Genomic DNA, 144,179 nt, shown 5'->3' on the forward strand with positions numbered 1-144,179 from the left:
TATTGACCCATGATCATTCTGTTTAAGCACTAATACTTATTAATACTAATACTAAGCACTTTTATGGCTTAAGAAGGGGACAATTGTCTCCAAATATGTCTATGAATAGGCCTACTACTTTTATCTAGAGCACTGCCTGGATGCGCACTGCTATGCAATTGGTAAATAAATTTACACAAGATTGTATGCAATTTGTCTGAAATAAATGGAAAGAGAATATATTTATTAGTATTGACAATAATGTCTACTTTTGCATTTACTCTCTTTCTGAATATAGCCTCACATCGAGCGTTTTTTTTGGGCCATGTAGTACTGATTCTTACAGGAAGAGGGAGACAAACAGCACCACTGATTTAATGTGATGTCTGATGTAATCCGACAAGACAAACCAACAATTAATCAGGCACTTTAATAACATTATACTGCATTTGTAGAGAGAAACACAAATACATAATTATCTTTACCCATTGGAAAAAAAAAGATCATTGAAAATAAATGTAAATGTCTTAAAAAAAAAAAAAAAAACAGATCACTTAAATCACCCTAACCTAATTTTCAGTTTGGTTGTTGCTTAGTATTTGACATGGGTTTTTACAATTTAATTTCTTTTCATTTGCAAGGGAAAGAAATAAAAGGAGTGGAGAATATTGAATATCAGACATCGTTATGAGGTGACTAATATCCACACGCTGTTTGCGGCCTGGCCTCCTGCTTCCTGCAAGCTATTATCATGCACAGCTCAGCCTGTCTTTCGCGATTATATTTGATACCGCCTCCATCTCTCCACACAAAAAGATTCTGCCTGTTTAATGAACTCCAGTTTATATACACATTTAGTGCTTAAGTTCTTGACTTATACCTTGCCTTTGTTTGATACTGTAATTGTGCTGTTTGATACCTGTTAATTATACAGACTTTTACACAATATTCTGTCAGTTACTTTTATGAGAATGTGCCTTGTGAAGGGTTATTATATAAAGCTGAGATTAAAATGGACCACCCTTCCCAGACCTTGGTTGCCAGACAAAGAAAACTGAATTGCCTCAAGGGACTCTGCGCCATTACCCGCTAAGATTCAACAAAAAGATTCAGACACTGTGACAGAGACAGCTACACACTTTTCTGTCTGCCTTGTTAGCCACAGGCACAGCCAAAGCACCTCCAGGCTTAGTGAGATGGTGCACAAAACACTGTAACAATGAGAAAGTGCTTGAGGCACCATTTGGTGTTTCCTCATATTGCCATGCTGGCTGAACCCTCATGGAGAACATAGGCATGCTTTTAAAAGCACTTGAGAAATCCTTTAAGTACACCTTTGAGGGAGCTTTAAACTTTCAAAGAAACCCCATGCTTTGTCAAGTATGTTTTTTATTTTATAGTGATATGTGCACCCTCCTCGTATTTACCTATTTAATTTATAATTTATTAAAAAATACATTTTACTATTTTTTAAATGTATTTTAAGTGTTTCAATTAATTTAACTTTTTCTTTAAATTTATTTTTAAATGTTGATTTAAATGTTTCCCCCAAAAGTATTTACATTTAGCTTTTTAATGTATTTAAATGTATGTATGTATGTATGTATATATATATATATATATAGAGAGAGAGAGAGAGAGAGAGAGAGAGCGAGAGAGAGAGAGAGAGAGACTATATTATATTGTCTTTGTTATATTAGTGGATTTTGTAAAATTTATTTTTATTTATTTTTATTGTTTTTTTTATATAGCCTAATATGAAACTTACATTTATATTAAGTTTCAGTGCTTTATATTTAAAATAATTTCATATAGGCCTATTATATTATAGGCCTACTGAATGGATTCATTATAATTCGGTAAATTGAGAAACTGCACTATACTGTTAGGAGCTACAATTTGTCCACCTCCTGTAGGCAATATGATAAAAATCTCCCACCTTCTATCTGAAGCCATTGTGATTCTGAGGAGGAGTGTGTGTGTGTGTGTGTGTGTGTGTGTGTGTGTGTGAGTGAGTGCGATACAGAGAGAGGGAGAGCGAGCGAGCGAGCGAGAGAGAGGACTGCCGTTGAGATTGGACTCTATCGCGTCTTCATTATTAGTCTAAAATGCTTTAGTACCTTATTAGCGTAGTCTGCCATTCATCTGTGCTGTCAGTCAAAGATCAGTCACGCGGGATAGGCTACGTTAAGTTCAGGTAGGTGAGTCGAATCGCGCGCCGACGTATGAAATCAATTAATTTATTTAGCGCCTTTGGTATATTGTGTCTTTTTCCCCCTCTTTTCTTTATTGCACAGCATAAGCAACCCGGACAAGCAGTAGCCTATACAGAGATTTCAGTTAGACTTTGACTGCTGAATACTTGCAGCATTTTCTGTTTTGGATGGACATCATGTGTTAGCGGCAATGACAATAACTGTAATCATGGCTTTTTTTTCTTTGACAATAATAGTAATTAAAACGAAAATTGTTAAGAATGGAATATGCTTCTGAACAAAACGCGTTTTGCCAACATATAGCTATCTGTCAATGAAGACATGTGAATGACCGCACCACGAGTGCTATGGAGAGTCTCTTCTTTATGAATGAAACGGGCTGCGTATGATATGGTGATGCTGAACTCTTAGTTTACTCCTGTGTCCAACAACCGGCTCCGTGATGATATAAATAACATATACATGCGTAGCCTATACTATACCGTGGAGATTTCCATTTGCACGCGCTTGTGCTTGTGCATATGTAGCAGCATATACATTTTCAATATTTGATAAATGTAGGTGTGTGTGCGACAAACAGTTAACCAGCACATGCACGGGATCAGTCATCCATTTAGTGGGAAACATAGGATAGACTATGCATATTCATTGTATATTCATGTCACTCTGCATAATTGAAATGCCTTTTATTAATGGAATTACATGGATAATTTAGTGACAAAACGGGCTAAAGATTTGGTTGTGCAACGTGAACATTGAGAAAGAGGACCCGCGCTTTGCTGACGTCGTATTGGGTGCATAATGCATTAGTATAATAATATATCATCGTATACAGCCAATGCATGACTCTTATGGCAGTCTTGTTGCGGAACATGATGCAGGCTGCGCTCATAATGGAATCTAATGCAGCAATTTATATGGAGACTAATTCGCAGAAGTGCATCAGTTTTTAGTAGGCTATTGCACCATGCAGAGGCAATAATAGGATGCTTTAATGTGCTTAACGAATAAAGTCAAAACACTTTTCTATAGTATGCTTTTATAAGTAACAGAAGTAGTAGCCTAATAGTAGTGTTTAAATGCTTTTGAGACCTCTTCACCTCATCTGGCCAATGGTTTAATGGGATTGAAAGGAACACCATAGTAATGTTTTGCTAATTAAAAAGTTTTGCACATAGCCTACTTAGCCTAAATGAGCTGTACATTAGAGAAATGTAATTAAAATGATGTACAATTACATGAGATGACTCAGCCACATCTGATTTCTAGAAAAAACTGTTATGTTCCACACAGAAGGGGTTGCCCCTTGTGGATGCCGACATGTTGACATCACATGACCAGTCATGTCATGCAATTGACAAAATTACTAAAATAAACTAAATAAATAAAAGGCCTACATTTATGATCATAGTCAGTAGAATGAAACAAAAATATGAAAAAAAAGAATAAAACAAAAGGTGCAAAGCATCAGAAACGTCATGTATCCGTGTGTATATAGATGACACTCTGAAGTCCAAAACTGCTACTTTTGGGATGAATAAGAGGCAAATAATTGCTTAGAATGGCTGCGTTTAAGTCCAAATTTTTATGCCCTTCCCTCGCTAACTTCCCTCCGTCTCGTTCACTTGGATGTACGTCATTGCTTTCGTTGCATGAGTGCCCAATACTGGTGGAACCTTTGCAGTGTGTTTAAATGAAACACCCTGTCAGCCCTTGATCACTTGGAATCCGCTATGGAGCTGCAGTTTGTTTCCTTATGAATTTGTTTTATGCACCATTCTATAGGCCTGTAGGTACATTTGGGCTGTTAAAAAAAATAATATAAACAAATATTAAATATGAATATATTTAAATTAAATATTAAATATAAAAAAATACACAAGCGAAAATAACTATACAATAAACTTTAACTCTTAAAAAACAGTCACCTTAATGGTATAGCTACAAGAAGTATTAAATGCGGTTACATGTCAAAATAACGCCAATATCAGACACTAGATTTATGTGGAGTGGGGGTAAATTAAGCGCAAACTGCTGTGACATCACAATCATGGTGCATTGTGGTCTATGGATCTCTCTGAAGTGTATGTTTTGTAGACTCGCTCCTATTGGCAAATCGAGGGGTCGAGGGTCTGTCCAAATAAACGTCCACTTGACGAAGTTGAACGCACTTCAAAATGGCGGTGGGGATTCTCCAGAGGGGAAGTGCTCAGGAAAGTTTGCAAATGTCCTATTCCCTCATTCATGATTTCATACATTACTCAACTAATATAGTCCACTGAATGAGGGAATGAAAATGTGGAGACTGAGTTCAACGGAAGTGGTGCGAGTCTGCGAGAAGCAGGAATTAATTTGGCACAATGCTTATAGTGCTTGGGTATTCTTCAGCAGCTAGCTGATTATATTTGGCTGTGCACTCTTTACTGAGGTGCATTTTGGGATTGAATAAGTGCACTCGATAATGTCTTGTCCACTATGGCTGTCCTCTCAATATCAACCATTACACAGCCTTACTGAGTGCACCTTAAAGTATTTCTGAATTGAGGGGGGTCAAGTGTTATCCTGGTGGGTTTACCAGGCCTGTTCTTCTCTCTCAGAAATCTATAGTGACAGATATCGATATTTTGATCGCTGGCCCCTGAATCGAATTGAATCGTAATGGTATCATGGCATGTTTGTTTTGAGGTATCTGCAAATATTGTATCATGATACATCAAGTCAAGTCAAGTCAAGTCAAGTATATTTGTAGCGCTTTTCACAATACAGATTGTATCAAAGCAGCTTCACAGTATTCAATTAAAATAGTACAACAAGGTTTGTTTCTAGTGAAAAAAAAAATCTAAATCTGTGTTCACTTTTTTCCCTTTAAATATTACAAGTTTACCTGGAAGACCGATGTAGCTCAAAGGGAAGAGAACAAACCATGTGACTGTTTCATAAAGGCTGCAATTATCCCTCAAAATAATGAAATGCTCATGATGAATTTAATAAGCATGCTTATTTGAGATTAACTGATTAAGTATCTAAACCCATACAGCTTACCACCCACTTAACCTCACCAGTTTAGCCGAGAAAAAGAGATGCAATGCCATTAATAGTTAATTTGGGGTGTAGCAGCTAATGGAGAAAAAGGTACTAAGCTCCTGGACCAGCCTTAGGCCAAATGCATGTTCAAGTTCTCAGGCAGCCATAAATCAATCGAGTTTATTTGTGGAGGACAATCCATACATTTGATTTAGCTCCACACCCTAAGGTCTTGTAATAGTTGAGCATCAGTATTAAGGTTTTAAGATGCAAGTTTGGCAGTGCGTAGGCCATGAGATGAAACACAAAGCTTCTCAAAGCCACATCTTAATATCTCAGTATAAACTGCAGTTTACGGTGATCTTGCATGATCTCATAGTTAATATATCAGACCTTCATGCACTCTGTCCCTCAGCTGCGGCCTCACAGGAGCTTTGCTTTGTGGCGTGGATGCATGCTGGCAGTTTTAAATCCTTTGAATTGGGTCACTGGAAGCACATCCAGCAGGACAGACGAGGTAAAGCGCAATGATTAGCCTCTAAGCCCAGTCCACAGAGGAGCAATCTGTTTGACGGACTGATCGACAAGAGCAAGAGAGATGTTTCTTGCAATGCTGGCAGGGACACAGTAAAACTGCAGAACACTAAGGTAAAATGTATCAGAGTGATTAGCCAGTCAGATGAAGCAGTTACGTATAGCCATTTGTTCGGAGTTCATGAGGTTAGTGTTACAATATGGTGTCAGGCATATTGTTAACTCTATATTGTTACTTTAAAAAATGTTTTGCTCTCTTTGCCGTCTTGTGCAGCACTGTTTTTTATTGCATTAATGTCCTTTAGTGTTATTGTAAAGATGTATTTAAAGGTTGTTCACCCCAAAATTTAATTTCTGTCACCATTTAATTTAATCATCCTCTTTTCATTTCAAACTGTATGACTTTTTTCTTCTGTGGAATAATTTTTTTTTGTCCACTATTTTAAACTCCATTGGCTTTCATTGTATGAACAAAAAGAGTGGATACATTTTTGTTTTAAATGATGACAGAATTTTAATGTTTAAGTCCACTATCCCGATGGGTTTTGGAATCTTGCATTTTTTTTTAAGTTAATTTTGCTGTCAGGATATGCATCAATGATTTAGACATAATTGGAAATGTTTTTGCATTGAATGCAAGTGTTGCTAGTTTGTTTAATAGAATCTGATAGGCTCTACTGATTTCTGCAAGGCGAGAGTTAGATTTAGTCTGGCCAGTATTTATTTACAACACTGTTTTATATCAAGACAGCATTTTCTCATGCCCCTGCACAGCCGAATGAGTAAGACTGGGCTAATCCAGCAACATTTGGCGCAGAGAAATGGCAGATGGTGTATGGGGTATTTTTAGGCTGTAACCCTGCTTCCCCAAAGAGTCCGAATTTTTAGCTACTATACTATAAACACCGTGTAATACACAAACACACACATGTGGCATAAAGACCCATACATTTTAAAGGGATATATCATACAAAAGTGAAAATCTATGTTGTTTCAAACCTGTATGACTTTCTTTCTTCTGTGGAACTCAAAGGTATATTCTGAAAGAAAGAAACAGTCTTACAGGTTTGGATGAATGAAAAGTATTACAACAAGAGGAGAATGAATGAGAACAGAATGTTCACTTTTGGGTGATTTATCACATAATTATTTTTCTTCAGTTTTCTACAATGAATTTCTTCATTATTGCAATGCATCTGAATTTTATATCTGAACAACAACCAAAAGAAACTCATTTATCTGTTTTTCCTCCTTGATTGACTTGGTCATTGTTTAGAAATTGTAGTTTTGATCACAGTTGCAAAAAGCATGCTTAGCTTTTATTTCCGCCACAAGAAAAAGATAATGACATAATACTAAATCATGTATTTCATGGAACCTTGGCTATTTTTCTGTTTCCTAATCAGAAAAATCGTTCTGTTTTTGTCTGTGCGTGCAGTAACAAACACTTTTACCCAAGTTTGATTTCCCAGAGTACTGAGAGATCAGTTGGTCTCAGACTCTGCCCGTGGTTCTCTTCTCAGCCCAGTGAACATGTGAACAGTAATGTGTGCATGCATATGCCTCTCCATCTCCTGTTAGTATCTTTAGGATGCAGTAAAGTGAGGCATATCTGATTCCCACAGAATGAGAGTCAATTCTGAATCGAAAATCCTTTTTTCTTCGATAGAAAATAGGTATTCATGCAGATATGCAATAGAAACTGCCAGAGGGAAAGCCTGGTTTGACTGATAAAGAGAAAGCAGCTCTTTACAGTATATTATGCGGCAAAGCTTCTCACTCAGATTAGAGCAGAATTTGGCTAATGGACTTGGCTTGATGGGCATCTCGTGGAATCCAGTTATCTATCTATCTATCTATCTATCTATCTATCTATCTATCTATCTATCTATCTATCTATCTATCTATCTATCTATCTATCTATCTATCTATCTATCTATCTATCTATCTATCTATCTATCTATCTCTCTCTCTCTCTCTCTCTCTCTCTCTCTCTCTCTCTCTCTCTCTCTCTCTCTCTCTCTCTCTCTATATATATATATATATATCTGTCTGTCTGTCTATCTATCAGTATATCTGTCTGTCTGTCTGTCTGTCTGTCTGTCTACCTACAGTTGTATTAATTTCAATTATATTAGTAAATTTTTCGAAACATTCTTAACATTCTTTAAATTGTTTACTGGGAAATATTCAGTGGTTGATTAGTAAGATTGTAATTTAAAATGTAATGTAAGATTGCTAGCTAGTTTTTTCTCAAAATTTTAGAAATTTAATTAAAAATTACCACTTGCTTCAAATTTAATTAAAATTCAGGCATTCTCAGTCCGCATAACTCCGGTTCACATAATGTGACATATTTAGAAGTGGAAGAACATGATTTTAAATATGCTTAAAGAATAAATAAACAAATAAAAACTATATTTTTAAGAAAGATGCTGGTGTTAGTAATGAGTCCATGTTTACCAGCTTGCCCAGACCAAATGTGAGTTTATTACAGTTTTTCTCAGTCGCTTTGGTGCATTTCTCACATCACTATTTACATTTGCACAACAGTTAGTTCAACCTCCACAACATTTAGTCATTTGTGCACATCATAGTAGCAGTTTCTCATTCCTTCCAACAAATTGCAAATGCTTTTGGACATGCATCAATTGCTTTCATACAACTCTCTGCTGTTTTATAACATTATCATTTGCTTATGTCATGTCAGTCAAAATTAACTATACTTGTAAATGCTGAATAGTCATTCCATATAAAACTAATAGTCCTCATTTCGTTGCTTGAGTCATTACATACAAAAATTTTGAACTAGTTGTCAAAATCTGTAATTTAAAAAAAAAAAAAAATCCTGAAAAAGTCTCCTAAATTGAACAATTTGCAATTGAGCAAGAGATGATATTCGCTGTGATGTAGATTACTGTAAATTATGTGACCAGACAGAGAGGAACGTCTGGATGTGCATGAATGATTACAGTCCTATGTATGTTGTATGTTCAGTTCCAATATGTTCTGCAATATTGTTCACAGTTGTGCACAGCTCTACCCAAAGGGAGTTTATGTTTGTTGTAAATAATGGTGTATTTTTTCTTTTGCACAATGCTGTGAACAAATTAGAATTGCAAAGAGCATATGCAGTAAAAATGTGAAACATACATATTCAGTGTCTTGTACTCAGTTACCTCATAAATACAGTAATGTTTAACTTTACTGTATCTTTTCAAATGGCTGTGCAAATAGTATTTAGTGCTGTATTGAGCATTTTCAGGTAGTGTCACCAAGATCTGACTTTTATCATTGGAAAACATTCACAGAGTAAACTGTCATAATGAAAACATGACTAAGCCATTTGACTATCTTGTTCATAAACGATGGTGTCAGGACTTTTCATTTTGATGACACTGACACTTTCATTGACATAAATACTTGCTTTTGAGGAATGGGCTATCCATTTTGAGCAAGTGACACGCTTTTGCAGGTTATCAACTAGGTTTTGCAGTTTGCACTAATTGTTTTGAGAACTGCATTAACTGTTGTGCAAATGTAAATAGTGTTATGAGAAATGCACCAAAGCGACTGAGAAAAACTGTAAACTAGCGCCTATAACATTTAGATATCTAGTATGTGATAACAGCAGAAAGGGAAAGTCATTCAAAAGAACAGCAAGTTAATACATTTTGCTTCAAGACTGTGAAGAACCTTTCTTTGGAATAACATGCACCAATGATTCACAATAAAATCAGAAAGTAATTTCTAGAGTAATTTGAGTAACAGAGTAATTTGTCTGTATATATTGTTTCCAGCTCTGTTTTCTATGCACGTCACTGTGTGGAACCGCCAGCATACTGAGCCCACACTTCCATTTACTGTGATTGTTTAAGGGTATGTGGCATGATGCCCGTGTGCTATTCAGCAAACATTACCTTTCGAATCCTAATGTCTGAGTGATATATTCCACAATTCACTTCAGTAAAAGCAAGGTCATTCCCAAATCCGGTGGCATCAGCACATTGCTGCGAGAGTGCTTGGGATACCTTGAATGAGGCACATGCATTATAATCTCTCCTCGTGCCAAACTTAATTTATATTAGAGTTTGGCTGAATAGCGAGGCGCTGTAACGGCATTAATAAGCTCGGCGGCTCTCCGGTCCTTCCGCGAAGGACTTAGAATAGATAACACAGCACTCCGAGTGAGACTGACATCATTCACAGCGCAGAAACAAGCGTGACACCTTAAGAGGGGCGAGAGGGGGGCACCAGCCTGTCAGAGGTCTGAAATCCGCAGACACTAGCATTGATCAAAGGCTCACTGTCCTCTGCTCATTGATTTGACAGCACACAGGGTGTTAGAGAGGGGGAGAGGCACCAGGGCTTCTCTCAGATGAGAGCTTGACTGCTGTTGGGATTGCTGCACCCTGCCAAGCATGTTTGCTGCATTTAAGCCCTGACTGTAAGTAGCCTGGTGTCCTAATGCTGGATGAAAATATGAAGAATTGTGTGCACTAACCTGTCTTGTTACAGTTTTTCTCAGTCGCTTTGGTGCATTTCTCACATCACTATTACATTTGCACAACAGTTAATGCAGTTTTCAAAACAATTAAAACCTAGTTGATAACCTTAAAGTGTGTCACTTAAAATGGATAGCTCATTCCTCAAAAGCAAGTATTCATGTCAATGAAAGTGTCAGTGTCCTCAAGATGAAAAGTCCTGACACCATTTTTTATGAACAAGATAGTCAAATGGCTTTGTCATGTTTTCATTATGACAGTTTACTCTGTAAATGTTTTCCAATGCAAAAAAGTCAGATCTTGGTGACCTTAAAATGCTCAAGACAGCACTATATACTATTTGCACAGCCATTTGAAAAATACAGTAAAGTTACACATTACTGTATTTAGTGAGGTAACTGAGTACAAGACACTGAATATGTATGTTTCACATTTTTACTGCATATGCTCTTTGCAATTCTAATTTGTTCACAGCATTGTGCAAAAGAAAATATACACCCTTATTTACAACAAACATAAACTCCCTTTGGGTAGAGCTGTGCACAACTGTGAACAATATTGCAGTACATATTGGAACTGAACATACAACATACATAGTACTGTAATCATTCATACACACCCAGACATTCCTCATCATCAGTGAAAGCTGAGGTTCACCTGAAAGAAATTGTTCAATTTAGGAGACATTTTCAGAATTTTTTTTTTTTTTTTTTTAAATGTGTAACATTTGCTTGACAGATTTTGACAACTAGTTCAACATTTTTGTATGTAATGACTCAAGCAATGAAATGAGGACTATTAGTTTTATATGGAATGACTATTCAGCATTCACAAGTATAGTTAATTTTGACTGACATGACATAAGCAAATGATAAAACAGCAGAGTTGTATGAAAGCAATTGATGCATGTCCAAAAGCATTTGCAATTTGTTGGAAGGAATGAGAAACTGCTACTATGATGTGCACAAATGACTAAATGTTGTGGAGGTTGAACTAACTGTTGTGCAAATGTAAATAGTGATGTGAGAAATGCACCAAAGCGACCGAGAAAAACTGTAAAAAACGTTGTGATAGACTAATTAAGCAGTTTTCTTGGCCTCCCTTTCCTTTTCATGATGTTACTGGTGTGGTAAGATTCACTTTCAAAATGCAATAAAACTACCAAAACACTTTATACAGGTCTAAAATCAAGCCATTCTTCCACAACACTTGCAACGGTTGTCACCCAACAAACACATTTTGTCACTCATAAAACACAATTCTAAAAAACAAAACCCACTTTTTCTGTTGTAAAATTACTTTACAAAACCAGAACGGCACTCTCAACTGTTTAGAATTCATCATAATGCAAAAAATGAAAATATTGTGTGGAAATGTGGGACCATAGGAAGTGTCTGATAAAGAATAATGAGGAAATATTACATCCATAGATAATGTATTACAATTGGTTCATGGTAATTGGTATTAATGGATCTTGTTAGCCTGAAACATTCACGAAATTGTTTCTCAGTTTCTATTAAACTATGCATTAATAGTAATGCAGTATCATCTTGATCAGTTCACAGTTAGATCTTCATAATGAATATAAAGTCATCTCAGATGTAGTGTGTGATTTTGAAAAGTATTGCATTTTGAAATGGTTATATTTTGATGTTATGTCGTGTCATTTTAACAGGTGATCTTAGTTCAATGAACAAATTAACTTAATTGAAAAAAGTGTTTTATTTTGTAAAAAATTGCATTTTGATCACCAGTTGTGAGTTTTGTGTCTATAGCTTTGAAAAATCACATCAAGGTTCTGATATTAGTGCCACAGCGAAACTGTAAATGGACAAGAATCCCTCCACCACAGATGTTATATAATCAGCTCAAGATTTCTGATCCTATAACGTCTTCCACATATCATGACAGTTTCATATGAATAGTATGTCTGATGCACATTCCTGGTTAATCCGTACTTTTTGATGGAAGTCCAGCAGAAATCTTGCTAAAAGTGTGGTATAGTTTAATTGAAGTTGTCTCAGTATACCTCGTCTGCTAGTGTGAAATTGAGGTATTGATTACTGAGGATAAAATCGGTGTAAACTTAAAGCCTGGAAATTGTGTTCTTGCTTGCTTCTGCATAATCTTTACTCGATTCGATGTGTGTTCTATGTTTGTGGTTCTTCGACACTGATGGATATGGTCTGTGTCTTGGGTAAATTATTCATGAGAACATTAAAATGCACATATAAAAGCTAATAAAAAAAAAATCTAAAACCCGTTTTGCACTCAGACAGATAGATAGTGCCACCATCTGAATGATGTGTGCTCAGGAGCAGAAAACTGTTTAGAATTATTGTTTTGGCTCTAAGGCAATAAATAATGCACTGTTATAAACTGCAGTGAAAGCATGAGAGTGTCTAAGGGCAGAGCACAGATACATTATGATGAGTTGCATTGTGATTTCATAGCATGATGGATGACAAAGCTCATGTCTCTTTCTTCAGAAAAGCCATTTGAGTCCTGTCTAGATGCAAAACATCCCTAAATGTTGTGTCAAACCTGTAACTTGAAGTAAAGATAAATACCCAGTAAATAAATTATGATCATGTTAAATGTTTAAAGCATGATAGATTTAAATAGGACCTACGGTCACAGTGTGTCCTAAATGCGCCTGATGTGTTTCCAGTCACTAGCAATTCTTCTGCACTGTAAAAAATTATTGTTGGTTTAACTTAAAAAAGTAAGTTACCTGGTTGCCTTAAAATTTTGAGTTCATTGGAATAAAAAAAATGAGTTAATGCAACAAAGAGATTGGTTTAATAAATAGAAACTCAAAATATTATGTTATCTGAACCACATTAATTATCTAAGTTGATTTGACAAAAGATTCAAAGTTGTGAAAACAAATCATGAAAATAATTTTTTACAGTGCTGAACACGCTGTGACGTGGTACATTCACAGCCTATCAGAATAAATGTGGTGTACAGTATGATGTATGATTTTTAGGAGTGAGGTTTCATAGTGGGGTTGGTTACTCATCGTCAGAAATATAAACAACTGACAAAATGTTGGGTGATTTATGATCTATTCAATTCTACATACATTTTATTATTTTTTTAAGGAATGACTTAGTTGTTTAATTGTACCTATAGATTTAAAAACCTTGTTGTATTTTTGTGGGGTTTAATAAAAAGAACGTACATCACCATCTTACTCTGACGAAAGTGACTTGAACCTGAAGTATGCATACGATGGACACTTTACTATCTAGGCCACGGGAGAGGATTTATGAATGGCAGTGAAGCGACACAACTGATGTTGTACGTCCAGATTACATTCATATTACACACATTCATACTATATAGAACATACTTTCTATATATATGCGTTCTATATAGTATGAACATACTATATATTGAAAATATCACTTCAGATTCTCGCCAGAAGAAGTTGGTCATCCGGGTACTTTTACTCTTTTACTGAGTACTGTGAATTCGGACATACTTATTTTGTCACATACTGTTTTCCGTCTACTATAGGGAAGTATGCGATTTCGGATGCAGCCATATTTTATGTGATTTTAGGGGCCCGGGACAAAAAAATCACGAAATTTATTTGTAGGGTTTTCAACATATTCACTTAAGATATTAATTAAATAGCTGTTTTTGTTTTTTAGGATGAGGATCATATTTGGTGGTCCTTGGCATCAAAAAGTTTCAGCACCCAGAGGCTATTCAATACACAATCATCTACATGTTTCTTTTTTTCTCTATTAGGTCTAAAAAGCGAGCGGCTCAATTGAAAGCTCAAGATGCCCGAACAAAGCAACGACTACCGTGTGGTGGTGTTTGGCGCAGGAGGTGTGGGGAAGAGCTCACTGGTGCTCCGTTTTGTCAAAGGCACTTTCCGGGACACCTACATCCCGACGGTGGAGGACACGTATCGGCAGGTGATCAGCTGTGACAAAAGCGTCTGCACCCTGCAGATCACAGACACAACAGGCAGCCACCAGTTCCCTGCCATGCAGCGTCTGTCCATCTCCAAGGGCCACGCCTTCATCCTGGTCTACTCCATCACTAGTAAGCAGTCCCTGGAAGAATTAAAGCCCATATACCAGCAGATTCTCGCTATCAAAGGCAACGTAGAGGCCATCCCAATCATGCTCGTGGGGAACAAGAGTGACGAGACTCAACGGGAAGTCAAGACCGAGGACGGAGAGGCCCAGTCCAAGACCTGGAAGTGTGCTTTCATGGAGACCTCGGCTAAGACTAACCACAATGTCACTGAGCTGTTCCAGGAGCTTCTCAACTTGGAGAAGAAGAGGAACATGAGTTTGAACATCGATGGCAAGCGTTCTGGGAAGCAAAGCAGGGCTGACAAGCTGAAAGGGAAATGCAGCATCATGTAGACCACTTGTTAGAGGCAGAACCAGAATGTAGTGAGATAAAGCAGAGCGATAGAGTGATAAAATGACAAAAGAAAAGGAACTGAGAGAGGAGAGGAAAGTGAATGGAGATGGTGTTATTTGACATTTCATGCTTATTTCCGATAACAAGGATTTCACTCTGACTTCATAGATTTCACCCTTCACCATCAGTCTTTGGCCTTAACAAGCCCTGTCTCATTCACATTGCCTTGTCTGTTTCTATTATTTTACAGAGCATCACCACCATCTCTCACATCTGAGAAATATTCAGGCAGCAATCAATTGCTACACAGCCCTTTTTTGAGTTCATGTTGCACATATTTTTATTGAGTGGTTGCAGCTGCGTTGCTAAAGCAGATACAGACTTTTATATTTATATGTTATCCAAACATAAGACTTTGCGGAACTTGTCAGATTGAGGAAATAAGGTCAGTATTTAACAATAATAGTCTAACCACCCTTTAATCCTTTGGTTCAGGTTGCGTAGAATCCACTTTTATTCATTATCCTCATAACATTTTGATGATTTTACATGTCCTCATATCTTAAATAATATCAATCAATATTTAAGACAATCATTTTGTTAAACATGAGCAAAATACCAGAGAAATGTTTGATGCTTTATAAAATTATTACCTTCATCAAGGTAGTTCTAAAATCTGAAAGCATATAGACACTTCACTTTTCATGCAGATGCACTCTATGTAAAGCAGCAAGCACTCATCATCATCTTCACCATCATCTCTGGCATTCAGCTGCTCAAAATGTAGACACGTATGGCTTCCCCACTAGTTTAGAGTGAGCCAGAATCTCCATCTTATTTTTCTCAAGATAAACTGCTCATATTTTCAAGTATAATTGAGACAATAACAAATGTAGCTCTCTTAAAATCAATCAGGAAATGAATGCATTTGGAGGAGGTGTGTTTTGGCAGCAAAACTAAATTGTGGCTTTCCTAACACAAGCAAATCTTCTCACCCAATTTATCAGAGACTATGTGAACATTGAAGTGTAGATATATGAGAGTTAAAAAAGTTTTACGATAAAGAAGCATTTGTTGTTCAAACATTTTAACTGTTTTTTTTTCCAGAATGAACCATTTTATTCACATCACAGTATCAGACATTACAGGAGTTTTTGGCTCGAAACAAATTCAGTTGTTGTGTCCTTCATGGTCCTTAGGAATACCGCCAACCTGTTTCAATTTCAGTAAGAGAATGCAATCACCCTGCAAATCAGCCTTTGACAAAAGAAACCTTTGAGTTCAAAAAGGGCCTTGATTGTATAGCATTTTATTTTTATTTAACCAGCTGATTGCCTTGTACAAATGATGCCCTAAAGAGCCCTTTTAATATGTTTTCAGGTTGTACATTAAAGGCAGACAACGTTATTTTATCCATGTTATGCTCTGTAAAAAGCTAGTTTTGAACAGGGTTCAACAGAAGTGTGCAGAGGTTTATTTTGTTTGAACTGTCCTGTAAATAAAGAATTTTGAATGACACCTGCTATTATAATAACAACAACCATGTATGAAAAAAAGTAACTTATTAAAAATAAGTATATATCAAACATTATATGCACACAACTAAATTCAAATTTCTATCTACTGATATACTGTGACACGCATTGCAATAGAACTGAAAATATAATTGGTTTACTGTCAGCTAATAATACGACAGCTTGTTGCCTCTGACTGATGTATATGATTAATATTTTAATATTAGTTCCCTGGATGCCCCACCAACACATTCATCCCTTAAAAATGGTGCTATAATTTACCACCTCCCTACTGGTGACAGTAGTTCCGCTCTGCATGGTTTAGAGTCATAAATCCCTCTTTATCACTTTGCAGAGTTTTGCCGATTTTTCTAAATTATAGGGACAACGCCTCATCCGTCTTGTGTTTGAAGTTTAGACTGTATTCAGATCCATTGTAACCAAATCTCTATAAAGCCCACTCAGCTGGTGCATGAGTCACTGCTGATACCATTAGAGCTGCAAGCTGCATGAGAGGAAAACTGCAGAGCTTCTTGTATTTTACATGCATGGGAAGTCTGCGCTCTCTGAAGAGTGTCAGCTACCTGTGATCCTCTTGGTTGGCTTGACAACATGGACTTGCCTCCGCAATGCCAATGCCTACCAGTTCCGTGTATAAAATCAGTTTGTGAACCACATTTTATCATGCACTTTTTATTGTAAATACTTGTAAATTGTATGTAAAGAATATAACACTACATGTAAAGACATGAGCCATGGACACAATTCCTTTTAAAGCTCTTCAATCACTGTTCATGTGTTTGGCTGGATTCCCAGGGGACTTTCTGTACATCTATCTGGATTGTCATTCATGCATAGTTGCTATCCTAGATCTGGTTTACACAGTGAGCACTTTAAATGCCTAAGGGTAATGGAATGGACAGTGAAACGTATGTAAATGTTGACTTCCATTTCATAATTCAGACTACGCATGGTCCCACTTGATGTTAGCCAGCATGAGGGCAAACTACAAAACTGTGAAGTGACTTTTCAACTTAAATCCTCTGCATTTTATTCTTTTATTTTTTGTACAATATTTTACAAAAGTTCTTTTTGATTATAACTATTAGCAACTACTATGATATGTCCTAGCAATAGTCTTCCTAAGACATGGTATGCTGTGCTCACGCATCCCAAATGAAGGAAAATACTGTGTACATATACTAATATATGTGTAGATATATACCTGCAAATATTCTCTAATAAATCTGCAAATTGATTTTCATAATAAAAACAATTAAAGCAAAGCTATTGTTTCCCTCCTTCAAAACATCTGATGCATGTAACCCCCTGTGCTAAACCTGGTTTCCATGGCAACATCACAGCTGACCCAGGTGTGGATGCTCAGATATACACAAATGATGGAATTTAAAAAGCAGTGATACATAAAGGCACATTCAGTAAAGCCTCAACTGTGCTGCATGCAGTCAAGGATTTTATGGGACAAAGAAGACTGAATAGTCAGTGTAAAGCTGAAATCTGAAAGTGTCCTATATTTCTAGTAAGTGCTAGTGCCTTTAGAAGGGCGTGAAAAGCATAGGCCTACTATAAGGCAAAAGTTGGCTAATTTAAGGAAACTAAAATTATTCTTATAATCATTTAATATAGGTTCCAAAAGTCTAATGCTTTCAAGAAGTATATATATATACTGTACATATATATACAGTGCTATGCATAAGTTTAGACACCCATACTAAAGTTGACTAAAAAAAGAAATAAAAAAATCATCTTTTGGAAACTGAACTTGATGCCTTAATTAAAAAAATTAGGAAAAATCCAACCTTTAAGGACACCAATTTTCTTTGTGAATGAATAATGTATCGTAAATAAATAAATGTTATTCCTTAAAATACAGGGTGCATAAGTTTGGACACCCCTATGTTAAATTTAATTTAAAAAATGGTTATCATATAATAATTAATATGTGAAAATCCAACGTGAAGGGAAAAACACATAAGCGACATGCAATTACCGTCTTATAGGGTGCAAATATTAATGTCAAATGTAAAAAGTTGCCAATTTCTTTCCGATTCTAAAGATTTGAATGATCTACTGCCTTTGTACTATCTGACGCAGGCAACCTGCAGGGAGAGAGGAGAAACATGGCAAGATGAATCAAGAGCTTCACTAGAATAAAACCATCAGCACAGAACAAAACAATGGCTGCCAGGGAACCTGCATGAATCAACTATCCTGACTGTGATCCACTGCTTCATTCTCCTCTCTCTCCCTCTCTCTCTTTACCCCCCGCCTCCCAACAACTGCACCACCTCATTCCTTTCTCAGCAGTATTGCAGTTTCCATGCAGACTGTTAGATGGACTGCTGCTTTCTGAGAGAGAGAGAGGAGAGAGAACTGCATGACTTCAAAGCATGAGAAAATGATAGAAAATATACTGCCATCAGCAAAATGTCATGTTCCAGAGGACACAATGCAGTAAAGTATCTTCCATCCCCATTTACTATTAATACATCCAACTGTAAAAATACAGAAACTATGCTGTGCCAAGTCAAATGTTAGCACAAGTCATTTGGGACCTTTGAGAATCCAAAGGCACAATGAGAATCCTGGGGGTCCTAAGGGAGGCTGTGAAGTGAAGCAGAAAGAAAGACAAATCGTCCGCACAGTCCTTGAATAAAACAGTAGAGCGTCTCAAAGCAAACAGATAAAGGTAAACATCTTCAACATTTACGAGCACAAAACTCAGGTGGATACATGGGTCAATTTTTATGTATTTCATAATTTAAAAAGGCCTAATATAGATTTTGTTTTATGGCTTAGTAAACAGGTAACCACAAACTCAAACCTGCTTCCTGCTTGGACAGTGAATGTAAATGCAACTCCCATTGGACACTCTTTTCAATATTCTGTGCTTAAAAGGGCATTATGTTAGATTAACAGTCCACTACGCGATTAGCTGCCTATAATAATGTCTTTTGAACTGCCACAGGGTAAAGTCTCTTAAACTGCCCTGACTGCATTTTAAAAGCTTTGAAAGACCTAGTTCGGATGGGAACCGAAGGGCTTTATTATTAAGGCTGGCTTACTCTGATCAAGTGCCAAGTGCCAAATTTGCCTGGAGGTGCAGATCCACCTACAGTAGCCTATATCTAACACATAGGGCTTACTCAAGGAAGCAGAACACATCCCACTGAAGCCTGCATTTGCAGTTGTGTACGCAACATCAATGGAATCGCAGTTTGCAAGGGAACTCTGAGAGTTTGTTTTTAAAGGGATAGTTTATCAAAAATGAACATTTTGTCATCATTTATTCAGCCTCATGTCATTCCAAACCCAAATGACTTACTTTTCTGTGGAACATTAAAAAGAACATATTTTGAGAAATGTGTGAGTGTTTTTGTCTATACAATTTGTCTGTCAAGTGGTAACTAAAACGGTTTGATTACCAACATCTTCAAAATATCTTCTTTTATTCCACAGAAGAAAGAAAGTCATAGAGGTTTGGAATGAAATGAGGGTGAGTAAATGATGACAGAATTTACAATTTTGGGTGAATTATCTCTTTAAGTGCTACTATGCCACCAAGTGCTATTTTTTTCTATGTTTATGTTACTAAACTTACTATCCAATAGTATCATTTTCAATTTTACAAGTAACTACAAAGACAGCCTACTAATTAGGCTATACTTATTCCAATATAGTCCAGTCATTTTATGAAAAAAGGTTGAACAAATTGCAACAGAAGCAAACTCAACTGATTTTGTATCCTCGATATGTCCTGAGTAAGGAAAAAAAAAATCCCAGAAGAATCCCATTAGGGAAAAGTTTTGAAAAAGACCCAAATACAGCCTATTCATACGCCTATTCATTCTTTTTCTTATGTGAATAGGGTACAAATTTTAACCTTTAGATATCACCATGAAAATTACTGAGTTGATTACTTACATCAAGACAAACAGAAAATGAATTACAAGTTTTTTTAAATGGTTTGTTAACATTGACAAACGGTGCATAATCTAAATACGTATGTGCTAATTTGTATAAATACCACAACAGATCTAAACATTGGGAATAGCCAGGTGAAAATGTCTTGTTGAATCTTGTTGACACATAACAGTAAAATACTTAATGTTAAGGTCTGAATGGAACCCATTTAGGCTACCCATGAGCATTAATACATAGAGGCAGGAAGAAGTACTTTAAACCAGCCTTTATTAATTATTATTGCAGCGATGGGGTTTGGGGCTGGGTCCATGGGACTGTTTCTGGGGATTCACTTTTTTATTTTGCCTACCTTTTGTCTTCTGCATTCTCCTTACCATTGTCTCCTGTTCTTCCCTCAGACTCGTCCCCCAGAAACAGTCCCACGGACCCAGCCTCAAACCCAATCTCTTAAAAATTAATAAAGGCTGGTTTCTAAAGTACTTCTTCCTGCCTCTATGTATTAATGCTCATGGGTAGCCTGAATGGGTTCCATTCAGACCTTAACATTAAGTATTTTACTGTTATGTGTCAACAAGATTCAACAAGACATTTTCACCTGGCTATACCCAATGTTTAGATCTGTTGTGGAATTTATGCAAATTAGCACATACGTATTTAGATTATGCACCGTTTGTCCATGTTAACAAACCATTTAAAAAAAAAAACTTGTAATACATTTTTTGTTTGTCTTGATGTAAGTAATCAACTCAGTAATTTTCATGGTGATATCTTAAGGTTAAAATTTGTACCCTATTCACATAAGAAAAAGAATGCATAGGCGTATGAATAGGCTATATTTGGGTCTTTTTCAAAACTTTCCCCTATGGGATTCTTCTGGGCTTTTTTTTCCTTACTCAGGACATATTGAGGATACAAAATCATCTGAGTTTGCTTCTGTTGCAATTTGTTCAAGGTTGACCCCCATTTTGGCTTAAAATGACTGGACTAATATAGCAACATTTCTGATATAGGCTTATGGCAAGATGGAATAGAAACTTAAATAAATGCTATCAACTGAACAGTTACAAGTACTGAAAATAGGTACCAGCAATGATTGAATTCAATACACATTCAAACAGTTTTGAATACAAACAATGGAATAATGACTAGTTGCTAATGAACTGCTAGTATCTCATTACTGGCTTAGCTAACAGATGCTACATTTTTGGAATAAAATTTTGTAGCTTATATTGCTATAACAAACATGTAATCTATAGTTAGGCTTACTAGTGAAATCAAAAAGGATACTAGCAACAATTTGATTACTCCTTACTAGTATTTAAAAAACATTTAGCCTAGGCTAGGCTACTAGGCCTATATCATAAACAGACCACAGTTAGTTCTAAGGAATAAATATTATTTGTGTGTTTTTTAAGAACAACAATGAAAGTGGCAGCTACAACACAAGAAGGAAAGAAAAGGGAAAATAGGAGTACATAACTTGTAAAAAAAAATCAAATATCAAAGAAAAAGATAAAGGCCTTGCATATTTTGATCATTGTTAAAGACATCTTAAGTAAATAGTCAGCAAGCAGAAAATACAATAATCTGCGTTAATGTTAATAAAAATTGAACAAGAAGATTAATGAAATATATATCGTCGTTCTTCTTCCATGTGTGAACAGAGTTTGTACACTAGCGCCCTCTTGGGCCAGTAGGCGTTACTGCATACTGCAGTGGAAGACGGGATCGAGTTCGGTGCGCCCAAATGTGTAGGCTAATGAAGACTGGGTCGATGAACCGCTGCGTAAAGTGTTCTTCTTAAACCGCTGGGCAGCTCAAAACCCCTCAAAATCCCATCGAGCAGCGAAACAGTTCACCGACGGACGCAACCAAACCCGTAGGCACCCGATGAGGGTGGAGAGGGCAGAGCTGGCGAAACTGATTGGTTTTCGATTTTAACGAAGAGCCGCCTTATTTGACTCAGAACCGACTCAGGTTTTTCCCAGGAGAGAAAAGCAAGTTTGTGTGCGAGAACGCTGTCACCGGTGGTGGGGGGACTGACTGGGTGGACACTGGTGCACGGAGGGGGTGGTGTTTGTTTGGAAGGGGGGGTAACAATCTGCGCGAACCTGGCCCTTTAAATTACCTCCACAATCACTGTAGACGAGGTGAGTATACAGCAAGCTCTTATTTTCTTCCTTGCTTCCTCCTTCAGGTTTGTAATCGAGCATCCGTTTGCTTTGCCTAAACGCCTGTGTTTTTCAACGCGTTTGCGTTATAGGCAGGGCGCGCGGCGCGGCGCTCCACTCCACCGGTGTCACGAATCCGAAACCGCTTGAATTTTCTGAGCGTTGTCCGGTGGGGTGGGGAGTGGGCTTCGCATCAATAATATTTAGTAGACTGTGCATTTTATATGTCTGCTTTAAAAAACGCGAGGGCAAGATTGGCATTTGGGTGTTTGCGTGAATCAATCTTTGCGCTCTGGCTCAAACTAAAGCTTAACAGGCGAGAAGAAGCTTTCCTGCGCCTCCTGTCAACACCTTTACGCCTTACATATTCTCTAATGCTGTGGCAGATATTTGCAGCGCCGGGCCATTATAGGTTTGTACATTGTATTCATCGTTTGAAGAGTCTTCAGAGCTATAGGCAAGGAGGCGTACATTCTGTACCGTTTGTCAAAATGCCCGCATTGTCTTTCCATCAGTGTGAGCAAGGCCTACCAACAGCAGCAACAGAGCTCTGGAGCAAAATGCTGTGCGTTATAGCAGAAATGCAACTGCCTGCACTTTTGCATCGTTTTGGGCTGATTTAATGTGACGATGTCATGATAAAATATTGGCTGAATGCAGTTACTGTTCTGGACTTTACATAAAATCCCAGAGACAGCCCAGTAACAGCTCCACAGGCCTGCTTTTCCTTATTTTCATGCTGTAGTTCACTTATAAGGTTGTGCATAATTTAATTGGCTTATGCGTTTTCTTTCTATAGCACTCGTTCATAGTAGCTGTACAGAATATCATCTAGTGAACCCACTGTGGCAAGGGAACAAAAAACTCCATAAGATGTTTAGGTGAACGGGGAGGTTGGACCTTGAGAAGAACCAGACTCAGCTGGGGGAGCCCATCCTCCTCTGGCAAGGCTATTACAATATATGTGCATATGACAAATATGATTTAGTTACATAGTGGTTATGGTTATTACTAGTCGTGTTTAATCCCATTTAGGTAACTTAAAGGTAATGAATAATTTATAGGCAGTGGTCAGAGAAGCATCTCTAATAATACAATATAATATAAAGAAATAACTAGGTTCCCCCCAAACCGAAAGGGCAAGTCGATTCAACAGATTAAGTATTTGATTTGCTCTGGTCAATGGAATGTATTACATTTGCAGAGCTGATGTATCGCTCCTGTATGCCTATTATAGAAAGTGACCTCATGGTGAGCCATTATCACGATTTTGGCAATATTACCATACTGAGCCACAGAATTCACAGTGTGCTAGTACACAGTGCACTTGGCCTGGTTAGATCCACTACAAAGTCCAGTCTGCCATGTCTTATCAATGTATCTAATGCTGTATACTCTCCTGACAGATGCTAAATGTATTTCAGGGCGGTTATATGTCACATTGTCTAAGTGCAGGTGCAAGTACCACCTCCCCCTCCTTTGTATGTACAAAACATAATAATATAAAGGCACATGCCCGTATTGGTTTTGTTTTCATTCGGAACTCATGCTTTGTAAAAGAACGGTTATTTGATCTGATAAAGTTTCTGATAATGTGCAGAATGTGTGTATGTACTGTCTATATATATCTCAGTATATACACATTATCAGAAAAATTGGGTAGTGTATATATTGATTGTATTACCAAACATACAAAGTCTTTAAAATCAATTAGCTCAAGCTAATCAGATGGCTTGAAGCGACCTATATTTTCCCAGTATGAAGTCTTCCAGGGACATGAATATAGTTACAGCTGGACCTGCTACTGTGCACTAATTACAGAACCGGCTCACTCACTTATTTCACAGGAACCCTAATTAAAACATACATTTCTTTTAGACGTGTGTACAGTAACAGATGGTTAGTGAAATGCAGTAGGTATATCAACTGGTCCAGCCACTTTGTTTTGCTTGGCTAGGATCATACTCAGAGCTCTACTGAATGAGATGAGATTAATAATTCATAGGTTTTGATTTTGCCGCTTCACATCTCTCTCTCTCTCTCTCTCTCTTTCTACTCTGGTTTGCCTGGTTGGAAATATTTGTTTTGACAACATGAATAATGGTTATAGCTGGAACGCACATTATTTCACCATCTCGTGTACAACTTTGAAACTGTATGATGAAAGTGCGGCCAGTTATGATTAGACTATAAATATGTTGGGTTAATTTATTTTTAATGCTGTATTGCATATTCATAGGATTGATTTATTATAAAATATTTAACTATTAATACAAAAGTCCCTTAGACTAGTACATACTTTTTAGTGTGGAATAGGATTGATTGATTTATTTATTTTTGGTCATAATGCCATAATGATATAATTTAAGTCAATGATATTCAAACTTAATAGTTGCAAAGAACAAGAGGATTATAAAGTAAAGGTTTTCACAATTATGATACTATGTTAGCCAAGGTGTACCAGCACAGTCAGTAACCCATTTGAAAATAAGGGTAGAATTTACAGTATGTTTACACTTGCTTGGATAAAGCCTGTCTGAGCATGTTTCTGTGTCATGATTAGAGAGGGATAAAACAAAACCTTACAGACGGTGGTGGGGCAGATTAATTCTGCATAGCTACTAAAAGCAGACAAAAATTTCAATAATTCTGCTAATTCTGACCTAATCTGTATTATATAAATTATATTAGTGGCTTTGCATCAGGACACTGCCCTCTAGTGAATCAAATAGAACAATTTGTGTTCCTTTTTTAACATATTAATGTTAAAGTGTTTAATATGTGTTTAATAATAAAACACTTAAAATGTTTATGAATTATATTATAATTTTTTTAAATATGTTTTTTGCTATGGTTGTGTGTGTGTGTGTATGTGTTGATGTGTTGTTTGTGATGTGCTTTTTTTATTTTTTTATTTTATTTTTTTGTTCCTTATTATATCTAACTTTTTAATTGCAATATATCAGTTGTAGCAATACCTACTTTTATTCACAGATCAAATGTTAATATAGAGTAAGATTATGTAGGGAGGGACCACTCAAATAGATGGTCAAATGGGGAAATAACATGTTACATGAATATTTTCTGGTTCCAATAAATGATATGTGTATTGTGTTTGTGTTTTCTAGACAAGCAAACTTACCTGCAAGTACCTGAGCCAGCTTTGGTCTACAGCCTCTCCATCATCCAGGTAAGACAAATTCCAAATAAAAGTTATACTGATCTAACTAAGAATGTAGATACAGGTTATTTTTGTGCTTAGTTGACAGGGAATTTTATATATTGGCATACAGGAAATCTGATGCAGCTTGACCACATGGGGGTGTCAATGTAACAATATTTAACTGATTCATGCATATACTCTCTGCAGCTTACAATGAGCTGTGTCCATAGCAACCACCCAGTCCACAGTTCAGTTTTGATAATAGAGATAGATGAGGCCTCATTGTGGTTCAGTGCTGATATATAGACAGTTCATGTGTACATGCTTCTAAATTGCATATTGCTTGTCATTGACATGTTGTTTGCACATCTGATAAAAGATAGGAATTTGGTTTTTAATGTATGATTCTTTTAAAAAAATCAAACAATGAAAGGAGAGCTACAATAATTTTAAATTTGCATTATGTTAACCATACTTCAACTGCATTTTTTTATGTATAGCTACAAGTTTTTGTTTGTAGAATCAGGGTACGTTTACACGACAATGATGTACTAAAAACAGAAACGTTTTTCCTTTACGTTTTTCACGTAAAGACGACACTGTTGTCAAAACGATCCCCATTCACATCGATCCACAAAAACGACTAAAAATGCTGTATTATTCATCCCAGGCCAGTAGATGGCAATGTCACTTGGTAAAGAAAAACTATGCGGCTATATAGACTGAAGACGTAATACGCATGAGCATTTTGTAGTTTACACAGAGATGATAATCGTTTTCAAAAACTTGCGTTTTCAGGCCCCCAAAATGCCATTGTCGTGTAAATGTACAGCCAAAACGCTTAAAAAGTTTCAGTGTCGTGTAAATACCTCCTTAGAATTATTTTATTGCTATCATGCACATTAACGATTACCAGTCACCGGTTTTCCTTAGGTTTATTTGTTTTGGAATAACGAAATAGGCCATTAAACAAACCACTATAGGAGGTAGTTGTTTCTAAAATAGACTTAGAAACAACGAACATTGTGTATACTTGATTCTACTCCATGAGTGTGATGCTTGTACACTCGCCTAAAGGATTATTAGGAACACCTGTTCAATTTCTCATTAATACAATTATCTAATCAACCAATCACATGGCAGTTCCTTCAATGCATTTAGGGGTGTGGTCCTGGTCAAGACAATCTCCTGAACTCCAAACTGAATGTCAGAATGGGAAAGAAAGGTGATTTAAGCAATTTTGAGCGTGGCATGGTTGTTGGTGCCAGACGGGCCGGTCTGAGTATTTCACAATCTGCTCAGTTACTGGGATTTTCACGCACAACCATTTCTAGGGTTTACAAAGAATGGTGTGAAAAGGGAAAAACATCCAGTATGCGGCAGTCCTGTGGGCGAAAATGCCTTGTTGATGGTAGAGGTCAGAGGAGAATGGGCCGACTGATTCAAGCTGATAGAAGAGCAACTTTGACTGAAATAACCACTCGTTACAACCGAGGTATGCAGCAAAGCATTTGTGAAGCCACAACACGCACAACCTTGAGGCGGATGGGCTACAACAGCAGAAGACCCCATCGGGTACCACTCATCTCCACTACAAATAGAAAAAAGAGGCTACAATTTGCACGAGCTCACCAAAATTGGACAGTTGAAGACTGGAAAAATGTTGCCTGGTCTGATGAGTCTCGATTTCTGTTGAGACATTCAGATGGTAGAGTCAGAATTTGGCGTAAACAGAATGAGAACATGGATCCATCATGCCTTGTTACCACTGTGCAGGCTGGTGGTGGTGGCGTAATGGTGTGGGGGATGTTTTCTTGGCACACTTTAGGGCCAACTGGGCATCGTTTAAATGCCACGGCCTACCTGAGCATTGTTTCTGACCATGTCCATCCCTTTATGACCACCATGTACCCATCCTCTGATGGCTACTTCCAGCAGGATAATGCACCATGTCACAAAGCTCGAATCATTTCAAATTGGTTTCTTGAACATGACAATGAGTTCACTGTACTAAAATGGCCCCCACAGTCACCAGATCTCAACCCAATAGAACATCTTTGGGATGTGGTGGAAAGGGAGCTTCGTGCCCTGGATGTGCATCCCACAAATCCCCATCAACTGCAAGATGCTATCCTATCAATATGGGCCAACATTTCTAAAGAATGCTTTCAGCAGCTTGTTGAATCAATGCCACATAGAATTAAGGCAGTTCTGAATGGTGTTCCTAATAATCCTTTAGGTGAGTGTAATTTGGTTGGCTTGGTTTGTTTGGTCTGGACCAAAAAAAAAAAAATTTAGTCCTGGTCCGCGTAGCGTTCAGATCGCCATTTTTATCGCCAAACCTAAAGGCATAGGGATACGATCACACCTGATTGGTCGCTTTCATGACGTATTGCCTATTGGGTGACAGAACTTACCAAACATCCAAAACCATGCTGTGTGCTGGGCTAAATGTGCTTGTTGTATGTGCATAGTCCACATAAGATGGTATTTTGACCATCTGAGAACTCGTGAAGAGTTTATTAAATGTATGTAGAAGTCGTCATAGTTGGGTAAACCGTATAGTGGTGAATGAGAAACTACGTTAAATATATTTTTTGTTCTAATTTGCTCGAATAGCAAAAGAAAAACTCAATTTTCAAAAATAGGGAAAAAATAGAGAGAGATTGATAACGGCAATTAGAAGAGAGAAAGATATTAACTTTACAGTCTCTGTATTAGAAACACCTACACAGCAGCAGCATTAACTAGTATCTTGTAATTTGATGCAAAGGTAATATAATACAAAGTATAGTGTTACAAATGCACATACATTTAAAAAAATCTAATCTTTGCCGATTTACGATGCTGATGAGAGTTAAAACGCATCACCACGTTCTGTGAAAAGGGTCCATAGATATATACATAGATGCCTCATTAGCGTCTGTTTCTATCGGCTGTGATACGTAAGCCTTCCGCCAGTTTTATTTAAATTAGAAATCTTTTCTAAAAATATAAATATTTACTATCACTTTTTATCAATTTATCTCATCCTTGCTGAATAAAAGTATTAATTTCTTTAAAAAAAAGAAAGAAAGAAAAATATGACTGACCCCAAACTTTTGAAGGGTAAGTGTATATTGTTACAAAAGATTTCTATTTTAAATAAATACTGTTCTTTTTTTAAAACTTTTTCTCCATCAAAGAATGTTTCCAACATTGATAATAAATCAGCATATTAGAAGGATTTCTGAGGGATCATGTGATAATGAAGACTGGAGTAATGGCTGATGAAAATTCAGCTTTGCATCACAGGACCTTTACTGTATATATAATTTGGTCCAAATATCTTGAAAATCTTTACAGTAAATTTGCAGTTATAAATTCACAGTTAACAAACATTTTTTGGAATATGCTAATATTATATAAATACCATCCACAGAGTTCAGTAGTCAGGGATAAAGAGTGCCACATATATTCTACACCACAGAGTGGCAGTATAGGACTTCACTGCCGAGGCTCTGCTTTTGTTTTCCACTGTGATTCCATCTCTAGTTACATCCTGCTCGGTCTAGACGGGACAAAACCCCTGACCAGATTCCTGCTGTCTTGCGTCAGCTGACTGACTCACAGACTGTGGGGGGAAAGTATGGGGTCCCGTTTGGAAAAAAACATGCTTCAGGGAAAACACCTTCTGAGACTTCAGTCTGAATTTTACACAACCATGGTGTCTGGTTTTTTCTAGAGATGATTTTTTTTTAGGCAGACAGGAAATGGACTGTAGGGACTGTGGTAATTTCTGTTTTTGCCATCCGGTGACTAGACGTCTGTCAGTGACTGATAGACTGTCGGTCAGGCTCAAGTCACGCATTTCTTGCACTGACTTACAGACTAAACAGTGAGCTATCGAATAATTCCATATGTAACATGGAACATAGCAACTCTCCAGCTAGCATGTGATATAATACATGCAGTAAATTCAATTCTAGCTTTTCGGAATGCTCAAAATATGAGAAAGGGCAGTGCTGAAAATAGCTAGAACCTGTGATAGATTTTGTAATGTTTTGCAAGGTTGTTATTCAACAGATGGATGTGGTGAATACCCCGCACTTAAGTCCTTTACTTTGTCTGTGTTGTGAAAGAGCTGAGCGTGTTATGAAAGGCTTGGCGAGAGAAACAGTTCAAAAAGTGCTGGGTCATGATGACTGTGATATTTATGTAGTGAGCTTTCAAAATATGAGTCAGCACCTCAGCTTTTTTTCCTCCCCGTTTCCAGCAGAGTGGATGAAACACTTTGACTAACTGGCATGCATGTCATTTCATATTCCTCAGGTACATGCCATGTGCCGGTAATTGTTGCATAAAGAGTCGGTTGTGGATCTCCTGGGATTTCACTCAACTCGTAACAGCTTATATCACATCCCTGAAGCAGCCTCACATGGCAGGATTATGTAGCAGGTTTTATAGTGTGCTATATAATAGGTTTGCATCTAAGACAAAGAGTGGCATGCCAAGTGCTGGAGATGCAAGCATCTTATCCAAGCAGCTCATCCAAAGATAATGACTAATATGTGTGATTTGGACTCTGTAGCATTAAGAGTCCGTTGTTATGTTCACCACTGCCTCTTCACAAGCTCCTCTGCGTTTAGTAATCCCTATTCAGCTCGACAGTTGGCCGCATTCCTGCTGCTCTGTACTCGCTTTCATTTTTTTGTCGTTGAAAAGGGGAATGTGAGTAACGGTTGCTGATGCACTCCCTCCTCCTGCCTCTCATACTGCGCTCACATACTCCCCAGCATATAGATCAGTCTCCCACTCTCACCTACATGTGCGGCCCACTCTAGCTCATGCATCGCATACTACATGCGCACTACCGCCTCCATCACTCCCCCTCCTTCTATATGGTGTTTTATTTAATGCTGTTTTAGCAGGCAAAATACGTTGCTATGCACATTTGCAGGGATCTCATAGTTGCGTTATTAACAGTAAGACAAATATAACATATAAACAACATTATGCATTATCCATTTAAGTGTAATTAATTATTATCATAAAGCATTCATTGTTGGAATAGTTAAAAAACATGAATGTGTAGTAGCAGTATGCTAGTAGTTCCATAAAGTGCTACAGCAAGTAATTGAATATTTCCTGTCATAACTTGCCCCAGGCTCTGTTTGCATTGCAAAAATTCATTTGCATGGAAGGTTTCATCCATGTCTGTGCTACACTTCTGGTTAGAGGAAAGATGCATAGTTTGAATAGTTTTAAGTTCCAGTGAACTACTGAAGTGCTGCAGGAATGCCGCTCTCATTTGTAATGTTCCTCTTAATGGAATTGTATTCACTCTTTCTTTGTGAAACTAAAGCTTAGCCAGTTGTTAGTTTTTGTTTGACTTGGTTTGCACACCGAAAGGAATTGTCCAGGAGGTGCATTATATGTTCAGACTTGATTATTACAGTAGAAACATAACAAACTGTTTTTATCCTATTATTCTCTCCATGTTCTAGCTGATTTGATAGCATAATCAGTGTTTTAAATGTCTTGTCTGGTGTACTAGCTTTAAGCTACTTACTGTCCTGCTTTCTAATCCTTTATGTAAGGATTCTGCAGCATCATTGAACTCAAAGTTCATAAGCATTCATGTTGCTATCTGTTACCTTTCCGAGTAAGCCAGCTGTATAATGCGCAAGTCAGCTGATATCCAAATATAGGAACACAGGCTGTTTGTTAGTGTTTCACTGTTCATGTGAATTCTGAGCTGTTTTGCTTTGTGGCTGCATGTTACGAGAATGGGAAATGTTCAGAAGTGCTTACCATCATATTCTGTAACTCATTCTGCATTATGTTTACTGTATTCATAGAATGCCTGAATACATGCCAAAATGTGCATACAACCCATGCAATTCTGTATCCCACAATGCAATGTGCTTGACTCGACCTTCCACTGCTAGTGAAGCAAAGTGAAAGTGATGTCAGCTGTTATTTATGTATTAATATATGTTTTCTTTCTCATTATTGGATCAGGCTGCATCGAGTTCAGACATTTGGAGACAACAAAGGGGAAAATGCATAAAAATGCATAAAGTATTATTAATAATTAATCTTACTTTTATTGTAAATGTAATTAATACATTTAAATGAATGTATTATATAATAATACAATATTAAAATGTTTTATTTATTCTTATTCTCTACGTTAAAATAACAAGTAATACATAGTATAATTTATTGTATTAGGTATATTAATATATGAATTATTATAAAATATTTAATGTTGGATACGGTTTCATGTACTATTTCATACAAAAAGCAGGATACAGTATATACAGTAAGCAGTATGATAGTTTCTATCTGTCCAGCACAGCAAAGCTCAGGTTACTCTTGCAGTGTCTTTCAGGGAAATTTCCTCAGCCGGTTAAAATCAGTTGTGAATTTGTAATTGAGGTTAAAAGTGATCATAGATGCCCTTACATGCAAACTTTCTCACATTTGAGGCGTTTAAAAATGAGACAGGTGTGCCGAGGCTAGTTATGCATCGGGAGATATTGCGGTGACTAACCCGTGACCATTGGACCACGAGACTCAACTTTGACCCAAGTCTGACACAAGTTGACCCTTCCCTTGACTAGACGAGGGAATCCTGGCTGAGTGCGCACAGTCACGGGTACGGGGTGCTGCAGCTGACACCTGGGTGTTTTGCCACCAACACACTTTTCAGTCCCACGGCCAAACACTTGAAACAACAAACTCTCTTGTATGGCTCTCTGATATGAAATTACTAATCATACTCCTTTTCTTTTCAGCACCTTTAAAGGCTGGGCAGATATGTTGGTGAGGTGATAAATCCAGTTTTCCTTTCGTACTTAAGCAAGTAGGTTAAGCTCCCAGAGCGTGACTGACCTAATTTAAGGGCATTTCCACGTTCTGTACATGTTGAAGATTTCAGGGAAGAGGTGTGGCTTCCCAACCCTGAGTCCTCCTGTCCTGCAAACCAGGGCCAAAGGTTTAGCACTCATGCATAAATGCTCAGGAAAAAAAGTTTTCATGGGTTTCAGTTTGATCTGGGGCTGCATGATTGATATTTTTTTTTCTCCTTGATATGTTCTTTATTGCATTAATGCATTAATTAAAATTAAAATATTTGAGTGATATTTGAATAATTTTGTATTTAATTAAAATATTTTAGCAATACATTTAATAATTTACTAGTATTTTAGTATTACATTTAATTTATTATTCATATATTTCAATTTAAATTGAAAGAATACTTTGATAAAAAATGACGATGCTATAATTTAATTCAATGCTGTTTTCATGATCACTTTTATCATTGTCATTTTTATAGTTAATTGTGCAGCCCTAGTTTGATCAATGCGAAATGCAAGAGAAAGGACATTTCATTTTAAGATAGAATAGGTCAGTATCATGCATTTGAGAAAAACAAAACAGCATTGTTGGTACTTGGCCAGGCCTTTACATGTAGTTCTGCAATAAAGGAAGAGGTTCAAAGACGGTTTGTCATTTGTTTACGTGCTCCAGGTCAAGGAAATGTGTTGCATAATGTGTATTGACTTTTTTAAAAACATTTACTGGTAGAGTTTTTTCTGACTGCCTTCAACAACAAAAATACTTCACACCTAGTCACCTGTCCTGATAACATATCTAATTGGATCAACCTTGCAGCCTTTCCACTTAGGTCTTTTGCATGTAAACAGTCCTGATTCCCTGTGCTCTACTACACGCACCCGCCTGTTTGGATAGAGAAGTCAGTTACACCCTTTGCACTGAGGGTGGCTTGTTTGGGAAAGCAGGAGTGAGGTTTGACACCTGTGCAGCTGATATCTGCAACAGCCCTTCTCAGCGGGAGTCCGATGGGGACCAGGTCAGAAATCCTCTGCCATGCATGTGAACCGCCTGCTTTACGCAGTTTCACGACAGAGGTGTGAAACGGCCTGCCGTATATCTCCCTAACGCCCTGCTGTTTTAGGTAGCGACAGACGCAGAGAGCGACCCTAGACCGACTCTAAACATTCCGTCTCATTCTCTCTCTCCCCCCGGTCACCATTTATAAAACTGTGTGACATTAGTGAATGGTCACTTTATTAAAGCTGCCTCCATTCCTGCCGTAGTAATTATCAAGATTTGTCTCCATTACAAGTCATGTGCAATTGATTCCATGTGCTTCAGTTAGGAAACGTCTGTCGTACAATAATGACTTGTTTTACCTAAGCGAAGGCATTTTAATCATTTTGTGACTTCTACTCAACTGCATGCAGATAAATCAGTTACTCTGGAATGGGAACTGTGCTATTTGTTGGTCTATGTACATATTCGTGAGATATAACTTAATAAAAAAGTCTAGGTTAATGACAGTAATAAGCCTGCACCACTATTTTTGTCGTGATTTGTTTAACTGGAGTCGCCATAAGCATCGCTAGCATTAGAAGACACCATTAAAACAAATATTATGGAAATTATTCTTCCTTTATGTTGATTTGTACAATCATTTTAGCATTCAATGTGAAGATACATTTGCATAGTCTGTGCACATCAGTGTTACTTTAGTATTATTTATAATACAATTCTAATATTTAGTGTGTTTTAGTAATTTTGCAGTATGCTTGTCATTTTTATTAGTTATTACTATTATATGTTAGTTATTAAATATTTATTTATTTTTATTTCAGTTTTAGTAAGTTTGGTACTTAAACTTATTTATTTGAGCAAGTTTTTCATTTAATATTTACTTTTTTATTTCAGCTTTATTTCAATTAATGAAAACAATGTTTAATAGTTTTATTTAACTCTTTTAACGTCAATGGCGGGGAAATAGTTAACAATAACTGGTGTACATAAAACCATGGGGTTTATTATTTATTTTATTATTTTATTATCGATTCACATCCGTGTATAAAAAAAATGTAATCTTAAAAAAATATCTTTAGACCCCCCATTTGTCTGCTCAGTTGTAGTTTGTGGGTTCTCCTGGCATTGGATTAGCCTGAACTGTTTGTCAATTATGTAATCATCACTAAGTCATCATATGTGTTTAAAAATCACAAATCACCTGTGCATGTTTACAATAAGAGAATGCTTTCCTTGAGTGGCTTCATTGCAGCTTTTCATTGCAATGCGTGGGTCAAGCTGCAATAAAGCACTAAGAGTTTATTAGTTTGTTGTCTATGACCATGTCATAGTCATTGAAGAGGTCTATATTTATATTTGAAGAAGGAATGGAAAACAGGTGAAACACGTGTTGAACCATGCTAACGTGTCTCTTGTTTGTATACATAGAGCTCGCAGGAGATGCGTGCAATGTGCGTCATGGAGAGCAGATTCAAGTAAAGGAGTGCAGCGGTTAGCGGGGGAGGGTGTCAGCAGAACTTTGGCACTTGTGAGATGTCACAGAGGTCATCACAGAGGTCATCTAGTGTTGTGTTTGGAGAGATAGACAAGCTCTGTGGCACTGCAGAACAGCGCGGTCACTTCCTGGAGTTATAATATCAGATTAAAGAGAAAGAGGAAGGGTTTCCCAGAAAGAATGCAAGACTCTGGATCAAAGATGAAACTGGCCTTTCTTGTAGCCTTGGACAGTTTGCATAGTCATAAATTATACTAAGCCTTTTGCAGGTGTTCTGCACGGGGCGCTGTAACGGGGTTAGGACGATTCCAGGTAGTTATTGGACATATATTTCATTGTGCATACTTAAAAAGTATTTGAATTAGCTTTTTCTTTTATATTTTTAACATTTTGTCAGAACTAAATTGCAAGTTATTTTATTTTTGTTGAAAAAAATAAAATCATGATTCTCAATTTATCCAGAATCGTGCAGCTCTAATGCATTTTCATTCTGTACATTAAAAATGTTGTGATGTGTAAATTAACTTAAAATCGTTTAAAACTATTGATTTTTGGCTTACCAGCATCTGACAAAACTTTAATATCGTCGTGCATTGCTAATTTATTAAGTAGCGTAGACTAAAGCAAAAGTGTCCTATCTACATTTGAGTGATGGGTTGATGTCATTCCTATGTCGGCATGAACCAGAAATTGCTATCATCTTTTCTTCTGAGTTATCCGAGTGAAATGGCATCTTAAAAGCACAGAAATGTTGGGCAGGACCTTATTTTTTCTATCGGGAATTTATTGGATCATTGGATTGTTGTTGTTTGCTAATTGCTGCTGGAGAGGAGGGATTATTGTCCCGCCCCCATGAAGAGATTGTGAAGGGAAAGTGAAGTTGATCTTTTTGTTAAAAAGATTCATTGGGCACATGAATAAAAAAAATGATGCGCACAGTTTAATTATGCTAAACGCTACAATATTCTAGCCTGGGTTTCCCCATGCTGCCTGGCTTGAGCGCAGCACCGTTTTATTCACGCTGCTAGGCAGCCTGGATACCATGGACCAGATTTTCACCTCAGCGAGGGGACCAATCACAGAACGGGGAGGGAGCAGCAAGACGATGACGACGTCTATGCGACACGCCGAAGCAGTTTGTTTATATCTATGGATCCAACATGGCAGCAGACGCGAAGTTACCTTTCGATGCAGCTAGTTTAGTCTTCTTCAGCCATCGTCTTCTTCCTCGTCGAATTTCTGTAGCTCTACATACGTCATCTGGTATAATTGAAACGATTGGCTATGAGCACAGTACAGTACGTACAGGCTCATTTGATAGACATTCGTAGCGCCCAATAAACGGCTCTGGGCATTCGTAAACCACGCCTCAAATACGAGAAAATGAACATGTGGTTCCCAGACCACGTCTCAATGAGAAAGAGGTCTGACGTTAGCCAGGCTAACAATATTCCATAAAAAACAAGAATTTTCAATTTTGATTTCATGGTGACTTTAAGTTATCTGTGTTCCCAAAAGTGCTGTAGTTTTATCAGAGGGTAAAAGAGGAAAGACTTTCTCAGTGCTCTTGCGTCACAGGCTGCCTTGACCACAAATGTCTCGCGTCATCTCAAATATCTCCCAACCTCCACGCATGTACATTCCCACAAGGACAGACCCAACCACGCTGTCCCATCTAAGTCTCTTTCAGTCCAAACACAGTGTCTCCGTAGCTGGCACAGCTCTGAAAGACATTGAGGAGAACATGGCTAATATTTCCTCCACATGTCATCCTTATCAACAGCTCAAAATGATACATGTGTCATATTTGCTCAACATGTTGCAGACTTTCCAGTGTAAACGGCTGCTCTCTTCAAGGAGCTGGAAAACAGACAGAATGCTATATTTGGTAATGGGAACGTTGACTCAGAATCCCCCAGATAAGAGCCAATCGTACTTACTGTAAGCTGCGTTGCACCCCCTAGGAGTTCCCCATTTCCGTCTATTTAGCTTCCTTTGCCCTTATAAGGAAGCGGACCGGGGGAGGAAGTCTTAGTCACTTTCTCAGTTCAGCCCTGTATGCTTGTTTACTGTCTGATTACAATGGTTAATTACTATGCACCTGGCTCTGATTCCAACCTCAAAGGCCTTGTTTGTGTCCAATGTGCACACACATTATGCTAGAACCACATGTTTGCATGAGCGACCCTGTGAGTAAACCAAGTGTCCCGCTTCTAGAGTCACTCAATCACAAAGGATCTAACCACATAACATTCTCCTGGAGGTCAGTGAATCATGAAAAGGCTGTTATGATTTGTGCCATCTCGTAAATACCCAATTCTCAGAATAGGAAGTGTAATTTTTTTGGTTCCACTGCAGATGTTTATCAGCTCATGCACCTTCCTGAGTCACGTAGAGTTTCTCACGTTTCTAGATCCGGTTTTGGTGCAATCTAATATTTCGTCATTGCAGAAAATGTGTTTATGCTTCAGTTTCTTTCCATGGTTTACTGGAAAAAAATGTCACCTATGAAGTAGATGCAGAGAGGACACGGCTCTCCCACACACGCTTTTTGTGTTTTGATTAGATGCACTTCCTGACCTCATCCTCCTGTCACCTGCATTCCAGGTTTTGTAGGGGCAAGGTTATCGTTCATTTTTCTTCCTGCTCAGTTTTAACCTCAACCTCACTTTGGCGAGTTGTCAAAATAGGGGCCTCCTCCCAAGGCACTAGAGAAACATGTTTCTGTGCTTTTCTGGCATTAACTACCTGTTTTTCCAGACACAGAGCGTTGTGCATATTCATTTGCATTTGGCCTCTAAATAATGTTTTGTGTGTGTGTGTAATAAATTTCCTCTTCTTGTTGAATTTTGATAAATTAAATCCATTAAAAAAGACATTTATAATGTTATAGAAGATTTCTTGTTCTTCTGAACTTTCTGTTCATCAAAAAAAGTATCATGTTTCATCATCATAATAAGAAATGTTTCATGAGCACCAAATCAGCATATTAGAATTGATTTCTGAAGGATCATGTGACACTGATGACTGGAGTAATGATGCTGAAAATTCAGCTTTGCCATCACAGGAATAAATTACTTTAAATATATTTGTATTATATTAGTATTAACCTTTTGTTTTAAAATGCGTCAAAGATTCACAATATTTCTGTTTTACTGTATTTTGGATCAAATAAATGCAGCCCTGGTGAGCATAAGAGACCTTCAGTTTTTTGCTCCATCTCTCACCATATACACCAATGGACCTACAAATGATGTTTTAAAGTATGTTCACTATTGCATGTTGCATTAGTATCCCATTAAGAGTATTTATGGCTTACATGTGTTGTGAAAGCTGGATTTGTGGTCACAATAGCTTCTTGTAACGTTCAACACAAATTGCATCGGACCGCATTCCTACAATTCCTCTGAACGTTTAAACAAATGCTTAAGAAATTCCTTAGCAACCATTTTTCACTGTATGACCATTTAAAGTTATTATCATAAAGTGCCTTGACTTGAGCCGTTCAAGCATTTTCAAATCTCTCTTTTGTTTGCCTTTTTGTTAAACAAGTTTTGAACAGGGTGGTGTAGGTACCACGGAGTGATGCACACACCGGCAATGCCAGCTCCACCTGTCTGATCAAACATTTCAGTGGGGTGTTGGAGATGTTGCACCGGTCCCTGACCTCAAGAATTCAACATAGTCATCATTATAATTCATTTGTAAGCTCTTTATATTGATGCTTGGAAACTTTTTATAAACAAAAGGCCACTGAGAACAGTTCCATAATGCTCATTTTTACAGCATCAGGTCTTTGTATTTTTGCATGCCCCATGCGTCTGCCAGAACTGTATCAGTAATTGTTCTGCAGGGAACACGTTGTATAAGCCTGTCCAAACAATTTCCACCCACTTCAGTCATTTGTACCTCTGTCTATTTTTCTGTCTGCCTGGTCATGAGTCTGTCTGCCTTCGGTGTCTCTACAGATCCGTCCCCATTGGTCACACCCAGACACACAGGCACAAGCACACGAATGTTCTGTGACCCCTCTGTGCACATACATGCTGACGTGAGCAAACACTCCCTCACTTGATCTCAGCTGGGAGATGAGAAATCCCATTCATTTCCTCTCGTTTTCCATCCTTTCCCCTCATTTCCCTCCCCTTCAAGTGTGCTGCTATGCTGGGAAGTCCTGCAAGCTGAGGAAAACACTTCTGGCATTTCTGTTGGCCGCTGATCAAGCTGTATGTGTTTTCGGTTTCTGATTCTTGTAAGAAGCTTTGCAGCAGCTGACTGAGCCTGTCAGATTCGGCGAAGGGTGTGGAACGCAACAGTCATTTGGAGTCATTTATTTAGCACGGCTACATTGTGAACTTGCCATGAACTCCCTGCTCTTACATAGTGTGCATAAAATATAGTGTAATTTTAAATATTCAAGCACAAAATGACATGAAAGAGAACTCGATTCAATACCCGTGCACTGTGTGAGAAGTTTTGTGTGTGCAACAGACGTCCGAAGCACGCACACAAAAAAGGCGTCTCTTCAGCAAATGCTGAATTGAGTTCTTTTTTTTACGCTGTATTTCTTTTTTTTAGTTCTCTCCTTCTTGCGCTTGAATGGACATATTCACACAAAGTCACGTCAAAATGCCTGTATTGGTGATTATCCTCCTAAACAGTCTGTTGAGAAATAATATGCACGTGTAACAGTATATTGGATCTGTGGAGCTCTTAAAGTGACAGCAGTCTAATAAACCTGCTGATGTCTTTGTCTGGTTGTGCCAATATGGCAGGGTTTTGATGCTGCCACTTTGGCTTACTGATAATAGGGATGTGCAAAACTTCATATTTTCAACATTGACTACTAGTTGGTGGTTAGCCTGCTTTTTGTCCATGTGTGTTAGCATTGAGGCAAATCAGTTTGCTATTGTTGACAGGAAACTGACCATAAATATTGATGACTACACAGATTTTTGATTTTCTGATTTCTAGAGGATCTCTTGACACTTTTTAATCATTATATATATGATTAAAATATTTGAGAAATATTTGCATACATATACTGTATATATTTATATATAATTTATATTGTATATAAATATAATTTTTTATATATAAATTATACATTTTTCTTAAATATATACAAGCATGTGTGTGTATTTATATATACAAATTTAATTATACACAGTACACACACATATATTATGTAAACACAAACTTTTATTTTGGATGCGATTAATCGCAATTAATCTTTTGACAGCCCTAATATATATATATATATATATATATATATATATATATATATATATATATATATATATATATATATATATATATATATATATATATATATATATATATATATATATAATTCTTTTTTTTTTTTCAAATAAATGCAGCCTTGGTGAGTATAAGGGAGAAAGAAACCCGCACTGAGCCCAAACTTTTGCACAGTATGTTAAACATCAGCTTTAGTTCACGAATGGCGATAGTGTTTACTGCTGCTTATTGAAAAGATGATGAATTTGATTGCATTTTTGTTCTAAGCTATATTAAGTATTATTATAACTCCTTGTTTAAGTACAGCATAAACTGATATTAGCAATGATGGAGCAGCTGTTATTTGCAAATGCTTAAGTAATGAGCAGGCACAAATTCCAGTGGCCTGAATAATCCCCCCGGCTCAAATTTTCTTTTGGTTGTCGGAATGAGGCATCTTTCCCCGCCAAGCTCGAAGGGCCGTTGGTCAGGTTTTGTTGACGACCAGAACACACTCTTTTCTTCTGTCTCCCCCCTCTTTTCCTCCCTCACTCTCCTTGTTTAGAACAGTCATATACGGTATTCCCGCCGAGCACTCAAAGAGCGGCGGGAATGTAGGAAGCATCTGGAGCCTGGTGAGATTACTGAGAGAGCCGGCACGTTGCCACCAGGTGTCCGTTAGAGGCAAGGGCTTTTTGATTTAATACTACCGCTCGATTTGAAAGCTGGCGGGAACTCCCCCCTCACTTTGAACTCAAGAAAAACGTCTGCCTGCAAAGCCGCACATTTCAGAACAGACTGTGACCAAACAGGATGATGCATACTTCAGATTCTCACTTGACCACTGTTTACATGCTGCATCCTTGATTTATCAGTGCTTTTTGCTTTTTAGATGCTTCAGGGACATTTCAAATGGGTTAGAAGCATGCATCATTTTTTTTGGTATGGTCTGTAAGTGAATTCATTTTGTTAACATTAGCTAATGCGTTCATGAACAAACAATGAATTTAAAAATGCATTAGCGTATATATATAGAAATGAACATTTACCTAGATTAATAAATGATGTAAAAGTGTTGTTCAGTGTTAGTTAACTAATTTCAATCCATTAAAACGTATCTATTCACTGAATACATTTTTTATTATTGTTGAATATGCTACACCTCAATGTGGCTGAAAATGGAGCATAGGGGCTCAAGGGTGGGGTGCAGTTTTCCAGTGCCCCTTCCTCCTCTTCCTCACTGGATCAGAATTCCACTGGAGTGGAGAAAGAGACGCCTGTTTTGGAGACTTTCCACAGTTATGCGAAAGAGCATGGTTTGATTGCATGTGAGCCTAATTTCAGCTCACAGAGAGAGAGAGAGAGAGAGAGAATGAGCAGTGTGTGTGTGTAAGTCGTGGATAAGGTGAGTGACTCTGAGGAGAAAATAAAGATCCATAGGGAGTTCAGCACACTCAGTGGTGCCTTGTGACACGGTCTAAACCTCTTTGATTTAACCCACTTTTTGTAGAGTAAGTGTGTTGTGAAATGCCAATAAATGCAAATCTGTGACCACACATTGGCAAACCTTTATGAAAAAGAAGTACACTTTAGCATACTTTTAAAAAGAGTACTTATTCTGGAAATAATGTACTTAATAAAATAATTAATAATATACTAAGAAAATAAATAAGTCTCATCTGAATGTTAATGCAATTAAATGAAAATATATTAAAGTTTATATTTATATTCAATGCAAATGGCTTTAGAGTGCTTTTTTAAAACCACAAGTATATTTTTATTTGCAGTATTTCATTACCCACTGCAGTGCTTCAATATGTTAATCAACACATCAGAATAAGTGTACTTTAAAGCATAACGAAATATTATTGTACTAAAATGGACAATAAATAAAAAGTGCACTTTTTAAAAGTTGTGTGGTAATAATCAGACCTGAAAGTGTACTCTCTTTAAGGACACTTAAGTGGTATTTATTTAATTAATATAGATTATATGCAATTTTCAGAAATGTATACTTTGAAGAACACTACAAGTGCACATTAAATACAATTAAGCACAGTTCATTTTTTTGTGAAGTCAGACTAACAGATCTAGATGCAATGCGATTGCACGTCGGACATGTATTTCATCCTTCAAATATATGATTACACATTGCGTCATGTATGCTCGGACAGTAAGATGAAGACTCTACATTAACTATGCAAAAACTAGCTGTAGCTCGATAAGGGCTGAAAATGTAAACATGCATACATAATGTGAAAGTATAATGCATGCATCTGTGTAGATTCATAATTTCTAGCACATTTCTAGTTGCCAACTACAAAAACAGTTGCTGTCATAGTCAATTTGAAATTTGTAGTAGCATATGAAAATCAAATAACCAACTATTTAGTTGCAACATTCTTATTTATATCCATACTAAAGCAAATTTTTTCGCTTTTGTCAATGTAAAACTTTTCAGTAGATAAGATTCAATCCCAGCAGCCTACATGGAGCCTACTTACACACTATGGCTCTGTGTATCCAAAGCTTGTGCCTTTTAGCAGTTTTCCTGTGAGGGTTTTCTTTTTTAAAAAGGAAGACGTGGTTGGAAAAAAATTGTGAAGGGAGACATCGTCCTTTATGAGTCCTGTATGTTTGAATGAATATGCCAATGTATTCTAGAGTGCTGCAATTATGTATGCAGGGCCGCTGTGCATATTTCCTGGAATGCAGCACACGGAGCCGTGAAAGAGACTGTGTTTGCTGTGAGAAGACAAAGCCCAGGCACTAAGCAACATGTGTTTAGAACTACGGCCCCTTCTAGGAACGTCTTGGAATGCCAGGGGTGCTGCTGGTTTGGGAGCGCGTGCATGGAGCAAAGGGAGGGGGTCGTATAAGGAGTGTGTTTGTCTCCAGAAAGAACCAAACCTTTCACTGCCTCCAGAGTTTCCTCTGTTTCTGCGGTTACTTTGATAGTCACCTCTCTGTGGGTGTGCTGATACTAAAATGTACTCGATGTTGCTAAGTGGTTCTTAAAATGACCTTTTGGAGGATGTAGCTGTATGAAAAGCTTGTATTTAGCAAATCGCATGACATGAGAAACAGTTTATGCTTTAAAGGGTTTGGGATCATTTAGTCATGTTGTTCCAAACCTGTATGACTTTCTTTCTTCTGTGGAACACAAAATAAGATTTTTTTTCATCTCTCCATACAGTAGAAGTCAATGGGGTCCAATGTTGTTTTGGATCCCGTTGCAAAACAGTTGGAAACTGTTTTTATCCCTTTTTATTTTAAGGGTGTTCGGTCATCTTTCCTCACGCATTTTGTTTTCAGAAAGTTTGGTCCTAAAATAAGGAGGGAGAAGATAAGCTGGTGTGCTTGGCCTCAGAGGACAGCCGCACCTGTTTTCAGTTGTACCGTTAGTCTGATTGATGGGCCCACTGAACTGGGTGGTCTGGACAATTGTTTCTAGGTAGTTGTGTGGTTGGAGCTGTCTGACAAATATCTTGATTTACATATAATTTATGTAGGTGAACTGTTCTAGAGGCTTGACTTTCTCAAGTCATAAGATATGATTGTAACTTCAAGGGATGGTTCACCCAAAAATAAAAATTCTGTTTACTCACCCACCCATATAATGAAAGTCAGTGTGGTTCAAAACAACATTGAACCCCATTGTATGGACATATGATGACATCATCTTTTGTGTTCTGCAAAATACATTATAGTTTGGAACAACAAGGGCGAGTAAATGATGACCGTTTTTAATTTTAGGTGAGCTATCCCTTTAATTATTACACTTTTATTTGTACTCCCTGCTGTCCCTGCATGCCATTTCTAGGTTTTGTTAATGTCTTCTAAAAGTATGTAGTGAGTTTGAAAGCACCTCAAAGAGCATTTTATCTCATTTATTACATAGATTGTCCATAGGTCATACTGTATGTGCTTTGAATGCTTCTTCCATTTGAATATTGTTTCATCTTTGTTTTCTTGTAGAATTTTCTCATTTTACTCGGCACGATAACCGATGGCAGAGAATGTCGACGACTAATAACATAGCCCAGGCCAGGAAGTTGGTGGAGCAGCTGAGGATCGAGGCAGGCTTCGAACGTATTAAGGTACACAAGGTTACATTTTTCGGTGAAACATGTTTGCTTTCAACCAATAGCAATAGCTTTTTTGCTTTTGATTGATGCATTGGAAGTGTGACATACTGTAGTGGTTACTACCTTGAACTGTGGTGTTCAAATGAGAAAAACTGTTTGAACACTACATTGTAAAAAAAACATCTTTAAGAGAGCAGCTGTGGTTGCCAGAAATTCACCATATAAAATGCTGTGACAATGTATTTGATATTATGGGATGCCTGTGTTTTTACAGCTTATAACTGTGTAGTGATGTAAGGGTAATATAACTGTCACCTTACTATGCTTTTTATATTAAAATGTACTGATTACCACCATAATAATACAGGTGGCACAATAGAAAGCAACATTATGAATCAGAGTTTATCATAAGTGGCCTGTCCATAACACATGAGCAATACTCACGTATAGACGTGCACAGGCTCATACACACAAAATTCCACAAGGGTGTTGACAAATATGAAACTAAATAATGCAATAAACAGCAAAAAATGGAACACAAAAAAACATAATGTACATTACTGATGATACAAATAATAAGAAAAAATATGTGTCCACTTTTAGGAGTGTCCTTTTACTGTTTTTCACCATAAATTATATGGCGATACTTCCTAAAACCATAAATTTGACATGAGAGATTAAACCATTGACAACTTTTCACTGTATGGTAACCAGATAACAGGTATTTACTACAGCATTTTTAACAGAAAAATACTGAATTCCTCCCCAGTCATTTTTCTATTCTTTTCAAAGTAAAAGTGACAAAAATAAAATTGGAAGAAAGATTTCTTTATCACTTGCACTCAGATTTGGTTGATTTTCTCTCTGTATCACCATCTCTTCCTCTTCCTCTCTCTCTCTCTCAGGTGTCTAAGGCTGCTGCAGACCTCATGAGTTACTGTGAGCAACACGCCCGCAGCGACCCTCTGCTGGTGGGGGTTCCCACCTCAGAGAACCCTTTCAAAGACAAGAAGCCTTGCATCATTCTATAGCTACTCTGTCTAGCCCAGCTATCCCAGTCCCACTTTAACCGATGCCCATCCCCAGTCAATGGGCAATTCAGTCCAACACTTCTTTTTACCTGGTATTCTCCAGAAAATAAACGCCACACTCTCTCGGTAAAAACAAAAAGGGGCAATATCTGTATTACCTAGCGTCATGTAGCCCGGCGTTGAGTGAATCTAGATGAATGAATCTGCACAGCACGCCTGTTTACATTCATGCATATAGACGCACTTAACTGGAGGTGGCAGATTTGGGAATTTCTAAACTGTTTTAAAAGATTACTCAGAGACTGAGAGATACTCCAGCATGTTTTTCAGTGCAGCGGCTGACTTTGTTACCATAGGTGATGGAGGAGAGTAGAGGAAGACAGTCATGGTTATGCTGACTGACTAGCTGGCTAGCCCAGTCACACTGTGGTAAACGGTTGATTCGTATTAACCCTGCATTGTTACGTCGAATCTGCAAGCTAAAGGTTCATTTTAGATTTGTATGGCCAAAATTGAATCCAGGTATGCTTACCTTTATCAAAACAGCACATTTCATGTTTTACAAAGGGATTCAAGACATTAACCAGAGTTGCCAATATTTTTACCTTTTTTTTTTTTTTCTCAGTCCGTTTGTGAGCTGTTGTTTCTTTTTTTCTTTGTTTAATTGATTAAAACTCATTAGGCTTAATGCTTTGGTTTTTTTCTAATGTTTATACTATATTTCAGAATTCTCAAACACTAAGTTATAAAGGAATGATTTTATATAATGGAGAAAATATATTTACCTAATTCTATCCTTCCCAGCCCTCTCTTAAAGTGCAGTTCTGTATAAAAATTGCGCCCTGTTATTTGAAATATTAATGTGATATACAATTTTTTTTTTTGCAACATTTGCGGTGGTCAAATTTATTGAAAGCTGAAGGCCAAAATTTGGTGTCAAATAATAATACATTTTTACAATCCTGATAGCAGAGGCTTGGAAATGCCTCGTACAATTTAGTCATTTTAAAGTCAAAGCCCCTGCAAAGGCCATTTTTTTTTTCTCTGAAACCAAACTTGATTGTAAAATCCATACAGAAGGAAAAAAAAATGTATAAACTTTCTTTTGGATATCTTCAGAGGTGTTAACTTTGAGAATAGCTGTTTGGATTTGTTTGTTCCAATTTCTTCTTTCTATGGAAACATGGAATCTGGTCATTGAGTATGAAACTGTACAGTGTTTGATAACTAAAGCTCATTCTTTCTTTTTTTTGTGGATGTTTTATCTTTTTGTAATCTTTGTGTAATATTTCCGTTTCTTCAATCATTCATATATAACCATTGAGTTGGTCCTCTTTCAGGCGAGGCAAAAGACACGAGTGAAGGATTTGATGGACTTGTGATAGTAAATGGGTTACCTGCTCCCTGTGAGGGAATGTGGAACAGATTGCTGACACAATGCCCACACAAGGTGCTTAAGGCTTTGTTCGAGGCTCGTTTCATGAGGTGGTCCGTGTTGCTAAGTCTATCTTAAGGGCAATATGTTCAGTGTTATGCAACAGGCCCTCGGTTTGGCTCGGCCTGAGCAGTCACATGCAAAAGATGAGTGGCAAGGTCAACCCACAACTCTAATTGTCCAGTGTGCACTCAGCACATGATGCTCGCAGGCATCTGAGAGTCTTTGGGCCACCGAGAGTGACGGTTTTGCATGTGACATGATCCCCAAACAGTCACTCACAGTATTCAGTTAAGTGCTAAAAGCAGAATTCCCCCACTGTCCCGCTTCGTATGCTGGAAAATAACAACATAGTGCAGGAAAAGGGGTCTCGTTGTGAGACAGAGGGGTTTTGTGGTCCCTGCGGTCCACGGGATGCTATCATCAGCTCCTGTATTAAGAATGACTAAGGCGTGGGAGGGTCACGAGATGCTATGTGTCATCCAGCAGGTCAGCGGACAACAGAATTGCTCAGTTGATAGAGCTGCTCCAGCGACATCACTTCCTGTCAATCCAAAACGGAGCAGTGAAGTGGCTTTTTGCAGTTCAAAATAACTTGAAAGAGATGGGTACTTCAGGAGAAAAAGCACCGTATCATGTAATGAAGGATTATAATTGAATCACTTCAAGTGTTACATTAGAAAGTCCCTGACTTTTCATTGCTAACCATGTTATCGCAAATGAAGAGCCATTTTGAAGTCCGCTTTAGGAACAAACCTTTCAGGCCAAGTATGAAGTGCTCAAATGTGCTGTAAAAGTGTGACGTTTTTTGAACAGCCACCAAACTCGCTGTGCCACATTTGATGATATTACACTGGAGCAAACACTGTGAAAGTCAGCTAAGCTAAGTTAGCTTGTTAGAACTGAGTTCTCCACCCTCTTGTCCCAGTGTCGGGATGCACTGTGCTCCAAAGTATAGCGCTGACCTTAAGTACGCTAACAACTCCCCGCACTTAGGTTTATTAAGACCCCGCAATCATTTAGCTGAGAAAACGTCTTGCTATGATGCGAGACCCGTTGTTTGCGAGCGCTAGGACAAGTGAGCGTTGCGCGCAGCGAGAACACTTAAGGTGCTGAGAAGGCCGTGATACCTTAACCTCAATTCCTCGTCCCCTAACGTTGTTAGACTTCACACACCATCAAGCTCTTTCATGACCATGAGAGGTGAGATTTAGGCTTTGTGTGGGTAATATCTGTAGCTGAGTCCTTAGCCAGTAGATTTCAATCTCAGCCTGTCCCATTACTTTGTTTTTTTTTTTCCTGTGTATGCATATGTATCTTTCTGCCTTGATTATGAAGAAATATATCTATTTTTTGTAATTGTTCTTCTCCGATGTGCCATAAATCATGTTTTCTTGAACAATGTTAATATTTTGTGGATATTGCTGTTTAAAAATGATGATATCGGAAAAAGTAGATGAAATAAAATAAAGACAAAATGTTACACTGCATTGATGCGGATCTGTTTATTAAACTTGACTGATTTGTTCTAAGCAAATGGTGTCACACAAACGATTATCTGACCTTAGTGTGGTAAGGTACAATTTATGAAAACAGATTAACTTTTTTATTTATTAGTAATGATTGTTTTCAAACAGATTTCCCAAACACGTCCCCAGATATCCATCTGTCTGTCTGTCTGTCTGTCTGTCTGTCTGTCTGTCTATCTATCTATCTATCTATCTATCTATCTATCTATCTATCCATCTATCCATCTATCCATCCATCCATCCATCCATCCATCCATCCATCCATCCATCCATCCATCCATCCATCCATCCATCCATCCATCCATCCATCCATCCATCCATCCATCCATCCATCCATCCATCCATCCATCCATCCATCCATCCATCCATCCATCCATCCATCCATCCATCCATCCATCCATCCATCCATCCATCCATCTACATTTTATTTCTTATTTCTTCTTTTGCTTTTACTGCTTATTTTCTGCACAATACTTATGTAATTATTAGACTACAGCAATAAGAACATATTGTTTTCTAAAGTTTGAATAATTATAAGAATAATAATTTAGCTCAAATATCATGTCAACTATTTCTGTAACAATTGAAGCGTGAATGAATGTTATGTAAAAAATCAAATAATTCCATAGAAATATTACATTAATTCGCTTGTGAACAGTTTCCTGTTGAACACACAGTAAAAAAGGATGCTTCATGGTGATCCTCTGTTTATAGACATACCAGATGGCAATGTTGTGAACCAATATTGCAGTATCTGTGAAAAATACAGGTTAAACAAATTATCGATTTATCAAATAATAAAAATAACCCTGCACATTTAAGATTTAAGGGCACATGCTTTGCAATGCATTTTTATGTCATGCTATGCACCTTTTGGAATAGATGAGATCTTATATAATACTGTTGACTTATGATTTTTCATTTTAGACTTGCACAAATATTCCTAATCACAACGTCTACAATAAATCTGCCGATCTCTGTTTTTGTGCACTAGATGTTGTAGGTCACCTTGTAAGTCACAGTTCTACAGCTATATTTAAAAAATAAATTAAAAAATACATGAAAGAGAGGTGCAAAAGTAAAATAGGAACAGTCTGTTAAAATAAAGGCAGAGTGACTCAGCCAACCAGCTGCTTGGTGAATGGTAAACAACCAGGAGCAGCATGTGAGAGAGTGTGACTGTGTTCTCGTAGTATTCTTCCCTGACATGTGAGGATGAAGGGAGTGGAGTCTGAGCATGTGTCAAATACACATTAAAGGAAAGTGCTGGGTAGGGCCAAAACACCTCCCAGTTCAGCTGCTCTTTTCAGGGGAGAACAACAGAGCTTAGGGTGGTACATGAAACTGGGGATGTTACATAAGTTGTGTGTGTGTGCAGACATTGACAACCATAGGACAGAGAGAAAGAAAAAGTGTGCTTGAGGTCAACTATGGGGACATTTGTCCTCTATTGTTTTGGCATGCACTTGCTCTTTTAATCGGCTGCAAAAATACCTGATCTTTATGCACAAGGCTTGAAGAGAAAACATACAGCAGGGTGGGGCAGAAAACACAAGGGGGATTATGAGGGACAGACAGTGTTTTTGTGGTGGAAAAATGACAGTGACCACCATCAGCTGTTGTTGTTTTGCACGCTGCAAAGGTGTTGGTTTTGCTAGGATCGAGTCTGTATCATTAACACGCAGTTGCAAAGCAATAGTTAACGTCTTAAGGGCTTAAGACTGATCCGTGAGCATGTGCAAGTGTATGCATGCTTGCCTTTGTTTACTACGGCTAGTGTGCTGCAGACACTGGAAAAAACGCCTTTCGGGACGGAGCAGCCAAAACAGAGCAAAACAAAGTTTCAGCCAAGCAGAGGATTGTATAACTTTTTTGACAGTTCTTAATTTCTAGAACGCATTTTGACTTGATTCAACTTCAACAACAACAGAAATAAAAATCATTCGAAATATTTCATGATGTGTCCAATTGCATTTTAATAATGAGGTACAATGCATTTCTAATGAGCCAATATTAGTTATTATGCTATAAAATATTATATATTTTTGCTAATGCAATAACATTACATTTCTTGATAGCCTATATAAAAATAGTAAAATTGTGAAATATTAATATAATTTAAAATAACCGTTTTCTATTGTTGATTGATTACATTAATAATAGCAAACATTTTTGTATTACACGTTTTCTGAAATATAATGTTTAAATATGCAAATAGGCATTGTCTAATTAAATATGCACTAATTTGCATACATTTCTAGGACAAAAATCAGAACATTGGATTAAACAAAGTCAGGATTAAAATTATTGTTTCATTTATTTGATATATTAAAGCCAAAGGTTTTTACAGAGAGGATATTGGATATCTCTATCACTCCACAAATCAGAAAATACTGTCAACAGCCAAAAATAATGAAATATTCGCCATTTATTTTAGGAATAAAATGTTGTATAAAATCAGGAAAATTATATATGAACAAACCCCTTTGTAAAAACCTTCATAATATAGATAAGAATAAAACTGTTAAGTTTGGTGTATGTAAGTGTTCATGAAGTGGAGATTTATGGCTCAATGTAGGAGGAAAAACTCATTTCGAGAAAACGGCCTTTTACTGTAATTGAAATCTACAGATGCAAATAGATCAAATGCTCTAAAAGATACAATTAAAAGTGTATTTTGGATGTTTTCTGTCCACTAGTCTGAAAAAAACACTATGAAAAGCCAAAAAGCCCAAATCTCAAAATTGACAAATGCATGAAAAAACACTGTTTTTGCCTTTAGTGTCTCCCCTTAATATATTTTAACATGTAATTTATTTCTGTGATGCAAAGCTGAATATTCAGCATCATTACTCCAGTCTTCAGTGTCACATGATCCTTCAGAAATCATTCTAATATGCTGATTTGCTGCTAAAGTAACATTTATTATTATTATTATCAATGTGCTGCTTAATATTTTTGTGGAAAATGTGATGCATTTGTCAGTATTCTTTGATTAATAGAAAGTTCAAAAGAACACAAGGCATTCATTTCTTTAAAAAAGACAACAACAATCCAACAATAAACCAAAAACTAACTGACTCCCAAAAATTTCATTTGATATTGAATGTTTTAGTCCTGTCATCTAACGCTTATTTATAATCTTTAAAAAGGCGTACATCTAAAAATGAATATATATGTTTCATACTGCACAATATAATCTTGTGAGGCATAATCATAGCGGTTATCCATGACATGAAAATAATTCTCAGATTATTAATATCGGCCAAACTCTTAATATCAGTGCTTCCCTATGCAAATATGCACTTTACAGAACAGCAAAAGATGGGATTGTGCAATGTGTCTCTCAAGGCAAATGTTCAGTAATGTTGCCTGGCAACATCGCTCAAAAGGTTGCCATGTGTTTCGACAGCATAAAGAGTGATGATGATTCATATACTTTCATTGCAATGAGCAGAGCGTACAGTATGTTAGTGCCGGCTTGCGATACGCAGATAAGGGGACCGTTTAGACCGCATGACTAAATCATTCGGTCAGCATTCTGCATGATTTTATCGATGGTGGTATTTTGAATGGGTTTACGTCAGCCGTACACAGAACAAGCTTTTATCCCCATATCAATCAAAGCAGACGTTCCCCGAGCCTGTTGTCTGCCCTGCACAAACCTGATGTTGGAGGGGGCGGATGAGACGGGATGGGGGGACAGAAAGAGAAAGACGGTTGCTTTCTGTCATGCCACATTCCACCTCCACCTCCGGTTTCCTATGGAGGACGTGTTATGAATATTTTACATTGTAAGTTCTGACACTCCCCATAAATCCATTTAGTCTCATGACAAAAATGCACTCCTGGCACCCATCGCTGTCCTGCCCGGCTCCTCAGGAAAGACTACTATCCTCTACAGCCTTAACCAGTCATGCATTACTAAAGTCATTAGTAAAGGATGGGCATGGGTAGATGCTGGAAACAAAAAGCTTTGGAATTTCAATTTGCTTGCTGTTTCTCCTTAAGATCTGCTAGTTTTTTTTAATCACATTTCTTTCACAATAGGCCTCCCTCTAGTTGGCATGCAGGCGCATTCTCCCATACAAACTGATTTTCTCCTTAACACTAATCCTATTCTCATAACTTTGGCAAAATAACGTTTTACCTTAAACGACTGTATAAATGCTAACCCTGCAGTGGAAAAAGTCTGTGATAATAAATGTCAATTTATAATTGAATAAAGCACACTTACTGAAAGAGATAGATAACACTAAAATGACTATTTTTTTCATTATTTAATCACCCACATCATTCCAAACCTGTATGACTGACTTAGTTTTCTGCACACAAAAGAGGATATTTTAATAAATGTTTTTTTTTTTGTCTATACATTGAATCTCGCGTGGACCAGTATTTTGTTCATCGTTGTAACATTCTTCATAATATCGTCTTTTTGTGTTCTGCAGAAGAAGGAAAGTCATGCAGTTTTAAAATGGCATGAGGGTGAGTAAATGATGACAGAATTTTCATTTTTGTGAGCACTATCCCTTTAAACAAACAGTGTTAATGCTGTCAACAATAAGAAAGAAAATCACACTAAATCTCTTTCATATTTTAGACTCCAAGAAAAGCCGTAAGATGGAGTGCTGTTGGAGACGTGAATAATTTGTATAATGTTTGTACAATTAGGTACTAGAAAATGCCTTAAAGTCCACCTGTGGTGAAAATCAAGTTTTTAATGTTGTTTATAAGTCTATGTAATGTTTTTAATATGCTTTAAGACAAACCATGTGCAAATTCATAAGTCAGCACCATTACTGAGTATTTTCTCCTTAGTGAACTAAAGACAGTCTCAAAAATGCGGTTTGAAATCGCTGGTGTTTCTGACGTCACAAACTGCCTTGTAACCAATCGCGCCAACGTGTTATTGTCAACAAGTGGATCTCTGAGCTGGTGCGAGTGAGTGTAAACGGGGCTAATTTGCATATTCATAGAACCGTGTATACTAAATGAGGCAAGGGTGTAGAGTTGCGTTCAAGCTATTTTAAGGCATGAAGATTTTTTTCAAGGAAAAAAACGTTTAAATGGGTTATTTTGATGATCAAAGATGAATTTTAAGGGATACCATTGCAGGGGGACTTTAAAAGGTTTTCTTTTACATAAAGTGGGTCGCCCTACAGGGGCCAACATATTTGATCACATGACCAGTCACAGCCATTATATTGTGCCACTACTGGCCAGTGAAAAAAAAAAATTCATAGTGTAGGCCAGGGGTGCCCACACTTTTTTGCTTGATGATCTACTTTTAAAATGATCAACACAATGAGATCTACCAACTAAAAAACACAGTTTAATAAAAAAAAAAATAAAAAAAAAAAAAAAACACTTCAAATGCTTGTTGCTACTACAGTAGTAGTACTGCATGTAATCTTGTAATTAAGGAGAAAAATAATAATACATGTTCATTGTTGATATTCAATTTTAACACTAAACTCAAAATACATACAACATTTTGCCTTATTCTGATGACTTGCACTGACTGGAATCAGACAGTAATCCGGGCAGAAGCTGCTGATAGCGAATCTTAAACAGGCCTCCACATTGTCATCAGTCATGGTGGACCGGTGTTTTGATCATTTTCAAACAGTTTATTTTCAAATGGTTGGAATTTATTAATGAATGAATGGCATTTGTGTACGCTACCGATTCCGAATACTGTTAGCTTCACAATTTCGCGCTCTGTTCTCCGAAGCTCTTGAGCTGGAAAGCAGAAGCAGGCTAGTTGTCATGACAACCGAATAAACAAAAATCGCGCCTGGTAAAAATTCATTCGTCAAGTGCAAGTTATACAGAAACTAAAAGAAGGAAGGACAATGCTATATTTATTTTTATTCAAATTTAACAAAAGCATATTTTAAAATTATTTGCGATCTACCAGCATTGTCTTTGCGATCGACTGGTAGATCGCGATCGACCTATTGGGCACGACTGGTGTAGGCTACCATTATATCTCCTGCTTCACACATCACTTGAAGAGGAACATCTGAGGCGAAGTTGATCAGTGACAGTGCAGAACACATTCACATCGGCTATGAGCTATGAAAGAGCAATAAAATCCTCCACTTGGTCATGTTAAAGGTGTCAATATGATAATCAAAGCAAACAATAAATTGCTAGGTTGCTTAATTACAGTGTTATTAGCAGACTTTGCTAACACCAGTCTCTGCACATGGAAGATTACATAAATGATCAATAAGTCTTCTCATAGCTGATCAGGTGGGCTTCCCTGCTGACACTGAGTTACATTAGTGTCTTCTTCCTGCTCAATAATCAACAGTCTTTTACACTGGAATCCATCAAAGGGCACTTCCATTATCTCTGCAATAATTAAATATGCTTTAAAAAGGGAACACATTCACTCCATGGTAGTTCTTCTGAAGCTCATGACAGATTTATTGCATGTTTTGAAAAGGTTCAGAGATAAAGTATGTCCATCATTCTGAGCACAGTCAATTATTTACATAGACAATAAAATACCAGGAAGTTTCTGTTATAAATGACACCCATATATGGGTAACAGTTAACAATTATGCTTCAGTAAAACCTGTAACGGCATGTGTCTAAACTGAGTTTGTCAACCGCATCAATGGCATGTATAAAGAATTAAAAGAATGAACAAGCTGAAATACCTGAAAATCTCTTAACCGGATATTTCATTTATATCTATGAATTGATGGTACAAACTGTCTGTACGGCAAGGCATAGCTCATAGTTTCACCCGAAAATGAAAATTCTTTCATCACTGAAAGTGTTGTTCCAAACCTGTTTGACATTCTTTTCTCTGTAACACAGAATAAGTTATTTTGAAGAATTCTTCAACTGTTTTTGTCTTTACAATGAAAGTCAGTGGGGTTCAAAACAACATTGGACCCCATTGACTTCCATTGTGTGGTCATTAATAAAAAACAGACATTTTTCAAAATATAAAATGTGTGTGTGCACAGAAGAAATAAATCATACAGGTTGGGAAGGACTTGAAGGCGAGTAAATTATTTTTGGGGGTGTATAATCCCTTTTAGAGAACTGCAGCTTTTACAGAGCTTTGGAAATCTTCTTAAGGCCAAATGTGTGTATGTATGCAGGTGAGTGAATGATTTGTTTGTAATGTGAGGGTGTGCACTTTGATTGTATTAAACCATATAAGTTGACAAGTACAAAAAGTCAACAAGAAAAAAAAAGTCATTCTAAATGCAATAATGACTGCAGTTTTGCTAACCTGATCATTGCTAAATAAAAAGAGGCAGATCTTCCAAATAACAAGACAATTATCAAGGCTTTGGAAGCCTTTTAGGATTGATTTAAATATAGACATCTAAACTCATGAAATTAGGCAATTAGCAAGGTCAAAGTCATCTAGTGTTATGACAGGAATGCTGAACATGTTGCACAGACTTCTGGAGGCAATCTGACTTGTACATTTGCATATCAAGCAGTTACTTGTTCAGGGTGTAGTCAGCACTGTATACCGGCCTCCTGCAGTGACCTTTGGAATGTGGAATGCATGGAATGCAATCTGTGCCGTGTGTCACTGACAGCGTGATGTGGAATTCTGACCTCAAGGGTTCCCTCTTTCTTAAAAATTAACAGTCACTTCAGAGTTTTTACCACAGCAGTGCATTTTGCCTTTGATGTGTGTCTTTGAAGGTCTTAAACATAATTAGATCTAGTTTTGGGGTCTAGTTTGATGAATTTTTAGCTACCAAGATGCGTTTAACTTGGATTTGTGCAGCCAGTAACTCTATAATGAAGCTTGTATGTATGTAGTCTCGGTGGAGCCTTTGACCCCCATGCCAAGCCAGATTTTGTCACCCCCTAGCCATCTGTATTCAGTCCCGGATTAACCTCTCATACAAAAGAAGCGTGAAGAGCCGCTTCCCTCTTTCTAAGCATTGTCACCATTTATCTGGAACCCTTGCAGCTCAGCATGCAAAGACCACTTCCTGTTAGCTCAATGACGTGATATTAGCGACAGTTTCTGGAAAAGTGCCATTGGCTTGTATTTCAGAGTGTACATTTGGAGAATCCCTGGGCTTGCACTGAAGTTGCAATCTGACTGTATCGTCAGTTACAATCGTTGAGAAGCAAAGTGCACATTCAGACAGTAGGGGTGGGCGATATGACTAAATTCTTATTTCACGATATGAGAAATTTTATTTCACGATAATGATACATATCAAGGTATAGTTATTTTGTTTTATCTCATTTCTGTTATTAAAAATAAGAAAGAAGAAGCAAATTACAAACAATAGAACAAATACAATATAACAAAGATATAAATGAAATTAAGTTCATTCATAAATTATGTTTTTCAGGTACAGTAGGCTTAGAATTAGTACCGAAATTGAATAATCAAATGTAAAAATAAAATATTGCATTGTCTTCTCTGAAATAAATAAATATAAAATTCTTATTAAAGCTAAAAAAAAGTATTTTTTTCTTTTGTTTGTTTCACATTAGGTCACAGGTTTATTAGGCTGCTGTCACTTTAAGACTAAATGCACAGATCCATTATACTGATACATCTGCTTTACAACCAACAGTTAATTTTCACTTGAGACATAACCGGCTGTGTTTACATGAATACTCCACACGATGAGCATTTTGACACAATTGTGTGTGTACTCGACTATTTAAGCAAAATAAGACGTGAAAGAGAACTGAATTCACAATTGCATGCTGAGAGACGTGGGTTTCTTTGCACAGCTTGTGTCAGTCAGCGCATACACCGTATTGAGTTATTTTTCACTGCTTATTGTGCTTAATAACAGTTTTTAACATCGAGCACGTCCCAAATGATCGATCACCTTCTGAGAGTGGCAGCTTTCCGTGCGCGACAATGGCAGTGTGCCAGTCAGCACGAGCACTGAACCGAGTTCCTTTTCATGATATACTGAGCTTATAACTCTTTTGAACAAGAGTTCAAGCACGTCCCGCTCTTTATATTCTCATATCACTCTGAAGTGTCAATAGTGCTATATATATTTTCATACCACGATATACATGATATAGCAAAATCTAAAGATAGACATTTTATATCATCATGCTGCTCAGCCCTATCAATAAACAAATGCAGTTTTAAAAAGTATATTTTAAAATATATTAAAATAGAAAACAGTATTTTAAATTGTAATAATATTTTTACAATATTACTGTTTTCACTGTACTTTTAATTCAATAAATGCAGCCTTAGTGAGCGTATAGAGACTTCTTTCAAAAACATTAAGTCTTACCGATCCCAGACTTTTCAATGGTACTGCATATTTAATATGTATGTATGTGTATATAAAGTATGAAATATACTGTATCTATATATATATATAAAACTTTTTTCATTTAAGTATTGTATGTTTGCATATTATGCTAAATATACCTTGTATAAAAACAAATCTCTCTCACATAAAAAAAAATAATAATAAATGCAATCACCAAAAAAAATCCTAGTGCGAGGAGTGGCTAATTACTCAGATTGTTTATTGTGGAATGACATTGTCAGATAGTGTCTCTGTAGCTCAGACAAAGAGAAAACAACTATGTAATTTGGTTGTCTCTTTAGCTGTAATCCTGTTTTCTGCTTGTTTTTGCCATTTTGGGAAGAGTGAGATCTCTATACTAGAGAACAACCAATCTGTAGTCACATAATATAACACTTGGTACTTTAACTCAAGCTTTCAAGATAGTTTTCATACTTTATTTTTTATCTTCTGGCATCTTCAAAGAGAACACTGTGTTGTGAGTCAATATAGTTGCAAGATAGAGCACAAAGACATTCTTATATCTGTGTCAGTGTCTGATTTACACATGTACTAGAGACAGACACACACACACACACACACTTACACCAAAAGAACAGACAGTACACACTACAATTATTATTACTAGCCTGTTTGCCTAATTTGTCTCTTGAGTGCAAGAACTACCTGCATAGCCAGACAGTTAGCTGGAGTCTGCCAGACTTAGACAGTTAGCTGGGGCCGCTGAAGGTTTGTTAAGCCACTGTGATGACTGCGTGATCAGGGCTGTAACCGTTGCGGATCATGCAGTCTCCCAGACACCGATACACACAGACGCCTGGCTGCGAGCCAGCTAGTCAGGGAGGTTCAGACGGCCTGCTGTGAACATTGTAAATATGCTTTTCAACACATTGTGGGCATGGTGAAAAAAAGTTTTATCTGTTACTCACCTAGCGTTTGATTTTTAGGATTGGGTCACTGTGATTATTTGGAACAGTCTGTTATCTGCATGGGTCGTTCTATCTTCTCTGTCTGCGAAGTGTCTCTATCTTCTCTATCTGCGTGTTTGTACTTGCATCAAACAATCTGAAAACACTGTAAACATGATTCAACGCCGGCATCCAGTAACATTCGTGGAATAGTACGGTACAAGATGTGTTTGTTTGCATCTGACTGCCTGTTTGTTTTCCATTATTGGACTTGTTTTTTTATTTTCTAAAATACTGACCCTTGCACTTCCAGTTAGTTTAGAGACGATTCAGAGAACTCAACTGCAGGAAGTGAAAGTTAAGCCACCCTCTTGTGTTGTCTCCCCTGAGCAAGCACTGTTAAAATGACCTGCTCATTCAGACTTTTGGAGAGACTCATTGAACAAGATGACCTTTGATGACCTAAAGTGATCAGGTGGCCTTTGACCTCAGTGCTTAAAGAAGACAAGGAAGAGAAAAAATAGGTTTGCTAACAGCTAAATAAGCAGCTATAAATGTGTTTCCTATTCCTTTTTTTCCCTAAATAAAATATTTATATTTTGTTACATTTACAGTAAAAAACATCTAGCAGCTGTGGTTCAGAACTTTACCATAAAAATATTCACAGTGTTGTATTGGGGGGATATGATTGTAGCAACAGATATTTGTATATTTTATAGTTATTAACTTCGTAATTAATGTTAAAATACCAACACTGTAAAAAGTGATCAGTTGACGTAACTTACAAAAGTGAGGAAACCCATTGCCTTAAAATTAAATAGTAAGTAAATAAACTTCATGCTTAATTATGTGTAATTGTCAAGTTCACGTAACTTTTTTTTTTAAAATATGCATGACGTTTATTTACTTAAGACAACGGTTTCCTCCCTTTTTTAAGTTAAGTCAACTGATCACTTTTTACAGTGAACCTATTTGACCAAAATATTGTCTAAAACATTTTTTTCATGCATAAATCAGATTTTTTTAACAATATTTTGCATGTATTGTCTTTCAAAAATAATTTTAGTTTACTAATTAACAGTTTTTTACTGTAACATTTTTACATTCTTTTTCTCTGTTGTTTTTTTACAATGTTATCTGAGCAATAGACAAGTAACTACTGATTTAGCTAAAAATCAGAAATTTTAAGTTATACTTATAATTATTGGAATAGCATGTTTTTAGACTCAGATGCATAATTGAAGTATATGCTATGATCCTGATCTAGAGATGTTGCATTTCAGATCTGATTGAAAGTGACATTTTTGTCTATAATTACTGTTGTGCGTTGTAGGCCATGTGTTTGGAGTAGATCTTAAAACCTGTGACTGCCTTTCTTTCTGCCACTGTGGTTCTGACCCCGAGCCCTGCAGAAATATTAGATTTGGCATTAGCGGTCGTCTCTCTCCGCCACTGCTGATTGCCCCAGACTGATTGATTTCTGCTGAGGAAACAGGAGCCTAATAATGACTTTCACATATGAGCAGGACACGTGACTTTAGAAATGTTTGCTTGATTGATTCGTTTCGGGCAACACTGAAGTTAGATCCGCTTATTAGTGAAAGTAACAATACAACTTCCTATGAAAAACGGGTTGGTTTGATAAGGCCCTGCATTTGGAGAATGCAAACAGACATTTTTACAAAATTAAGATTAGGAGCATGTGTCTTTGTGAAGTGGACTTGCTCTGCTAAGTTTTGTGGCCCAATTCATCTGATCAGGGCTTTTCGTTTGGCATTGTCGTCGTGCAATGTGTGCTGTCAGATTACAGACTCAGAGCTGACGGGCGCGTGCCTGACTTCCCACTGGCTCCTGAGGGCTTAACTTCTGCTAATCAATCAGTCCCAGTAGGGAGTCCATGTGTTCCCATCTTCAGTTTAACGTGACCAATGAATGAATCTCTGTTACCAACGGTAACCCCCAATCAGACAGATATGGTGTTGCCTGACTTGTCAGACTGTAGAGGAAGTGGAGAAACCACTGAGTGCTCTTATGGTCTGCGCTCTCTGGCATCACAGAAAGTAGCAGTCATAAAATATCGTCTACACGCACAACACAGACAATAATTAACTTAGCAGATTATAGACAAAATACATCGTAGAATGGGAAATGTCTTTGAAGTATATGCTCTAATTGACAAGCTGACGATACACCTTTTGTTATCGATATGAACTCTGTTTTTGGAGAACGAAGAGGGTCATTTGTATTGATTTTGAACTGGTGCCCTTCAGTCGCAAAAATCCATGTTTGTGTTGCTATTCTTGCTGGTTCTTCCGTATTTGCAGACCATTAATCTCCAATGTCGTAAAAGGAAACATGCTGTGGTGGCAACAGGAAATGTGGGCTGTAAAGCTGTGCATGCTGATGAGTTTATTTACCATAGGACAGGCCCACAATTTGACAACAAGGTCCCATTGCGTCAAAGAGAACGGTGCGTGGATGCAGCATTAGGATTCCACGATTAATGATATGTGATGCAAGGATTAAACAAGCAAGCGAAAAATCGATTGATTGTTGTCATTACCTGTATTTTCTTAAATAAGTGTCTGAACTTCTATAGGCTTGCCCCATATGCCCTCTGTCTATGCTACTAGCTGTGCTTCAGGACACTTAGTAAAAACATTAGGTTACACTTTATTTTAAGGTGTCTTTGTTAACCTGTATTTATACATTTAAGTACTGAGTAATATTAACTACATGTACTTACTATAGGGTTAGGAATAGGGTTTGGTTTGGTTTAGGGTTAGTTGCATGTAATTATGCATCATTTATAGGTATTACTATAGTAACTGCATGTAACATATGTAACAATGACACTGTACAATAAAGTGTTACCAAACATTGTATAAATATACATTAAAATGAAATGAATGAATTGATTTGTACAAATGTATAAATGTACAATTTTGCTTTAGGCCATTGTTAAACAGACCTTGGCACTCAGTCAGAACTAATTTAAACTACTCACAGACACGAAATGTCTTGTGAGTCTTAAAAGTCATGTGACTGCTCTGTTTGCTGCTGAACAACAGTGGACTTCATAAGGAACGGAGTGATGAGAGGATCTTATTTTTCGCGGCCCCTGACCTTGGCTCAGAAGACATGAACTCATTAGTGTCTCAGACAGAGAGGGGTGACCCAGCTGCACATGATTCTCGTTCTGACTTCACACTATTTCAACAACATGGCCACCCATGACCCCATAAGCATGCATAGCACGTTTGAACCTACGTTTTATACTGACTTTCTGGGAACATCTAAATGGTTGCATCCAATATTTATTGTTATTTATAAAGGTTTAAATGTTCAATAAGTATTGGATGCAACCATTCAGGCATGTGAGGGGTGTTCATTTATTACTAAAAAATATTCAAAATGTTTATTGAAATAATTTCAATAATCAGCATAATGTGGGATTTTATTCTTTATATTTTCTGAGCAACAGTACGGAGCCATGCACATGACCACGAATTAATAATTCATTCCCACATTTTAGTTAAATAGTGGACATGTACTAATTATTTCCCTCGTTTTAGTTATATCACAGCCACGAGTGAACTGAATTTAAACAAGGGAATGAATTAGTACAACATTATGTAACCAAATCAGTGGAACAAATTAGTTAATAGTCATGAATTAATTAAGACGAAGGAAGCAACTAATAAAACATGGCCATTAATTAAGTGGAAACGAATTCTTAATTCTAAATGATCATCTATTTTAGAACTATTTTGAATGCTACAGATCCACAATCTGACTTCTGGCTTGAAATGAATCAACACTGAACTGATTTCAACTAAATAATGACTGTTTACTATTGTCTTTTTTAGAGCAGAATTGAATTCTATTTGCAGCATTGAATCATTGTAAAGCTGCTTTGAAATGATCTGTATTGCATAAAGCCCTATATAAAGAAAAGTGACTTGACTATGTGCGAAGCTCCGTACAACAGTGGCTTCATTTGGATAAGTTAATCATGCATATTTCTGTTGGAATAAATATGGAAAGGGATGTTTAAACCTGCATTTTAGCCTGTGATTTTCTTCATTTCATGATCTTAAAATAGATTGCCTATGAATATGCACACTACAGACATCATAATTCTACTATGCTGTGTTTATATTCAGACTATAGTGTTTATGTCTGATGTAAAACCCCCACCATACTCCATTTTTTGCTTTTCAGTGAACATTTGAGTCAGTGACATGCTCAAATATAGCTCCTTATAGTCTAAGAATAGAACGTGCAGTCAGACTATTCATGGCAGTGGCTGTTACCTCAGTATAGCGAGTATCGTTGTTAAAGGGCTGTGCTATTGCTGCCATGGAAATAAGAGCCTTCTGTTCCTGTTTTTCTTCTATTTTCTCCCTCCGGCTTGACGTCAGCGCAGTCCTGAAGTGCGCAGCTCAGCCCAGCAGCCGCCCAGGGTACGCACCGTGCTTTAGTCATGTCTGTCTGCAGAGGAGCCCATCAACGTCAGCTTTGTGCACGGACAAGTGCCTCGGGTCAGAAAACACTGTTTTCTCTTGGGCTTTTACAATGAAGACACAAATATATCTGTCAGTTGCTTACTGATCCACCCCACCTAAACAATGGCCCCTGTTGATGACTTCATAAAGTGGGTGATTATTGCTCACTAACTTTCTTCTCATCACCCCTCTTGAATTGTGCCATTGTTTTTACCCCTCTCCAGTAAGTGAACTTTTTTTTTGGCACAAGGGAACTGTAAACACTGCCACATGTAAGAACAGAGCTCCCTGTGAAAATACAGACATGCCATTCAACCTTTCTGTACAGCATTATGTTCTCAAGAAAAGATGTTTTCAAGATTTGCAGATGTTGATGGATGAGTCATGACATTATTCACTTCATTTTACTAAAGTTGTAGAGGAGTCATGCCCAGATGCCTCAGATGGTCTTTAAAAGAATATGGTGTGAGTCAGTGCATTAGTCTTGTTGGAAGTCATGGTGTTGAAGATGTGGGGGTCTATCACGTGCAGCCTCTTTCAACCAGTCCATTTAGCTGTCTGCAAAAGTTAATGGGAAGATCACAGGCTATTTGATCAACGTACCCCTCCTGCATGTTTACTGTGGCTTGCAGGCGGCCTGACCTTTCACAGTCACCAAAGAAAAGGTCAGTGAAGTCACAGTGATCAAGCTATTTCCCCCCCCCTTTTTTTTTTGGTCTTCTGAAAACAGCTCAAGTCTGTGACTAATATGTTTGTGCATGTTTTCATGTCCAATCGATAAAGACATTGTTCTTTTTGAACAATATATTACTACTGAGTACTGACTGTGCCACTTTGTCTTTTTGGCTGAAGGGTAATATTAGAATCAGTGTAAAAGAATAGCTAAGCATGTTGTGATTTATCTGACTGTAGTTTCCTTCATCCTCTTGAGCAGGAAGATATTAAAAAGCCAGTGTAGAATGTCTATCAGCAGAGCCGTGTTCTCAGGTATATTTTGCGCCTCTTGCAAACAAAGCCATTTGTTTGAGAAACCGATAAGGAACCTCTTACTTTTGTACACATAGTGCTGCATCTAGGCTGCATGATTTATGATGCAGGTAGGGGAAAAAACAGGTGTCAATATGTGAACAGCAGTCTTCTTGGGAATGATGTTTATTTACTATTAATCATAGTAAATGATTTGTCTGTTGTCCCACAGTTGTCCCACAGAACAATTTAAGTCCCTCTCTTCCTTATTGTGTGCTTAAAATAACATCTGAAATTATCATACTGGCTATTCCAACAAGGAAGCAAGAGTATTTTTAACTCATTTATCTTTTTATGACCAGCTCTGAACTGAACTCATGTCAGTTCATGTGAGAGTTTTTGCTCTAATGTCCAAAAAGATGCACTTTCTGATTTTAAATCCGGCATAAAAAAACACAACAGGAACTGTTCATTTTTTTAGCCATTAGGCATAAAATTTATTTCATAAGAAAAAGTACACATTTGTAAATGTATAAATAACCAAATATATTATTTGTTTTGAATGACATCAGTGTTGTGCATAAATAAAAAATTACGGTAAGACAAATTCAGCCCTTAAATAGCAGTCTCTTATTGAAAGCAGAAGTTCTTTTCCTCTGAAGACCTGTCACATTATTGTCAGGACTGAGTCACGTGTTATTCATTCATTCCCCACGTGGAGTGCAAAGTGCGGCCGTACGCCGCCGTCTGGAAACATCCCGTAGCATCCTTGCTGCATCCCTTCAGAGGTACAACACAGTCCACAACCAACCCTTGGTGCTCCTTTGGTCCTCCCAAAGGGCGATAACACCGACCATGCATTATGAGGAACGTGGACGAATGTCTCTAGTATCCTCTGACACTTCGGATTCCATAAACATGGAAGTGGAAGCTCTGGAATGGACTATTAGACAGTCCCCTTTAATTGATGAGCGTGTCCTCAAAGGACGACATCAATATTCCTTTTCTCTTCAGCACATTTCAGTGCAGAATAGCTCAACGCTCTTGCAGGGCAATGGAGGGCACCCACTGGTTCCTGCAACGGCTTTCCTTGCAGTAACTCCCCACCTCGTTCAGCTTCAGATGCTCAGCTTGTGGGTTCTATGAGAAGGAAAGAAATATGATTAGTATGGCAAATCTTTCACTATAGCTTGTTTTGTACTTCCCTAATTTGTGTTAAGGGTGCAAATTGCTTCAGGAACGCCAAGCTCTTTATCAGACGCACTTAACATTAAAACTGTCTCATTCAAGAGATTTACACATCACAAACATATCACAAAAAAGCTAGTGTTTTGTTAAAAAAGTTAAAGATAGTCGATGTAAACAAATTGCACCCTTGCCCCCGAATGTTATTTTACAATTCGCACAGTTTCTGTTAATTGTTATATGCGTAAAAATAGGCTATAGGCTACTTACAGTGACAAGTATGCAGTGGAGGTCTCTTGGTTCATTGGCGTTGCTGTCAGTGGAGAGAGGTTCCTCGAGAACCTGTGCTAAACGCCTCATGCCGGACACACGCACAATGTTGATATCGATGTCACAGCAGAAAGCTTGGATGAGCGTGAAGTGGATCTGAAGCGCAACATCACTTTCGTCCTCTTCATCGGTCGCCAAAACGCACAGGACCACGCAGTCTGGGTCACTGTAAAAGTTAACAAATGCATTTAATTTAATATTCTATTCGGTATTTTCAATTTTCTCTAATGCATGTTACTGAATTGAGTAAAATACTTACACATTCATGAGTTGTGCAGACTCGTAGACTCCAACTGTCAGACAGTTTTGTCGTTGCGCAGCCACTAGCAGCTCCTCGAGAGCTTCACGTACTGTTTCCATTCTTTAAAAGAAAAAAATAATTGTCAGTTTTAATTTATGAAACAATTAAAATGAGAAGAAGGAAAAATATATATTTTGAACCTCCTTAGTTATACGTAACAAGTAACTTACTTTCTGTCAGTGCTGCTGCATCCAACAACTTCCTCCAGAGTCATGTTTGTCCTTAAATTATATTATAATCCAGAAATCGAAATTCCTCCAAAGAATGTAATTCCAAAGAATATGTCGATCTTTGAAGGCGGTTGTAATCCACAGAGATTTCGAGTGGTTTCTCTCTCGCACTGTCTCGACTCGTGTTTGACTCGAGCTGTGTGGGAGCCGAGGTTTTTATAGCAGGAGTTGAGTAGTAGGCGTGGTTGAAACTGCAGTCGAAACCTCATGTTAGCTGCCCACGAAGGTTTCTATGGAGTCTCCTATTGTGCGGAGTATTGTGTCATCTACAGTTGTCTTTGTGTAGGGAACGATCAATGAGCTATTTTCCATAATGTAATCCTGCAGACTAATCTGTTAAAATGAATTCTCATTAATACTGATAGATGGTTGCTGATATGGATTTAAAGCTGCACCCTAATGACACATGAAGAACCCCCTGAGATTTCAACCTATTGTTAAACTTTCAAAAGAAAAAAAAATACATCGGATAATATTTGAGATAAGCTAATATAGATATAGGCCTATTTTATATGTGCATTTTCACTTTATATGTTGTTTATTTTGCAGTTGGCATTTCTATTGCATTCTCACAGACTTGTCTATTTTGCAGTGGCATTGCAAACTGTTGTGCAAAAAGAATGAAAATAATAATAGCCTACATAGGCTATCTTAAATTTTTTTTATACATTATAATGTCAACTAATGCACGTGCACTTTTACATTAAAACGGTTGCATTCAGACTGTACAATACATTTAAAAAATGTCTCATTAAAATAATGTAATAAAATAAATGAAAAATTAGGCCTACGTATTATTTAACCTTGATATCAATCTATATGTTTTTTATTATTGTCTCAAATAATAATGATAATTATCATCAATGTATTGCATGATGCAAAAGTCACCCAATTCGCATAACTATTTTGAACAGCCATTCAACAGTCATGAGCCCCAGACTGTCTCGATTGTCCAGCGCTCCATCTGGTGGCGAGAAGTGAGAACTGGAGGTCTGAGACAGGGAGGGACATGTGCGGGCACGTACCTCAGAAATTAAGGTGATCATGAAGGTAATCATTCTCTGATTACATCAGAACTAATAACTAGATCCGAGAATTACACGAACCTCCGCGATTTCGTTGGTTTCGCTGCTTATGGTCAGATATCATTAACTTAAATCATTTAGCTTTACTGTTGTGTCAGGTGATGATAATGTGTTATAACAAAATAAAGATGAGTTGTGAAGCGAAACACGCTCGGAGGTTTACTTGATTGTCAGATGTTCGCCATTTTGCATGATAATCAGTTGGTTCAACCACGGCTGTCGTGATTAGATTAGGCCTACATCAGTTCATTAAAATTATAGTGTGATAAAGTTTGTTGCACCATATCTGTTGAAAACGTGTTTACCATCTTAATCCTTTTCAGGTGGCATCAACGATACGACCTTGCAAACATATATAGTTAATAGTTTAAATGATAAACGCATAAAAGTTTTATGTTGATCTAACGTTAGCAGGGCCGGCGCTAGCCATTTGGGTGCCCTAAGCACAAATGCTTGGTGGTGCCCCCCCCCCCCCCCCCCACCCACCCACCAAGGGAATAACAACCATTCAGAATTTCTTAGTTAGGTTCTCTTTACTTCCAAAATAACTGCTGCAAATAAATAATTTTACATTAACAATGGCACCAAACATGAAAAGAAATAAATAATATAAAGGTTAAAATTATAAATACCAAATACCACCACAATTACTAAAAACACAGATTTGGAACTGAACAATGTAAACACAGAAAGTTAAAAGTGCAAAGGTCAGGCACAATATAATAATTCTGTACATAATTTGACAACTCTGTGAATATGAAAATATACAAACACTGAGATTGTGGGTTTTTTTTTTTTATTCTAATTGCAGTTTCAAAGTAAAAAAAAAAAAAAAAAGATTTTAGCCATGCAGGGCTAAAGCCCCGGATCTTTTGCACTACTATAGCGACGCCCCTGGACATGCATACGCATAGGCGTAATTTGCGGGTAGGACATGTCCCCACCACTTTTGAAACATCTCGCGGCACGAATGTACCAATACAAACAAACAAAACATCTCCAGTTAACCAGCAGAGCATTCATTTCATTCGTTTTTTAAATAAGAGTGGATTTAGCGCTGAAATGTGTTGTTTTTTTAAATCAACTGATCAAAGTGCTCGTTGCCGAGCGATCAGTGGCGCGGATACTATGTTTGTTCTGGCTCGCGCACAGCCTTCACTCAGACGCGCGTTTCAATCCGTTGTGGAGAGACTCTCTATTCGCTCCGGTACAATTAGAAAACAAAAAGCACAAAAAGTGTCCCTGCCTGATATACAACCACTAAAAAACATAATCGGTTTTGATGAGAAAAAAAAAAAAAACTATATGAGTGCGGATTAGAACTCAGAACCTCTGACACGCTTGGCAAAAATTCTACCACTGGACCACTTAAATACACGCATAATATTTGTCGGATCAACATATAATAGGCCTCATTGAACGACCACTTAAACCCAATATTAACATGCTTTAGACATATTTTATTTGTTATTTATACTAGTACCCTATTGTGATGATTTTTCACGACCCAAATTTTTTGGTGCCCCCCCAAGCACTTGGTGCCCTACGCGCAGTGCGTGATGTGCGTGTGCGGAGCGCCGGCCCTGAACGTTAGCATATTGTCTACAATTGTATTGCACAAACAATGGCCTGTCTGTCGATTGCAATCTTATTTCATATAGCCTTGTACACAATTTAACTTTTACATTTTGATATTTAATCTTAATTCTTTGGATGTCCATAAGATCTATAGGCTATGCATGCACTTCATTAAAATTATTTAACTGTTTAGGCTAACTATCTAGGCTACTTCGGCTATTTCTTAGCTTTGCTTTAAAAACCTTTTCCCCGTTTGGCACATCTTATAATATCAGTTATCTACAATTTTTTTTTCTTTAACACAGTCTAAATCTGTATTTAAAGCTTTGAAATGCTTTTCGATATACTGTGACAAACTTTTATAGATAGATATAGGCCTAGATAGATACAGATAGATTTTATGTGTTAATTTCTGTTATTTAAGATTATATATAAAATTATAATGAAACGATATGTTTTTAAATTGTTTACTTCGATTTTTTACTTTGGATTTTAGCCCAAAGGCAGTAGCAGTTTTAACATTAAGTGACATGGCATCTGACGCACAGAAGCCAATGGCACATGTCACTATGCGCATTGGCACATCCGGTGGCACATCCGGTCTTCATTGGCATGTGCCAGTGGATAGTGGCATGTGTCACTGACATTATTGGCATGTGCCACTGACATCGCGACACACTGACACTGACATGACACCTGACTGACACCGAGTCGCGGAACATGCCACCGTGTTGCGACACCTCCAGTGACTGACAGATTAATCGAACACCTATAGCCTACTGACGTAATTGTGCCATAAAATCCTAAATAAATAGCATAATTTTGTGATATTTAAAATATAAATTAAACGAATTAAAGTAGGCTGCATTAATGTTTTTTCAAACGTGTTATTTATGTCACGTCTGTATTTGATTGGTATGTGCCACTGAATGTTTTGTAATACCAGTGCTACTTTATGTTGTTTATCTCGCAAAGTCACAAACTGGCCATTCTAGGAAAGACACGAAATAAATCTATCATGGGTCACTACGAATAACGCATTAACAGTCGCGTCCGTTTCTGTAAACCTTTATTTTTGCGTGATGCTGCACAGACGCACGCCAGTAGGTGTCAGTATAAGTGAGTGTAACACTGGCCAGTGCAAGATTCTTATCTGTGGCTTAAATATTTCAAGTCCTTCCAAAAAGTGTAAACAAATGAATTATTAAAAATCATATGTTTGTTAGGCTATGTATCTGAAAAGGAGTATACCGAGCTACTAGCAATATTCTTTATTTATACAAGTGCAAAAAAGTCCTCAGTGCAACAAACGTTCGGTCGCGCAGGACCTTCCTCAATACCTTTAATATTTAAAAAATAATTTTATGTAATTATTCAATAAATAAAATACATTTTTGTTCTACAAATTAACGATGTGCATATGGTACATAATCTACATTATACTACGGCAGACAGCTGCAGGTGTCACTAGAGGTGCCACAACATAAAGAGATGTCAGTTTTAGTGACACATATGTACCAGTGGATATTGGCATGTGTCACTAAAACGTGAGATGTGCCAATGGATTGCGTCATATGCCACTTGCATAACAATTTGCTTTATGCTGTCAAAAAATATGATTTATAACATCGCTAAGTTAATGTGTAGCCTACAACATACATAATTCGATACAATTATTTTGAAATATTTAAGCCACAGATAAGAATCTTGCGCTGGCCAGTGTTACACTCACTTATACTGACACCTACTGGCGTGCGTCTGTGCAGCATCACGCAAAAATAAAGGTTTACAGTAACGGACGCGACTGTTAATGCGTTATTCGTAGTGACCCATGATAGATTTATTTCGTGTCTTTCCTAGAATGGACAGTTTGTGACTTTGCGAGATAAACAACATAAAGTCACTGGTATTACAAAACATTCAGTGGCACATGCCAATCAAATACAGACGTGACACAAATAACACGTTTATTAAAATATTAATGCACTTTAATTCGTTTAATTGATATTTTAAATATCACAAAATTAGGCTATTTATTTAGGATTTTGTGGCACAATTACGTCAGTAGGCTATAGGTGTTCGATTAATCAGTCAGTCACTACTGGAGGTGTCGCAACACGGTGGCATGTTCCGCGACTCGGTGTCAGTCAGGTGTCATGTCAGTGTCAGTGTGTCGCGATGTCAGTGGCACATGCCAATAATGTCAGTGACACATGCCACTATCTACTGGCACATGCCAATGAAGACCGGATGTGCCACCGGATGTGCCAATGCGCATAGTGACATGTGCCATTGGCTTCTGTGCGTCAGATTCCATGTCAGTTAATGTTAATACCGCCTCTCCCCAAAGGGCTACACAATTATTTAGTAGTTATTCGGAGGTCGACCCCTGGCGGTGTGTGAAGGTCTTGCAGGGTTGAGAGACCAGAAAGGCTAATACTAAATATATAAACGTTTCTTTAAAAATATGAAAACAACTAAGTCTCAGAAATGTAGTAACTCTTCAAATAACCTTTTATAACATACATGCTTAACAGATCAGCATATAAATGTAAAAACAGAAACAGTGAATCAAAGTTTCCTATAGTTTCCATATTGAATGGCCAGCAGCTATCAGCATGTAAGAGCATCCAAGACTGGTTGCCCACTAAGCTAAGCAGGGTTGAGCCTGGTCAGTAACTGGATGGGAGACCTCCTGGGAAAACTTAGTTGCTGGCTGCTGGAAGAGGTTTTATTGGGGCCAGCAGGGGGCGCTGCTTACCCTGTGGTCTGTGTGGGTCCCAATGCCCCAGTATAGTGATGGGGACACTATACTATCAAAAAGCACCGTCCTTGCTTCAGATGAGACGTCTCATTTATGACCACAGAGAGTCAGACGATGTCCTGTGGTCATAAAAAAATAAAAAATCCCAGGATGTCCTTTGGAAAAAGAGTAGCCTGGGTCCATGGCATCCTGGTCAAATTTGCCCATTGGCCTCCTAATCATCCCCATATACTGATTGGCTTCATCCCTCTGTCTCCTCTTCACCAATAAGCTAGTGTGTGGTGGGCGTTCTGGCACAATATGGCTGCTGTCGTATCATCCAGGTGGATGCTGCACATTGGTGGTGGTTGAGGAGATTTAATTATTTTCAAGTTCTGTTTTAAAAAGTTTTTTAAAAAACTTAAAATTTTTAAAGTTCTGTCTTTCATTATGGGACATTGGAAAAATGAATGAAGCGAACCAACCATCTTGAATAATCTCATATTTAGATTAATATATATATATATATATATATATATATATATATATATATATATATATATATATATATATATATATATATATATATATATATATATATATATATATATATATATATATATATGAAGAGTTCAGATGCAAAAGCCTCTAAGTGCCATCTGAAATTTTCTTCTAGAATGATCATTTTTATCAAGCTTGTATATTTAAGTTAAAAAATTTCACTTAAATGGCAATGCAAATTACCTATTAATTGTGAAATTACTTAACTTAAATATACAAGCTTTATAAAAATGATCATTCTAGAAGAAAATTTAAGATGGCACTTAGAGGCTTTTGCATCTGAACTCTTCATATATTACAGGTAGAGGAACAGCAAGAGGTTCTTGTGAAGTTATGAATAATAACTGGAAACTGGAAAAAAAAAAGTTTAGTCTACATCCTTCGGTAATTAATAATAATAATAATAATAATAATAATAATAATAATAATAATAGGGTAATAATAATAATAGCCTAATAATAATACTGTCCTGTCCTGCAGTGATAAGTGATGAGCAATTTTTCGACCACTTTGACTTTAATTACTGAAGGATAGCGATTTGACAGCAAAAAAATGACAGGCTACAAGTTAGCTGAAAATATTTTACAGCGATTGGCCTACTCGTATGTAGTCTCATGATACTCATGATATCATGCACTCCAATGTGCGTGTTGTTCGTGCATGTATTTTTATTATTGTTGACCATCATTCCATCACTCACATGTGGTCTTCTTTTTTACAAAAAATCTTAAGTGTGATACAATGTGAACATTGTGAGGTAGGCCTATATGTAAAAGTGAAAGTTGGATGCCTTATGTGGCTGTCCACAAGGATGCCTCTTTTTTATTTTAAAATGCCTTAAGATAGCTAAATGATGTTTTGTTTTTTTCATTTATTACTGCTGTGTAAAGTGACTTGCAAATTCAAAATAAAGAGTTACTGAATGGTTAGTTGTTTTTCGTTCATCAACATCTATTTAACTGAATGAATGCATTTTACTGCACTCGTGTTTTTCCTATTTGATTCCTGTTAAATGCAAAAACAATGTTGAAGATTGCTGCAATAGCCTATGATGCTTGCAACAAGGCGGTCTGAATCCTGACTTCGATTGGACAGCTTCAGTTTCATTCAAATTATCCGCCTGTTCCTTCAATAACGCTTGAATCGATTGCTTGTGTATTACATCATAAGAATAACTTTCCAACATGGCGTCGGGTGTAACGGCAGCGATGGAATCAGAAGACCTGACAGCCCATCCTGGATTCAGCAATGACAAATACTCGATGTTGATTGTAATCGGTGCGCTCTATAGACCGCACATACTGGACTATATTGTGGTGGAGATTGAACGAGGTATTCATTTTTAAATGTTGAATTTCTAGGAATAATAATAACAGTGTTAATCCAAACTGTTATAATGTTTATTTGATATTATCATTATTTCTCACATCTATGTGTCGTGGAACTGGTTGCGAGCATGTGGATATTCCATTCTTTGATTTTGTTATTCAGCGGTTCGTTCTTTGGTGAATAGAGATGGATGAAACACAATCAACACAGTGCGACTCATTGCGCCAGTCACTTTCTGTCGCGTTCAGCAATACATTTTTACGCATATTTCAACAAGCTCTCGTATATGCCTTATAGACTATAGCTTTTAAAGCAATAATACCATGTATATTCTGGTACAAGATTCGCGCAGCTGTTCCCTGCACTGCAGTGTTATGACATCAGTAAACATCAAAATAGCCACCTTGTGCATCACCCTTTCCAGTATGCTGAACTTAGTATCACTGGTTTCTCGGTTTAGTAGTAGCCTATGTGACAGTCATTATATAGAAACGAATTCGTATTTTAAGTATCACACATCAACAGTTTAGGCTGCATGTTCACACCCACCCCAGCGGTCATTTTTTTGCTTACATAATTTTAGTGGCATCACCCTGATGAGAAATCCAACTTTGATTTTGAAGTTGTTAATCTAGTTGTGTTTTGGAACAGCTGGTCTAAGATAGCCAAATGATCACCGTAGACCAGCTAGAATCCAGAGCATGCTACAAAACAAAAAAGCTACCAGTGTAAAATGGATTTTCCAGCAAGGCAGTCATCAACATTTCAACAACAGAGACAGAGGTGCCATTAGTCATTCATTTGAGGCTTTAACAATATGTCAGATGTTGACAGCACAGATGTCTGAGTGAATCGATCAAAAAACTGAGAAGAGCTTGTCAACATGGTGAGCAGGCAAAAATGGAAACCTCTTTACAAAGAAATATGAATAAGATCTTACAGTCAAATTAAATGATTTCTTTCATATTTGCTTTCATTTAAGCTGGACTTCACACAATTAATATGTCAGGTTTTAAATCTTACAATATTACAGTATGGCTTTATTGTCAGTCCACCTTTTTTCCTATCTATATCAGGAAATTTACCTGCTGGTTATGCCGACATTGTTAAATGTTTGTTTGTTTATTTATTTATTTCAGTGCAAGAAGTGATGAGTCGGATTTTTTATGGTCATATTAGATGAGAACATGCTGCTCAGAGGCGTTTATATTTCATGAGTATTGGAGACCAATGCCACAAAACAAAGCTTTTTTGATAAGCCAGTCAGCCAACCATTTTATTTGTCTCTTAAAGCCACAATGAGTCTCACATGATATTTCAATGACATGCTGACTGCAGTGCTTTTGCTCTGGGGGGTTAAGTCTGCTTGCTCTCAAATCAACGTTGTTTTTGTAAACCCAGTACAGTAAGTGTCAATAAGGACATTAGCACATGTTTTAATTCATTGAGTTTTGATAATGATTTCAATTCGTAAAGATAATTGCAGCTCCTTACATTTAGGTGTTCGGGCATGGGATGTGGACCTGGCAGTGTGTAACTTGGATGAGCAGCTGAAGCTCTTTACTTCTCAGCATTCTTCATATGAATCAAAAGACATAAGAGGTAAACTTTTTCAAAGTCATACAGTAGACACAAGTTTGTGAGGTAGGCCTATACAACAAGAAGCAAATTTGGGTTGGCAGTGAAATACATGAGCTATGCTTTTGAAGAACACTGTTGGGAATAATTTGTAGCTCATGATATTTAAGTGTGGGATGCAATCTTATGAATTAACAAAGAAGCGACTGTGTAGTTCTGCCCCAGCACAGCTCCATTTAAAGTATCAGACATGCACAATGCTACTCCACTTAATAATGGTACATAGTCATATTTTCAATGTGTATGAGTTGTGTACACTCATTAAATCCATTACCATAATCTGATTATGAAAATATTTCAGTTTAAAAACAAAACAAAACAATAACAACAACTGCATATTCCTATATTAAAAGAATTATGGGTCATGCCAAACATGAGAATAGCCAACGCTATCTCACGACCAATTCGTACGAATTCGTACGAATGATAAAAAGTTGGCTAATTCGTACTAATTCGTACGACCTAGCTCGTACGAATTTGTACGATTTGTCTAAACCCACGTGATGGGTAGGTTTAGGGGCGGGGTCAGGGGTAGGTCATTCGTATGAATTCACACGAATTGGCCAATTCGTAAAATATGTACGATTTTGCAAAAATCGTATTAATTCGTACGAGCCAGGTCGTATGAATTCGTACGAATAAGCCACCTCGTAGAATTTGTACGCTTTCTCGTGAGATCGGGCTCGAATAGCAGATATTTATGTATTATTTATAGGCTTATACGTGTATATTTTATTGCAGCCTGTCTGATGTAAAAATGCACAAGTATGTTTTCTTTGCTTTATTGGGGGAGAATCGTTCATTCATTATAATTTTAATATTGTGTAATATAATTATAAATTTATATTGTGTAATGAAGACTGTGTGAACTGTGTACTGCGCACAATCGTAACTTCTGTACCTCCCAATTCTATTATTCAGTAAATGTTGTATTTAGGATGGCCAGTTGGTCCTAATTTGCTATTTCCGTACACACAGCAGAAAGACAGGAAGGAAGGGCTTTCTACCAATTGTTCAGACTTTGGCTGCTGGTGAAAAAACAGCAGTGGAACATATTCTTGCATTAGTTTTGAAAGCGATTTTGCTGACAAACTATAGTAAGACGTTTGCATATCTAATACTCATGAAAAAACGTCTTGTTCTTTTATTTTGCATTGCTCTTACACAGTTCTTACACTGTAGAGGTGCATAATTTTTAGTTTAGTTTGCTTTGATTTACCTTATCGTGCAGTGTTTTTTTCATTAGTATGCAATGCATTAATATTTGCGGTTGAGAAATCCACATATGCATGCCATCTTTGTGTACTTATTCTGATTATTTCCCTATTGACCCATTTTATTTGTCTCCCTACAATTCCATCTTAGGTCAGAAGACATTTCATTTCAGTTCAGATGTACTGGAAATTAAAGTTGTAGTAAATCCATCTGAAGGGTTTCTCTACTCTGAGGTGTGTGACTGTTAAAGGCATCTATTCTTCTCTTCCTCAATTTTATTTATTTGTATTACACAATAATCAATAAATTAGATTAAATTAGATAGATATGTAATAATTAGCACATTAGATATATTAAGGCTAAATTTAGTGCCTTGGCAAACAGTTACCAGTCCTGCAAGTAAAATTGAGTGTCTTTTTTTAACGTAAACATTTGTAACAAAAAGTATATATATACTGTATATACCACACACAGATGTGTGTTACCTGTATATTTGCTGTATTCCTTGTCCACTTTGTAGAAACATGATATGCATATATATATTTATGTATATATTAAATATACATTGAAATATTATTGTAATTTATAATTATTCTTTTTTTTTTTTTTTTATTCAGGTCCAGAGCTTGATATCATCCATACCTCGGCACAAATTGCTGGTGCTCACGGGACAGTCTCTTGAGGACTCTGGGGATCTGGTCCTGCACACGGGGCAGTTCACTCCAAATGATTTCATCCAGATCTTTTTAGATGAAGAGGTTTGCCAGACTGTAAATGTGTATGCCAATATCTTAAAGTGTTTTCCTCACATTAATAGTGGATTTGAAAAAGTAGCTATAGTTGAATATAATATGATTCTTCTGAGCATTACAAATGAATCTGTTGTGCTCTAATGTAATTTCTCATATATTTGAATTAAAGCTGTTTTCTGTACATTTCCAACAGATTCAAGTTCTCTTAAACTCTATAAGCACACATGGCAAAGCAAACCTCACCTTAAGCTGCCCTAAAACTGGAAAATGGAAAAACTCAGTGCTAGGGAAGCACAACATACATGACATTATCGACATTAAGGTGAATCCTCTAATGGTACTACCCAAAATGGGGGGCCTTCAAGAGTTCACGGACCACATTTTTGAGTCCATAGAGCCACAGTCTCCATTTGATCTCTTAGAGCCACCTGGCACAGTAGGATTTCTCAAGCTGTGTCGTCCGTGCTGTTATGTCTTTCCAGGAGGGAGAGGTGACTGTGCCTTTTTTGCTGTCAATGGTTTCAATATTTTGGTAAATGGTGGAGCAGATCCACGCTCTTGCTTCTGGAAACTTGTCAGGCATTTGGACCGTGTTGACTCAGTGCTGCTCACACATTTTGGAACAGACAACCTGCCAGGAGTTAACAGCCTGTTGGAGAGGAAGGTCACAGAACTCGAGGAAAATGAAACTGACTCACAGGAAAAGGAGCAATGGGCAAAGAATCTAATCTCTCCAGAGCTAGGTGTGGTTTTCCTAAATGCTCCAAACAGACTTAAAAAACTTCAGGGTGATCCTAATGTACTACGAAGCAGTGATCTAGGAGCACTTATTTTACAGCATTTGGAAAAACTAAAGATCTCACCAGAACCACTTTTTCGCAATTCAAGTGGCTCCATTGAACCAGTTATTCTTTTCCAGAAAATGGGAGTGGGATGCCTTGAGCTTTACATCCTAAATCCAGTCAAACGTAGCAAAGAAGTAGAGTCTTTCATGAATAACTGGCCAGATAATAGTTCCAAATCCAAGAGCTTAGATGGCCACCTAACCTCTTTGGTCTCTATATGTGCTTTGCTTGTTTGGCATCCTGCTAACCCAATGGAGAAAATCATCAGAGTTCTCTTCCCTGGATCTACACCACAAGGAAAGATAATGGATGGTCTGGAGAGACTGAAGCATCTAGAGTTTCTTAAGCGCCCTGTGGTGTGCTCAAATGATTTTGAAACATCAAAATCGGATAAGAATCCAAAAGTTGCAGAGAGTCAGGACAGTTCCAAATCTGTCAAAAATGAATCCAGACCAAGTAATGGTGCTTCAAAAGACAGAGCTGTTCGTGGAGATCTAGAGCTAAAAGACAAAACCAAAGGCATGAATGGGAATGATCTGAAAAGTGAAGAAAAGTTGAAATCTGTAGAAAGCAACGTGAAACCTAAACACTCCAGACTAGTTACAAGGAAGGAGTCTTTGAAGGACAAGAGCAATGAAAAAATAAACATATCAGACTCAAAGAAACAAGAAAATGGACAAAGAGAAATGTCAGGTAGCAAAAATGCTTCAATGAGAAGACCAAAGTTAGAGAGCAGACCCGAAGAGAGAAAAGCAACAAAGCCTCTTGGAAAAGATATCAAGAAAACCTCTGCAGGATTACTGAACTCAAATAAGCCTGGAAATGTAAAAAACGAAGCAAAATTACACAAACAGGCTGAGGACAAAGCCAAAAACTTTAAATCAAACAAGGAGCAGCAGAATCAGAAGTTGTCAACAGACTCAGAAGATATAAATTGCTCCATTATGTCTTCACCAGAAGATATGACCGCAGATTTTCTGGAAATGGGTCGAGAACAACATGATTTACAAACTGTTGACTTTGGGAACATGAAAAATGTCTCAACAGGTAATGTCCAGTCTATATGTAGTAGCATTGTAAATCCTAGCAAGTCCGGAGCATCTGCGAGACCCTTTGTCAAAACAAAAAATGAGCTCTGTGTGAATCTAGACCTCACTCCCACTGAGTATACGTTGCTTGATGGGACTTTTAAAGATGGGCATGAGGAAGTTTGTGTCAGTCCCGATGAAAAGACGTTAGAGCTAACATCTCCTAGATCACGTCCAAATAGTGCTGGTCATACTCCTTATCACTTGTCACCTGAAGAGACCTGGGCCTCAAAAGATTATAGTAGTTTTGGCGTTAAGATGTGTCTTGGTTCAGAGAGCCAGCAGATGGGATTGTCCAAGTTTTCAGAGTCCGGATGCCCTAAAAGTAACCAAGAAAGTATCTCAACTTCCTCCAAAGAGAAGCATTCTAGTTTCCTGTCTCTCAGCTCTTTCAAGGATATAATGCCTGATATATCTCCCACTGTTACCACCACCACACACTCAATGCCTGCAGAAGTAAGTTCACCACAGTCCACTGAGGTTGATGAATCATTGTCGATGTCTTTTGAACAAGTGCTGCCAACAGTGAGCGAGTCCACCAACGAAGACGAAACATCTTACTCCAATGGACACCATGTCAATTCTGATTTCAAAGTAGGAATGTCTTTGTCTTTAAAGAAGCCTCACACCCAGAGGGCACCTCATGATGGCCCAGAAGGGTGTTCATCTGGACCGCATTGTCCAGTATTTGATGGTACCCACGATGTTGACCTTTGCTTGGTCTCTCCATGTGAGTTCAAACATTTCAAGCCGGTTGGCGATCAAGAGGATCCACTGTCACTAGGTTTTAGTAACACCAGCCCATTGAACCTTTCTGAAGATAGTGACCACTCCCAAGATGTAGCTAAGCCCCTTCCACCTTCATGTTCAGGTAACAAGGCCACTTATCCAGCTCAGGAGACCCCTCTCACTTCGGCCAGCGACTATTTTTTCATGGCAACAGACTCAGATATACATCCTGGTGTAGAGGATTGCCCATCCATTACTGCAGACGGACTTCTGGATTCTGATGAAGAAGGGGTTGTGAACCTGCAATCCCAGAACCTAAATGATGGTGTGAATTCTTGCAGAGGGAATCATCCTTTGCCGAAGGATCCCCCACCCGCACCTCTGAAAGACTTACCTCCTCTTCCACCTCAGCCTGGTGCTTGTATGCCTGATCCTGTCAGCAACATAAAGCCTGGTGCAACAAAAGGCAGAAAAGCAGCAAGAGTTACACAGAGGTTAACATCTTCTAGTGTTTTAACACAAGGCACCAAAACCAGGGCTGGCAGTCAAGGTACTTCTGTTAGCGGCTCAAGAAGCAGCTCAGCAGGGGACATAATGGCTAGTCGTAGCACAGGCTCTGCTTCTAAACGATCGACAACAGCAGGTTTGAACTGATTTCACATTGTTTATTTTTGTATAAATATATTTTTCTGTTACTGACTGTCATAATGCATCAACAGGTAGCAAGGTTGGCACTTCAGTATACTTGGACCTGGCTTACCTTCCGTCGGGCCATGGAGCTTCCACTGTTGATGTTGAGTTTTTCTGTCGCTTGCGATCGTCCTGTTATATAATAAGTGGAGACGACACACTCAAAGAAAGCTTGATGAGGTCCATTCTGGATGCATTATTGGAGGGAAAATCTGTATGGCCTGAGGATGCGCCGGTATGTATGAGTAGATATATGCAGAAGAAGTCAATTCAAAGAAACTCCACAGAACTTTGACCTCTCTATCAACATATATATATATATATATATATATATATATATATATATATATATATATATATATATATATATATATGTTACATATATACATACTGTATATAAACATATAATCGCAAGTTACTTTAATTGTTTTTTGTCATGCCACTTTCTGTCATGCCACTTCTACATGGATAGTTAGACCTATGGTTGCCTGTGATCACCATATCAGAGTGGACCCAAAACAATCTTCTATAATGCACCTTTAAAAGCTACTACATTTTTGTGGGGATAATGTAGCATACTTAGTCTGTTTTATCTTTGTGTAAACTTCTAGGTGACCCTGATTCCCACGTTTGAGTCACTGATGATGCATGAGTGGTATCGGGAAACTCAAGAAAAACAACGGCAACTGGGCATTACAGTCCTAGGCAGCAACAGCACTGTGGCTATGCAGGAGGAAACATTCCCTGCTTGTAAAGTAGAGTTCTGCTAGATGGACTGGGATATGACACATGCTTTACATTTTCCATCTGTGTATTCCATGCTTATTTATAGGGATGCACCGATACCATGGGGCGATACTATGCTCATGTACTCGTAAAAATGCTCCGATACCAACAACCGATACCAGGCAGTGTGTAAACAGTGTTTGTGTCCAAAAAAAGAAGGCTGTCTATGAAGTAAATGTATCTTATTAGTGCAATAATAAACAAAATATAGTAACGCCTATATAGCTGTGATGCGCGAGCTGATAAGAGAAAAACGCGCAGCGGCACAGACGCAAGAGTTAGTCGAGCACATCCAGTTTCACAGACGTCAATGGAAAGTTTGTAGTTCAGTCGGATGTCAGTGGCAAAAAATGTAAAACGAGGTTTGATGTAGCTTATTATTTGTTAACTGACGAGAGAGAGAGAGAGAGAGCGCACTTCTGTTGAATGATCTTGATTGCTGATCGTTTACTCAGCACGTGTTATTTGGATTAAAACTAAATCATATGTAAGTAAAACATGAACTGTTACCTGATTTATGTATAATGAGTGGTTCCCTACATTATTACAGGACGTTTGCAGGTCAAGAAGTTCCATGAACGAAACTTCCAAAACGAGCGCTCCGAAAACCAACGTCTTGATTGACAGCGCGCGAATACTGAATTGAATGGTCTTTTTTACGTCTTGCGCTTGTACGGACGAATTCACACAAATTTATGTAAAAACGCCCGTCCTAGCGAGTATCCCAGTAAACAAAGTCGGTTATATCTCAAGTGAACGTAGACAGTATATTCAAATGAGTACGTGCGTTCGGTCTTAAAGGGGCAGCAGGAAATAAACCTGCTGCTGTGTTTTAATGTTAATCAAACAATGGACAAATAAATTACCCACTGCTCTTGACTAAATAGGCTACCCTTTTCACCTTTACAAAAAGATCCATCCATATTTAATTTATACAGTAAAGAATATGCAATGTTTTTTCACATTTGATTACTTTATTCAAATTTTTAGATCTCTAAAACACTGAGAACTCTAAAAACACTGTTTATTTCATTTGTAGCCTTTCTTTGGTCTATTGTATTTATTTGTGCTATGTGTAATTTGATTATTTGTTCTTATTTTATTACTGACTGCTTACTTGTCTTTATTAATGTTTTAAATTCACATTAATTAGGCTGGTAGTTTTTGTATTTTTTTTTTTTTTTCAAATTTGGAATAAAGAATTGATATTTCACTGGTGTCTAAACATTTGTACCACTGACCCAATCCTCTGCACTGAGCCCTTCTGGAGCTGCTCTAAATATGTGATGTGCTATTAAATGAAAGATAAAATATGATAGAGCAATAGAATGGCTTAATTAAGCATGAAAATAACTGAAGGAAATATATATTTGATGAACAAAGTAAGCCAACTAATATGATTTATATTCTTTTGGTTTATCTTCTTATACATTTAAAAATTAGAAATGCAGTGAAAATACAGGTATCGGTATCAGCGAGTACCAAAAATGGGAGTATCGGTATCGGACTCGTTCTGGAAAAAGTGGTATCGGTGCATCCCTACTTATTTAAAGGGACACATACACAAATTTCACCACCATTCATATGTAAAGTTATGTTCTCACCAGATGCTTCACCAAACAACATATTTTGCGTTCGTGAAGGATTCCTAAGCAGGTAGTTAAGGACTAAAATACACAGTAAAATCACAAATATTAAATCAACACCTATATATGTATTTACTCAATGAGTATAATTGCACTGATTTGTTATTAAGAAGAGTATTTAATAGATTCTCACTACACAAAAGTAGACAGTAGTAATTAAATACTGCAAGCTTTAACATAGCCCCCGAGGTCAGATCTTTCTATGGAAGAGGTAAACACTTCTTTGGAAAATGCATTATTTTGGTTTATGTGTGTGAATGAGCTAGAGAATTGCATTGATTATGCCATTGTGCATGAAGACCATTGCATTGCTCTGAAAAGGATAGTATTATACCATTTTCCAGTCCCTTTGACTGTTTGAGGACCGGTAGCTTCACACCAATTCACACAGATATGGTATGAATTTACTGCACTATAATAGAAAATCACTATGAAATCTGTATAAATATGATGGCATGTAAGTGACAATTTCAGTTCATCCCATTTGGAAATGTGATAAGAAAAAGTGGCAACTGTGTGGCACAAAGTATAAATTGTAACTGCAGTGCTGAGCCTCTGATATCTACTGTATGCCTACTGTGCTTCTGTTACTGACTGCTGATGCAGTGCATACTGCTCCTTTATTTTTCTAGATGCATCTCCTTAATTCAGCACTGTAAAGAGAATGTCTGGTTGGTTTGTGGGGCACAGAATAATTTTTAATTCATGCATTGCTACAATCATATAGAGGAAAGTGTAATATAGGCTAAGTAATATGAATGATATGAATTAAAACATTTAAATGTCATTGTTTTATCCTATCACACTGACAAGGAATCAGCAAAGTATTTACAATCACACAATGCACAGACATCATTTGAGGAAAAGATTGCTAAAAGTTGAGATAAAAAAAATTCAGGAATTACTGCAAAGTATCAATAAAAATGGTTGAATATAATTAAATTGGACTATCCCAGATAACAAGAAATCATTTAAACAATGTTAATACAATATTGATGTGTCAATGCTAATTAATAATAAAAGTTACAAAGTGATGTTGGTTCAATATTACTTTTGCACCCACACTTAATTTCGAAATAATGGTGAGATAACAAACAATGGTAATGTCACTGAATTAATGTTATGAAGTGATGTTGTTTCATCATCCCTTTTGCAAAAACATTTAATGGTGAAACAATAATGAGATTTCAACAAAAATATGAAATTGTCATTATACTATTATGTTGATTCTATTCAACACAGATCTTTTCTGTAAAAAGAACACTTTCTACCCAGTGTTGTATTTAATCTTTTCAATCTGGTATCCATGCGCAAGTACTCTCTCTACACTGCAGAAGTGTGGAAACACAGACAAACAAGTAAGCTGTTGACTTGTATCTTACTAAGATGCAATACAGAAATTGACCATGGTGAACATATTTAGACAGTTTCTGAAACCCTGCCTTAGTGCCTTGTTTTCAGACAGTTTAATATAACTTATAAGTCCAGTACAAAAGTTACTGCCACTCATCAAAGGCAGCTGTCACAGTTGCTAGGCGACAAGAACAATCCTCCGCTGGCTTGACCGTACCATTTAACATTGCTCATTCCGACCTTCGTGGCCTTCGAAGGGTGCAGCCTCTGAAGTCTGAGTCCTTCGATGGATGCAGCTTCTGAATTGGGACACAGTTACAGTTTTGGAACCGGGACACTGTTCCATACCATTTTAAGCTTTTCATGGTTCATTCCATGTTTTATAGACAACCTCAGTCATGCTAGTTCAGATTAGCACAGTTGTTTTTAAATAAATCTTGTTTATTTTAGTTTAGGACTTCATAGTCCAGGGGCTGGTAGCATGATATTAGTTGAACAAACTCATGGTTGTGGGATAGTTTTGAGTTGATAAAACCAAACCAATCCAATCAGGCTTTGTTGGTACCATGACACTGGTCATCAAATTTCTCCGATTCATCATGAACCGTTCATGGAGCATGTGCACATGAAAGTGTGACATCAGCAGCGAACAGCCAATCATATGGCTTGAAACATAGAGAAGCTGCGATTCACTTTTCATGAGAGAGTCACTGTAATTCTCTATACCATGGAGAAATGTGCAGTGGAGCTCTGAGTGAGTGAAGCAAACCAAATTCAGTGTCTTCTTAAAAATAATTCAGATTCAATAAATCAGTCAATGTGGTCTGGTTTCTTTGTTTTTAATATCAAAGTCTTTTATGAAATGCTTCTGACTAACTGTGCCTCAGGAGTGTTTAAAGCTACAATATGTAATTTTTTTCGCCGCTAGCGGTCACTAACCTCTTACAATAACAAAGGCGTAGGTTGATGGTGCATAAGCGGAATTATGGAACTTGTCGTCATGCTGATGGATCTAATAATGTTTATGGATGAGTGAATCTGAATACATTGATGTTTTTAACATGACTGTGGTATGAAACATGGCACGATTACTAATGAGAGACTGATATCAGCGCCACATGCGAGTCCCGCGGATATAAAGGAGATAAGACATTTAATTCTACCGAACTACCCGCAAATGCAGAAATACTACTCACACAGGTCAGTTTATTTGACGAATTAAACTTGTGAGCTAACGCAGCGGTGTTTTATTTAGACGTAACTCAGTTGTCCACGTTTGTCGCCATGGTTACTATGGCAGTACGAGCGGAAACCAGGGTAACGCGGATATTACGTCATTGGCAGGCGACAATGACCAGGGACGAACCATTATTTAAAATTGGAATTTCTCTGAAATTAAAAATCTTTAGGAACTTTTGGGATATTGTAAGTACACAAGTGCAGGAAAAATATCACACTGTGAAAGTGATTTTTGGATATTTTATTACAAAAATCTTACATATTGTACCTTTAAGGAATTTGACAATTATAATTAATAATGTTTTTAGGAGAAGGAAGGAGCTCTTGAGCATCATCTCGGACTGGAAGCCTTCTTTAAGCTCAGTTAAACAGGCTCGGATTCTACTGGTGGGTCCTGTTGGGGCTGGGAAATCAAGCTTCTTCAACTCTATCAACTCTGTATTCAAGGGTTATGTGAGCACCCAGGCCAACACTGGCACTGCTGGAACCAGTTTGACTACTCAGGTAGAAGTGCAATTTGATTATTACACCTCTGATTACACCTCTCTGTTCTGTATTACAAATATTTGTGCAATATAGTTCCGTACCTACCACATAAGGCCAGGCAGCGGTGTCAGCCATGTTCCCTTCGCTCTGTGTGACTCGATGGGTCTGGAGGAGGGTTTGAACAGCGGTCTGGATGTAGATGATTTTGCCAGTATTTTGAAGGGTCACATTCAAGACAAGTATCAGGTGAGAACTTCAGTAAAAGATAAACATAATAATAGGTTTAGAAGATATTTTACTAGCTAGTTACAGGAATACATTTTTTTTTTATTCTTGATGATTTAAAGATATTTGACATATCTTTTTCTTAGTTGAACCCATCAATGCCTATACAACCAGACTCCCCTGCTTACCATAAATCTCCTGACCTGAAGGACAAGATTCACTGTGTGGTGTATGTGATTGACACCAGCAAATTCAAGCTCCTCTCTGACAAAATGATCGAAAAGTTTGTGGTTTTTCGAAAGAAAACCAACCAGCTCGGTGGGTGACTGACAATAATGAAACAGATTTGAATTCATTTCAAGTGACATGAGTGTATTTTGTCGTTTAAATGATGAAAATCCTTTCTCAAGAGCACCTCTTGTGGGGATTGAGTGTACAACTAACATAAATATTTAACCACTAGGGCTGCTTCACCCATAGTTTAATGATCTATGGGATTTTATGGCATTTAAGATGTTATTCTGTACTTCAGGTATTCCTCAGCTGGTTCTGCTCACTAAGGTGGATGAGGCCTGTCCCTTAGTGGCAGAAGACCTGAAAAATGTCTACCAGAGCCACTATATCAACAAAATGGTACAAATGAATATGACTTTATTGTCAGTATTCTATACTGGTCTCTTTCACATCTTGTTCTTGAGTATGATTAAATGTTTTGTGACAGGTGCAAGAGGTGAGCGCTCAGCTTGGAGTTTCCATGTTTGCTGTGATCCCAGTGAAGAACTACTAACAAGAACTGGAAATAGACCCTCAAAACTGACATACTGCTTCTAAACGCTGTTGTTCAGATACTCAGAGCCGCTGAGGGCTTTTTTGATGATTTTTACAATCCAGAGGGCAATCCTAAGTAGAGCTCAGTCTCTTTTCCTTGTCTGACCTAAAGATGGATGTAGCCTATTATTTGTATTAACAAATTGAATCTTTCGGTTTTAAACGCATACATTTATATTTGTTACAGTCTGTGCTTTGAGTGTTTTCCTCTCTCTGTAAATGCGTGACATCATTACTCCTTTCATCTCTCTGAGTTAGTTTAGGGACCCTTACTTATTTTTAAGAGAGGACGCAGCCATTTGTAAATCGAATGTGTTTGGTTTCCGGTGTCATCTGCTTTATTATTTTATTATTGTTATTTGTTTGTGCTTTGGTAATTTGCTGTTAAGCTTTTTCGAGTTATTTCACCTTCTTGGTTCTGTGATGAAACAAGTTTTCTTTTGCTTCTGGTAATTTGTTTTTGTATTAAATGTTTCAATATAATTGCATCTTGGCTTCATGTGTGCTTTGTTGCACCTTTTGCAGTGCAATTGTAGTCGGTTACTGATTCCAAATTACATGACAAATATTGTAGTTAGTATAATCCATTACATTACACATTTAAGGTAATATAATCTGACTACTTTTAGATTACTTTTGACCTAACTCATTAAATCACACTGATTTGAACAGGAATGAATGAAATATAGTTTTGAACGAAAATACAAAAAGAAAGAAAATATATGAATAACATGAAGTGCATTAAATTTTACATTACGTCAGGGTTTCCCACACTGAGTTTTTTTTTTTAAATGATACAATTTTCAAATGAAAAGAATAAAAAATGAATAAATAGATAAAACAAGATATGTATTTTATTTGTTTACCATGTGACCATTAGAGAACCGTGAACTTAATTTTATTATTTATTCTCATAATAAATGTAGCCTATTATAAATATTTAGGTTGTGTGTGTTTTTTTTTTGTTTTGTTTTGTTTTTGCAGGGCAGCAGAGCTACAGTTTAAAGATCCGAAATGTCCTTAATTTTGAGATTGTCTACATCTTGGTCTGATAGAAGCTTTATTAGGTGTCATTACCAAACTAGTTTTTATTCGAGTGTTTTAATTATGAAACATCACATCACTGATTTACCGAACCTGCCAGAACCAAACTTGCGACGACACGTTTCATTTTTGTGACGTAGGCTACGACGTACCGCAAGTTGCGTTTCCCTAAAAACGAAAGTTATCTCTTTCGGGGTTGCGAAAGAAAGCAGGCGATTCTGACTACTTGTTCCAACGTAAGCTGTTTTCATTTCATTTGGATACTTAATATAATTTGAATTATTTGAGTCATTTCGGATGAATTTGGGTGCATGGGTGAAATAATATAGGCTACGTTGCTCTTTTTTATATAGGCTAGCCTAGCTGCATGCATATTTTACAATATTCAAAATACTTTTAAAGGACCTCTTCTTTCCATTCCATTATAACAGCATGCTTTAAAATGTTGGTTGAATGTTTTTCAGATCATTATGAGCACCACCATCACATCCAGCTTGACCAAATGGCAGAGGAGGAAGCTCTGCTCCTTGCTCAGCCATGGCAGACTCAGCCTGCTGTTCAAAGCCAGTGTGCATGGCTACAATATCAATTTATTTCACCAAAAGTGTAATAAGCAGGGACCAACTGTTATTGTAGCTTACAATAAGTCTGGATATGTTTTTGGAGCTTTTACTAGCAAAGATTATGGTCAAACTGGCCAAAATATTGTGGATGACAAAGCTTTTCTCTTCAGCTTTAATGACAAAGAGGTTAAAGGAGATCCTCTCCGTGTGTTCAGTGAAAATCCCCAGTTTTCTTTCTCTGACAATGGTCCGAACTTCGGTTCTTTAGTGTTTCTTTACAATAACACAGCCACTGTCTACAGTAATCAAGCAGCATACAAATTCGATCCACAGCAGATGTATGGGAATGACTTACAGCTGACAGAATGTGAGGTGTACAGAGTTGAAGGTTTGTATTATTTCAGATAATTGCTGAGAAAATAGTGCAGCTTCAGTTATGATTGTGTGAATAACTCTGGTTTGGATTCTCACCAGACTGTGGAGGACTCATGGAGAAACCATGGAGAAATGTGCAGTGGAACTCTGAGTGAGTGAAGTAAATTTAGTGTATTTAGTAATTTAGATTTTAATTTGGTCTGTTTTCTTTATTTTAAGTTAAAGGTCTTTTACAAAATGTTTCTCACTTACTGTGTTCCTTAAGGAATTTGACAACGAAATTAATATTTTTAGGAGAAGGAAGGCGCTTTTGAGCATCATCTCGGGCTGGAAGCCTTCTTTAAGCTCAGTTAAACAGGCTCGGGTTCTACTGGTGGGTCCTGTTGGGGCTGGGAAATCAAGCTTCTTCAACTCTATCAACTCTGTATTCAAGGGTTATGTGAGCAGCCAGGCCAACACTGGCACTGCTGGAACCAGTTTGACTACTCAGGTAGAAATATACCCTGATAATTACCTCTGATATTTTACAGAGGGATATATTGTGATTAGATATCTCTATACTGTATTTAAATTAATTGCTAAATATTTGTGCCTTGTAGTTTCGTACCTACCACATAAAGCCAGGCAGCGGAGTCAGCCATGTTCCCTTCGCTCTGTGTGACTCGATGGGTCTAGAGGAGGGTTTGAACAGCGGTCTGGATGTAGATGATTTTGCCAGTATTCTGAAGGGTCACATTCAAGACAGGTATCAGGTGAGAACTTTTGGTGAAAGGTAATAATAACAGTTACTAAGTGTGGCAGATGTTTTATTAGTATTTTCAGTCTCACTTCTTAATGATTTAAAGTTTTACTACATGTTTTTTTCTTAGTTTAACCCATCAATGCCTATACAACCAGACTCCCCTCATTTCCATAAATCTCCTGGCCTGAAGGACAAGATTCACTGTGTGGTGTATGTGATCGACTCCAGCAAAGTCAAGCTCCTCTCTGACAAAATGAATGACAAGTTCGCGGTTTTTCGAAAGAAAACCAACCAGCTGGGTGAGGAAATAACAATAATGAATTAGATTTATATACATTTCAAGTAACATGAGTGTATTTTGTCATTTAAGTAATAGAATATTAGATTTTCAGCCTCTCTCAAGAAACGGGAGGTAAAGTCCATTTCTGAGCATTTCTTGATGTCACTTCTTCTGTACAACTAACACAAATCTTTCACCACTATAGGGCTGCTTCACCCATAGTTTAATGATCTCTGGGATTTTATAGCATTTAAGGTGTTATTCTGTACTTCAGGTATTCCTCAGCTGGTTCTGCTCACTAAGGTGGATGAGGCCTGTCCCTTAGTGGCAGAAGACCTGAAAAATGTCTACCAGAGCCACTACATCAACAAAATGGTACAAATGAATATAAATGACTTTATTGTCAGTATTCTATACTGGTCTCTTTCACATCTTGTTCTTGAGTATTTCTGTTGAACTGTTTTGTGACAGGTGCAAGAGGTGAGCGCTCAGCTTGGAGTTTCCATGTCTGCTGTGATCCCAGTGAAAAACTACTGCCAAGAACTGGAAATAGACCCTCAAACTGACATACTGCTTCTAAACGCTGTTGTTCAGATACTCAGAGCCGCTGAGGGCTTTTTTGATGATCTTTACAATCCAGAGGAGAGGTCTGAGTAGAAGGTTCTGGATTAGAATTAGAAAATCCTAACTCTTTGTTTACATTCATATTGTTTTAGGTGACAAATGCATCTTTGTTTGTGTAAGGTCTGTTGACATTTCTACTGTTGCTCTTGACATGCAAACTGTTGGTGATCCAAAACATGCAATCAGTTGTCTAATATTCAAAGGTTTCTTTTCAGTGTGAGAGAAAAATTTGTTGTTTCGAATTGAAACAAAGGTCTTATTAAAGGTCTCATGAAGTTTATTTGTTGTAGAAGATAATGAAATAAATACATTCACATTGTACAGTACCACCAATGAACCGTAAATGTGTTTGAAGACAATTGTTTGTACTTGACCTAACCCATAAAAAGTACTTTAGTTTATGTAACCTAATGTAGTTAGGTTGATTTAGTGAAATTAAATTAAAAACCAGTTTATTTAGAATTATAATAAGTTGCAAAACACTTTTTGCAGTGTATGCTTAAACTCACAGTACAAAAACTTCATACAGTCTTCACGTGAGATTGCCTTTAGAGCAACTGATATGTTGCAGTCATCTCATGGGAGCAGATATTTATTCCTGTCACCCATCCTTTAAGAATCCTCTCATTCCCAATGTCTACAACCACACAGGTTGTTCCACCTTGTTTTGCATTGCAGAAGTAAGCTAATTTCTGTGAATTTGAGAGACTTCTGGTTCATTAGCCACTATAGGTAAATAACTAGAAAAATAACCAAGTGCTACAAACCAGCGTGTTTATAATTGCAACACTATACATTAAAATAACATGGAATAAGAAACAGCAGTTTGCAGTATCAGGCAGCATAACAAGCTGTTTTGTACAGCTAAAAGTAACTGGAAGCGGATGACACCAGAAGCCAGACACATCAAATTAGCTCTTAAGGTGGATAATGTCCTCTGTGGCTAGTTGCGTATTAAACTAGTCTTAAAAGTTAAGTCATGTAATTGTTTTTTTCTTTAAGACTGGTCATAATTTTTTTTTTTTCAAGAAAGTTAAACAGGTAAATTGGTCTAGTTTGAATATGAAAAGTAAGTCTTTTCAGATTACACCTTGACTAACTGTTGGTCAGACTAGTTCTTAAGACAACTGGCCCTAAGGTCTGAGAGAATAGCTTTCTCATCATTTGTGAGACTCATTTCAGGAGTGCTCTCATGAAATATTTTTCTTCTCCACTAGTAGGCCTATGCTCCTCCTTTTCATACTTTGGCCGCTCTCCCTTCTCGTTGGGCCCAGGAGAGCCTTCTGGTGACCCAGCTGGAATGGGGGTTATTTGTGGGGCTCCAGGCAGAATCTGATTGAGAGGAGTTCTGATGGCCGCTGGCAGCTGTCCTGAAAGAGTCCAGAGTTTTTCTGAGCCATGTGTTCTTAGCAGCCTGAAGTTCAGTCGTCACAACTGTGTTTTGGTGCTCCAACTCCTTGGGAAATCAAGATGATAAATACATTATGAAAAATACTTTTTTTTTAGCATAAAAGTATGCATTTAAAATCATTTACATGACACTTCAGTACACTGTTAAAAAAAAAAAGAAAACTTAAAAGTTTAAGGCAACCAGCTGCAGGACATTTTTGAGTTTTCTCAACTTACGTTGAGTTATCTCAACTTTTTTCATGTTAAATAGTTGAATAAACTTTAAAAACTGAATTTGTCATACAAAACGTAAGTTGGATTTTTAACAGTGTAACACTTAATAATAAGCTTCAATTTATTAACGTAAGTTATCATGAACAATGAACAACATTTTTAACAGCATTTGTGAATGTTAATTATATACTATTGTTCATTGAGTCATGTTATTCACAATAAGTGAACAAATGTTTATTTATAAAACTTGAATTGTTAAAAATGTATTAAAATAGATTAATACATTTTTTTTTAAATTTGCCCATGGTTTAAAAATGTTTAACTTCAATTTTTAAGTACCATCAACTGGATGTTTAAGTCATATCAACTGCAATGTTTATATTATGTTTATATACTTTTTTATAGCTTATAAATAACTTTTTTTGATGAGTTAAAGCAATGTAAAAACATATACATTTACACCTAATGTCATTTTTATTCATTTATTTGATTTTATTTTACTTTTCATTTTATATTTATATGAAAAATTCTAATTCTGTTTTTCTTGGTTAATCAATAAAGACTTTGCCAGAATCAGAAATGTTTACAAATGTTGTAAAGTAATATAGAGTAAAAAAAGGTAGAAGAAAAATTAGGGCTGTTAACGTTAACGCAATGACATTTATTATGGGTTTATGTGAGGATTGTTTGAAGTTCACTTAAATTAAAAGTTGTTATATTTTTTGAAGCTCAATAAATGTAAAATAAATGACAGCTTTCAATTACACTGTAATGTTGAATGGCTATAATTAATGTATAAAATTGGGGAAGGAAAATCATTTTCATCCAGACATCAGTAAGCCTAGCTGTATTAGTATCAGTGACACTGACTTTCATTCATAAAAAGATGTCAAGTACAAGTATTTAAAATATACTGCCTTTATGTTGTCTCTACATTAATTTAGAGATTAACTGTTAAATTATTACAATATAAAACATATAAAAAACTTAAGTGTTTTAATTGCGATTAATCGGGAAAAAAGTGTGATTAATCGAGTTAATGTTTTTAATCGATTGACAGCACTAAGAAAAATATATTTTAAAAATCTTCTCACAAGTCACATTTCAAGTTTCAAGTCTCATGCTTTTAATCAGACTTTTATGTCTTACTTGTATCTTGCATTTGGACTCCACCATTTGTAGCTTGGTCTGGGCTAGCTCTCTCTCTAACTCTTGGACCTGTTCTCTGAGAGAGGCCTTCACTTCCTCCTGAGCAGAGCTTTCTTCACTCTCAGAGCACTGCTGAATTGATCCATCCACACTAAAGATGTGTCTGCACCGCTCACACTCCAGCATCTTGCGCTGAAATAATAAAATATATACAGTGTATGTGAGAAAATAGGCTGTTTAAAGAGAAACATCATACTACAGTAAGACTGACGGTGAAGGTCAAGCTGCTTTGAGGTCAGTTTGTTTCTTACCTTGATAACCGCCAGCTCTTTGTCTGCTTGAGCTTTCTGGTCTTCAAGATTAGTGTTCAGTTGGGAGCAAATCTAAAGGACGCAAGAAAATGAGCTGAAAGTCGGCATGAAATGCAACAATATGTGGAGTTGTAATTGAATGTTTACCTGCTTGTAGTCGGCGATGATGTTGTTTGATCTCTTAATGTCTGACTCTGCTTTGTCCAGCTCTCTCCTAAACATCTTTTTTAGCTGTTGAACACATCAATGCATTAGACAAGGGCAAAGCATGAGCTCTCTTTCACAGAGATTGTTCAAACACTTTACTGCTCAAATCAGTGATGTTAAAGCACCTGTGAAGCCTCCTCCTCCTTTCCCCTTTTCTCCTCCTCTGTAATCCTCAGAAGCTGTTTGGTTTTTAACAGCTCCTTGGTTAATTCATCCACCTGGTCCTCGGTCTAAAAAAAACACACCAGATCTATCTAAACATGCACAGCAAATAAAACAGAAAATGAAACTAGCCTGTTGCATATGCATGATAACTCATAATAATTAGACAGACCTGATCTAAAGCAGTCCTCAGTGCAATCTTGCTGGTGACAAGTTTTTGTGCAAGATCATCATTTTCCTGCTCCAGACGCAAACTGGTTTCCTGAAGCATACGGTTTTCTCTCTAGAAAAAAAAGAAAGAAAATCATTAATACCACAAATCTACAACCCTGAAGTATTCAATGAATGATTATGCAAGAGCTTGTAGATATGGGTGTTGCAGAGCAGGACGGAAGCTTTTTGTTTTTGTCAGGGTGTGATCACTTACCTCGTACTTGTCGAGTGGGTCTTCTGGCTGCAGTTGGTTATCTCTTAATTTTGGCTTCTTAGATGGGACCTGTTTAAAAAGGAGATTCAAATAACTTTCAAATCATATCAGGTAGCCTATATGCAAATCTAAAAGGCATGAAAGGAATGTACTTTAACATCTTCTCTATTATATAATATTCATAGTTGCAATTTTATCGATAATATTTTTTAAATTATGTATTTAATTAATATAAATAAATGTACACGCACACACATATTATCTATATATTATCATGTACATATTTATTAAAATTTTAGATCATATAAGGTGCAAAAATATTAAAGGCATGAAAGGAATGTTCAGTACTTATGTTAAGCTCATAGTTGCTGGATTCATATGAGCAGTTCTTTTTGCAATTTTATAATTTTTTATAATTTTTAACTTTTTAAAAATTAATTTACTTTTTTTGTATGTATATATATTATACACCATGTACATATATTTGTCATAATATTATAATATTTATGTTTGTGATCACCAAGGAGTAAACATTTTAACAATAATTGATCACAAACACACTCATATTTTTAAAAAGAGATTTGAAAAAATAATAACCATGCTGTTGTGCTACTCCATTAAAAATTCCAGCATGCCAGCTTTAAGTCAACATGTGACAAACGTGAGGTCCAAAGTTGCTGAACTTACCACTTGTTTCGGTAGAGACTCCACCACTAGACTGGCCAGGATCTCCTCCTCTGACATTTGGTCAATAATATAGGCATCATAAGCAACAGCAATAGACACTTCTTCCATCATTTTGGCAGGTGAGTTGAACACAAGTGATCTCAAAATACAGAGTAGGCCACTGAACGTTTCTGGAGAAATGACAACAGGTTTGACAGGCAACAGTCTATGTCTGTCTTGTCTCAATGCAAGCCCAGCCCTACCATAAGACTATGGGAGGAGTTTCATTTCAGTCCACCTTTGTCCTGTGGTTCTTCACTTACCTAATAAGCAGGTATCAAAACACTATGGCCTTCCAACTGCTCCCTGTTGAACTTCCTCACAGTATAATTCCACAATCCAGCAGCCAATACTAATTATTTCCTCATTACTAAACCAAAAGTTACATGACTAAATCAAAATCAGTTAAATATAATTAAAATTAGGTTCCAGAACAGATATATTTTTCCCTTTTACCGTCACAGATTAGAGTTTGCAAGCCTGCCTGTGGCTTCAAGCACAGGGCTAAAGACTGTGAAATTGAAATTCTTGCTGTAATCCTGAAGGTCGCCCCTCACACAAAAACACTGTGGTTTGCCGGGGACAAGCAGGTGCCAGTACATTCCTCCATTCCTTAAGCTGCTTATATCTGGCTGCTGTATATGTTCATTGGGATTGATGGAGGCTGAGAACTGCTGTTTTTATCATTTCACTGCAGCTTCAGGCAGGCATCGTGCAGATATTATGAATCAAAATGGTCAAAAGCACTAGTTTCTTATAAAACTATACCTTTGCTTCTTTGTCTGTTATGCAGAGCTAATCTGTTGTGGTCATCAGCTTGAACAAAGCCGAGCTAATAAGGCCAAAAATAAGGAGAGAGAAAGAGAAGGGGAATGTGAACAAAAGTGGGGGAGGATGTTATTAGTAATTGAAAGAAAGGAGGAGAAAAAAGCAATAAAGACGAACAGCAAAGTGTGACAGTGTTCAAAGGTTCTTGTATTGGAGGAGGTGCCAACTCAATCTTCAGGTATCGCCATGAACCTGCGAAACAAACAAACGCACAACTGTCTCCAACGGTGTGGTGGGAGTGGCTCTCACCTCCATTTGCTAAGTGTGCTGCTTATTATGGCTGAAAACTCATAGTGAGTCAGTGGAAAGCTTCATCATGCTGAAAGTGAAATTCTTTTACAGTTGCTGAACTGCCATGGAAATGAGATGCATGAAACAGCTATTTGCTTAACAAGATCTTAAACTGGTCCTTCAAGTCGTTTAACACAATCTCAATGCACAGATAGAATGCAGACCCAGCCCTGCTTGACACTCCCGGTTAAGTATCTTCAGTGCTTGAAAAAATATCAAAGTGAAAGAAAATGTTGCAAAGAGAAAACGGTAAGATTAGTGGATTCTGATTTTGTCAAAATTATACAAATGTGTGTTTACTCAAGCAGTGGTTTTGTACATTACCGATCAGATGTCTGGTGTTATGTTTTGGATGGATGCATTAAATTGATCAAAAGTGAAAATTTAACATGGTTACAAAAAATTCTATTTCAAATATCTTTTCAACTTTCTTTTCATCAAAGAACCCTAAAAATTATATATTCCACAAAACTATTAAACAGCTCAACTTTTACATTTACGCATTTGTTAGACACATCCAAGGCATTCATTTTATGAGTTCTTGTTTCCCTAAGAATCAAACCCATGACCTTGGCGTTGCTAGCGCCATGCGCTACAGTTTGAGCTACACTTCTCAACATTAATAATAATAACATTAAGAAATGTTTCTTGAGCATCACACCCTCCGGCCCCTGGCTGCGACTAGAAATTCTGTCTATAAAAAATATGAACAGAACCGGTGACAAAGGGCAGCCCTGCCGGAGTCCAACATGCACCGGGAACAAGTCTGACTTACTGCCGGCAATGCGAACCAAGCTCCTGCTTCGGTCGTACAGGGACCAGACAGCCCTTAGCAAAGGGCCCCGGACCCCATACTCCCAGAGCACCCTCCACAGGCCGCTGCGACGGACACAGTCGAATGCCTTCTCCAAATCCACAAAGCACATGTGGATTGGATGGGCAAACTCCCATGAACCCTCCAGGAGGATAATACCCTGTAGAGGGTATAGAGCTGGTCCAGTTTTCCACGACCGGGACAAAAACCGCACTGTTCCTCCTGAATCCGGGGGTTCTACTATCGGCCGTATTCTCCTCTCCAGGACCCTGGCATAGACTTTCCCGGGGAGGCTGAGAAGTGTGATCCCCTGTAGTCGGAACACACCCTCCGGTCCCCCTTCAGTGGGAAAAATGTTCAAAAAAGTGGAAATGTTCATTTAGCTTTTTTGGGAGTAAAACATTTGATAACCAGTCTTTTTCATAGTTTCACGTAATCGGCTGCTAGAATATAGCAACATGAATAGAAATATGGAAGAAAAACACAATTAAAGCCAACAGAAGCATTGGCAGTTAGTTTGAAGATACATATAGAGACTTGACAGGAAACTTTTCAATCATTGAAATATTTTGATCTTTATGTACATGTATTTTATAGATGTGAAATGGCTTTTATTACTCTGATCACAATTGACCAATTTTATAAAAGTCTACAGGCATTTATAAATGCTTAATTTATATTCAAAAGCATTCTGTGAAATATGTGCACAATAAGCTACTTTTTTTCTTCAGTATTTTAAACCATAGACTGATGTACTTCCAGATTTTTCCTCCCCCTCCCCCCCATTTTTGCCAAAAAAGTATTCACATGTAAAATAGAAGTGCCTTCTTGTGATTTGTAATGTGATCCAGTTACTAACAAAGAGTGTTTAGGACAGTAAATATCGACATCAGAATGCACAATTCATGGCTACTGAAACAAGTATGTGAGAAAATATAATTTACATACACACTTTTGCAAAGACAAGGAAACTATTGTTCATGTAAGTATCATTTCGATAAGAACAATGAAATGTTTTTTTTAAATATATTTTCCAGTCATTTTCTCACAGTGACTTTGCCTTAAGAAGATTTTTGAAAATGTTGTGTATAAATCTGAAAATTATATGACACAGATATCAGAAACTGCACTGAAATGTTAATTTAAAAAGCTCTTAATTTAAAAAGTAGTGGATATGGACAAATAAATAAGTGAGAATGAACAACATATGACTCCAACCTCAATCTTATTTGATTTTTCTAAATTTGATTTTGCCACTGTGAATTTTAGTTGATGTGACATATATTTAAATATGAATTAACCAATATATTCATCATCAGTAATTCATTTTACATTTTCCCAACAGATCTTCATAGATTAAGACAATTACATGTTGGTTAATTTCTCATCCTAAAATAAGTATTTCAAATAAAAAGATTCAGCATATCAGGGGCTATTTAGATAAAGCTGAATGTCATGCTTTTTCCAACAAAAGTACTTTCTTTTGAAAACTATTAAAAACTTGTGTGGAATGTTTGCCTTTTATGTCACCATAAACAATGAAATACTTAAAATGAGCCTATAAAGCTTCCTTGGGATGCTCCATTTCTTTTTTCTAAATTGAAAATATGCTTACATATCCAGATACATATCCGACTTTTCCAGATAAATAAAATATCCTATTTGCATTTAACCTTTAACATTAAAAAGGCCAAAACCCCCACAAACACTTCACGTCATATAACACACAGCCCTCACAGCAGAGAGAGAAACAAATAGAGGTAAAAAACAAAAGACAATGGAAGACTGAAGATAGCCTTAGACCTGCGTGGAAGAATAACATGGCATCCTGTAGGTCTTTTGACTCTTGGCGCAAGGAGATGGCACGGCCCCCAGATGCTCTGATTCACAGAGTTAGCTCTGTCCCTGGGTTCATCTCCGGGTCTGTGAGGGTCAGACGTCAGTGCTGATGGCTCGTGTATTGGTGTAAAAGTCTGGTGTACTGCGGTGGCTCAGCACGGGGCCGTACATGGCGGCCAGACCAAGGGCAGTGGCGCCATGGTTCTCGTAGTGAGCGGGCATGTAGGACAGGCGTTCGCCACCATTACGCATCTCATCCGAGCCACGGAGGTAGTAGGGCGAGCAAGTGGGGCAGTAGCTGTGCTGCGGAGTGGGATCGTAGGGCAGCGAGAGAGGTGTGACGGCCGCCCCGTCCACTCCTGGAGCACTGCATGCGTTGCAGGCAAACTGTGGCTCAGGATCTCCGACCGAGCCCGCCTCCCCTTCTGACTCATTACTCTTACAGCAGTAATACTGGGATGGAGGGACAGTCAGATATACAGGGGAAACAAGATCAGGAATTGGCGCTTCAACACAGATCTTCCTCAAATTGTTGAGTAACACGCTGAGTGTACTTGAGCACAAAACACAGAAAGATTCTGGAATGGATTTTAGTTATTTACATAATAGAGCTGTTCAGTCATGATGTCATTTAGGTCAACAAGTAAGGCTAAAACAACGTTCAGTACTTTCCTATGGGTTTTTGATTATGAATTATATAAGGTCTGTGGTCAGCACTACATGAGACTTTAAATTACAATCACACATCAATAGTGAATTTTGCAAACATATGGGCTGGGTCCGAAATCGCATACTCTCTTGAGTGGGTACTTATTTTGAATAAGTAATTACTCCACGACCGCTAAATAAAGTATGTTCTATACGGTATGAATGTGTGTCGTGTGAATGTAACTACATTCCCCATGTTGTCATTATCATGTGACCTACCCGTGGCCTCATGAGATATTAAAGTGTGCACACTTCAGAATCTCGCAGGAAGTAGTAAGTCATCCGGGTAATTTTGCCTACTCTTATATGAGTACTGTGAATTCAGACACACGTATGCTACTGTTTTTCACCTACTATATATAGTAGAGAAGTATGAGATTTTGGATGCAGCCATTATCTGCAAACGTTCCCACGACTTATTAATTCATTTCCTCATTTTAGTTAAATTGTGGCTATGTTGAATTACTTCATTCCCTCGTTTTTTAGCGGTCTCAAATTTAATTGAACTACAACTACTGAACGGAACTACAACTACTGAACGAATTTGCATATTGTGGAAACGAATTAGGACAATGTAGCCATGATTTACCTAAAATGCGGAAACGAATTAATAAGTCGTGGCAACCAATACTGAATTTCTAGCCACTATTTCTATTTTTTTCACATGTCATTTGTGGGCCTCTGTACTTAGCCGTAGTTTTTGAGCGTTGCACTCGGGTATCTCGTTTCCCACTCATTACATTCCAAAAGAAGTTAAATAAAAAAAAAAAAAAAAACGCAAAAAAATCTCATGATGTGTGTGAAAGGTCCCTTATACCTTACAGCAGCCTGCAGTGAAATTGAAATGAAATGTAAATGCAATGCTCACCTGGAGTCTACAGTAACAAAGCACTGCAATGATACACAGGAGTATCACTGTTGCGAGAATTCCTCCGGTTATGACAACAGTTCCAGCTGTCATCCGACCAGATCTCCATCAAACCCTGAGAGCAAGACAGAGAGAGTCAATTGTCTAACTGAAACTTCATTTCCATATGTAAAAACAGACTGAAACTGCGTTGTTAGTCCGTTCACAACACCAAAACAAAGTTGAACTTCTGAAACAATTTGAACTAAATAACATTCAAAGGACCCCTAATTTATGTGTTTGTCCCTGTGGATGGGATTAAACTCAGCAGCACTTACATTAGAAGAGAGCAGAGGGGACGACAAGCCACATAGAGTTTGTATTGCCGCTTCTCCTGACGCACTGCTCATTGGTTGCAGACGCTCACCAGTAGAGTTTCTGGATATCACAAAAGAAGGGGAACATGTGATATGTAAAAACAGATTGGATAACAGCCACAATAACCATTCCATCCAAAAGGAGGCAGTATAATATAGGACATCACCACAGCACAGTATACTTATGTGGCATCAAAGATTCACAGCGGTACACAAATGATATTTTTTGCTTGCAGATTATTTAAATAGTAATGTAATAACTAAGAGAAAATTAAAATATATATATTTAACAAAGGATAATGTGTTAAGAATTATGTTTATCTACAAAATCTACAAAACCACTGTAAAAAAAATCTACAAAAACACCGTAAGTGAAATATGCAGACACTTGTTCAACAGAACAAACACAACAAACTAAGGTAAACTGAGAGGCGACATTACTACAGGGCACTTTGTAATATGGCACTGTTAAAATGTCGCCTTAAAGGGTTAGTTCACCTAAATTTTTTAATTATCTCATAATTTACTTACCCTCAAGCCATTATAGGTGTATATGACTTTCTTCTTTAAGCCAAACACAATTGGAGTTATATAAAAAAATATCTTGGCTCTTCCAAGCTTTATAATGGGAGTGAATGGTACCATAGATTTTGAAGGCCAAAAAAGCACATCCATCCATCATAAAAGTAATCCATATGGCTCCAGGGGGTTAATAAAGTCCTTCTGAAGTGAAGCAATGCGTTTCTGTAAGAAAATATTCATATTTATAACTTTATAAATTGACGAGAGGAAAGAGCAAAACGAAACATCAGTTAGGAATTTTTAAAGAGAAATGTCGGAGGAGCTTGTGTTTGTTGCCCAGTCTTATTTGCTTGAACCGCGAGTTCTACTCCCACCTAAGATTACGCTACTCCTACATCCTACATCAGGCATCGGGTCAGAGGTCACTCTTCGGCCGGAACTCGACTTGCCGGCACTTACCGGAAGCCAGAGATTATAGTTTATAAAGCCATATGGATATTTTCGGAAAATATCCGATAAATAAAAACGGATTGCTTTGCTTTAATTAACCCCCTGGAGCCGTATGGATTACTTTTATGATGGATGGATGTGCTTTTTTGGGCTTTAAAATCTAAGCTACCATTCCCTCCCATTATAAAGCTTGGAAGAGTCAGGATTTTTTTTATATAACTCAGATTACGTTCAGCTGAAAGAAGAAAATCATATACACCTAGGATGGCTTGAGGTAGAATAAATTACGGGATAATACATTTTTTTGGGTGAACTAACCCTTTAACTACAGAACCCAGACTCGATGGAAAGCAGTCTCTAGTTCAAAATCAGGGACGTTCTCAAACCTATCCCACATACTCTTCCAGTCCATTTTTTTTTCTCAGAGTAAAAGCACTAAATTATATACAGGAATGGTGGAATGCTAATGCTGTTAAAAGCAATGTGCCATCTATTCTCCCTGGAATGTGTCCAAGCAGCGTGTTCCTGTCCCCCTGCGCTCCTTGCCAGCGGCTAAACTGGAGGAAAGTACTGATCTGGGTTCTTCTGGTGGGCTGTTGGAGGTCAAACCCCTCCATCAGTGCAACAGTGACAGCAACGGGCCACTGATAGGACATGTTTGGGCAATCACATAGCCTGATGGGCTAGACAAGGTTGCTGTAAGTACACAGAGAATGCTTTGTATAACAAGGATAGGTGGGGACTGGAGAGCGCTTGTGTTTATCCAAGTATTTTCTTGTGCTAATTTGTGGTGATACTGAACTGTGAAATTTGACTTCAAAGTAATGCCATTTCTGCACACAATACCAAAATCCAAAATCTGTTCACTTGGTGACCATCTTGGCAACTTGATCTACTTGAATAGGAAAAGGATTAAAAATGTTTTTTGTTATTTTATTTTTAATGTTTGCTAAGCTGCATGCATGAATAGTCAGCCAGTAATGGGCAAAAAAAAAAGTAGAGCGAGTAGATATTGAAGCTTGTGTTCGCCACTGAATAAAAAAATTAAAAGGGTTTTTAATCTGACAATTCTGACTTTTTTTCTTACAATTATGAGTTTACATCTCGCAATTCTGACTTTTTTTCTCAAATTTGCATGATATAAACTTGGCAATTGTGAGTTATAAAGTCAGAATTTCGAGATATAAACTCACAATTGAAAGGAAAAAAGTCTATCTCGCAATTCTGAATTTATAATTTATTCAGAAAAGTCAGAATTGCGTAATATAAACTCGCAATTGCGTTTTTCTCATAATTGTGTTATTAAGTCAGAATTGTGATATAAACTCGCAATTGTAAGAAAAACGCAATTGCAAGTTTATGTCATGAAATTCTATAAACTCGCAATGAAAATGTCAGAATCGTGAGCTGTTTTTTATAACTCATAATTGCGAGTTTATTTCTTTGAATTCTTGAAAAGGGGATATAACTCATAATTGCAAGAAAAAAAGTCAGAATTCTGACATTAGGTTTTATATCTCGCAATTGTGAGATAAAAAGTCGCAATTATCTATTGTTTTTTTATTCTGTGGGGGAAACAAGCTTCCATAAGTAGGAGCTACTCAAAAAATGTAAATATAAATAAATAAATAGATCTCAAATACTCATTTGAGAGCAGTGTTGGGGAAAGTTATTTTGAAAAGTAATGCATTACTCTCTTAAAAAGTAACTAATTGCGTTACTTAGTTACTTTTTTAGAAAAGTAATGCGTTACATTACTTTTGCGTTACTTTTTTTCACCTGGGCTGGGCTTTTTTTTTTTTTATACAAAAAAGTTATATTTTTGCCCAAATATAAAGACCCTTTCACCCCAAAAGTGACATAATAAGCCTCAGGCTGAAGGAAATGCAAATTCACGCATGTACAGTAAAAATCTATAGTAATTTTTGCTTATGGTTTAACTGAATCATCGAAGGTCAGGAGATTAAATGCATAAAACTGTATGCTTAATTTAATATAATTAGTTATTGGAGGTTTGCATAGTATTATGATTCTGCACTTCACTGATTTTATTCATTTTGAGGAATATTGAATCTTTTTTTTGTGCAAGTGAGATGAGTACATGCACTCTCACATTTAGTCAAGATAGAACTACAATAACCACCATGTTTACACACAACGCCTCTGCACTTCGATTTCGATTCAACATGGGGACAAGTAACTTAGTAAAGTAGAGAAAGTAAAGAAAACAAAGTAACTTGCGTTACGTATTTGAAAAAGTAACTAAATGTGACCCTGGATCACAAAGCCAGTCACATGTCGCACGGGTATACTTGTGGCAATAGCCAACAATACATCGGTCAAAATTATCGATTTTTCTTAATTATGCCAAAAATCATAAGGATATTAAGTAAAGATCATGTTCCATGAGGATATTTAGTAAATTTCCTACCGTAAATATATAAAACATTTATTTTTGTGAGTGAATGCAGCACAATCGCCAACATAAATGAACAACTTTAAAAGAGATTTTCTCAATGTTTAGATTTTTTTGCACCGTCAGATTCCAGATTTTCAAATAGTTGTATCTCGGCCAAATATTGTCCTTTCCTAACAAACCATACATCAATTGCGTTATTTTACTTGTTAGGCTACTTGAAAAAGTAATCTCATTACGTAACTCAAGTTACTTGTAATGAGTTACCCCAACACTGTTTGAGAGTAAATGACTAAAACTAGACTCTTAAACTATTCAAAGTGGTCTTAGCTGGTCAAGCTGGGAGACCAGCTGAACACCAGCTCGGCCAGCCTGGAAGACCAGCTTAAACTAGCTACTTCCAGCTTAAACCAGACTTTTTTTTTTTCTTCAGCAGGGCACCATGTCGTAATTACTGTAATTTCGAGATGACAACATGTGACATTCTACTCAAAGAATACTCATTCTACTGGGAATTATGCGTTTCTATGGCAACACTATCAACAGCTAAATGAATCTGCTGCAGTCAGGTCAACACTTTTTACTAGTTGAAATCTTGCAATTTGTAAATATACATTTCTGAAATACATAACTTAGATAGTTACCTCTGATAACAGATAACTCTAAATTGTAATGTGGATTCATGCATTTTCTGTAAAGCTGCTTTGAAACGATGTGTATTGTGAAAAGCGCTATACAAATAAATGTAAATTGAATTGAATTAATTACAATAATTACAACATGGAGTGTGTTTTTCCCCATTTTACTGCCCGTTTTCAACGCAAAAATGTGTTCTTTGTGAATAGCCCCGAGTAGTAGTAGCTCAAGAATGTTTTGTTCATTTGTCTGAGACAGTGATTCACTATTTTTGACATGGCTACTTTCGTTAATTTATCATGTGACAGCCACATAGACTCAGTATCTGTAATCGAGATGTGATAAGTTCACCTCCTAAGTACTGCATGTTTTGTTCCCTAGTCCAGTAGAACTGCATAAGCAACGTTTGCGTAAGTGGACACATTCGAGGGGATTTGGCTATTGAAAATGTAACATTTACATTAAAGGGGTGGTTCGGGATTTTTGACATCGGACCTAATTTTTAAGTCAGCCTGGTTGTTATTCATCAGTGGAGACATTTTTTTTTAAAAATTATCCAGTCCTTATATTTGGATAGTTAGCCGATGCTAGGCTAGCGCGAGTCAATGGTAGATGTTAGCCAGCCATTAAAAATCGTTTTACCCACTCCACAGTGCACCAAACGCAAATCAATTATAACACTAGACTATCGATGCAAATGTCCGTTGAGAGAATAATGTTAGAAATCAAACTTACCTTTCATCACATTGCATTAGTTGTTCCCTGTAATCATACAGTAAGCCTTGTCTACAGCAGCAGCGGAGTGATATTGATTACCTAGGCAACCGAGTGAGCCGGTACACACATGTACTACACACACTGTAGGGCGCTTCTTTTCTGTGTTTACTTTTTGCCGCATTACTAACTGGAGCAAAGTAAAATTCCGCAGCTGCTGAGAAACTAGTTCCTTTGGGATCATTGAGATGAAAGGTAAGTTTGATTTCTAACATTATTCTCTCAACGGACATTTGCATCGATAGTCTAGTGTTATAACTGATTTGCGTGTGGTGCACTGTGGAGTGGGTAAAACGTTTTTTAATGGCTGGCTAACATCTACCATTGACTCGCGCTAGCCTAGCATCGGCTAACTATCCAAATATAAGGACTGGATAATTTAAAAAAAAAAATGTCTCCACTGATGAATAACAACCAGGCTGACTTAAAAATGAGGTCCGATGTCAAAAATCCCGAACCACCCCTTTAATTCTAGTTTACAGCTCAAATACACAAAATTACATCAATAAAGGTTATTACATTTTGATAAACGGGATTCAAAGATCCAAGGTTCCTCAAACTCGGTCCTGGAGGGCCACTGTCCTGCACAGTTTAGCTCCAACCCTGATCAAACACACCTAGCTGTGAGTTTCTAGTGATCCTGAAGACATTGATTAGCTTGCTCAGGTGTGTTTGATCAGTGTTGGATCTAAACTCAGCAGGACAGCGGCCCTCCGGGACAGAGTTTGAGGAACCCTGAGTTAAATGAACTGAACTTCCCATCACAATTAAGAATAGTATGCTATTTTGAATTCAGCCACTGTGATGATTTTACCAATTAGGTGATCAGGTGATCTTTTAGCTGAGAGCTAGGTGGGATTTCCTTTCATACCATCGACGTACAAAGCAATCCTATTAATTTTCCAATGTATGGCCTGCCTCGTTCTTCTTACACCCAATATGTCTCTGACCATACATACTGCATAACCAAATTACAGATAAAACCACACTGCAGTGTACACTGAAGCCAAAAAAGCAGAACCATAAAATTGAGCAGTGCTTTAAATTGGTCCTCAAGTCCCTGGAGAGATATTTTTTGTAAATAGAGAGTCAATTATTCATAGCGAAAAGTAAAAGACACCACTAAGCGCAATGAACATTGTACTCCTACCATACCTTTTGTTTGGTGGTTTATATTTTGGTGTTCTTGAGGTTAATGAAAACTCAATAAAAAACAGACATGTCAATGCTGATGATGGCTTCCCCCATCCCACAAACATGTTCATTAACAAGGCGCACAAGGTGTACATTGCAATTTTTTTTTTGTGTTTGTATGTTTCAATGTGTCTATTCATGAAACACATAATAATATGAGATGATCCCATGTACATGTAGATGTATGTGTATTATGGCATGTGAGGAGAAGCAGACGGAGATGTGGTGCAAGAGGAAGTGTGACCCGGTGCAGACCTTGTCAGCATGCTCGTTTATCACCTGGCTCACTCTATTACACCAATGAGTCTGCAGATCAATACACAGATGCTCGTATATCTCCGTTGCCATGGTACCCAAGGCTGCTGACCCACTTCTCCCCAAATACCCCAGCACCCCTCTCCTTCGCCCATTCTCTTTTTGCTTTCCTTTTATTGTTTTTCCCCCTCCATTTACCAGTATATTCAGTGCGTCACCACTGTATATGTCAGCCATCTTCACACTGTGAAGGCAGCACAGGAACCACATCTGAAACGGATTGGATCGATTCCTTTCCTAGAGCTCTTCCGGTCCGATTTTAGGTGAAAAATCGTATCTATTGGAGACGTCCAATCGATTATTTATGCGCGCCGAAAGAACACCACAGACACTTTGAATTACCATAGTGTATGAAATGTGCTATATAAATGAACTTGCCTTGCCTTGAAACAGTATATATATATATATATATATATATATATATATATATATATATATATATATATATATATATATATATATATATATATATATATATATATAAATGGTCTTAAGTGCCTTTCACCAGCTATATTTTTAAATATATGAATAGACAGACTCCATTTCTGTTCATCAAATGTCTGTGAAATTTGTTCAGTTTATGTCTCAGTTGTTGAAATGTTTTATGTTCATACAAATATTTACACGTCAAGAAATTTGATAGGGGAAAAAAAAACTGTTGAAAGTGATGTTTCTTTTTTTGCTGAGTTTAAATTTTATACACAGACACCTTTTGACCTTGAGAACATTATAGAGTTTTCTTCACCTGCTCACTTCATCTCACCTTCTATCTAGAGTTTCTTGGCAACTTTCTATTTTTCTCTCCTCGCCTCAAAAAATATGACTCCTCTCATTTCTTTAGCTTCCCCTCTGCTTCTTTTTTAAAGAACCACATGATGCCACTTCCCCTCAGTGCTCTGGTAGTGTGTGCTGTCTGTCCTTCCTGTCTTTGCTCCAGAACAGTTATGGACTTTTTATCTGGCAGCTCTATCTGACCTCTTATCTATCTGACTGCACCAGGCCCAATGTAGCTGTGGGGGTTCCACATGTTTATGACACAAATATGTCTGCAATGTTAAAAGCAAAATCAAATCATATTAAACATGACAGGAAAACAACATTGAACTTCATTTAGTATAGTGTAAAGAAGTCACATTAATGTCTCCAAACAAGAGGCTGTCACATAACTAGATGTACGCAAAAGAATATTTTAATGAATACTCACTCGAAAGCTGCTGTTTTTACAGTTTTTTACTGTGCTTGCTGTTTTTTACTGTTTTAAGAAAAGCAAATGATAATCACATAACCTAGTTTGAATAAACACTATAAACACAAAGATCTGTTGTAAAGACCAACACTGCATCCTAACCTCATACTGTACTACATTTGGTTTGAAACTTGCTTCACGACTGTTTGTAGTATGAATGAAATTCAGAAGTACTCCATCCGGCATGTTGTCACTGTCAGTGGCATCAGTTGCGTCGCTTCACTGTCATTCATAAATCCTCTCCTGTGGCCTCATGGGATTGCAAAGTGTCCATTAGATGCACACTTCAGAATCACGGTGGAAGTAGTAAGTCATCTGGGTACTTTTTTGCCTACTACTGTTTTATGAATACTATGAATTCGGACATACTGCTCAACTCACACACTGTTTTTTGCCTGTAGTATGGAAGTAGCCATTCAGATGCAGTATGAATTTCCATGCTAGTCCAGGCTGGTTTATATAGTGCGATTAGTTCTAGTCTTGTTGGTCAGCTTAAGAAGCCTGGTGGGGCACCAACATCCAAAACAACAGTATTCTGGTGAGCAACTACTGTGGTCTTTTCAGCAGCAGTGTTGTTTTCTCAGTGTAAATAACCTCATATATCACTATTTAAAGTGGCAGCAAAACAGTTCATGTCACTGAGCAAGCTAAACAGGACAAAATAAGTGTCCTATATGGTTAAAAAAATGCTAAATCTAAATGGCTAGCCCTGAACGAACTCCTGTTTGGCAAGTTTGACACTATGTGACTATCAAACAGCTAATTTCCCTCAACATTTTCATTTTCCTTCTTTTGATTTCACCAGCTTTGCAACAAATCACAGCAGCAGGGCGCTAATAGAAAATAACTTGCAAAGAGCTGAGACTGCACTGAATGGACAGCCCAAAGGGCCATTATTGGAACTGTCCAAGCTTTCATTTACTCTAATTGCGGTTCTAACCTTGATAATATACACTTTAAGAGAAACGAGAGACGGAAATCAAATCCCATTCAGCGTAAATTTTCTCATAATCCTTTTTCATTGTAGAGAATTATCTTACAGTGGGCTGGTTTCTTAAAGGATTTAGAGAGATCATGCTCAGCTTCTCTTTGGGAGCTGAAAGTAAAACTGAATTTAATCTTATCACAGGTCATTGTAGAGTTTTTATTTCTTTATTTTTTTGGATTGTATTCCTGGTCAGATCAGACTCTGAAATAGATTAATAATAATAATTCTTATACATCAATGTGGTAACTGATTCTATCTGTCAAATAAATGAGCATCCTGTCATCATTTACTCGCCCTGTCATCTCAGACCTGTATGAAATGAATCTAAAGAAGAAAAGAAATCTATATTATTGGAACCCATTGACTTTCATTGTATGGATGAAAAAAATCTATGAGACATTTTTCAAAATATCTTCTGTTCCACAGAATAAAGTCATACAGGTTTGGAACGACATGAAGGTGAGTAAATGACAGAATTTAGGGTGAACTATGCCTTTAAAGGAGAACTCCGGTCAATTTTAACATTGAGCTCATTTTTTTGTAAATTTGGAGTGCTGTCAATACAGAGAACAACGACAAAAATCGGTGTTGCCTACACCGTGTTATCCTCTTTTTAAAATTTGCACCCTGTTCACTTAAATGGGGCAAGTTTTATACCTGCTTTTAGCCTCTTAACATCCTTGATGTGTCAGTACAAGTGCACAGCTAATGTGAGTGATTCCTTCTGAGTGAACACGGGTGAATCTGACTGCAGTAGATGTGAAAGATATGAATAAATATGATGTTATTTCAGCCAGCGCACATACCTGTGTTTACATCCTGTTTTCGGTCGAAGTCCATAGTAATCAATTGTCGAGTTCACGCGCGTGATCATAGGTAACTAAACCTATGCGTGTGAACTCGACAATCGATTACTATGGGCTTCGACCGAAAACAGGAAGAACATACAGGTATGTGCGCTGGCTGAAATAACATCATTTTTATTCATATCTTTCACATCTACTGCAGTCAGATTCACCCGTGATCACTCAGAAGGAATCACTCACATTAGCTGTGCACTTGTAATGACACATCAAGGATGTTAAGAGGCTAATAGCAGGTTTAGTACTTGCCCCATTGAAGTCAACAGGGTGTAAATTTTAAAAAGAGGATAACACGGTGTAGGCAACACCGATTTTTGTCGTTGTTTTCTGTATTGACAGCACTCCAAATGTACAAAAAAAGGAGCTCAATGTTAAAATTGACCGGAGTTCTCCTTTAACACAAGTCATTTTGGATAAGTGTCAGTTAATAATATCAAGTAGCTGACAGCTGTAAGAAGCACTAAACATGCATTAAATACTCCCTGATGTATAGAACCACTCAGTTGAACTCAATGGGCTCTGACACAGTCAATGAGAGATATTTAAGGAACTATTTAAAGGAATCGAATCACAGGAGTGACTGACTCTTGAGTTTTATAAGATCAGACTCAGAGCCCATGTCTCTGGTGACAATGAGAGTTTTGGAGATTCGCCGAGATTAGAGTTTGGAGAGAAACTGATTATAAGAGAGAGCTCGCTAAGCTCCTTGTTCTCACCTTCATTTTACTTATTCCACCATCATAAACTCTGAAGATCCTGGTCATTCAACTTTAATGTCTTTTGGATTGATTGAAATAGAGCTATGCTTTAAGTTCTTCAGTTTTCCACATCTATCATCCAAAAAACCCACAACATTTTAGAGTTTTTTATAATACAAATAAAACCTCCAAATCTATAATGTCTGATGCAGCTTTAGTTTTAGCTTCTCTCTCTGTATGCCAGCGGGTCTCTGCTGCCTGATTTATGGACGGCCAGAATGCACATCCCGCCCCAAGGACAAATCAAGAGACAGCTTCAGATGTCAGGCTATAAAGCAGCTGCTGACTGGGTTCTTATTCAGCAATTGCCGCTACCCCACTTAATTCACTGGCGTTTATTTAAAGCACAAAGAGAGACTATCAAAAATTGAGTGGTGATTCTTTAAAGAAATTTTAAACGCTCTTGGTTTTAGGTGACAGATACAGATGTTTTACTGTGTCAATCAGTGTGATTTTCATCATCTCAATGTGCTTTGAAAAAAAAAAAAAACTTAAGGTGAATATATATATATATATAATATATATATACACACATACATACACACATTATATATATATATATATATATATATATATATATATATATATATACTTTTTTATGTGAATGCAAGTGTGTGTATATATGAAAAAATCAATATGTTACTTATTATATTACTTTGAATTTAACCTATATCAACACGTCACTAATGTCACTCAAAGTATGAATGCACATTTGCTTAAATAGACAAGCTTGATTGCTTGTATCATTGCAAAATGTAAACTATATTATAGGGGTGTGCGATATTACGGTTTTTGATCATGGACGATTAAAATGTCTCCACGATCTGCTATTGAAGAAATATCGTAGTATCGTGCATTCTATCAGTTGCTGTTCTGGCAAAACCGTCTCAACATACTGTACACAACACGACGTATATTCACATCAAATGTTAACGCAGAGGAAAGGGACACTGCAGTTGACAAAAGTTTATTATTTGCATGTGATTTAAATCCTTGCTGGTTAAACATGTCATTCACATGCCCAAAGCGCACATGCACTAAAAGCCTGTCTAACAGCACCTGGTTATTATCTTTCGCGTCTTATTGTGCTAATACTGTCAAATACATAAAGTTGGTTATGTCTAAAGTGAAAGCAAACAGAGAAAATTGAGAGAAAATCTGCTTGTCAAATGCGTGTATATTAGATGCGTCTCGTGTCCTTAAAGACATAGTTCATCCAAAAATAAAAGTTAATTATTCTGTCATTGTTTACTCACTCTAATGTTGTTCCAAACCTGCATTAATTTCTTTCTTGTGCTGAACACAAAAGATGATATTTTGAAGAATGTGGGTAACCAAACAGTTGCTGGTCCCCACTGACTTCCATAGTAGAAAAAAATATATAACCTAACTTTAAATTAGTAGCTTTAATAAGAATCAATGTATAATTTATACAGTGAAGTCTATGTTGTTTCATATTTGTTCATTTAATTACTTTTTTCAATGCTATTGTTAAATACACCTATACTGTCGCTGAAAACATAAAGCACTGTTTATTTCATTTGTATATTAAGTTGTGTATGTGTAATGTGTAGGCTATCTTTGTTAATTTTTAATAACAAAGAAAATAATGACAAAGATTTTTATCTTCGCCACTTTGGCCAAAATGTTGCCATTCTTTTTTATTTTTTATTTTGTTGCCTATAAGGCTAAAATATGGACATTAGTTAGCTGTAATGCTCAGTCACTTGCAAAATAGTAAAACCAACATGCAAAAGAATCATGGTAAAATCGTGAATCGTGATTTTCCTGAAAAAAATCGTGATATGATATTTTTGCCATATCGCCCACCCCTACTATCACCCAACTCTGCTAAATGCAGAATGAATATAAGATATTATAAACATTACCATCATGATTTTCTATTTAAAAAAAAGCAGCTTTTTTGCGTATTGTGAAAAGCGCTTCACAAATACATTTGACTTGCCTTAGCATATATGAGCAGACAACCATGTCAGGACAAGAAATCAAAAAAAAAAAAAATCATGTAAAATAATAAATACAACAAACACAGTCATAAAATTTAAATGAATTTTCCCACATTTCAGACAGGATCACTGAGAAAAGCTCCAAATCAACCTGCGGCAAAAGCTGTGATCCTAATGGGCTCATTCAGGCGAAAAATTAACTTTTTAAATCATTGCTTACACAGCGTGAGTCAATAAAGTGAAAATGGCAACGCAGTCAAGTGTGCACATGTCCAACTCAGCAATAAGTATTAAACTTCTCTCTTTGGATAGCTCAAGCAATACCGAGCTGATGACTCAGATGCCGTGTGCTCTGTTCACTCATAAACACATTGTAATTTGTTTTTGATGTGCGTTACATTAGTCAGCAACAGAAACCACCGCAATCACAATGCTGAGAGGCTTCTCTTGACAGCTTGTCGGCCTGATCTATGATGTCACTTATAACAACGCTGTGGGGAGATAGTAAGGAGAACGTCCTTCTTCATTATTAAAATGAATCTCTCCTCCGCAGCCATGCAGGAGCTCTGATCATTTTTGAATGAATCCCTTCTCCTGACTCCTAAATAATGGCATGAATATTTCGGTGTGGAAGCCTCTAACTTTGCACTTGAAATCATGGCAAGCCTGCAATTTTAAAGTCGGCCCTTTTCAATTATTCAAGTATCATTCCAGTAACAATATTTTTCCATCACCAGGCCATTTAGCCAGGTAGCGAAGGAAGGATTTTTCACCCCATTCTCTTCAAAAAGCACTCATCTCTGCTGTGTATGAAGAGAATATATTTATGTCTAAATCTGGGACAGTTGCATGGATTTCAAAAATGAACAGAGAAAAGAGGAATATCGTCACTCGCGTTTCTTTGTCGGAGAGTAAAAATGCAATCATGTCCATTTAGGTACGATTATTATTACTTTTAATGTCAAAGTTGTTCCTAACTTATAGCATGGATGTAGTCAAATTATGAAAGTTTAAGAATCTGCCATCTTAATTGGCAGCTTATCCTAATATTGGGGTACAATAATGTCCCCCTCAATGTCTATGGTAGGTTACGGTCCTGCAAGCAGTTAATAATGACACTACATAATCAAACAATCTTCCACCAATTTCTCTTTTTATCATAGTATAGTAGTATTACATCATGTTGTCATCGCTCTTTGGCTTTTAAACCCATTGCTTGCAACAGACAAGAATTGTTCCCAGAAAAGCCCTTGATGGGCTCTTCCTTGTCAAGTCGAATCACAGCGAGACTGTGTTTGACTCAGGCAAACAGGCTCCCTCAACCAGTACATCTGCCAAGAGCACACTGCTGGAGAGCTTGCCATGTAAATCCAGCAAAACAAACAGTTGAAAAGCAGCTCCAAACACGCCAGGCTCCCTTGGCAGATAGAGCATCACTGGCCTAGAAATCATGTCTCCTCTAAAACAGCATCTGTGTATGTGTCGTGTCTGCTAGAAACAGACAACATATGCTTCCCCCTCTGGACAACATTACTTCTTGGCCAAAAGCTATAGCTTTGCATGAGATATCTGACTACTATTATGCTCAGATGTCACAAAAATCAAATCTACACTATGGCAAACTATCAATCCAATCTATCCATCTATCTATCTATCTGTCTATCCTAATTGAACCACTGTATATACAGTAGAAAACAAACAAAATAAATAAATAACTCTAAATCTGGCACAATGTAATCACTTTATACAAATTTATAAAATGTCTTTTTAATAAATATATAAAATTATAGATACTTTACACAGCGATCTTCATTCTTCAATGAATATATAGAATATATAGAATTCTACTAGAATATAGTATTGTCAAAAAAGTGGTTCAACATTAATGTGTTTTTCTTTTTTGGGGGGATGGTGACCATGTAATATTTTGCCAGAATCACCAGATTTTAGGGTTCTCTCACCTTCATAATTCCAGTTTAACCCTGCACAAGGCATACAACAACATGAACAAGTGGACAACAATTATGTGTATTGTGTCCAAATGTTCTGGATAGTCATCCCACTTTCACTGTTGAATGCTTGCTTACTATGTGTGTAAAAAAATTATATATATATATATATATATATATATATATATATATATATATATATATATATATATATATATATATATATATATAATTGTGTGTGTGTTTAAATTCATGCAAACAAAGAGCATGCACCAAAATTCATAACCGGACACATTTACAAATTGAATTGCCACTTCAACCCTTACATTAGACTGCATAATCAAAATCAAACCATTTCTGCACAAGTGCATGTCAGCTCATAGAAGGACATTTCAGTTACCTTAAACCTGTTTCTCCTCCAGGGTGCAGGGTATTATTCCAAATGACTGCTGTCTGTCAGTAGTGAACACTACTGTAACTGTTCATCTGGGAAAGGATCGTCTGAGGCTTTGCTTCGTTTGCAGAACTGCAGCGTCCACTGACTGAACAGCTAGCTTTTATTATCTATCTGAACGGATGGCTCTCACATCATCATTTGTTGCGCCTGTAATTCCGTATATTCCTTGCGAAATCCCGCGTGTATGCTGTGAGAGACAATATAACACATCCGAGCTCACAAATGAATGAGTAGTATTACCCAGATTCGGTGTAGTGTGCAGGCTGTGAAGAGCGCTTTCGGTCCCTCAGGAGGAAGCAACAGCCTGTGAGATGATGGTGATGCTGTTGTGCACGCGCGGCGCGGAAAGGGTCAGGAAACGAACCCACACCTTTACAGACGTTAAACGAGATGAAAGCATCAGCCAATGAGCGTGCGTCAAGTTTCACATGACCACTGGCCAGAGGATATATGACAAAGAAAAAAAAGTGACAGCATTCACATGAAACTTTATTTGGCTTATGATGGTGAGTTTATAATGGTCAAGTAAATAGGGAACATGATATCTTTTTTCTTTTTTTTTTAAAGTTAATATGACTACATAGAGAAAGGTTCAAATTAATATGACTACATAAACAATCTATCTATCTATCTATCTATCTATCTATCTATCTATCTATCTATCTATCTATCTATCTATCTATCTATCTATCTATCTATCTATCTATCTATCTATCTATCTATCTATCTATCTATCTATCTATCTATCTATCTATCTATCCCAAAATAACCTATAGGCCTATATATATATATATATATATATATATATATATATATATATATATATATATATATATATATATATATATAATTTTATATACACTTTATATATAATAAGACAGTTACAGACTTTACAGACTTTAACTTTAACTTTTTTTTTTTTTTTTCATGTATCAGTGCTGTTGCAAGAAACTGGGCAGATGAACAACTTGTTTGAAACACAATGCTGGTCTACTGACCTATTAATTGCCCATTTCATATTGCACAAGACTGGACCAAATAAATACATCAGTAAATTAATATTCAACTAATTATGAGAATAATCAAACCCCACTCACAATTAGTTTAGTTTAGTTTTGTTTTTTGATGGAACTTTACCTTTAAGTATCATGACTTGTCAATCTGTTTTTGGCAAGCAAATGAATGAAAATACCTTCGGTTTACAAACATGTTCCTGGGAAGATTAATGACGTTTGCAGACTTAAACGAAGACACGATCACCCGCATACAGTATGGACAAAAACTCCATCAAGCTCTACCTCTAGTATATGCATACACGCACATTTATGTGCTTACACACAGAGCAAGGTGCCACTGACAGATTTGATTATGACAGCTGGCAGGGATTTGTTGCATAAATTAGAATAGTACCAGCAGAAGGGATCTGTGACAAAGCTGAATAAGCCTACTGAACTCATCTGTGTCAATGCATTTAAAGCAGGAAATGTGCTTTAGTGCAAGCTACCATACTTGTCATTTGACATCTTTCTAATTAAATATTACACACAACATGGGAATGCCATTCCCTCCTCTCTCACTGCTACACTGTCTTTAGATGTGAAGGAATGATTACATAAAAATGTCACCTCAATGAGCATGTGCTATTTTTTTTTTTTTTTTTTTTGCTGCAATGCCATTTTCCAGCCACACTGATCTTTTATCAAGTATTTTTTTATATTAGTGATAATGTTCAGTTTTTTTTCAAATCCATACATTTCCACAAAATAAAACAAGTTATAATTACAACTACGAATTTATCTGTAATTAAATGAATTAAATTAGGGCTGTCTGAATCTAGCATTAGATGCCATTATCTCACCATCGAAAGGCCAAACCTAATTAACCTGCCTTACAGAATCCCTTGTTTCATTCCCTTGCTTTGATGCCTGGGAGGCACATAATTCATGTCCTTCTTATATTTTCATGATCCGTAAGAGCAGTGAGGCTCGCAGCTCCATGCGTACAACTGAGAGAACTCCCTGTAGAACAGGAGGCTGACTTTTTCCATACACTTGCCTTATTTATTCATATTATCCAGTCGTTTTCTTTCTCAGCTACACCTCCTCCCACTTAAGCAGTTTGTCAATTAATACACTCCGCAGGAGTGAGATGAAGCGACAGCGTAGAGAAGAATCATCTAACTACAAAAGGCAGGCAGTCTAATCCAAGACAGTAAATATTTAGAATGTGATCCCTCTTAAACTGTGCCTGTTTCAGCAGATTGATGAAATTCTAGCCAGTGTAGCGCACCTCTAAAGAGTGCTTTAGGAAAGCAGTATCAGAACAACGAGAGACGGGGTGGTCAGAGAAGAAGAGCTATTCTGGAGCACAAAGAGATCAACTCTCTTGCTGTGCTGCTATGTGCCACCTGCCTGGACAAGGAGACGCAATGCCAACTCCATGTGATGCCTGGTAAAAGTTGGCACCATGACAATTCAGCTGAATCTAAGGTCACATTTGGAGAGTTGAAGGCAAGCTTTTAAAAATGACACACCACCTATAAATCACATCCATATATGACCCCAGCTCACATTATTTCAATATCCTGCTATTCACCTTATTTTTCAAGTATAAGAGCGGGCGCTGCCATTTGTAAATTCTGGTGTCATCTGCTTCCAGTTATTTTCAGCTGCCTACAAATCAGCTAGTAATATTGCAAACTGGTATTTCTAATTTCTTACTAAAATATTTTAATGTATTGTAATAGGTTTACCAATTACTGCACTATTTCTTCTCATTATTTCCCTATAGTGATGAATGTATTGCATATTCGCTTTGAAAAATATGGTGAATAGCCTACTAAATGGAACATTTTCAACATAGTAAACATGAAAGAATATTTGCAACACATTTGACTTCTGCTTCTGAAATCAGACAAAACAGGACTTAATTAGCAGAAGTTTAGGCCGATTCCTTAATTTATTAAAAAAAACTGTTGAAAATGTGTATCTTTAACGACACGCTGTTATGTGATGTTACTGATTTCATTTCAACTTTCTTCATTTCAGTTGGGACGTCATTAAAAATCATGATGATAATCAGATGATATTTCAGTTGAACAAGTTGATGCAGGACAAAACTGTGGGAAATATTATATTACGATTGGCGGAGTGGAAGTAAGGGCAAGGTGAGGTCACAGGACAGGAGGACTATGAGACTGCATGAATCGCCATGATGCTCACACTACACAAGTTTTCTTTCATCTGTCGTCTTCTTGTCTTAGCTCTCATACTACACAACACAAGAGATATGCAGAACCACACGTCACAGCAGTCTGAGGACAGCAAGCGGCAGGCCAGAAGCATCAGATCGGTAGTTAGGATCGCGTATCCTGCCACAACCACTACCCTTACCCTTCACTATAACTATAAGCTCTACCTTAACGAATGCCCAACCCCACCCGCCCCTTCCGCTAACCCCACTGGACCTCTAGGTTAAAAAATCGTCAATGCAAGTGAATGGGAGAAAATAATTATTTTCTGGTCCCGTTTGAATTGTGCCATGAATGTGAACATATGTTGTCTGTGAATTTTTTATATAATTTTTCGTGTAAAGAATGCTACAATTTAGCGGGTAGAAGTTTGATACGGTTAGACTTTGTGTGAGAGCACTTTGTGGACTACAACTCTTCGCTGCTTTCGACGCGTTTGAAACGTCACCACCACTCGCACACGGACACTAGCTCACGGATCCCGCTAAACATGGCTGTGTATTTGGTGCACTTCACCTCCTTATTTCAGGGAGAGGACAAAATCGTTGAGGTTGACGAAAACCACGGGTAAGTCAACTTTATGGGGTGTCGTCACATAGGCGACATGTAGTCTTTCTCGTTATGTCTTTTCCACAACTGCTAGCCGAAGAATCATACCATATACTGTCAAACTCGTAACACGAAAAATTATATAAAAAATTCACAGACAACATATGTTCACATTCATGGCACAATTCAAACGGGACCAGAAAATAATTATTTTCTCCCATTCACTTGCATTGACGATTTTTCAACCTAGAGATCCAGTGGGGTTTTACGGATGGGCGGGACTTACCAGCTCTATAAGCTCCACCCCAACACTATGGGATTAATATCCTGCCATGATTCAAAACTAAAAATAAAGTTCTGAAAGGTTGAAACTAAGTGTTCGAAAACTCAAAATCTTACAAAAAACAGTTTTGCAAGATCGAAAAATAAGATTTGCAAGCTTGCAAAATGTAAAAAAATAAAAATATCTCTGCAAACATTATGTTGTTTTTGAGATTTCCTTCTTCAGAACTGCAAAAAAATTTTTACGATGTTGCGCAAACAATTTTTCAGAGTTTCAAATTTGTCAGTGTTCTCCCACTGTATTAGTTTGTTTTCCAGGGTTGAAACCTTGTAAATGGTGATCTGAAAGCTGGTGTGCGAATGTGTGAAAAAAAAGTTTTGAAACTCTGAAAACAGAGTTTTGCAGGCTTGCAAAGTGGTAAAAAAAAAAAATCTCTGCAAACATAATTTTGTTTTTGAGTTTTCCTTCTTCAGAAGTGCAACACTCTTTTTTACGGTGTTGTGCAATCATTTTTTCAGAGTTTCGAATTTGTCACTGTTCTCCCAGTGTATAGTTTGTTTTCCAGATTTGAAACCTTGTAAATGGTGATCTGAAAACTGGTGTGCGAATAGGTGAAAAAAAGTTTTAAAACTCTGAAAACTGAGGTTCGAAAGGGCGAAACTTATTACATTACATTACATTTGCACTCCTATTGCATACTATTTTTTCAGAGCTGAGTTTACAACACCCACTTTGCGGAGATACGGCCACACAGTTGCGAGCTTGCGACTCACGTGATTTGTGGCAGCGTTGTCACGCAGCTCTGCTCTGAAACTCTGAAACTCAGACTGAGCGAAAATTAAGCTTCGCAACTTCGCAACTTCAGAAAAAGCCTGGAGGGAGGGCCGTCTGCTCTTGGCCAATGCTTTGATGTCTGCTGACGTACAGTCCAGTCACAAGTCGTATTTACTGGAAAGGTGGGATTGACCGACTGCTCCGCCAATGACGAAAGCCAAAGTATTCATAAACTGATTGCACACTGGCACGTCAAAAGCGTGCGTTTCAGCCAACACGCGATTTGCCAAAAGCGCGCGTTCTTAATGTGCGTGGCCACGGAAACGTGTGATCTGCTATTTAAAACGATCTGCTATTTTATGATTAATAAAAATGTTTTTAACCACTATTTTTAAGACTGCTCCTCCCTGACACCCGTGGGACACTTGCCATTCTACATTTATAACAATAATATCTTAGTCTAAACCTAAAGTAATCTTGAAAAACTACATATAATTTAAAAGCTTTCAGACTCTATTATTCATATTTGAAGACTAATTATCAAAAGAAATGACAGCAGTAGTAGCCTGGCTAACGTCAGTACCTCGTCTCATTCTCAAAATCTGGTCCATGGTGTCCAGGCTGCCTAGCAGCGTGAAAAACAAGGCAGCATGGGGAAACCCAGGCTACAGCAGTAGATAAATGCCTATAGATTCTTCATTTGTGATGTGGAGGCAAACTATAACACGCTTTGATTCTTTCCGTACATTTTTATATGTGTTTTAGAGATTAAATTCAAATCAAATATTAACATTTCTGCCCAAACTATTTCTGAATAGGATGTCTATTGTCTACTTCATAAATATTTGGAATAGTATGGAAATATAAGGTTCAGATCACTAAAAAACATATATGGAAATCGAAGAGTCATCGGTGGAGTCTGGATGTCATCTAGTGGAAAAGTTTGGTACTGCGCACAATAAAATCTTTCCTAAAGCTCATTTATTGAGACATCAACCTAAAATCTGGCCCAGAACTTGTCCAGATATTAGCACTGATTTTCTTGAAGTTTTAGGGTTGAAAATGGTTTGTAAATATATATAAAAAACAACATGTTACTTCATAACTTTTTAAAAATTTAATTTAACAACTTTGTTTTACTTTACTAATCTGAGAAGTGTACCCTTTTAGTACCCTGTTCGCAGTGCATTAAGTAATGTTAACAAATACTATAGATTTGTTACTTTTTATTTTAATAATTAGTAAACGTTGTAAACATTAACAAAGATCAATAATATGTGAAACCTTATTTTAAATTGTTACCGAAATTACAACTGGAAAATTTGCGAGATGTGTCTCAAACGAAGGGATTAGGGGATTGTCCGAGGTGCTGAAATAAAAAACTGTCTGTTTTCTTTCTTTCTTCTTTTTTTTCTTTTCTTTTTACCTAAATGATAACTATTGGATTATAATAACTCACCGATTATAATCCTCTCCTCTGTCAAATTTGCCATCGATAATTCCATGCTGTTTTGCTTGGGTTTAATGATAATACAAGAGTCCTAAACCACATATAGGGACAAAAGCATGACAGACTCAAGCAATGACGCCTTCGACGTGCGATAGGAGAACAGGGAACGAGCACGTTCTTTTCGCCTGTTTGGACACTTCACACACGTTTGCACATATGTTTGGTTTACCTGTTTACACGTTCATAACATGTGGTCTGACGTTAGCCAGGCTACTACTGCTGTCATTTCTTTTGATAATTAGTCTTCAAATATGAATAATAAAGTCTGAAAGCTTTTAAATTATATGTAGTTTTTCAAGATTACTTTAGGTTTAGACTAAGATATTATTGTTATAAATGTAGAATGTACGGTGGCCCAGTAGTGCACAACACAATGAAATGTAAAAAGCAAACATAAGTTCACAACACAACGAAATAAAGCCACAACACAACGGAAACAAGCCACAACACAACGGAAAATCCACAACACAACGAAATAAAGCCACAACACAACGGAAACAAGCCACAACACAACGGAAAATCCACAACACAACGAAATAAAGCCACAACACAACGGAAATGCTCCCGACCACTAGAGGGCTCTCGGAGCCCAGTAAAGTTAGTTTTCCAAGCCATTGTTCATTAGAGAGTCAGCAGTCTATAAAAATATATCAACACCACGATTAGTTTTAACAGTATGTAGCTAACCATTGTTTATCGACATTTATTAATTCAAAATCACCTACGTGCATTATAGCTACATATTTATACTCTAGAATGCTTTGACGCGCTACCACAGCGCATTATCCCTGAGGGAACGTCTGCCAATTCCTCCAAGTTGTTAAAACGTATAATTTGTTTTAATTAAAATTACTTCAAAAACATACAAACAGAGCCGGATTAACGCAAAGGCAAACTAGGCACGTGCCTAGGGCCCGATTGGCGGGATGGGGCCCAGACAGAGGGACAAAAAAAAAAAATAATAATATAATGTAAAAATATCCTATCTACAATTTATTTCAATATTTATTAATTAACTAAAAATAGTGACGATGTTTATCTTCACCATAGACTGTTACATTACTGCAGTTAAACCAATTAATGTGTCCGTTACAAAGCGGGTGCCGGCTTCTGAAAGTATGTGTAACGAACGCATCCATCAGGTGCTGCGAGGCAAAAGCCTAAGCACACAAAGAAGCACAGCTCAAAATGCAGGTGTGTGAGTTGTCGTCATCTATTTTGGAGTGATTGCAATGTATTCTAAATATAAACTTGTCCTGTAGATCAGCGTCATTTCTGTAAAAATCATTCACCGCTTTATTACGAGTTTAAAAGAGCGCGAGCGTCATTAACGTGCCCAGACGCGACGCTTTGAATTTGCGCGTACAATGAATGAATAACATCGCGTCGGGAGCTGACTAGTAAAAAAGCTACAAAATTAAAAGACAAGGCGTCTGTATTCTAAGTTAAAAAGCCAACACACTACAACATTTTTAAATGTTTCAAATAAAGGATCTCATGGGTCTATCTTCTAAATTCTGCTGATGATTAGATTATACCCTGACATTACGCCAATAATATCAGTTTATACATTTTCTTCTGCTCAGTAGCGATCGTGTCTTTCTCTTCCACTTGATTTGTGTATAGCATATTTAAGGTAGCAATGCAATATAAAAGCACTTATGCTCATTTACTGAAGTGGGATTCTGGAACTGTGAATAAATTGAATAAAACAGCAAAATAACAACAACAACAATAACATCTTCATTAAACAAAAAAGAGATTACCTTAGATAAAGTTTGATTAATATGTACATACAGTAGGCTACCGGTAAAAGTCTGGACCCATTACTATTTTTAATGTTTTTTGAAAGAAGTTTATTATAATGCTCTACAAGCCTGCATTTATTTGATCAAAAATACAGAAAAAAAAACAGGAATATTCAGCAAGGATGTGTTAAATATATAAAAAATGATAGTGAAGACTTTTTTAAAACAACTTTTTAATAATCAAAAATCCTGAAAAAAAGTATCACAGATTATAAAATAAATATTAAGCACCCTTTCTAACATTTGATAATAAATCAGAATGATCACTTGACACTAAATTCAGCTTCGCATCACAGAAATATAAAGTATAGTAAAATAGAAAACCATTATTTAAAATTTTAATAATATTTCACTATATTATTTTTCTGTATTTTTGATCAAATAAATCCAGGCTTGATGAGCATAAGAGACTTCTTTCAAAAACATTAAAAATAGTAATGTGTCCAAACTTATGTACTGTGTAAGTAAAAATATACTGCTTTTAAAATTAAATGTTGTATAAATAAAAAGGTTAGGAATCATATTTGTTTCAAGTGTTTTTTTTATTGGGGGTGGGGGGCCTCCAACATGAATTTTGCCTAGGGCCTCCTAATGTCTAGAACCGGCTCTGCATACAAACATAACATTCAAAAACATACATATTCAAAATCCAAAGCTTGATTGTATTTGATAGTAGACTGACTTAATATGACTTTTATAATGACTTTTTCCAATACCCTTCATGTATTTACAGTAATTAACAATTATTTTTTTTAGGAAATTTCTGTAAAAGTTTTTTTTTTTTTTATCATGTTCCTAGTGACCAGACTGACTTATTATAGGTGGAATTGTGCCAATTCCTTCCTATTTCACCAAATGGTTTTTATTTTTATTTATCAAATTATATTATAATAAATTATACGTTTTAACCACTTGGTGGAATTGCCAGACGTGCCCTGCGCTGTGGAAGCGCGTCCAAGCATTCTCGAGTATAAATCAAATACGCAGCTATAATTCATGTAGGTTATTTTGAAGTAATATTTTAAGTTGATATACACTGTTAAAACTAATCGTGGTATTTATATATAAAGACTGCTGACTCTATAGAACAATGGCTTGGAAAACTAACTTTACTGGGCTCCAAGAGCCCTCTAGTGGTCGGGAGCATTTCCGTTGTGTTGTGGCTTTATTTCGTTGTGTTGTAGATTTTCCCGTTGTGTTGTAGATTTTCCGTTGTGTTGTGGCTTATTTCCGTTGTGTTGTTGCTTTATTTCGTTGTGTTGTGGATTTTCCGTTGTGTTGTGGCTTATTTCCGTTGTGTTGTGGCTTTATTTCGTTGTGTTGTGGCTTGTTTCCGTTGTGTTGTGAACTTATGTTTGCGTTTTACATTTCGTTGTGTTGTGCACTACTGGGCCACCGTAAGAATGGCAAGTGTCCCACGGGTGTCAGGGAGGAGCAGTCTTAAAAATAGTGGTTAAAAACATTTTTATTAATCATAAAATAGCAGATCGTTTTAAATAGCAGATCACACGTTTCCGTGGCCACGCACATTAAGAACGCGCGCTTTTGGCAAATCGCGTGTTGGCTGAAACGCACGCTTTTGACGTGCCAGTGTGCAATCAGTTTATGAATACTTTGGCTTTCGTCATTGGCGGAGCAGTCGGTCAATCCCACCTTTCCAGTAAATACGACTTGTGACTGGACTGTACGTCAGCAGACATCAAAGCATTGGCCAAGAGCAGACGGCCCTCCCTCCAGGCTTTTTCTGAAGTTGCGAAGTTGCGAAGCTTAATTTTCGCTCAGTCTGAGTTTCAGAGTTTCAGAGCAGAGCTGCGTGACAACGCTGCCACAAATCACGTGAGTCGCAAGCTCGCAACTGTGTGGCCGTATCTCCGCAAAGTGGGTGTTGTAAACTCAGCTCTGAAAAAATAGTATGCAATAGGAGTGCAAATGTAATGTAATGTAATAAGTTTCGCCCTTTCGAACCTCAGTTTTCAGAGTTTCAAAACTTTTTTTCACCTATTCGCACACCAGTTTTCAGATCACCATTTACAAGGTTTCAAATCTGGAAAACAAACTATACACTGCCAACACTGGGAGAACAGTGACAAATTCGAAACTCTGAAAAAATGATTGCACAACACCGTAAAAAAGAGTGTTGCACTTCTGAAGAAGGAAAACTCAAAAACAAAATTATGTTTGCAGAGATTTTTTTTTTTTTACCACTTTGCAAGCCTGCAAAACTCTGTTTTCAGAGTTTCAAAACTTTTTTTTCACACATTCGCACACCAGCTTTCAGATCACCATTTACAAGGTTTCAACCCTGGAAAACAAACTAATACAGTGGGAGAACACTGACAAATTTGAAACTCTGAAAAATTGTTTGCGCAACATCGTAAAATTTTTTTTTGCAGTTCTGAAGAAGGAAATCTCAAAAACAACATAATGTTTGCAGAGATATTTTTATTTTTTTACATTTTGCAAGCTTGCAAATCTTATTTTTCGATCTTGCAAAACTGTTTTTTGTAAGATTTTGAGTTTTCGAACACTTAGTTTCAACCTTTCAGAACTTTATTTTCAGTTTTGAATCATGGCAGGATATTAATCCCATACAACACCGGTCTGAGATTACTGCCCTGGCGCTGCTGTCCTCAGACTGCTGTGATGTATGGCTCAGCGGTTCTGCAGTTGGTTACACAACGCCGATAAGGTACACAAACTACATGAATCTTTGGCAATCTCAAATTAATTCATAAAATATTAGAGAGCCTCTCATCATGCTCGCTGCGCTGTCCAAGTCATATGTGCAGAAAAAAAGAGACAAAAAAAAGAAGAAAATTGGGCAGAAATACACAGTGATTTTTTTTTAAAGAAAAATATCCATATTTAAAATGAGAGAGTCGAGTTAAAGCGGAAAGGGTGACCTCTGGCCCTTACAAAAACACATCGCTTAATTTCAGAAGCCCTTTATTAACCCCCTGGAGCCATATGGATTACTTTTATGATTTATGTGCTTTTTTGGGGCTTTAAATCTATGGTAGAATTCACTCCCATTATAAAGCTTGGAAGAAACAGGATATTTATTATTATAACTCTTGATTGTGTTTGGCTGAGGAGTTACACCTAGGATGGCTTGAGGTTGAGTAAATTATGGGATAATTTTAATTTTTGAATGCACTATTCCTTTAATGAGCACCGTTTTGGCCGAGATCCGGGGGTTTTGTTGCAGACCTTGGAAATCTGTTTGCGACAGCAAAACACAGCCAAAAGTCGTGTAGTGTGAGCCTGCCTTGAGTGTGCTCTGTGACGTCAGCCCAAAAGAAAAGTCGACTCGTTTCTGTGGCGGATAAAATGATTACATTTGGTACAATCAATTAATCACATACAGTAATATCAGGATCCAGTATTACAAAAGTATATAGTAAATTCAGATTCCATGTTTACATTATTTTCAAATGGTGATTCATAATGGAGATGGAAATATTAAAATGCAGACAGGCCATTAGTAGTTTTACGGTGCTTTTAATAAATATATTTGCACACTCTGAATTCAAGCAGTTATATTAGCCATCCCTCAGTTTGCAGATTGAAGTTGTGCCAAATGCAGAATGATGCTATAGCAGTAAGAGAAGCATCATCATTTTGGTCTTGCATGCTCAAATGCCCACCTCTGAAGCATCATTACACATCCTCAGTATCGGGCGTCATCAACCGGCTACATAAAAAGCTGTCCAGCAATCTCCCTTTCTGCATCTCATTCAAATATACTTTTCAGCACTGTGGCATTACATTATAAATGTATTAGTACAAACTTAACACTGCAGGCCTATTGATAAAATACACACAATTCATGTTTATGTTTTAAAGGTCCACTACAGCCAGGGATGGATATAATGAGACCTTGTGATCTGCGTCTGTCAGCAGGAACCCCAAACTGAGCAACATCCATGCCCGCACACACAATCACACATTCACACATACACATCAACGTCATTTCAACAGCAGGGCTCATTATATGAATGCATCGTATGAGTGCATGGGGAGTCCTCCATTCCGTGCTCATCTTTGCTCAAGTATGACACAGAAGACAGGAGGACAGGGTGGAAGATGGAGGTAGGGGGTGCGTGCCTGCTTGCCAGTTGGCAGATTGAGTCCATGCTTTTGTTTATTTGAGAATCTTGTGGTAAGGATAGAGATTGAGGTTGGAAGTAAAGGCCTGGATGTCTGTGATGGTAGTGGCTGAGGCCAGTAAAGTGGAAGCAGGAAGGAAGGTGAGTTTGGAAACCTCCCCATACAGTGACATCTTACTGCCCTCCTCCTCTCCGGTGGCCGGATGTTCCTTACTAGGAGGGTCGTTTTCTTCGACTCCATAACCAACAACCTGAAAAGACAATAAAACTGAAACTCCTGGGGCCTGGTGTATAAACGGTGCGTACGTAGATTCACTGCCGGTATGCGGGTAAAACTTACATGCACACTGAGCTTCCTGTTGCCTTGACCCCGATGTTCCATGAACCAGTTCACCAGTTCAGCCTTGGTCATAAGTTTCAGTGCATCAATCTGTTGTACAAGTAAAAAAAAAAAAAAAAGTCCAAGTATATTCCCACAATTCATCATTAACACATTGCTGAGCTGTCAGACTTCGCTCATGTGCAACAGGGCTCCTCACCTCTCGGCTGAGTCTGTCAAAGATGTATTGCTGCGTGACCACCTCTGTCCAGTTCCTGTCCACCTCCTCGCCGAGATGGGTGTCTTCACAACCCTTCAGCTTGACAAGAGCAGTCACCTGTGTCTTAAAGGCCTCATCACTCAAGCTGTTCATCTTCTCTCCAAAGCTCACCAGAAACTCCTCAATCTTTGTTTCCACCAGCTCAGTGCTGGAGCGCAGGAAGTGCGTGAAGAGAAGAAAATACGTTTTTGTCAGTTTCAGACCACATTAATGCACCCAAATTAACAGATTACATAATTTACAATGAGCATAAATATTTGCCCCTTCTAGCAAACTGAACTCAACACGCACTATTAACATAATAGGGTTCCCACACTTCCTGTCCACACTACTATTCAAAAGTTTGGAGTCGTTTGGATTTTTGACAAATATTTTTCAAAGAAGTCTCTTAGGCTCACCAAGGCTGCATTTATTTGATCAAAAATACAGTAAAAGTTGTAATATTGTGAAATATTTTAATACATTTTAAATTGTTATTTTAGAATTAATTAATTAATTATTAATTTAATAATTAGAATTTACAGCAGCCATTACTCGAGTCTTCAGTTTTACATGATCCTTCAGAAATCATTCTAAAGCATGTAACCTGCTGTAAACCATGTCACACTGTAAGATCTAAGTTGTCAATGTCAGACTGTACGACAGTCAAGACGTGTCAAAAACGGACGCACACAAGATAACTTGTCCGGAGTTTTTCATCAATCAATGACTTGTGCGGTGACTGAGCTGCATTATATGCGGGATTGAAATGGTGGCTACAAAGAAATCTCTAATGTTAATTTTGGTCATGGCTTGTCTTGAAAAATGAAGACAATTTGACAGTCGTCGTAGGAGAGTCACACTGCAAGACTGAGTGTCAAATCTTCTGACACCGCCAGAAATTTATCTGAGGTAAAATTTGATCACAACGGTCATTAATCGGCTGACGGTTAACAAGTCAAACTAACGATTTAAGACTTTAGCCAAGGATCAGAGGAATCTTTTAGAATTTGCAAAATTAGTCTCAGATGGCCAAATCGTACAGTGTGAACTCGGCTTGAGATAATGATTTGGTGCTCAAGTAATATTTCTTGTTATTATCAATGTTAAAAACAGTTGTACTGCTTAATATTTTTGAGGAAACTTTTCTTCAGGATTCTTTGAAGAATATAACGTTCAAAGAAAGAACAGCATTTATTTTGAATTGAAATGTTTTGATTCATTTAATTGATCCTTGCTTAATAAAAGATGATTTTTCTCATAACTTTTCCAGTTGTTTGTGAAGCCTGGATAAAGATTTTTTTAATCATTTGGTAGGGACCTCAAGATTATTTCTAGATAAAGAAATACTTTAGAACTAAAGCCCAATTTATACTTCTGCGTCGAACTTACGCCGTAGCTACGTCGTAGGCTGTGTGTAGCGCGCGTACCTTTTGGCGTACCCTGACGTGCACCTCTCCAAAAATGTAACAACGCGTCAACTCTACACGGACCAATCACAGCAAGCGCTGTGATTGGTCTGCTAGGACCGCTCCCTCGGGTTTCACATGCTCCCTCTGCGCGCGTGAACGCGGACAACGACGCAGAAGTATAAATCAGCCTTTACCTTTTAAGATTTTTTTGAAATTCACACTTTTGAATAATTATTCTGTTTCCAGTGGTAACCCTGATATATAAACAACCTTTTGCAATATAGACTTTTATGAAGCAATACAATTTTATGCATCATTAAATACATGGATGTATTGTTAACATTGAGTGTATTTCACTTCAGAAATACTAAAGAGAGCCAATCAGTGTAAAGTAACACTGCAATTTAGTCGAGATAGAGGTGGAGATAAAGGTTAATTATGATTCTGAAGTCAAGAGGCAGCAGCTGCAGTACATAAATCAGATCATTCTGATGCAGCAGTGAGAACTGCAACTAAAAAAAGCACAGTGAGAGCTCACTTGAACTTTGTGGCCTGAGTCTCCACTGTGACTGAGAATCCAAGGACACCTGATGTGTTTCTACAGGTTGGGTAGACGTGATATCTGTGAAAACAGATGGAGTATAACTAATTAAAACCAGCAACTGGAGTAAGATAATGTCTTAATGTTGTCCCTTCACCACAGACTTACCCTAGTGTCTCTTTGGTTCGGAGGAAGTCAAAGCATGGCTCCTCCATGTGCATCTACAACACAGCAGTCACAATGATAAGACATGGGTTAATGTAATGCCGCTCGTGTACGAACATGCTTTAGTGCAGAGGGGTAAGAATTTCTGGTTAATTAGACAATGGTTTTTAATATCATTATATTCAATGTGAAAAAAAACAACAACATTCCTTTTAGTGAGGCTTTAGTTCAATATTCAAACAATAATCCCAGGTAACACTTTAATTTAAGTTGGTATAGTTACACGTTACTACATGTACTTTCTACAGTAGTAACAGTAAATTATGCATAATTACAAGTATCTTACCCTAAACCAAACCAAACCATAACTCTATAGTAAGTACATGTAGTTAATTAATATTACTTAGTACTTGTTTGAGTAAGTACAATGCTAGTGTAAGCTAATGTCAGGGATTGCCCACAATGAAAAAAGGTTATTAACATTTTTAGCTGATAGTTCCAAAAGTTATCAGCAGCGATTAATCGGCAAAAGTAAATACACGGTCGGACACTTTAAAACGAGAGCAAGCTCAAGCTGTCAGAGTGTTTTAAAGTAACTGCTGAGAAAGACAGAACTGGACAGTGTCCAAATCAGTCTTCAGTATAAAGTAAAGTGGATGAGTTGAGCTTATGGCCATGCAGATGTGTGTGCTCAGCACCCTAAAGAGCAATAACTGAGAACTTCTTTTGAAACTGGCCGGAGAGACTGACTTTATTGCTTAAAAGCAGGGGATGCTGTTCTTATACATATATAAAGTTACGGTAACACTTTACAATAAGGTTTCATTTGTTAACATTAGTTAATGTATTAAATAACCATGAGCAATACATTTGCTCATTTGGATTGCTCCTGTCTGCCTCGCTGCCTGCTGTGAGTGTGTTTGTTTGATTCGGTGCGATAAGCTCCGTCTTAGCCATATATTTCTTTGTTTTGAACCATCATTTTACTACCATTTCTAGTTGTTTATACTACTACATTTTACCCAACATCTCAGATTAACCTGACATCGCTAGCTTTTGTTATTAGTACTACTAGCACAAAACGCTAGTAATTCGCCAGCCTGTTAACGCGCCACCCGTGCGCTCAGCTATTTTATTTATTTATTTTTCTCTCGCGCGTCCGCGCCTTTGAGTTCATAAAAAGCTCAGGTGAGTAAGAATCACTCAACAAACACGGTGAGTAATGTCTTGTCCTGTTATTGTCACTTGCACTTCATGTCACATGTTTAGTATAGGCTTCTCTGTCGACAATATAGGATTTATATGTGATAAATGTAAGGAGACAGTTAGGTTGACAGAGAAGATTTCAGAATTAGAAACACGCATCCAAACTTTAATTGAGGATAGTAAGAGTGCTAGTGCTTTAGATGTTTTGGATGCGCATAGAATAGTGCACACTTTACATGAGTCGGTTCTGGCTGAAGTAGAGCCTGTGCAGCCGGGCAAATGGGTGACAGTGAGGGATCGCTCTAGTCGCGGATCTAAAAACCACTCTTCCGTTCCGATTACCATAACAAATCGATTTGCCCCGCTCAGTGAAACACCCACTGAGAATGATTGTGCCCTAGTTATTGGCGATTCTATTACACGGAACGTGAAAATAGAGACACCAACCACCATAGTCACATGTTTGCCGGGAGCCAGAGCGCCTGACATCAAAGCAAATTTAAAAGTGCTGGCTAATGCTAATCGTAAATTCTCTAAGATCATTTTTCATGTCGGCACTAATGATGTTCGACTCCGCCAGTCGGAGATCACCAAAATTAATATTAAAGAGGTGTGTGAACTTGCAAGTACGATGTCAAGGACTGTAATTTGCTCTGGCCCCCTTCCTGTTCGCAGGAGTGATGAGATAGTTAGTAGATTGTGTTCGCTTAACGGTTGGCTGTCTAAGTGGTGTCCGCTTAATAATATAGAATTCATAGACAATTGGAAAAGTTTTTGGGGCAAACCTGACCTGTTGAAAAGAGATGGTATCCATCCCTCCTGGGATGGTGCTGCTCTTCTCTCTAGTAATATGGCTCATAGTCTTAGAGCTCAAACATGACAATCTGGGGCTCAGGTCAGGAAGCAGACAGACTGGCTAAACCGACTGTCTGCTAGCGGCCTCTCGTCACCAAGGTCAGATAAATCCCATCACATAGAGCCTCTTTCACCTAGCTATCATCATATAGAGACTGTGTCTGTTCCCCGAATTTGGAAATCCAAAAAACGTTTAAACCCAACTAAGGTTAAAAATTTAATTGATGTTCAACAAATAAAAAACAGCTATAATACAGATGAGCAAATGCTAAAGCTTGGGTTGCTGAATATTCGATCGCTTACTTCAAAAGCACTCATTGTTAATGATATGATTTCAGATAATAACCTAGATGTGCTGTGTTTGACAGAAACCTGGCTAAAACCAAACGATTACATTACTTTAAATGAATCAACCCCGCAAGATTACTGTTATAAACATGAGCCTCGTCTGAAACGCAAAGGGGGTGGTGTTGCTGTAATCTATAGTAATAGTTTCAAAACCACTAAGAAATCAAGTTTTAAATATAATTCTTTTGAAGCATTGGTGCTTAATGTAAAAATATATAGTGTAAACGATAAATCACGTTTGAGATTTGTGCTGGCTACTGTATACAGGCCACCAGGGCACCATACAGACTTTATCAAAGAATTTGCGGACTTTCTATCAGAATTAATATTGACTGCAGATAAAGTACTAATTGTTGGTGATTTTAATATACACATCGATAATGAAAAAGATGCATTGGGATTGGCATTTAAAGACATTGTAAATTCAATTGGAGTTAGACAACACGTGTCAGGACCTACTCATCGTCGTAATCATACTCTAGATCTAATATTATCACGCGGAATAGATGTGGATGCCGTTGAAATTCTGCAGCAGAGCGATGACATCTCAGATCATTATCTAGTCTCGTGTAATTTGCATTTAGCCAAGGCTGCAAAGCCGACTCCGTGTTTCAAATATGTGAGACCTATCACTTCTGCTACTAAAGATTGCTTTATTAATAATCTTCCTAATCAGTTTCATCATCTCAGCATCTCAGATAGCTTAGAAGAACTAGATATTACAACAGAAACGTTTAACTCTCTCTTTTCCAGCACTTTAGACACAGTTGCTCCGTTGCGCTTAAAGAAGATTAAAGAAAATAGTCCAACGCCGTGGTACAACGAGCACACTCGGGCCCTTAAGAGAGCAGCCAGAAAAATGGAGCGCAACTGGAAGAAAACAAAACTAGAGGTATTTCGCATTTCATGGAAAGAGAGCTCAATTACTTACAGAGAGGCTTTAAAAGCTGCTAGATCTGCTTATTTTTCAACCCTATTAGAAGAAAATAAACATAATCCTAGGTATTTATTTGAAACGGTGGCTAAACTAACGAAAAATAAAGCTTCAAGCACTGAAGTTTCCAAGCAACACAGCAGTAATGACTTTATGAACTTCTTCACTTATAAGATTGATAATATCAGGGACAAAATTATAACTATGCAACCGTCTACTACAGTATCACATCAGGCAGTGCATTGTAGTCTCCCTGAGGAAAAATTTGATTCATTCGTTGCTATAGGAGAGGAAGAATTGACTAAACTCATTAAATCATCTAAATCTACAACATGTATGTTAGACCCTATACCGACTAAGCTACTGAAAGAAATACTTCCAGAGGTCATAGATCCTCTTCTTAATATCATTAATTCGTCTTTGTCTCTAGGATACGTACCAAAAAACTTTAAGCTGGCTTTGATTAAACCGCTTGTTAAAAAAACGCAACTTGATCCTTCAGAATTAGTCAATTACAGGCCGATCTCGAATCTACCTTTTCTGTCAAAGATATTAGAAAAGGCAGTATCCTCACAACTGTGTTCCTTTCTTGAAAGAAATGATATCTGCGAGGATTTCCAGTCCGGATTTAGACCGTACCATAGTACCGAAACAGCTCTCGTTAGAGTCACAAATGATTTGCTCTTATCATCCGATCGTGGTTGTATCTCTCTATTAGTGTTACTCGATCTTAGCGCTGCATTTGACACCATCGACCACACCGTTCTTTTAAATAGATTAGAACATTATGTTGGCATTACAGGAAATGCACTAGCATGGTTTAAATCATACTTATCTGACCGTTATCAGTTTGTAGCAGTAAATGATGAGATGTCTCATCGATCACAGGTTAAGTATGGCGTACCACAAGGCTCAGTATTAGGACCGCTGCTGTTCACTCTGTACATGCTACCCTTAGGAGATATCATTAGGAAACATGGAATTAGCTTTCACTGTTATGCTGACGATACTCAGCTCTATATTTCTTCAAAACCTAACGAAACTTATCAATTCACAAAATTAACGGAATGCATAGCGGATATAAAAAATTGGATGACTTGTAATTTCCTACTTCTAAATTCTGAAAAAACAGAGTTTCTAATTATTGGACAAAAAACTTCCTCACGTAATAACCTAGAATACTGTCTAACACTTGATGGCTGCTCTGTTAAGTCTTCGTCGTTGGTTAGGAACCTGGGTGTGCTCTTTGATACCAATCTTTCATTTGAAAGTCACGTGTCTAGTATCTGTAAAACTGAATTTTTCCATCTTAAAAATATATCTAAATTACGTCATATGCTCTCATTGACAAATGCGGAACAATTAGTTCATGCGTTCATGACCTCAAGGCTAGATTATTGTAATGCTCTACTGGGTGGTTGCCCTGCACGCTTAATAAACAAACTACAGCTGGTCCAAAACGCAGCAGCTCGAGTTCTTACCAGAACCAGGAAGTATGACCATATTAGCCCAGTTCTGTCAAAACTGCACTGGCTCCCTATTAAACATCGCATAAATTTTAAAATATTGCTGATTACTTACAAAGCACTGAATGGTTTAGCTCCGCAGTACTTGAGCGAGCTCTTAACGCATTATAGTCCATCACGTCTATTACGATCTCAAAATTCCCGCCAGTTGATTATACCTAGAATATCAAAATCCACTGCTGGCGGTAGATCCTTTTCCTATTTAGCACCAAAACTCTGGAACAGTCTTCCTACCATTGTCCGGGAAGCAGACACACTCTGTCAGTTCAAAGCCAGATTAAAGACACATCTCTTTGACCTAGCTTTCACATAATACATTATAGACTTCTATAATTTAATGTTATGCTGCATAGATTAGGTCAGCCGGAACCGGGAACACTTCCCAAAAATCCTGATGTACTCGTTACATCATGAGAAGAATGGCATCTACGCTAATTTTAGTGTCTGTGTTTATCCCAAGGTTTTTCCTGCAGCCTGCCGGATCCAGGCCGTATCCAGATCTGACGAAGGACCTTCACCTGGACCGATGACAACACAGTGCTGAAGTGCCAACTAGTCTCTCCCTATGGAGGATCCCACTACCACTCTACAGATAAGGCGTTGTCGGGAAAATTCGTCTTGCGGTCCTACCCCAAAGCAACAAATAAAATAAAATTCCTTATCAAAATTTATAAGGAAAGACAAGTATTTTGTTTAGGCTTGGCTTGTAGGGAATTCCAAACCTGCGTATATTCTAACGCACATAACTATAGAACCCATTCTAAATGCGCATGTGAACGGCATCAGCGTTTCTCACAGGTTCGCGTTTAAAGTCTGTGTAGAGAGAATGGTGTCGTCTTAGCGGCCCCTAATTTAATAACAAATGATCATTGCGACGGAACCAAATCAATTAAAACTAACTTTAGATGGAAATAACTTAACTCTGCTGTAAAGCCGAAACAATCTCTGTTACCTTAAATTATACGCTTATCTCTGTAAAGCTGCTTTGAGACAATCTACATTGTTAAAAGCGCTATATAAATGAAGATGACTTGACTTGACTTGACATTTGTTACTGTATTTGTTAATGTTAGTTCACAGTGCATTAACTAATGTTAACAAGATTTTAATAAAGTATTAGTATATGTTGAAATTAACATTAACAAAGATGAATAAATGCTGTATAAGAACAGTTCATTATTAGTTCATGCTAACTAATGTAGTTAACTAATGAACCTTATTGTAAAGTGTTACCAGTTACAGTAATGTTTACTGTAAGTGATACCCTTCGTTATGAAGTCAGCTACCAAAACGGAGTCATACTCACCACTAGTAGCTCCATCAGTGTGTGCTCACGAAGGTTCTTAGGACCAGACTACCAAAAGACAGAAGTAGAAATTAGGGATAATCACTGAGATTATACCAATACAATATACAAAATGTAATGCGCTGCTGTTGGTTAAGCTTGGTATTACCTGGTAATAGACAGTGACCTCAGAGTTCGCATCTCCCTTGTTGAGAGACTTGACTTTGCAGAGATGATGTTTCTGCGGAAGCTCTACCACTCTGAAGAGAACAGGGACCTCTACTGACAACTTCTTGAACTGCAATTTTCTGAAAGCGGGGGAAAAAAAAAATGCAATGCTATTTTTGAATCTATTTTTTGAAAACATTGCTATACAAAACAACTGGTAGAAATAAAAATACAAGTGCTTACTCAGTAACATACTGCAAAAACCCCATGGTTTCCTACAGGTAATGAGAAAAGAAAAATGTTTTGAACCTTGAATGTTCCTCAAAAAACAAAAAGTATGTATAAAGTGTGCAAACTCACAGTGCTAGTAAAGTTTCCCTGCACTAGTCCTTCAGCATATAGCTCAGACTTGAATCTGCTCACAAACTCCATGAGCTCACCCACACTTAGCCCATCCAGCACAGCCTGGTACTTCTGAATGGTTGACCAGCGAGAGTGCTCTAGAATCAGAAGCCTCACGTCTCTGAGGAGACACATATGGACAGACAGAGAGAAAACTATCACTTTATACTTTGTATAAATATATTACAAAGGCTATATAGACACTAGTATTCTGGACTGCAGGGGTTGTGGAGGAACCCACCATGGTGTTATATACCAATTATATTAAGATTCAATTTGCCCATTCTAGAGTCGTTTTGACACCACATACTGCATTTTATCCTCTGAGGAGACACAGATGGACAGACAGAGAGAGAACTATGACTTCATACTTTGTATAAGTATATTACAAAGGCTATATAGACACTAGTATTCTGGACTGCAGGGGTTGTGGAAGAACCCACCATGGTGTTATATACCAATTATATTAAGATTCAATTTGCCTATTCTAGAGTCGTTTTGACACCACATACTGCATTTTATCCTGCATTTAGCAAGAATGCAGGACAAAAATTACAGTAATACCATGTATAATGTTACAAAAAATTACTAATTCAAATACATGTTCTTTTGAACTTTCTATTCATCAACACACAAAAACTCTTACTTGAGCAGAAAATCAGCATATTAGAATGATTTGTGATGATGTGACACTAAATACTGGATTAATGGCTGATTTGCATCACAGGAATAAATCACATTTTAAAGCAGTGATCTCAAACTCAATTCCTGGAGGGCCACAGCTCTGCACAGTTTAGTTCCAACCAGCTCCAACTCACACCTGCAAGGAAGTTTCTAGTAATCCTGAAGACCTTGATTAGCTGGATTAGCTGACCTTGATTAGCTGGATCAGGTGTGTTTGATTAGGGTTGGAGCAAAACTGTGCAGAGCTGTGGCCCTCCTGGAATTGAGTTTGAGATCACTGTTTTAAAGCATATTAAAAGAGAAAACTACTCTTTTAAATTGTGTTAATATTTCACAATATTAATGTTTTTTTCTTTTTATAAATGCAGCCTTGGTGAAAATAAGATTTTTTCTTTTAACCAACCCCACACTTTTGAACGTTAGACCTTTTATGGCGGCATAACACAATCACAAATGTGTGTACATGCTCGAATGTTGATTCACATGCATAGCGGCCAGAAAACACACCATAGATTGGCAGTTTAAAGACGCAGTGAAAAAAATATTTTAAGACTTGCATTATCCCACCAGATTTACATTTTCTAAATGAAAGAAACTTATAAAAATGTACAAAAAATTGCTAAGAATGTTGGTGTACAATGTCACTACTGTACTTGTGGGTGGGGCTACAGGGGCAAATAAAGTGTAACTGCAGTAAAGGCAAACGTAAAAGAGACACACTTTCCAAGCTTCTCAGGTTTGATGAGGATGTTAAAGTAGGTTTTCTTCAGCTGCTCTGCAAACATGCTGAATACGTCAGGAGCGGAAGAGAAATCAGCGAGATAATCCACAATCAGGTTGAACAGCAACTGCAACAAATGTCAGCAATTTAAACAATAAATTAAAAAAATAAAACCAATTTCTGAATATAACCTGATTTGCAGTTGTTACTTACCGGTAGTTTGTGGTTGAAGCCCTTAACCTTGATGACCAGGCCATGCTCCCCTGCAACCAATTTATATTCTAGCTGGGCCACATCAGCCTCGTAGGCCGGCTCTGCCAAGTTATGCACCAGGATATTCACAAACAGGTCAAAAAGCACCAGGCTAAGAGGAGGAGAGAGGAGATAACAAAAAGAGAAGGTCAGATGAAAAGGTAAATGGATGAGCAAGAATAGCAACTAGAGATGAAGTCATTCCAAAGACCTAAGCAGACACTAATGGCTAGATGGGGTTTCCATGGCTACAGCATTTACAAGATCTGCTTGAACGACTGTACGTTTTTACATGATCTTACTTTTTTGGAGACTTCTGAACCACAGGTGATATGAGGTGGAAACGCACATATGCTGGAGGAAGAGAAAGAAAACGAAAGTGTGAGCTGGGCAAGTGAGCACAGAGGTTCGGCAAGAGACTTTTTGAACTCCCCATTCAATCTATTTTACTTTTAGACATCGGGTACATGATATATTGACTGTAAAGACAAACACAATGACACCTTTGGGGATCTTGAACTTGTTGTCCTTCTTGTACCACAGACACCCTCTTTCATTGTTCATTATTCTGACAGGGTACTCAGTGTCAGGACAGTCAGAGGTTTTGAGGGCGAAATCAGTAGCTGGAGGTGAAAACAAACAACAAACGGTCTTGAAACAGGCTACAGATGCAGTACCTGACAACAACATTATAAGACGTCAACTAAAGACACCTACCGATGAACTTATTCTCAACAGGTAGGTGAAGGCTCGGGTTTAAATCGAAATCAGAAACCCAGAGCTCTCTCCAGTGCTGCTGTATGTCTGTAAAAGGACAACAAAAACATGGTTCAGACAAGTGTTTGTGTCTCCAGAGCTGCACAATACAGAGGATAAATGCTTAATGCTACTTCTTGCATAATGCGATTAACTAAAAATAAATTTCAATTATACTCAAGTAAATTTAAAACCTTCAGCAAGCACATCTGTCTGAGCAAGGAAAGGAATTCCTCAAAGTGCACTTAAGTAAGAAATAGCAAATATTTTACTTAAATGACATTCTGTAAAAAATATTATTCAGCATTAATGTCAATCAAATGGACATCTAACCACAGGCAGGCTTATATAACAACTAGGGATGCACTGAAATTTTGGCTACCGACATTTTTCAGCTGAAACAGCTATTTCTCTCAACTTTAAAAATCTATTGATTTTATTACAAAATTCAAACAATAAATGTTGTTTTGGCGCTCTTTAATACTGACAGATCGCTGTAGCGGAGTTCAAGCGGCAGAACAGATCAAGCGTATGTGAATCGATCATCTCATCTCCTCTTTACTACTAGTTACAGCACAAAATAAACATGGGTGAACATGAGGTATGTTGAAACATACATTACAACTTACCGAAATTACACAAAATCAATGAAAATTCTGTCAGTAATCACTCACCCTCATGTTGTTCCAATCCCAAAGACTTTCGTTCATCTTTGGAACACAAATTAAGATATTTTTGATGAAATCTGAGAGCTGGATCACTCCTCCATAGGTTTCTAAGGGATCGAAACTTGCTGGCCCAGAAAAGTTAGTAGATATCATCAAAAATATCTCAATTTGTGTTCCGAAGATGAACGAAAGCCTTACTGGGTTGGAACAACATGAGGTTGAGTGATTACTGATAGAATTTTCATTTTTGGGTGAACTATCCCTTTAATGTTATATTTACCTCAAGCAAGTTATTCAATGTCCATAAACTCATTAGTTAACTAGAAAAAAATAACGCAAAAGATCATTTTGCTAAATATAGGCACTGTTATTACAGTTTATTGTTGTTTAAATGCTTAGATTTTACCAACAATCTGGAGTAGAAACAATATTAAAAACTGCCTTGTGTGCAATTTAAATGGTTGTACAACTCTGGTTGTAAATGGTATTTGAGTGTTGATTATTAAATACATTTGATTAATTAATTGATTAATTTATTATTGGTTTCTAGCCAAGTGCATCCTGAATTTTCGGCCTAGAATTTTAATTTCTGTGCATCCCTAATAACAACTTTTGTGTGCAATATGACATCTAGAACATTCAGATAAATAGATTATTGAGAGAATGGATAGAGTTAGATCCACCCATGCTTACAGGCAGCGACAGCTTGTTGTGCTTGGACTTAAGATGTATTTCCCTTCTGAATAACCACCCACAATCTTCTGGTTGTCGTTTACTGTGGTTATGTTTAAAACCAAAATACTCCCACACAACCAAGGGGCTTCCTAATTTTGGCATCAGATCTTCATCTACAGCTGCAGTGGCTGCACTGATTCATTTTGATAAGCTAGCGCATGTTCTCCACTTCAAACTGGTCCTACTTCCGCTTTTTTGTTCAAGTGTATGAGTATATTAAGTATACTGTATATAATTCTGTGGTTCATTAAGCTTATTGCAATAGGTTAATCTGCAATGTTAACAATTCAACACTGTGCATTCTGACTTTCACTTCCAGACTGAACAAATATGGACACATATCAAACGGAATGAAAACGGAGAATTGAAATTAAAAAGAAGTACAAACCTTCCACACTGTATTGGGTCCCAAACCACTTTTCCCTAAGTGGACACTGGCCTTCATGCTCGGGGGACAAAAGAAGCAAGTTGGCCTTCTCTGGTGTGAGGAGCTTCAGTGCAGCAGAGATCACCTAAGAGAAAAAAAATGCCCACATTATAAAAGATTTCCTGTTTTCTTTCGCTAGGCATGCTAAAATAGCACAAATATGTACCTATATTTTTACAAAACCTGTTAAAAATTAAAATCAATGGTGCCTGTGAAGGACAACTACCTCCGGTTTGAACTCAAACATTAGCTGGTCTCCTGTTAAAAAGTCCTCTTTTGGGAACAGCTGCATGTTTTCACAGATGTCCTCCACGTACTCAATAGGATCAGTCTGTAAAAGTAACATTGCAAGTACTAAGTCTACACACAAATACTCATAACCATCTACTTGGTTCTAAATGGTTCTAATAGCCAGAAATACAAAAATACAAAATTTTTGTTGAGAAACAGCTAAGCGTTCATTGGCTGACAATAGTGTAAAATGCTTAATCCCACCTGCTCCTGATAGTGGAATTCATTGGCCTCGATCTTTTGAATTTCTTCATATATTCTGCCAAAGAAAAACAAAGCTTTTCATAATGTCTTTCAAGCTTCATTATTGAGTAAAGTGTGTGCATAGATTCTACTTCAATAAAACTCTGTAGCACACTTCACATAAAGGGCCTACCTTTGTTGGGGCCCAAGAGTCTGAAGCATTTTCAAGTACTGGAAGACCAGATGAGCAACCTGAATAAAGAAAAATATGCAAATGACCATGGATGCATTCCTTCTGAGTGGGACTAAACTTCACAGCAATCGTGCCTGTAATAATTTGGGATGGCAAAGGGGTGTGTTTGTGCCTCAAAGGCTTTGTAATCCTATTTTACACATAATCTAGCAAAGCTGTTAGTTTCTCAGCTTTCCCCCAGTATTCCTATAATGACATTAAGTGTGAAAAGAATATTATATCTTAAGGATCCTTGTAACTGCTTATTTTTTGACATGAACTAAGTGTAGAAATGTAAAACAATGCAGTATTTGGGCTGGTGACCCTTTGCAGACCTCATAGAAGTTCTGGAAGCCCTCATCGGTCAGAGTGATGGAGATACTAAAAATTGAGTAGGTGGTGTTCTGATCAAAACCAGTTTCACTGTTTCCACCAAACAAAGCCAGAGCCCAGCACCTAATCAGAGAGATAGAGAGATCCAATTCAATCGTTTTTGGCGTTGGTACAAAAAGTTATGCACAACACTTTACTATGTTACATGTCCAGGTTACAAAGAAAGCAGAAAAACCTTGCCACTCATTAAAAACCAAATCATGAGAGAAAGGCCTTACTTCCTCCTAAGCATGGACAAAATGCTTCCAGTTCCCTCGTGGCCAATCAGCCAAGCGATGTAATGCAGAGGCTTTACCCTGAGGACCGACATAAAGAGCTTTGGCTAAGTGTCACATTATTTGAGAAATAATATTGGCATTCCAATACAGACCAACAAAATCAATACGTAAAGACCCAATGAAATGGCTTTATGAGAGCAGTTTTTATATATTTGCTATTGAAACAGGAAGATAGGGCAGGACATAACAAAGGTGTGGATATACTGTAGATGTTCTCAAGCTAACACATACAGACTTAAGGGGGGGGGGGGGGAATGCTATTTCATGCATACTGAGTTTTTTTACACTGTTAAAGAGTTGGATTCCCATGCTAAACATGGACAAAGTTTCAAAAACTAAGTTGTACGTTTGAAGGAGTATTTGGACAAAGTTTCAAAAACTAAGTTGTACGTTTGAAGGAGTATTTTTGTTCCAAAAATACTCCTTCCGGTTTGTCACAAGTTTCGGAAAATTTTTTCGAGTATGGGTCTATGTTACGTAAGATGGTGCGGAATTTCCTTATATGGGTTCTAAGGGCTCTTCTCCGGTAAGATCGCGGGCGCGCGCGCACTCGTAGACTAGAGCAAGAGAGTGAAAGCAGTTCGCCATCAAAGCGCCCTGCTCGGCTTTTGGAAGTCAATGTAGCCAAAGAAGTGTGTTTTTGGTTGCCAGGGCAAGACAACCCTGCACAGATTCCTAAAGAACCCAGCATTAAGGGACCCGTGGATGGAGTTTGTTTTCCTGAGCATAAACGGAGTTGTGTAAGACTATTAATTCCCTGCATTTCGACGATGATTGTTTTATAAACAAAGCCCAGATCGACGGATTTGCAGATCGTCTAATGCTTAAGGATCGAGCAGTCGCAATGATAAAGGTTCGCGGTCGTGCGTTGGAACCGGACGGTGTGTAAAACTGTTGAACAAATGTCTCTGTGTGTTTTTAGCTATCGGCGCGTTAGCACAGCTTTAGCTTCGCCCACACGGCCCGCCCCCAGCCGCTCGTTTTTTTCCGGAAAGACTCGGTACAGTCTATCTTTCTTTTATAAATATAATAAAACTAAAGACTTTTCGGAGATATGAAGGATGCAATACTACGCTATAGGTACTCAAGATTAACAGGAGATTGAGTGAAAATGAGCATTTCACCCCCCCCCCCCCTTTTAAATTAACCTAAATAAGTCCCTTGTTGATTTCAGTGTGATTTTAACAACACTTTTCAAAAATGTTTTAAAAATGAAACCCAGTAAAAATACACTGTAAAAGCACTGAACTTCACTGTGGATCACTGTATACCTTTTAGTAAATAATGTAACTAAAAAAGGGCCATGCAGAGCACCACCTTGGCTGGTTTACCTGTAATGCTTCTCTTGAGGGGGTAGAGCCCATGTGATGGTGAGGGCATGTACTTTTCTAACAGGCACCACTGGAACAAACCACAAACCAAATATTGGTTGTTATTGGAGTATATTGGAGTTTCAGACTTTGTTAAACCTCATTCGAGTATCAAGCTCTTTAACAAACCTCGGTAAAGTTTGTTGAAGTCAAGTGTTTCAAAGGGGCTCAGCTGGTCTGAAAAATCAGGCTTTGGCTGCCCACTGGAAGCAATTGAAAAACGTTTTAATCGCATTTATATCATCATCACATTTTCAGAATTCAAAATAGTAATTTGCTTACTTGTTGGGAACTTGACTAAAGATTTCTCTAACCCATTCCTCAAGGGTGTCAAGATTCTCTGTGAAGGATAAGAATAGAAGAA

General features: G+C 37.3%; 9 protein-coding genes across 12 annotated transcripts in view; 5 read left to right on the top strand and 4 right to left on the bottom strand.

Moving 5' to 3' along the window:
• Nucleotides 1-14,055: 14,055 nt before the first annotated feature.
• On the top strand, nucleotides 14,056-14,886 carry diras1b (DIRAS family, GTP-binding RAS-like 1b; the record flags this gene model as incomplete). The annotated part of the gene is made up of 1 exon (XM_081375549.1): nucleotides 14,056-14,886. The coding sequence occupies one exon, from the start codon at nucleotides 14,056-14,058 to the stop codon at nucleotides 14,650-14,652; it is 597 nt and encodes a 198-aa protein (XP_081231675.1). The 3' UTR covers nucleotides 14,653-14,886.
• A 6,884-nt stretch (nucleotides 14,887-21,770) lies between these two features.
• gng7 (guanine nucleotide binding protein (G protein), gamma 7) lies at nucleotides 21,771-48,070 on the top strand. 3 transcript variants are annotated; one of them, XM_081375201.1, is made up of 4 exons: nucleotides 21,771-22,262; nucleotides 25,412-25,473; nucleotides 44,006-44,127; nucleotides 45,021-48,070. In XM_081375201.1, exons 3-4 carry the CDS (start codon nucleotides 44,047-44,049, stop codon nucleotides 45,144-45,146), a joined length of 207 nt encoding a protein of 68 aa, XP_081231327.1. In that variant the 5' UTR covers nucleotides 21,771-22,262; nucleotides 25,412-25,473; nucleotides 44,006-44,046; the 3' UTR covers nucleotides 45,147-48,070. The 3 variants fall into 3 exon arrangements, with proteins under 3 accessions (XP_081231327.1, XP_081231329.1, XP_081231328.1); XM_081375203.1 differs by having other exon boundaries at nucleotides 22,260-22,309; XM_081375202.1 differs by lacking the exon at nucleotides 21,771-22,262 and adding an exon at nucleotides 22,400-22,695.
• Nucleotides 48,071-64,256: 16,186 nt separating this feature from the next.
• Nucleotides 64,257-65,967, bottom strand: gadd45bb (growth arrest and DNA-damage-inducible, beta b). Its single transcript, XM_081375542.1, has 4 exons — nucleotides 65,775-65,967; nucleotides 65,563-65,664; nucleotides 65,244-65,469; nucleotides 64,257-64,928 (listed from the first exon to the last, which is right to left on the bottom strand). The coding sequence occupies exons 1-4, from the start codon at nucleotides 65,816-65,818 to the stop codon at nucleotides 64,824-64,826; spliced, it is 477 nt and encodes a 158-aa protein (XP_081231668.1). The 5' UTR covers nucleotides 65,819-65,967; the 3' UTR covers nucleotides 64,257-64,823.
• A 6,999-nt stretch (nucleotides 65,968-72,966) lies between these two features.
• Nucleotides 72,967-83,562, top strand: map1sb (microtubule-associated protein 1Sb). Its single transcript, XM_081373924.1, has 7 exons — nucleotides 72,967-73,133; nucleotides 74,631-74,732; nucleotides 76,134-76,216; nucleotides 76,601-76,741; nucleotides 76,929-80,040; nucleotides 80,117-80,322; nucleotides 80,699-83,562. Exons 1-7 carry the CDS (start codon nucleotides 72,986-72,988, stop codon nucleotides 80,855-80,857), a joined length of 3,951 nt encoding a protein of 1,316 aa, XP_081230050.1. The 5' UTR covers nucleotides 72,967-72,985; the 3' UTR covers nucleotides 80,858-83,562.
• Nucleotides 83,563-85,049: 1,487 nt separating this feature from the next.
• On the top strand, nucleotides 85,050-86,609 carry LOC308695585 (interferon-induced protein 44-like; the record flags this gene model as incomplete). Its single annotated transcript, XM_081373770.1, has 6 exons — nucleotides 85,050-85,072; nucleotides 85,420-85,615; nucleotides 85,691-85,843; nucleotides 85,969-86,140; nucleotides 86,355-86,455; nucleotides 86,544-86,609. 6 exons carry the CDS (start codon nucleotides 85,050-85,052, stop codon nucleotides 86,607-86,609), a joined length of 711 nt encoding a protein of 236 aa, XP_081229896.1.
• A 1,205-nt stretch (nucleotides 86,610-87,814) lies between these two features.
• On the top strand, nucleotides 87,815-92,670 carry LOC308695420 (interferon-induced protein 44-like). Its single transcript, XM_081373559.1, has 8 exons — nucleotides 87,815-87,930; nucleotides 88,159-88,645; nucleotides 88,732-88,783; nucleotides 88,927-89,122; nucleotides 89,232-89,384; nucleotides 89,502-89,673; nucleotides 89,929-90,029; nucleotides 90,126-92,670. Exons 2-8 carry the CDS (start codon nucleotides 88,165-88,167, stop codon nucleotides 90,309-90,311), a joined length of 1,341 nt encoding a protein of 446 aa, XP_081229685.1. The 5' UTR covers nucleotides 87,815-87,930; nucleotides 88,159-88,164; the 3' UTR covers nucleotides 90,312-92,670.
• On the bottom strand, nucleotides 90,541-94,955 carry rabgap1l2 (RAB GTPase activating protein 1-like 2; the record flags this gene model as incomplete). The annotated part of the gene is made up of 8 exons (XM_081373560.1): nucleotides 90,541-91,734; nucleotides 93,051-93,242; nucleotides 93,362-93,433; nucleotides 93,509-93,592; nucleotides 93,694-93,798; nucleotides 93,903-94,013; nucleotides 94,158-94,226; nucleotides 94,845-94,955. The coding sequence occupies 8 exons, from the start codon at nucleotides 94,953-94,955 to the stop codon at nucleotides 91,516-91,518; spliced, it is 963 nt and encodes a 320-aa protein (XP_081229686.1). The 3' UTR covers nucleotides 90,541-91,515.
• Nucleotides 94,956-98,319: 3,364 nt separating this feature from the next.
• Nucleotides 98,320-100,346, bottom strand: fam163aa (family with sequence similarity 163 member Aa). Its single transcript, XM_081373491.1, has 2 exons — nucleotides 100,232-100,346; nucleotides 98,320-99,108 (listed from the first exon to the last, which is right to left on the bottom strand). Exons 1-2 carry the CDS (start codon nucleotides 100,322-100,324, stop codon nucleotides 98,749-98,751), a joined length of 453 nt encoding a protein of 150 aa, XP_081229617.1. The 5' UTR covers nucleotides 100,325-100,346; the 3' UTR covers nucleotides 98,320-98,748.
• Nucleotides 100,347-125,720: 25,374 nt separating this feature from the next.
• The window catches only part of nrd1a (nardilysin a (N-arginine dibasic convertase)), a 21,130-nt gene continuing 2,671 nt past the window's right edge, over nucleotides 125,721-144,179 (bottom strand). For both annotated transcript variants that reach the window (XM_081375157.1, XM_081375158.1), the window contains exons 9-31: nucleotides 144,098-144,155; nucleotides 143,945-144,018; nucleotides 143,777-143,846; nucleotides 142,386-142,463; nucleotides 142,110-142,230; nucleotides 141,736-141,794; nucleotides 141,564-141,618; nucleotides 141,295-141,399; nucleotides 141,030-141,153; nucleotides 139,200-139,286; nucleotides 138,986-139,105; nucleotides 138,785-138,836; nucleotides 138,444-138,594; nucleotides 138,230-138,357; nucleotides 136,784-136,946; nucleotides 136,667-136,698; nucleotides 136,425-136,563; nucleotides 136,277-136,324; nucleotides 130,105-130,157; nucleotides 129,934-130,017; nucleotides 127,945-128,152; nucleotides 127,746-127,835; nucleotides 125,721-127,656 (exon numbers count right to left, since the gene is read on the bottom strand). In XM_081375157.1, the coding sequence (XP_081231283.1) occupies nucleotides 127,441-127,656; nucleotides 127,746-127,835; nucleotides 127,945-128,152; nucleotides 129,934-130,017; nucleotides 130,105-130,157; nucleotides 136,277-136,324; nucleotides 136,425-136,563; nucleotides 136,667-136,698; nucleotides 136,784-136,946; nucleotides 138,230-138,357; nucleotides 138,444-138,594; nucleotides 138,785-138,836; nucleotides 138,986-139,105; nucleotides 139,200-139,286; nucleotides 141,030-141,153; nucleotides 141,295-141,399; nucleotides 141,564-141,618; nucleotides 141,736-141,794; nucleotides 142,110-142,230; nucleotides 142,386-142,463; nucleotides 143,777-143,846; nucleotides 143,945-144,018; nucleotides 144,098-144,155 (2,315 nt within the window). In that variant the 3' untranslated portion in view covers nucleotides 125,721-127,440. The remainder of the gene's footprint in view (nucleotides 127,657-127,745; nucleotides 127,836-127,944; nucleotides 128,153-129,933; nucleotides 130,018-130,104; nucleotides 130,158-136,276; nucleotides 136,325-136,424; nucleotides 136,564-136,666; nucleotides 136,699-136,783; nucleotides 136,947-138,229; nucleotides 138,358-138,443; nucleotides 138,595-138,784; nucleotides 138,837-138,985; nucleotides 139,106-139,199; nucleotides 139,287-141,029; nucleotides 141,154-141,294; nucleotides 141,400-141,563; nucleotides 141,619-141,735; nucleotides 141,795-142,109; nucleotides 142,231-142,385; nucleotides 142,464-143,776; nucleotides 143,847-143,944; nucleotides 144,019-144,097; nucleotides 144,156-144,179) is intronic.

This window comes from Scardinius erythrophthalmus (genome assembly GCF_964197995.2).
Source record: "Scardinius erythrophthalmus genome assembly, chromosome: 9".
NCBI classification, from domain to species: domain Eukaryota; kingdom Metazoa; phylum Chordata; class Actinopteri; order Cypriniformes; family Leuciscidae; genus Scardinius; species Scardinius erythrophthalmus.

What these genes read in the sequence shown, in the direction of transcription:
- gng7 (XM_081375201.1), top strand. Translation starts at nt 44,047, where the DNA reads ATGTCGACGACTAATAACATAGCCCAGGCCAGGAAGTTGGTGGAGCAG. An exon ending in CAGGCTTCGAACGTATTAAG is followed by an intron (nt 44,128 to 45,020) that starts GTACACAAGGTT and finishes TCTCTCTCTCAG; the next exon opens with GTGTCTAAGGCTGCTGCAGA.
- gadd45bb (XM_081375542.1), bottom strand. Translation starts at nt 65,818, where the DNA reads ATGACTCTGGAGGAAGTTGTTGGATGCAGCAGCACTGACAGAAA. An exon ending in TGCAGCAGCACTGACAGAAA is followed by an intron (nt 65,665 to 65,774) that starts GTAAGTTACTTG and finishes TTTCTTTTAAAG; the next exon opens with AATGGAAACAGTACGTGAAG. An exon ending in TCCACTGCATACTTGTCACT is followed by an intron (nt 64,929 to 65,243) that starts GTAAGTAGCCTA and finishes TCCTTCTCATAG; the next exon opens with AACCCACAAGCTGAGCATCT.
- map1sb (XM_081373924.1), top strand. Translation starts at nt 72,986, where the DNA reads ATGGCGTCGGGTGTAACGGCAGCGATGGAATCAGAAGACCTGACAGCC. An exon ending in AAGGGTTTCTCTACTCTGAG is followed by an intron (nt 76,217 to 76,600) that starts GTGTGTGACTGT and finishes TTTTTTATTCAG; the next exon opens with GTCCAGAGCTTGATATCATC. An exon ending in AGATCTTTTTAGATGAAGAG is followed by an intron (nt 76,742 to 76,928) that starts GTTTGCCAGACT and finishes CATTTCCAACAG; the next exon opens with ATTCAAGTTCTCTTAAACTC.
- LOC308695420 (XM_081373559.1), top strand. Translation starts at nt 88,165, where the DNA reads ATGAGCACCACCATCACATCCAGCTTGACCAAATGGCAGAGGAGGAAG. An exon ending in AATGTGCAGTGGAACTCTGA is followed by an intron (nt 88,784 to 88,926) that starts GTGAGTGAAGTA and finishes TAATATTTTTAG; the next exon opens with GAGAAGGAAGGCGCTTTTGA. An exon ending in GAACCAGTTTGACTACTCAG is followed by an intron (nt 89,123 to 89,231) that starts GTAGAAATATAC and finishes TGTGCCTTGTAG; the next exon opens with TTTCGTACCTACCACATAAA.
- fam163aa (XM_081373491.1), bottom strand. Translation starts at nt 100,324, where the DNA reads ATGACAGCTGGAACTGTTGTCATAACCGGAGGAATTCTCGCAACAGTG. An exon ending in TTTGTTACTGTAGACTCCAG is followed by an intron (nt 99,109 to 100,231) that starts GTGAGCATTGCA and finishes CCTCCATCCCAG; the next exon opens with TATTACTGCTGTAAGAGTAA.